Source organism: Canis lupus, chromosome 11 (assembly GCF_003254725.2).
Source record: "Canis lupus dingo isolate Sandy chromosome 11, ASM325472v2, whole genome shotgun sequence".
NCBI classification, from domain to species: domain Eukaryota; kingdom Metazoa; phylum Chordata; class Mammalia; order Carnivora; family Canidae; genus Canis; species Canis lupus.
In genome coordinates, this window is record NC_064253.1 from 1,647,400 (window position 1) to 1,768,004 (window position 120,605).

Consider the following 120,605-nt stretch of genomic DNA (forward strand, 5'->3'; position numbering starts at 1 on the left):
AACCAGGTAGCTCGGTTGGTCAGGTGTCCAACTCGATCTCTGCTCAGGTCTTGATCTCAGGGTCATGAGTTCAAGCCCTGCTTTGGGCTCCATGCTGGGCATGAAGCCTACTTAAAAAAGATGTTCACTATTTAAAATCACAGGACTACAAGGGTCCTCAGTGCCTCGCTTTCTCTTCTCTGCTTAAAAGAGCTAGAATCGTTCCAGATAGATGAGTGTTAGTCTTATTTTTTTAATAAATTTATTTTTTATTGGTGTTCAATTTACCAACATACAGAATAACACCCAGTGCTCATCCCGTCAAGTGCCCACCTCAGTGCCCGCCACCCAGTCACCCCCACCCCCTGCCCACCTCCCCTTCCACCACCCCTAGTTCGTTTCCCAGAGTTAGGCTTATTTTTTTTTAAAGATTTTATTTATTCATGAGAGACACAGAGAGAGAGAGAGAGAGAGAGACAGGCAGAGACACAGGCAGAGGGAGAAGCAGGCTCCATGCAGGAAGCTTGATGTGGGACTCGATCCTGGGTTCTCCAGGACTATGCCCTGGGCTGAAGGCAGCGCTAAACCGCTGAGCCACCCGGGCTGCCCTAGTCTTATTTTTAAAGTTCTCTAGAGAAGGAAAATATTTCTCTTGATACAGATCTGGGTCCCATTTTTTCCTACACCCTTCAGACTTTCAATGCAGACAGTACTAAAATACTTTTTTATATGGACTGAAAGGGTAAATGGAGTGGAGCAGGAGCTTTTTGGCAGGGGGGAGGGTAATCTTTCAAAAGTTCCTGAGGCTCCTCTGGCTATTGTATGAATTTAAGCATAAGGTTACCTTTGGCAATAAGGCAGTTATTCAATATTTTGCTTCCAGTAAGGAAAACTGGTAACAGACTGACAGAGCGGTCGATCACATCTTGTTGCGAGTGGCCATTGGGAACTTGTTCGCTGTGTCCTCAAGGCCCGTGGCCACACACTCCTTTCACACTTTGAAAGAGCAAGGCTTTGAGGGCCTGGAGTCCTTGTGAGCAAGGGTGTTTGCTTCTGCCCTTTCTCTGCTGGTGCTTTAAAGATGAGAGGGAAGTTCAGAGTGAGTTCTCTAACATAGCCCCAGCCCCGCACAACCCGGAGGCTGAGTGAGGAGGGAGCACAGGCATGCCTCCGAGCACACCTGGTGTTCGTGCAGGTGTAGAACCAACTCATCTTTTAGTTATAAGTCCCATTGGAGGAGAGGGGGGCTGAGGCAAATGGTACTCCCTCCCAAGAAAATGCCATGAGCACAAAATTCTGCCATACTTTTCGAGGAGTCTTGGCCCCTGGTGGCTTCTGTGTGAAGAGCTCCATTCTAGAAGCAGCTTCTAGATGCTTTGTGTGTGGGAAGGGAAGCAGAGCCTGCACAAGAAGCCTGTTCCACTCTTACCAACTGTGACACTTTCACACGGATGTCAGACATCATCAGGGACGTCTTCACTCTGAGCCCCAGCACTAGTCAGTAGTTTCAAAAAGAGAACATAGGGGTTCAAGTCCCATGAAATGGATCATTTCTATTATTCCTTCCATGTGGAATTTAAGTGCAAGATTGAAAGGAGCTCTAGGATTATATTACAGACTTCATGGATAAACGGATAAAATTAAGTCCCATCTCTTCATTTTAAAGAAGTAGTTCGTGGGGCACCTGAGTAGTTCAGCAGTTGAGCGTCTGCCTTTGGCTCAGGACGTGATCCTGGGGTCCTGGGGTTGAGTCCCACGTTGGGCTTCCTGCAGGGAGCCTGCTCCTCCCTCTGCCTATGTCTCCGCTTCTCTTTGTGTCTCTCATGAATAAATAAATAAAATAAAAATTTTTTAAAAGAGTGAGGATGGATGGACAGACCCTCCAGTCAACACCTGGCTCAAGGGCAGGAAATCAACTGAGGGGGCTGCCCATCCTCCACTTAGATGGCTTTAATGAAAGGAAGGCCCTCCACGCATGTGCGCGGAGTCTTGTGTAGTTTTGACTGTCAGTTCTTCCTTAAACAAAACTGAATCCTGGCTCCCACAGCTTCCATGACGGCACCCCAGGCGCCCTTGTGTGAAACAGAAGAAATTGATCCATCTCAGGAGACAGGCTTCCCTCCATTTGTTGAGAAGCTAAGCTCTAAATCTTCATCTCTCTAGCTTCAACTCAGAGTTTGTCCAGCCCTCTCCCACATGACCCCACCCCACCCCAGAACCTCACCATCTTGGTGCCCCTACAAATGTGGGTTCCAAGGCGAATGTAATGTTCCAGATAGAGCCTGAGCAGTGTAACAGTCTGCAACTGACAGTCTCGGGGGCCTTAGCTTGACCAGCATGGCACACATGATGCCTGGAGTCCAATGGGGTCACTGGATTTTGTGCTCTTGCAGTTAATCCTGACTCTGTCATCCTTCACAAGCATTCTCTCCGTCAGCTTGTGACCTCTGTCAGTTTTTAAGAACATGAATATGCCTCGTGAAAATTCATCCAAGTGTTAACAGCCTTGAGTGGCAGAACAGAGCCTCGAGGCTGACCCCATCTGTCACAGAGAGGCACCCAGGTGGCCAGTGCTTTGTCGCCTCCTTGGTGACAGCCCCAACGCTCAACAGCGACGTCATCCAGCTCGTGCAGCGTGTCATCTTGCCACCAGGTCAGGAAGCAGGACCTTGATGGACGCCACACAGAAATCATGAAGGCACTTTGGCAGCATCCTGTGAGCTACTTCCTGGTCACATCTCAGGAGGAGAAAGGCATCTGTCACTGTGCACTGGTGCTCAGAATTCATGCTTTTGTTTTCTCTTGGGCAGAGCAGGTGCAGAGCGCCAGCTTCCTCTTCTATATCTATGTTCCTGACAGCCCATGGCCAGTTGTCCTAGTATCAGCAGGTCAGTGGGTAGGGGCCACGGTAGAAGCACATGGTGGCCTTACCCTGTCTCCGTGTCTGGCCCCGACACTGAGACGCTCTCACGTGGCCCATCCACGACAGAAGCATGTGTCAGGCAGAGCCTGGCCCCGGCCTCGGATGAGTGCAGAGGCTTAGCGCCTTGAGCACACACGCCGTTTCGGGAGGCCTCCTTGGTTTTCTCTTCAAGGAATAACCATCACACTACTGTCAAGAATCTGTAAGAAGTATTTGAGCAGCAATATTCAGCTGTATGAGTTTAGTTTCACATCCCATCAGAGGTGGTCCCTCTCCGGATGTGCAGTAGAGTCTCCTGCCCCATTCCCCACCTCCAGTCACGCATGTTAGAGGGAGTGAGCTCCTAACCTGACATCCCCCTTGACTCGCTCCCCTTTGCAACACAAATCAAGAGCACTCTATATTCACTTTCTCCACCTCATCACCTCTCATCAGCTCCCTGTTTTAAAAAAATGTGAAATATATATATTCTCTCCCCATATATATATGTTAGAAAGTATAATCAAAGATGAGAAACTAAACATGCTCTATTCCCCCATTGAGAAATGACCACTGTTAATAACCTTGTTCTGTATCTTTCAGATGGTGGTCTATGGACATATGCACATCCAGACGGGGTTTTTTTTTGTTTGGGGTTTTTTGGTTTTGCTCAAATGAGGTCCTACTGTACATGCTTTTTATAACCTGCATTCTTCATTTACTGATCTCTAACTATCCGTGCCTGCAAGTTCTCATCCAGCCTAGTACCTAGGGATTGGGATTTCCCTAGTGTCCCCAAAGTCTTTTAATGGTATATCCGGCCCTCACATTCCTGGTGCCATTTGTTCTTTTCCTTTCTTTCTTCTTTTCCTTTTTTATCTTTTCTTTTTTTCAAGATTTTATTTATTTGACAGCAAGAGAAGAGAGCAAGCACAAGCAGGGAGACCAGTAGAGGGAGAGGGAGAAATAGGCTCTCCACTAAGCAGAGAGCCCAATGTGGGGCTCGATCCCAGGATCCCAGGATCATGAGCTGAAGGCAGGTGCATAACCAACTGAGCCACCCAGGTGCCCCCCCCTCCCCCCATGCCGTTTCTGCTTGTTGTGTCCCTAAAAAACTTCTAATCTCCCAGGACAGTGGCCTGTGGGACCCAGCAGACTGTCCTGAGAATGTGGGCGCCCTCTAGCGCCATGTGGCTGCTTCCACAGTGGTGCATTGACCCTGTTCCTCATCTCCAGCATTTGCTGGATTAGCAGGTTTTATCTAAAGGTTTGATAGATACATGTATGTCTTTAGTTATAATTCATTTGGGTGATACTGTGTCCTTTGCATGAACTCCCATCAGAAGATCTTTTCATTCTTTTTAACCCACTGTGGGAGATGCTAAAATTGCCCTCTGGGTTTGGGGGTCTCCAGCCCATTCCTGTATCCTACAGCCATATAGAGTCACAATCTTTCTCCCCCTGACCAGAAGGTCATCCATGTGGGCTTACTTTGGGGGTGCCATGTGCTGCCAACCCCAGGTGGTCATCCTTGCCACAAGCAGGAATCTCATGAGAGCTAAAGGAAGATGGAGGCCCATGATTCTGCCCTCCCCCACCTCTTGACACCATTACTGGGGTTCCGCTTTCAGGGAGAGCCTCATGGCATCAGCTGGGGCTGCTTGGTGGCCCCCAAGGGCAGCCTGGCTAAAGGGTGGACTCCACACCTGTCCCTTCTCTCCAGCCACCAGTTTTCAGAGTAGGATGTGGGTTTAATCGCTGCCTCAAGTGGTATCACAGGAGGGCTTGTTTTCTCTTCTCGTTGAGTATTCAAACCACTTTTAAAATATTTATTCATGAGAGACACAGAGAAGGCAGAGACATAGGCAGAGGGAGAAGCAGGCTCCCTGTGAGAAGCCTGATGTAGGACTCGATCCCAGGACCCCAGGATCACAACCTGAGCTGAAGGCAGATGCTCAACCACTGAGCCACCCAAGTGCCCTTCAAACCATTCTTTTTGAGACTTAAATGGCCATAACTGTGGCCAGGGAAGCTCCTCAATTCCTGATTCCCACCAGTCCTCTGACTGCATTCAGCTTTTAACTTTTTGTTTTGAAGTAGTTTCAGAGTGGGAACACCTGGCTGGCTCAGTTGCTAGAGCTTGCAACTCTTGATCTCAGAGTGGTGAGTTCAATCCCCATGTTGGGCCTGGAGCCTACTGAAAATTTTAAAAGTAGTGATAATGAAGTAGTTTCAGAGTGACAAAAAAGTCGCAAAAATATTCAAAGGATTCCCTGTATACCTTTCTTCACCCAGGTTCCCAGGATACAAACACTTTACCACATGCACTTTAGCCTTCTCTGTATCTGCGCAGGGTATATACCTGTGTAGGTAATACATGCATTTATGCTGATATATCTATAGTCACAAATCTCCCCCTACTGATTTTTACATACGGGCAACCAGACTTTTTAAAATCTATAATCTCATGCATACCTGAGGTGCATGCTTGCACTTTGCAGACAAAAATGTAAGTACACAGAGACACATGCACATAAACACCTATATATCAAAAGTGGGTGTGTTCATAGGGTTTATAATAAGCAGCGTTCTTGTGGGTAAATGTGTCCACATGACTTGAGAAAATCTGCTGAAGAATCTGTGTGTGTGTGTGTGTGTGTAAAATGACTGATGGTACCACAGAGAGAAAAAAAAGTATAGTTGGAATCCATTCCTCTCAGAAACTAACGGGTCAAGCAGGTGAAAAATGAGCAAAGATCTAGAAGATTGGAATGCCAATTTAACTTGGGCTCATACACAGTGTTATACCCAATAGGCAAATTCCCTTTCATCACACATAGAACTTAAAGGAAAGCAGACTATGTGCCAGGCCACAGAGGGCATCTCAGTAAATCCCAAAGTCAAGCAATATACAACTGATTTTCTTTTATAAAAGATTTTATTTATTTGAGAGAGGGCATAGCAGAAGAGCAGAGGGAGAAGCAGACTCCCCACTGATCAGGGAGCCCAATGTGGGGCTCGATCCTGGGACCCCAGGATCATGACCTGAGCTGAAGGCAAATGCTTCACTCACTGAACCTCCCAGGTGCCCCACAACTGCTTTTCTATGATAATGCAGTAAAATTTAAAATAATTAGAAAAGATCTCCCCCATTTGGGGACTAAGCAGTGCACTATAAGCAATCTACGTGAAAGAGCTGAAATCATGAAAAAAAAAATTGAGATATTCCTAAAAGAGCATGGCCTCTCAAAAACACAACATACCATATCTGGTAGCCCTCAGCTAAGACCTAAATACATTTATCATAAGACGAGACAAACTAGGGATGGCTGGATAGCTCAGCGGCTGAGTGTCTGCCTCCGGCACAGGGCGTGACTCTGGGGTCCTGGGATCGAGTCCCACGTCGGGCTCCCTGCAGGGAGCCTGCTTCTCCCTCTGCCTGTGTCTCTGCCTCTCTCTCTCTGTCTCTCATGAATAAATAAATAAAATCTTCAAAAAAAAAAAAAAAACAAGACAAACTGTTACACTTGAGTTCATATCCAACTGGAGGGATTGGCAGAAGAGCAACAGAGCAAAGCCCAAAGAAACAAAAAAGTAAGAGTAATAGAAACAGGACAAGGATAAGAAACTAAAAAATAAAAATGAGGAGAAAATCACCAAAATCAAAACACTACTAAGGTAGACAAATCTCTGGCAATACCAGTCAAGGAAAAAAAGAATATACAAGTAACAGCGAAGGGAGATAATCATAGATGTGATATTTGCAATGTTCCAATGCATATGATAATCTGCAAAAAGATCATTTTCAATAGCACTAAAAAGACTGCAGTTGTCTCAAGAGTGACGACTGAGTATACGGTACAGGTGAATTTATCCACTCTCTATAGTTCCCGTGAGCTCAGCATTATTTTCTCCATCGTGAAGTTGGGGGACAGAGGCAGGCAGACAACATGAGCTCCCACAGCCAGCTTATGTGCAAACAGGGTCTGGACCAGTCAGGTAGGTGCCAGTCCCATGCTCATAGCTACTGCAAGTTCTGGACAGTCTCCAGAAAAGTCCAACAGACCAGTGACCATCAGAGAAGGGGAAGTGGCAACCAAAGGCCACCCCTACCCCTTGAAATTTCTCCAGGACAAATCAGTCTTCCAAGCCAGTTTGTACTAAACTGCCACACAACAGAAAAACCTTACCTAATCCAAGATTTCCAAACCACCCAACTACCTTTAGGAGGTTGGTATCCTCTTGATTCCAAAACTGGAAAAAGGACAGCCCGGTTGGCTCAGTGGTTTAGCGCCGCCTTCAGCCCAGGGTGTGGTCCTGGAGACCTGAGATCCAGTCCCATGTCAGGCTCCCTGCATGGAGCCTGCTTCTCCCTCTGCCTGTGTCTCTGCCTTTCTTTCTCTGTGTCTCTCATGAATAAATAAGATCTTAAAAAAAAAAAAAAAAAAGGAAAAAAATCAAGATCATATGCCCTTTCCACGGATGCTGACTGAATCCAACATTGTCTGGCTTCCAGAATGGGAGGGTAACTCAACACAACTGTTTCAATAAATAACCTATTTTTGTTTAAAAAAAAGGGCTCAGAAAACTCTGAAAAGAGCTTCCTTTGGGGAGTGGCAGGGCTTATTCAGGGAAGAGCAGGGGGAAGCAGAAATGTCAAACATCCCAAAGCCACAGCCTGAAGCCACCTCCTGATGGAGACTGGAGCACATGCATGTATGTGTGTGTGTGTGTGTGTGTGTGTGTGTGTACCCACATATGAGCTGGCCACCAGAAACGCATGATACACCACCAGTAAGGGACCGCCTGGCACCCAACCAACCAGGAGAAGTAGGCAGTGGCTGCACCCGGTGAGAGGACAGAGACCAGGCCTAGCACTGCTGAGGTGCAGTGCCTGTGTCCTGTTAGCCTGCCGATGCCCCAGACAGCCGCTCCGCTGGAGGTAGAGAGCCCTGGTCCCCAGGGAAGTCCTGCTGCCTCCGTGCAAACGAAGATGCATCCTTCCACAGGACCACATGCAGAATCCTCACCCTCCTCACCCGGGCTGCAGTGCTTCCCCAGCTCCCCTTCCCAGGTCCACCCCCCCCCCCCGCCCCCATCCCCTCTTCTCCTCACCCAATCACAGGCCATTCCTTTATTTAGTTCCACAAATGCTTACCGAGCAGCTCATAAATACCTGGACCATAAACCAGCACAGACCCTACCCCTGGACACTCTGCTCTGTGGCTGCAATCAGACACTTAATGCAGGAGAGTTGACAACTGAAGACAAGGAGAAGTCACCTGGGTGAAGGAGGACCTAACCCCTCACCTCCATCACCAAAAGATAAGTCAGCTCTGCTGCCTTCTCCCCATCTCTACCACCACCCGGCTGCAACCCTGTCCTTATGCGTAGGGACCTCGGCTGTCGTGCCAGAGGGTCTCCCTGCATCCACTCTTGTCCAGCTACTGCCTGCCCTTCACCCAGCCCTGGAATGAGCCTCCAGGACACAGCCGTGACCACCGTGCCACTGACTCCATGGCAACCTCTGTGGGTCCCAGTGGACCACATGGCTGTTTTTCAAACTTGAGTCCCCACCCACTGCCACCGCTACACCTTTACCTGTATATTATTGGGGTCACCAGCATCATGTTTAGGACCGATGGATGTCCCAAAAGCGCATTTTGTGTTCTCTCTGCTGGTCCATCATAAAGAACTGAAGGCCGGTACCATGTTGATGCTGCAGTGATGGTGCCACTGCTGCAGGATGCAGATTCCTGTGCCCATCGGACCCTCTGAGACTCAGCCCTTGATAGGGTCTCTAGCATCTGTGTCATAAATGAGCTCCCAGGACCAGGCCGAGCATACATCCTCTCTGCTCAGCCATGCGTGGGCCCTGCGGAGGACAGTTCCCTACCCCAGCCATTCTGCCTCCCCCACCCCACACGGGGCAGCCAGAGGAAGGCAGGGAGGACTTGGGTGCTGGCTCTGTTGGGCCACCTGCACAAACTGCCTGCCCACTCTGAGCCTCTTCTGTGGAATGGTGTCTTAGTTTCCTACTGGCTGCTGTCTCAAGTTGCCACTTACCACAAACTTAATGGCTCAAAACAACACAAGCATGTTATCGTGCAGTTCTGTAGGTCAGAAGTCCCACACGGGGCTCAGTAGGCTGAAGCAAGCTGTGTGCAGGACCAGGTCCTCTTGGAGGCTTGGGGTGGGGTGAGGGGGGATTTGTTCCTTGCCTTTTCCCACTTCCAGAGGCTGGCCACGTTCCTTGGCTCACCCAGATAATCCAGGAGCATGTGCCCATCTCAGAGTCCTAACTGAACCACACCTGCAAAGTGCCCTTTGCTGTGTCAGGTCACCTACTCACAGGTTCCAGGGATCAGGATGTGGACAGCCCCTGAGGGCCGCTATCTGCCCACCACAAATGGGGGTGGTCACATTGCATCCCCTACAGTCAGTGTTTTTCCAGAATGTGCCCCATCTCCTGCCAGCATCTGCGTTACCTGGGGACTGAGGGACCACTAAGATGCCCAAACCTGAGTCTCGATGGGGGTCTTGGGGTGCTGCCTCTCCAAAAGTTCTGGGTGATGCCTCTGCATGGTGGCACTGGACAGCCTGGAAAAGCGAGGTCTCCAGTGTGGCAGGAGCTAGGAGCACTCAGAGGGGGCAGGAGGCTCATGCCATCAGTCCCCTTAGAACCCAGCAGTCACATCACACTGCAACTTTGCCTCCCTGAGCTTGGAGGCTGAGGTTGCTAGGGAGGTGCTTCCCGGGCCCACAGACTGAGGCTGTGCTGGATGCTGCCCCCGGGACCCAGTGGGGGCTCCTCTGATCTATATCTCCTTTGATCTATACCTCCAGGACAGCAGGTGTCCCCAGTGGCCACCTAGGCTAGTGGAGTTGCTGCCTGCGGGTACGGAGGCTCCAGGGAGTGGCGGAGGAGGGGAGTGACCATGTGGACCTAATGTAGAACCTGAGGGAATCTGAATGTTCCTAGGTGGGGGCACTGTTGCTGGCAAGCTTTGCACCCCATGCTGAGTCCCACCTAGCTCAGAGCCTGGGTGGATGGCTCCGTGCACGTGTCAGGAGCGGCCCACCTCCCGTTCTGCGTTTCCACCTCGGATTCTGCTTGATATACAAAGTCTGCTCAGCCTTCCTGCAGGAGCCATCTGGAAGTACAGGGGACATAACTAAGCTCTCTCAGCAAAAGAGGCGGGGACACTCCCCACACAGTTTCCCAAGATCTGAGCCCATGCTGGCCATGAGTGTACCCATCCCAGTAATGCACCCTTTGCGGGCTATTCCCCCTTCTCTACTTCTGTCTCTCTGTTCTCCCTGGATTCCCGGGGTCCTCACCCACACAAACCATCTGCACAGACCTCAGGCTTTGCCACCAGGGGACCCCACCTTTAATGCCTGCCTCTGTCCTCAGACCAGCCCCGCTTGGAGCCTTGTGCCAGGCGGGGGGGGGGGGGTGAGGAGCAGATGGGGAACACAGTCACATTCATCCCCCCACACACACATGCACACCACACAGAACACACACACTCACATACCACATGCCTGTGCCATATGCATGCACCATGCACATAGACGGAACACACACCAGAACACACACGCAAAAGTGCACACCCTCCCTCTCTCTGACCCTCACTCAGGGGGCATCGGTGCGTAGTCAGGACCCTGGCCCATGAACAAGAATCAAATGTGGCTGTCTTGGTCCCATCAGGCCACTATAGCAAAGGGCCACAGACCGGGCGGCTCATAAACCACAGAGACTTACTTTTCACGGTCCTAGAGGCTGGAGGTCTAGGGTCAGAGAGCCAGCATCACTGAGTTCTGGTGGGGGGCCATGTCCGGGTGCACAGATGGACACTGTCTCCCTGTGTCCTCACAGAAGGGGCAAGGGAGCTCTCTGGGGTGTCTTTTATAGAAAGGCATTAACCCCGTTCATGAGGGCTCACTCACTGGACCCGGACCGCCACCTCCCTAAGGCCCACATCTTAATACCATCACCTTGGGGCTGAGGATTTCAACCCATGAATGGAAGGAGGGGTCCCATTCACTCACAGTGACCCCCGCCAGTGGCTGGCTCTCCCCTGGAGCCTTGCCCTTGCTATAAGCGTGGAGGATTTGCCCCAGACCCAAGGACAGATGAGTTCGGAGTTGCACTAATACAATGTTGGCTGGAGCCCAAAGTTCTGTCTGCACCACTCACAAATGTTATTGGTGACACCATTCGGCTGCCCTGCTCAGGTCAGGTTCCTTTCTGAGTCACCTGCTCTTGCTGGGCCAAGGGTTGGGACAAACATGCTGCCATCTCTCGCAGGCTCCAGGTGCAGAGAACCCCAGCGTCCCCTCCCTCCAGCCCTGGCGGCCCACGAAGGGCCCAGCACCCCAGCCCAGGAGACTCCAGGCGTCCTCCTCGTATCCTCCCTGACCCCAGTCTCAGCAGATCCTTGTCCACTCTAGCCACTCTGGCCAGGCCCCAGCCACTTCTGTCACTCCTCAGGCATCCTTCTCATCCTTCATCACCCGGACGCTTCTCCTCTGGCAATAACCCCCAGCGCTGCCCCTTCCCCTGCCCACCACCCTCTCCCTCTCCTCCACCCTCTGGTGATGAGGACCCCAGCCCTGCCAGCCCAGTGCTGGGCCAGTGGAGCAAGCTCAGGTGGCCTCAGAGTCTCAGGGTAGGAGACATACCATCTGAGCCCAGGGCCACCAGGAGAGGGGCGAGGGGTGTGAGGAAAGGGTTCGTGGGTGCCAAGACCATACACCTGGGGACAGTTCACCTCCCCTGGGCCACATCCGGAGAACAGAGTCCCAGCTTCTCATACCCCAGGATGCCCCGGCCTGGCCTTGCCGCCTGCCACCTGGGCTCCTGCTCTGTCTCGCACCCTCTCCTCCTCTTTAGGCATGGACACTGGGCCTGACCTCTTGCAGGGCCCAGACACAGCGCCAGCAGCCAGAGCTCCCCTGGAGTGGCCCTGTCCAAGGCCAGATCAGGACTCGGCTCAAGGGGCTGCGGGGCTGTGCTGCTCCCTTGGCATCCACCTGACCTCCTGTGCAGCAGGAAGAGACACAGCAGACCTCGCGGGACCATTTCTTCCCACCACAGGGCACAGCCCCACCCACTGCCCCACTGGGACATGAACTGTGGCCACAGGCAAGTTTGCCCTGGGGTTTCAGCTGCTCCCCCCAGCACTGCCCCAACCCCCGGCACCCACTCTTCACTCAGTGTGGCAATCATGTGTCAGCGACCCTGGAGCTTTTGCTCCAAGACAGGCAGCAGGGTGTGGAGAGACTGCCCTGCTTCTCTGAGCTGCACTGGGTTGGGAGGTCCCGCATGGCTGCTCTGACGCCTCATGTCACAGATGAGCAGGCCGGCTCTTACCAGTGCTCTCCTGCAACCTTCTCACCCTAGAACCCAGCATGCCTCTGGTAACACCCTGGGCCTAACCTGAGGGCCACGGGATGGGAGGGAATTGGGGAAAGCATCCCAGCCTGAGGATTGGCCCCAGCACGTGCCGTTGTCCCCTGCTTGCCTCTTCACCCCAGCCCAACCCCTGACGTCGGTCTTGGATATCACCCTCGCGGGAGCCAGCCTCTGCCCTGGTCCCGTCCCAAGGTCCTGTTGCCTCCCTGCCCCATCCAATCAACCCACACCGGCCCTGACACACGTGTGTGCCCCAGGCAGGCACCTGCTGACTCCAGGCCTATTTCCCCAACCATGCAAACCATGGCTGGACTCTGCTGTTGTCACTCATCCAGTGGAAACAGCTCTCAGGACATGCTTGGAGCGGAGCCCTGCTCCATCCATCCTCAGGGTTAACACAGAGCAAACTCCATCCCAGCTCCAGGGAGGCAACACCCGGGCCTGTAATCCTCAGTGTCCAGGTCTGTGGGCCTGAGCCAAGCTCCTCCAAGCCTGTGAGCGGCAGCCTTGGGCTCTTGCCAGAACTATCACACAGGTGCGCACTCTTTCTGAGGGTGTCAACCCAAAGCTGCGGGGCCACTGTGCCACAGCGAGTCTGAGAGATGGGGGAGGTGGATTCCCATTTATATTGTTTCAGCACCTGGATCCAGCTATTCCTTGGCTTTTAAATTTTTTACATGCTTCATGAGCCAATAAATTATTTTTGTTGAAGGTGTTTGGGTTGGGTCTCCTGCCACATTTCATTGGACAGGTTCTGACTGAAACAGAGGACCGCCGTCCTGATCTCTATGCTGGGATACACCAGGAAAATTTAAAGTCCGGGTGGCGCCAGTTGAGGAAGGTCGCCGGATCCTGCTGAGGCTCCCTCCAGCATTCTAACAGTGAAAGAGCACCCAGCGGCCTCAGAGCGGGGACCCACCCTCCGTGCGGGCCGGTCCCGGGCCTGCCACCCCTCCCCCGCGGAGAGCCGTGGGGCGGGGGCGGGGCGGAGGCAGCCTCCCTGCCCCCTGGAGACTCGCTCTGCGCCCACAGGACTCAGGGACCCCGACAGAGCACACCCGAGTGGCCATCGCAGAAGGAGGAAAGGCCAGAGCAGCGGCCAGGGCCCAGGAAAGGGGGTGAAGCGAGGTCTCGGGGCCGGGGGCTTGCAGGGCGAGAGAGCCGGTGGGGGTGGCTCGGGGCCGGAGCCCAGCAGGAGCCACGCTGGGGGACGCCGCCGATGCTCACGTGGGTCCCGGCCACCGGGGTGGGGGGGCCGGGGCGGACGGCCGCGCTCCGCCTTGACCTCGGGGTCGGGAGCGAGGAGGGGCGCGGGGCAGGGCGGCGGGCGGCGGGCGGCGCGGAGGCCCAGGAGCCGGGCGGGGAGGGCGCCCGCAGCCCCGCCCCGCGCCCCGCGCTCCCCCGGGCGGCCGCGAGGGGGCGCCGCGCCGCGCTGCTTCGGGGCCGCTGCGGGCGCCGCGCGGGCGGGAGGGGGCACCTCGGCGACTGTGGGCGGCGGGCAGCGCCCGGGGCCAGGAGCCGCAGCTCGCGGTGGGCGCGGCGGGCGCTTCCCATGGGCCGGGCCGGGGCCGGGCGCGCAGGGAGCCGGTGAGTGGGGGCGCGGCCGGGCAGGACTCGGGCGCTGCGGGCGGGCGGGGCGGGGCGGGGCGGGGCGGGGCGGGGACGCGCAGGCCCGACCCGGGCACAGGTGCGCGCGCGGGGCCGGTGCGCGTGTCCGGCCGGTCGGTCCGCGGGGGCGGGGGCGCGGGCGGGGGTGGCGGGGGGTGGCGGGGGGTGGCGGGGCCCTGCGGAGGGCGCAGCCCGGGCCGTGGGGCGGGCGCCGGCTCCCTGCGCGCCCCCCGCCAGCGCGCTTGGGGTGAGCCGCGAGCTTCCGCAGCCTCCCGAAGAGGAGCCAGCTCGGACCCGAGGCCGCCGCCTCGCACCGCACCTCAGTTTCCCGCTCTATGAAGTGGGAACAGCTGGGCTGCCGGGTGCTCGTGATGAAGGGGGCGGGAGGACGATGTTGTCTCGGAAACTGGGGCGAGATGAAGGAAAGAACGGGCGCCACCGCCATCAGAGAGCCCGCGGGGGGCGGTGGGACAGTTTGGGGTTCGGAGCCTGTGCCTCTCGCAGCGGCCGTGGACAGGGGCAGGGGACCCTGAGTCACTCCTCTCTGTGTTCAGGGAGAGCAAGGCAGGCCCGAGGGGAGGTAGTGGAGGTCCTCCCAAGCCTGCCCCATGGCCTGGGGCGCGTGTGGAAGGGGCAGACGGGGCAGCTTGGGGCGGTGGGCGGCCTCACCCCCCCCCCGCCCCGCCCCGCCCCTTCCCTCCTGCCTCCGGGGCTCCTGACGCAGATGTCCTGCTGAGCTTCAGTCCCCACTGAAGTGCCTGCAAAGATTCACCTGTGGGCAGGAGATGTCTCCCCGTCTTACAGTGCAAGTGACTGAGGCCTTGAGAGGTGACAAGACTTATTCAAGGTCACAGGACTAGGAAGTGACAGAGCTGGGTTTCCAGCCCTGGGAGCACTGGCTCCACAAGCCATACTCCAGCCGTTGTGCCAGGTGGCCAGGGGAGGCTTGGGGTCCCGGCTCACTGGCCAGAGCATGCACTGAGCCCCCACTGGGAGCTGTCTGCTCCCAGCCCCAGCAAGTGCTTAGAGAAGCTGAGCCAGCAGAGAAAACACCGAGGTCCTGGCGGAGGGTACCTGCTAGGAAGAAAATCAAACAGGGTTATCGGAGCAGAGAGAGATTGGGGTGGGGGCCTAGCCTTAGCCTGGCGAGCGAGGGTCAGGGAGAGCCTCGGACCAGGAACCCTGGCTGGGATGCAGTTTCAAGGGCAGAGCCCACCAACAAGGTCTGAGGGAACAGCAGATGCGGGGCCCCTGAGGCAGACACAGGCGGTGGGTGAAGGAGCTGACACAGAGCCACTGAGGGGTGCAGTGAAGTTTGGATTTTCCTCTGGGTGCAGTGCACAGTCCCCAGAAGGTTTAGAGTTTGGGGAAATAATTCCCCGGAGGCAGGCAGAGAGAATTCAGGGGGCAGGAAGGGGAGCAGGAAGGAGGCTGCTGGAGTCTGCCATGGATCTTCTAGGAGGAGCCAACCCACCCAATGTAGAGTCACCTCCATCCTCGTGGGGATGTCCCCGTGGCTCCTTACAGGGCCAGGAGACATGAGGAGGCTGGAGCATTCTGCAAGTGGTGGACGAGGGAGCCTGGTTTGGGCTTGCACACTGCCCCAGTCCCTCCATGTCCCTAGTGGATCCCTGGTGGTCTTGCACCTCCCTGTGTCCGATGCAGGAGGGACACCCATCCCAAGTTCACAGGGATGCTGCTAGATGTTTAGGCCAGGTGTTCAGGCTGCTCTCTGGACATGTCCCTTTGGACATGTCCTATAAGTCTTTGAGCAGTGTCCCTGCTCTCACTTGTATTTTGACCCAGACATATAGAGTCAGCCCCTTCTCCACGAATCCTCCACACCTTTTAGTGGGGGGTGGGTGTCCGAAACTAGTATCTCGACATTAGCAGTGCTTGCCTTGATGCCATTGTCTCTAGGTCTTCTCAATGCACTGAGGGAAGAAATCTGTTTTTTAACTAAAAATTAATGTTTTCATCTTCCTCCCACACTAAGAACCAGGTTCTCCCCAAACATCAATATATGTAATCATCTGCATAGTCTTAGAATACATCCCAAAGAGTTTTAGAGTCACTACATCCAAACCACTGCCTACCGAAACCTACCAGGTCAAATTCAGGATGTCTGTGGGTGTGCAGGGAGCTCTGTGTGAGTGTGTAGTACCAGCTCGAGTATACAGATAGCTTCATCTATTTCTGTTTGCATGCAATTTGGTTTTTTTTTCCCTTTTAGTCTTTATGATATAATTTTCTTTGATTTTTTGAGTATATAAAACATTTACATGGTTCAATGTCAAAACTTAAAGAAAGCTATACCGAGAAGTCTCAATCCTGTCGCTGATTCTTCTTGTCTTCACACTGGGTGTAACCATTTGAAATCATTTCTGGTTTACTGTTCCTGGGTGTCTCTTGCAAAGCAAGCCATTTATTTGTGCGTTACCCATCTCCTTTGCATCTCACTTTTTTTCAATTAAAAATATCTGCTTACTGGTTCATAGACTTTCCTCATTGTTTTATACAGCCGCCTAGTATTCCATCGAGTGGCTGTATCGCACTTAACTCAGCTTGTGCTCTACGGATAGACATTTGTGTTTTCCAGGCTTTCATTACTCCAAACCACAAGGGAAAGGATAGCCTTGCACATACGTTGTTTGCATTTGTGGAGGTGTATCTTTAATTCCAGAAGTAGGAGTAAATATGTATTTATATGTTAGCTACTCCAAATTCCCCTTCTCCCCTGGCAATGTATGGCAGTGTCTGTTTCCCCTGCAACCTGGCCACTCTCAGAGCCAGGAAATAGCATTTTAGTGCATTTTAATTTACATGTCTATTGTGAGTGCAACTGGACATCTGTGTGTATGTTTTCAAGCCCTTTGACTATCTTTTTCCATGAACTGCCTGTCCATCTATTTTGCCCACTTCCTGTTGGATTTTTGGCCTTTTTTTCCCCCTTAGATTTAAAAGGTTGTTTAAATACATATTAGGGAGATTAGTGTTTTATCTTTATTATTATTGCCAATGTTTCCCCCAGGTCTTTTTAAATTTTGTTTATAATGGGTTTTGCCATTAAAATCTTTCTATTTTTAATATATTTGATTTAATCATTCTTTTATTGCATCTAGATTTTGAATCCTAGTTAGAAAGGCTGTTCTGGGATCCCTGGGTGGCGCAGCGGTTTGGCGCCTGCCTTTGGCCCAGGGCGCGATCCTGGAGACCCGGGATCGAATCCCATGTCGGGCTCCCGGTGCATGGAGCCTGCTTCTCCCTCTGCCTATGTCTCTGCCTCTCTCTCTCTCTCTCTGTGACTATCATAAATAAATAAAATTTAAAAAAAAAAAAAGAAAGGCTGTTCTGATACTGGTTGTATGGAATCTACCCATGTTTTCCAATGCTTGTTTATGGGCCCAATTGAATCTTTTTCCAAATGTCTCTTTATCCCAACATGGTACAGTGAAGACGCCATCTTTTCCCCAGTGATCTGAAATGCACCTGTATCGTATAATAAACACCTGAATGCAATGGACTTATTCCAGGCTTCCATGTCTGTCTTACTAGGTCCATCTCTTCACGTGCTGGTTCCCCATGGCGGAAATTGCAAAACTGTCATTGTGTGTGCATGCACGTGCGTGCATGTATGCATATGTGTGCAAACACAAGGAAGGCTTTATCTACAATTATTGCAATAAGAGGGAGAGATTGAGCTCAACTCCCATTACTGTGTTTCAGTATCTGGTAGGGCCTGTCATCCTCCCTCTGCTTTTGTGTCGGGGGATCCTAGCTCTTCCTGTGTATGGCTATCTTTTGTTGGGATCATACCACATTCTCAGATGCACTTCAGGGTAATTGACATTGTTATCAAGTTGAGCCATCTTATCCAAAACCAAGGAATGTCTTTTTAGGTGTTCTAGAATACTTCGTCTTTTATTTGCTCAAGACCACTCTTGGGAGCATTTTGAAGTTTTCCTCACATGTTTTTGTTAAGTTTATTCATGAGTACTTGGCTCTGTTTGCTGCCTTAGGAATTTTTTTCTTCCGTCATGTCTTGGACAGATCATTTTTTGTGTGCCTGTTGTTTTTGTGTCTACCGCACTGAATTTATTTTGTTGTTAGTTTCATGGGTTCTTTTAGAGGGTTTGGGTATTCTGTCATCTGAAAATTGAAATAGTTTGACTTCTTTACTGATTTTTATGCATCTACTTGCTTTCTCTAATGAAGCTGGCTAAATAGCTTCAATTCAGTACTAAAAATTGAATATAAATGAGCCTCCTCCCCTTGCTCCTGAGCTTAGTAAAAAGACCTCTAGTCTCTGTTGGGAGAGATGCTGATTAGGAGAGGGGATAGGGAGATATTTGTGTATGTAGGTGGGAATACACCTTAATTCCTCTTTGGGGAAGGGCTGGTTTCTTAAAACCAGGAATGAATATTGATTTTCATTGAAGACATAGACGGAGATAATTATATGATATTTCTCCTAGCACTGTGAATAAATGAATCATATATATTTTTAAAATATGGAATGCTTCACCAATTTGCATGTCATCCTTGTGCAGGGGTCATGCTAATCTTCTCTGTATCATTCCAACTTCAGTATGTGTGCTGCTGAAGCCAGCACAATAAGATGAATCATATTAATGGATTTCCTAATTTCAAGTTCTGGATGAGAGGATAAGGCAAACAATAAGATGCAAAATTTATTAAATATGAATATTAAGCCATCCTTGCCTTCCTGAAGTGGAAGCCACTTGGGCATGATATATGTTTTAATATGGTTATGTGAGCCATCTATTGCTGTGTAATATGTTAGCATAAACTTAGTAGCTTAAAACAACACACATCAACTATCTCATAGTTTCTGCGGATCCAAAGTCCAGGCATAGCTTTTCTGGATTCCTGCTGGTGTTGGCCAGGACTGGGTCCTCATCCAAAGGCTCAGCTAGAAATGGGTCCACTTTTCTCTTCATGTTGTTGCCAGCAGCACTCACTTCTTTCCAGTTGCCTAAGAGCTTAAGTGTTTTGCTGGTGGTTGGCTGGAATCTGTCCTCAGATTCTGGAAGCCACCCACAGTTACTAGGGGCTACCTATAGTTCCTTGTCTTGTCAGCTTCCTCAACACAGCCTCTTGCTCCTTTAGGCTGGCCAAGAACTCTCTTGAGTTCTTTTATCTAGAGTAAATCTTCTAGCAAGACAGGGTCTTACATAGTAGAATCACAGAATTGACATCCTATTGCCTTCGCCATATTCTGTTGGTTAGAGGAAAGGTTCAATCCACACTCAAGGAAGAGCATTAATGCCAGGAGATAGAGATAGTGGGCACTTTAGAGTCTGTCCAACATAGGGGTGTTGGATTCTGTTTGCTGGTATTTATTTTTGCTACAGTGTCCCCAGTCGTTCCTTGCTTCGCTATAGCATAGCTTCTGATGGGTTCTTCCAGAAGGACTCATCAGTACCACATTCCCTGATTTCTCTCTTGTTGAAGTGATGTTTTGTACCGGTGATAGCCAAAGGATAGTTTGGCTGGTTATAAAATCCCAGCTCACACTTGCTTTACTTGAATTTGTTATGATGTTGCTCTGAGTTGTATTGCTTACATGTTGTCAAGAAGTCTGATATAAACATACTTTCCTTCCTTTTATGGGTGACTTGATCATTTTTCCTGGAGCTCCAAAGATATTTCACTAAGTTGCCCATTCAGTATCAATTTTGTCAGGTGCATTTGGGGGAGCAGTTGAATACGCACATTCAAGTCTTCCTTTATTTCCAGAAAGTTTTCTTGGAAAATAATTATAATGTTATGTTGTTTTTCTTCCAATGCTACACCAATACACTAGATCTTTTTTGCCCATCTTTTGTATCCATCACTTTCTATATAACCCTCTTCACTACTAACTTTATTTCATTTTGGTTTTATGATTGTTTTCATTTGTTTCCTCAATGAGCTTTACTAAAATTGCAGTCAAATCTATTTTCCCTAAAGAGAGCATCTAGTTTAGGCTTCACTTCTGAGATGATGTTGTGTTTTTTATTTCTCTCCAGGGTTTGGGCAGTTATAGTTTCATGTTTATCTCTTTTCTGTGTGTATGTGTGTGTTCATTTCTGTTTTGAGTTTTCAAATTCATACTAAAGGGGTTTTGTCACAAATGCTTTCTCAAGGCTGCTCAAGTCAAGACGCTGTGTTATGTTTTTCACCCACAAAGTGGTTCATGGGGAGAATGGCTGTCAGATCCTTATATTGCTTTTGTATGGATATTGTCTATTACCTTCTGTTAGCTTAGAAATGTTTTTATGTTTGCAGGGACTGCTAATCATAGACAAATGTAGGTTGGCACTGGGGAGTTGGGTAACCTCAGGTTTCTTAGCTCAGGAGTGCCCTCTTGTGTTGGTTTTGGGAACTGCACTACCCTTACTTGGAGTCTTAAGGGGTTGCAGGTTTGTTAGCTGTCTGCTGAATTTACCCTTTGCTTTTGCTTCTCTAGACCCTTGAATTCCCCGTGCTATGTCCTCCTGTCCATTTACCACCGACCCTCTAAGGGCTTCTACCTTTTACCCCCAGCCTCTAGAAGTAGGGACTTTCTGAGACAGCCAACTCTGGTCCCATACATTTTCTGCTTCCCACCTGATCTCAGACCTGCTTGCTCTCAGAATTGCCCCCCTCTGGTGGGCCTGTCTCCTTCTGGTGTTATTTTATCTAAATCCTTGGCCTTGGTTGCCTGCTCCTCGCTCCCACCGGGTCACTGCCCCTCCAGCCATGCTAGCAGGGCTCCAGAGCAGGCTCTGCAGGTTGAGTGTCTTGCAGGTTGGGTGTCTCACACCAGCAGCAAGGGGACAGCAGACTGTCTCTGGGTCTTGCTCTAGGCCTGAGTGTGAGTGGTTTTATTTGCTCTCCTGGTCAATCTGCATTTAGGAAGCTGCCATTATCTCCAGGGACCTGGAGATGTCCCCAGGCTTTTCACTGAGAAAGCTTCAAGCAGCGCATCCCAGGTGGCTCAGGGGTCTAGCACCACCTTCAGCCCAGGGCCTGATCCTGGAGACCCGGGATCAAGTCCCGCATTGGGCTCCCTGCATGGAGCCTGCTTCTGCCTCTGTCTGTGTCTCTGCCTCTCTCTCTGTCTCTCTCTCTCTGTCTGTCTCTCATGAATAAATAAAATCTTAAAAAGAAAGAAAGCTTCAAACAGTATGGTGTACTCCCCACTAACTCCATTCGTCATTAACATCCAACAGCTTGCACTTTACCTCAGTGCTCATGACTTCTCCTGAACCGTGTACGACCCAAGTAGGGCAGCATCTCCTCAGGACAAGGACATTCTACAAAACCTGAATACAGGAATCACACTCAAGGAGCAACATTAACACCACATCTTTGTCATGTACAGTGCATTGTCAGCTTTCTGCAGCTGCCCCAGGAATGTCCTTCTGGGCTGTATTTTTACATCTGGGATCCAATCCATGATCAAGTGTCATCCTTGTTTGTCATGTTTACCAGAGTCTTTTCATCTACCACAGTTCCTCCATATTGTTTGTCTTTCCTGACATGGGTTTGAAGTCTTCGCATCAGTTTTCTCCCATAATCTGGATTTGTTGGAGTCTTCTCTCAAAACTCAATTCATGCTAAGTGTTTTGGGTCAAAGTTGTTTTATAATTACAGATGGGGGCACCTGGGTGATTCCGTGGTTGAGTGTCTGCCTTCTATTCAGGGCATGATCCCAGGGTCCTGGGATCCAGTCCCCTATTGGGTTCCCTGCAGGGAACCTGCTTCTCCTTCTGCCTGTGTCTCTGCCTCTTTCTGTGTCTCTCATGAATAAATAAATAAAATCTTTTTTAAAAACTTCAGACAGGGATGCGTATCTAGGAAGAGAAGCCCATCCCATGCCCTTCTGGGGGCAAAGCAGCTGCCAGCAGTGGCATCAGGAGGGGCCATTGGGAGGAGCGGCTGGGGCCCTGGGGCTGCACGCTTTACTGTGATGTCCCATCTGTTTCCCCTCCCACCCTCCTGTCATCCTTCCCAGTACCTTCCAGGGAGCTGCCTGGCCTGTGTACCCGGCTCTGCCTCAGGGGGTTGCTTTTTGCAGCAAAAGTGCCCACCATGCACCTTCCATGCAGAACCCCCAAAGATTCCTCAAGGAAACAGAGGCCACCAGAAGCAGTGTCCATCATGCGGCCGAAGGTTGAACCCCCTGCTTCTTCACTGGGGAACTGCTCTTACGGTCCCAGAATGAGGCTGGGTTCCAGACACCATAATGGAGCCCACAGTGCCAGGGCCTGGTACAGAGTTGGCATCCACAGTGCGTGTATTTCCTTCCCTTCCTGGGGACCCGACATGCATCCCTCACTTTCAGTAACGATCACGGGGCGGGGTGGGGTGGGGGGTGGAGTGCGGCTGGCCCTCCCTTGCCCAGCAGAGCTCCCTGGGCTTGCATTTACAAAATGAAGCCTTCTCATGCATGTCACATCTGTCTCCGTGACTTCCTTAAGGCCTCCCTACTCAGGCCACCTCCATCGAAGATGCCCCAAACTATCAAGGTGCATAAACTCAGCCAGGAAGAGTTGTCCAGATTCATCTATGAAAGGCCCAGGACTGGAGGTAGAGGCTGCCTCGGTTATATTATTTTCGAAACAAGCTAACACAAGCTCCAGTATTTTTTTTTTAAGATTTTATTTATTTATTCATGAGAGAGAGAGATTGAGAGGCAGAGACACAGGCAGAGGGAGGAACAGGCTCCATGCAGGGAGCCTGACGTGGGACTCGATCCCTGGTTTCCTGGATCAGGCCCTGGGCTGAAGGCGGTGCTAAACCACTGAGCCACCCAGGCTGCTCCAAGCTCCAGTATTGCCCATTTAAGGCCTTTCCATCCTGCTCCAGGGATCATCCTAATTGGGGAATTCCTGCTTTACATGCACCAGGTCTCACCAAGGGCAGGAAGGAGCATGGCCTCTTGAAATCAGAGAAATACTGACCCTGCAGAGTAAAGATTTACTTGATTTATTTGGTCAGCAAATGGTTCCTTTGTTTTTCAATCCAAAGAACATCCAAAAGAAACAGGTTGAAGCACCTGCATTGGGCCAGCGACTGGGACCATGTGGCCTCAGGTACTCTTCCCAGCAACTTCCATCTGCTTTACAGATGAGAAAACAGAGGCTCAGGAATGTGAGGGGACCTCACAGCATCACCCAGCCTGTGTGGGCCTAGGATCTCAGTCTATGCTATTTATGGTCTGAGATGTTTACAGTCAGGGCTGCCTATAGGTGGAGTGACCTGCCTGGTGCTTCTGGATTTCAGGGTTCTCTGCTCTCTGCTCAGCCACCTGTCTCTCCATCCACCCGACCACTGGACAGACATGTGCTAAGCAGCAGGAGGTGCCTGTCTGAGGGCTTACTATCTCTCAGACAGGGTGTGCCAAGTTGTTTATAAACATTATCTCACGGGCCCCTGGGGGGCTCAGTGGTTAAGGATCTGTCTTTGGCTCAGGTTGTGATCCTGGGGTCCTGGGATCGAGTACCGCATGGGCTCCCTGCAGGGAGTCTGCTTCTTCCTCTCTATGCCTGTGTCTCTGCCTCTCTCTCTGTGTCTCTCATGAATAAATAAATGAAATATATTTTTTAAAAATTATCTCATGAGATAGGAAAGTGAATAAAACAGAAAACAAGAGAAAAAAAAAACCCTTTTGAAAGAATTGATAAAACTGACAGATTCAGGAGTGACTAGGAGAAAACACAAGTTACCAAAACCCTGCAGACATTAAAGGGATCACAAGGGATTTTTTTCTTTTTTTTTTTAAATTAGAGTTCAATTTGCCAACATATAGCATAACACCAGTGCTCATCCCATCAAGTGCCCCCCTCAGTGCCCAGTCACCCCCCACCCACCTCCCCTTCCACCCCCCTAGTTCATTTCCCAGAGTTAGGTGTCTCATGTTTTGTCACCCTCACTGATATTTTCACTCATTTTCTCTCCTTTCCCCTTTATTCCCTTTCACTAATTTTTATATTTCCCAAATGAATGAGACCATATAGTGTTTGTCCTCCTCCGATGGACTTATTTCACTCAGCAAAATACCCTCCAGTTCCATCCATGTCAAAGCAAATGGTGGGTATTTGTCATTTCTACTGGCTGAGGAATATTCCATTGTATACATAAGCCACATCTTCTTTATCCATTCATCTTTCCATGGACACCGAGGCTCCTTCCACAGTTTGGCTGTTGTGGCCATTGCTGCTAGAAACATCGGGGTGCAGGTGTCCCGGCGTTTCACTGCATCTGTATCTTTGGGGTAAATCCCCAGCAGTGCAATTGCTGGGTCGTAGGGCAGTTCCATTTTTAACTCTTTGAGGAACCTCCACACAGTTTTCCAGAGTGGCTGCACCAGTTCACATTCTTGCCAACAGTGCAAGAGGGTTCCCTTTTCTCCACATCCTCTCCAACATTTGTGGTTTCCTGCCTTGTTAATTTTCCCCATTCTCACTGGTGTGAGGTGGTATCTCATTGTGGTTTTGATTTGTATTTTCCTGAAGGCCAGTGATGCAGAGCATTTTCTCATGTGCTTGGTGGCCATGTCTATGTCTTCCTCTGTGAGATTTCTCTTCATGTCTTTTGCCCATTTCATGATTGGATTGTTTGTTTCTTTGGTGTTGAGTTTAAACTTTTTTTTTAATTTTTTTTATTTATTTATGATAGTTACAGAGAGAGAGAGAGGCAGAGACACAGGCAGAGGGAGAAGCAGGCTCCATGCACCGGGAGCCCCATGTGAGATTCGATCCCGGGTCTCCAGGATTGCGCCCTGGGCCAAAGGCAGGCGCCAAACCGCTGCGCCACCCAGGGATCCCCTGGTGTTGAGTTTAAGAAGTTCTTTATAGATCTTGGAAACTAGCCCTTTATCTGATAGGTCATTTGCAAATATCTTCTCCCATTCTGTAGGTTGTCTTTTAGTTTTGTTGACTGTTTCTTTTGCTGTGCAGAATCTTCTTATCTTGATTAAGTCCCAATCATTCGTTTTTGCTTTTTATGAAGAACTTCATACCAGTACATTTGATGAAAGGGACAAATGCCTTGAAAGACATAACTTCCCAAACTTGATACAAGGAGTCATAGAAAATCTGAATAGGATTCTTCTGTTAAAGGAATTTGATTTATAATTAGAAACCGTCCCAGAAAGAAATCAGGCCCAGGTGATTGGCCCAGTGCATTCTATCAAATAGTTAAGGAAGCAGCACCACTGCCTGCTCATTCAATTAAAAAGTTAGTTATGTGCGGTAGTAAAAATGCTGGAGACGAGGCGGATCAATAGAAACCGTTCTAATCTACCTGTGGTAGTATAAATTGGTGCGTCCAGAGAATTGTGTGTGCATGTGCTCCCTGAGCCCTGCCCTTAGGAGCAACAAGTGGAACACACCAAGCTCTTGTGTCAAGAAAATGGAAAAAGTCACAGAGCAGACTGGTAGAAATATCGATGGACGTCATCTCAGAAATACCATGTCCAGCGGGAAAAAAAACAAGTCACAGGGCGCTATAGACAAAATGACACCATGTTTATAAAACTGAGAAGCAAGCACGCTATGTAATATATTGCTTAGGGATACATACTTCTGAGAAATTTCTTTCTGTTAGGATCAACTCTCTTAATAACTTCTAAATATATAATACAGCAATGTTGACTGTAGTCACCATGCTATAGACTACACCCCAGGACTTACTTGCTTTATAATTGGAAGTCTATACCTTTTGACCTCCTTCCCCCATTTTGCCCACCCCTAACCTCCCCTCTGGCAATCACCTACTTGTGCCCAGTATCTATGAGTTTAGTTTTCTCAGATTCCACATATAAGAGAGATCATATGGTATTTGTCTTTCTCTGCCTGACTTATTTCACTTAGCATTATGCCCTTAAAGTCCATCCACATCATTGCAAAGAGCAAGGTTTCTTTCTCTTTTTGTGGTTGCATAATATTCCTGTGTGTGTGTGTGTGTGTGTGTGTGTGTGTGTGAGAGAGAGAGAGAGAGAGAGAGAGAGAAAGACCACATTTTCTTTTTTTAAGTTTTGATTCCAATGTAGTTAACATACAGTGTTATTTTAGTGTCCAGGGTACAATATAGTGGTTCAACAGTTCTTTACGTCACTCAGTGCTCATCACACAGTGCCCTCCTTAATCTCCATCACCTGTTTCTTCCATCCTCCTACCCACCTCCCCTCGAGTGACCATCAGTGTGCTCTCTATAGTTAACAGTTTGTTTCTTGGTTTGTCCCTTATTTTTCCTTTGTTTTGTTTCTTAAATTCGACATATGAGTGAAATCATATGGTATTTGTCTTTCTTTCATTGGCTTATTTCACTTAGCATCATACTCTCTAGATCCATCCATGTTGTTGCAGATGGCAAGATTTCATTATGTTTACGGATGAATAATACTCCACGGTGTGTGTGTGTGTGTGTGTGTATAGACCACATCCTCTTTATCTATTCATCTGTGGATGCTTGGGCGACTTCCATAATTTGGCTATTGTAAATAATACTGCTATAAACAGGGGTGCATATATCCTTTCAAATTAGCATTTTTATATTCTTTGGGTAAATACCCAGTAGTGTGATTACTGGATCATAGGGTACTTCTGTTTTTAGTTTTTCAAGGAATACTGTCTTTGAAGATACTGTCTTTCACAGTGGCTGCACCAGTTTGCATTCCCACCAACAATGCACGAAGGTTCCTCTTTCTCCGCATCTTCACAAACACTTGTCGGTTCTTAGTCTTTTTGGTTTTACCATTCTGACAAGTGTGAGGTAATATCTCATTGTGATTTGCATTTCTCAGATGATGAGTAATACTGGGCGTCTTTTCATGTGTCTGTTGGCCATCTGGATATCTTTTTTTAGAGAAATGCCTATTCATGTCTTCTGCCCATTTTTAAAAATATTTTATTTATTTATGATAGACATAGATAGAGAGAGAGGCAGAGACACAGGCAGAGGGAGAGACAGGCTCTATGCCGGGAGCCCGATGTGGGACTCGATCCCGGGGCTCTAGGATCCCGCCCTGGGCCAAAGACAGGCCCTAAACTCCTGAGCCACCCAGGGATCCCCGTTCTGCCCATTTTTAATTAGATTGCTCTTTTGGTGCTGACTTGTATCAGTTCTTCATATATTTTGAACACTCACCCTTTATCAGATGTGTCATTTGCAAATATCTTCGCCTAGTCAGTAGGTTGCCTTTTAGTTTTGATTATTTTTTTTCTTTGCTGTGTAGAAGCCTTTTATTTTGATGTAATCCCAATAGGTTATTTTGCTTTTGTTTCCCTTGCCTCAGGAGACATGTCTAGTAAGAAATTGCTACTGCTGATGTCAGAAAGATTACTGCCTATGCAGTCTTCTAGGATTTTTATGATTCCAGGTCTCACACTTAGGTCCGTAATCCATTTGGGGTTTATTTTTGTGTATAGTAAGAAAGTGGTCCAATTCCATTCTTTTGCATGTAGCTGTCCAGTTTTCCCAGCACCATTTGTTAAAAAGACTGTCTTTTTTTTTCCCTTTGAATACTCTTTCTTCTTTCATCAAAGGTTAACTAACCATACAATTATGGGGTTATTTCTGGGCTTTCTATTCTGTTTCCTTAATCTGTGTGTCTATTTTTGTGCCAGTACCATACTGTCTTGATTACTACACCTTTGTCTATTACTTGAAGTCTGGGATTGTGATACTTCCCATTTGGTTTTTCTTTTTCAAGATAGCTTTGGTATTTTAGAATATTTTATTTTATACAAATTTTAGGATCATTTGTTCTAGTTCTGTGAAAAATGCTGTTGGTATTTTGATAGAGATTGCATTAAAGGGCAGCCCTGGTGGCACAGCGGTTTGGTGCCACCTGCAGCCTGGGGTGTGATCCTGGAGACCCGGGATCGAGTCCCACATCGGGCTCCCGGCATGGAGCCTGCTTCTCCCTCTGCCTGTGTCTCTGCCTCTCTCTCTCTCTCTCTCTCTCTCTCTCTCTGTGTCTATGAATAAATAAAGTCTTAAAAAAAAGAGAGATTGCATTAAATGTGTAGATTGCTTTGGGTAGAGACATTTTAACATTTGCTCTTCCAATCAATGAACGTGGAATGTCTTTCCATTTCTTTTGTTGTCTTCAATTTCTTTCAACACTGTTTTATATTTTTCAGTGCTGGTTTTCACATCTTTGGTTAAGTTTATTCCTAGTTATCTTATTAATTTTGGTGCAGTTGTGAATGGGATCGTTTTCTTAATTTTTCTTCCTGCTGTTTCATTATTAGTGTATAAAAATGCAATGGATTTCTATACGTTGATTTTATCCTTCGACCTTTCTGAATTCATTTATCAGTTCTGGTAGTTTTTTGGTGGAGTCTTTCAGGTTCTCTGTATACAGTATCATGTTATCTGCAAATAGTGGAAGTTTCACTTCTTCCTTACTAATTTGGATGCCTTCTATTTCTTTCTCTTCTCTGGTCGCCGTGGCTAGGACTTCAAGTACTATGTTAACTAACAGTGGTGTGAGTGGATGTCCCTGTCTTGTTCCTGGCCTTGGGGAAAAGCTCTCAGGTTTTCACCATTCAGGATGATCTTAGCTGTGATATACCACATTTTCTTTACCCATTTGTCCATCAGTGGACAGTTAGGTTGTTTCCATATCTTGGCTATTGTAAATAATGATACAATGAACATGGGGGTATTTTCAAGTTAGTGTTTTTGTTTCCTTTGGATAAATACCCAGAAGTGGAATTGCCAGATCATATGATAGTTCAATTTTTAGTTTTTTGAGGAACCTCCATCCTCCCTTCCATATTGATTGCACCAATTGACATTCTACCAACTGCGACAAATGTTCCCTTTTTTCCACATCCTCACCAACACTTGTCATTTCTTGTCTTTTTGATCCTAGTCATTTTTACTGGTGTGAAGTGCTATCTCATTGTGGTTTTGATTTGCATTTCCCTGATGATGGGTGACATTGACATCTTTTCATGTGCCTCTTGGCCATCTGTATATCTTTTTTGTAAAAAATATCTATTCAGATCCTCAACGCACTTTTTTTTTAAAGATTTTATTTATTTATTCATGCGACACACACAGAGAGAGAGAGAGAGAGAGAGAGACAGGCAGAGGGAGAAGCAGGCTCCATACAGGGAGCCCAACGCAGGACTTGATCCTAGGTCTCCAGGATCACAACCCAGGGAAGAAGGCGGCGCTAAATCTCTAAGCCACCAGGGCTGCCCTCAACCCACTTTTTCAATGAAGTATAATTATTAACCATTAACTAATTATAATTAATCCATTTAATTGGATTGTTTGGGGGGGTTGCCATTGAATTATATGCATTAGATAAAATATTTTTAATGAATTTATTTGAGATTCCCATACTCCTCATGTTGGTCTGCACTCTGGTGACACACACTTTCCTCTTGGAAGACCACTAAGTCAATCAAATTACGGGTCACCAGCAGACCCTGGTGTGGGGCCTAGGGTGTCCCTGAACTCACACCTGGGTGAGACAGGGCTGCAGTTGGGGTCAACTCTAGGGAGGCTCCCTGGGGGATCCCATGACCCAGCTGCTCTGGAAGGTCAATCAGGAGGTCAGGTAGGAGAGGAAGGATTTATGGGTATAGGCCACCCCCCTCCACCCACGATCAGACACCCCAGCAGGTCAATGCCTGCTCTCTGCATCTTGACTTGAGCAGCTCAAGGAGAGACGGTGGACCACTGTCGCTGCCACAATGCCCACAGGCTGGAAGTGCACCATGGGGTATACGGTGTGCAGGAGGGCTCCGGGCCCTCTTACCCTCTTAACTAGCCAGCCCCTAGTTCCCTTGTCAGCCCTCAGCAGACACAAATGCAAGAGGAGCAGGGAGAGGGGCCAAGAGGAAGGAGCTGGGGCTCTGGGCTAGATTACATGCCCAGACCCACCCTGGGCAAGCGACTTGGGGGAGAGGTTGCCTCTAATCCTCGGAAAAGGCTAACAATGCATCGACACCCCTGTTGGGAGGCGAGATCTACTTGTGATACATCAACAGGAAAATGGTTGAACTCCCCAGTCCTTTGAGATTTAATGGTGACCCCCATTGGTCCCCCAGGGATGCCATGTCCTGACCACACCAGGGACAATCACAGCTCAGCAGCTCTGACACCCGGGCTGCTTCAGGATAAAACATTGTCCACATGGTGGTTTGTGTGTATGTGTGCAAGGGGGATTGTGCAAGAGATGACAGAGTATGTGACAGCTGCACCCGGGCATGAAGTGCAGGTCCCCAGCGGCCTATGGATTGAAAACAGATGTTTCTGCATGAACGCAGCCAAATTGTATTAGCACTTTGGATGATGAAAAGGGCCTTAAGTGTCTGCATGTTGCAGTTTTGAAATGTTTGCCAGAGAAAATGTCCTTAAATTTTGCAAACAGTGAGCGTAAGGAGGGGGAACAAAGTGGGTTATTGTGCTGTAACCGATTTCCAGGAGCAGAGCCATTGACAGGTGCAAATCACATGTAATGCACTGATCATCAGTGTTGCCACTCACCTTAATGAGGAAGCCTGCATCCCTTCCTGCTGCTACCTTCATCCCTGGCTCAGTCCGGAAGCGCATCCCAAGGTCACACCACAGCCCCGGGCCATGGGACCTTCAGGGAGAAAACCACAGACTTCCTCTTTTTTCTTTTTTAAACATTTTCTTATGGAAACTTTAAAAAATGTAAACATGTAGAGAGTAGGTCAGGGATGCCTAGGTGGCTCTTGATTTCAGCTCAGGTCATGATCTCAGGGTCATGAGCTCAAGCCTGGTGTTAGGCTCCATACTGAATGCTGGATGGGCAGCCTACTTAAGTAGTAGTAGTAGTAGTAGTAGTAGTAGTAGTAGTAGTAGTAGTAATAATAATAATAATAATATAAAGAATAGGGCAAATATGATCTGCCACCATGTCCCTGTCTCCCAGCCATCAGATCTTGGCTCACCTTCCTGTGTCTGTGCTCCCACCTGGTCGTATCCTGGCTGGGACTCTGACATTGACAGCCTGTATCTGTATAAGCACCATGCCACTGACGACACCTAATGAAATTGGTAGCTCAATCCCACAACCCCAAAATCATGACCTGAACCAAAACCAAGAGTTGCACACCCAACCAATGGAGCCACCAAAGGCATCCCGTATTTTTTGTTTCATATGTTCTTTGCTTCTTATATCTTCTTTTTCTTTCTTTTCTTTTTAAAGATTTATTTATTTATTCATGAGGGACATACAGAGAGAGAGAGAGAGAAAGGCATAGACATAGGCAGAGGGAGAAGCAGGCTCTTCATAGGAGCCCGATGCAGGACTCCATCCCAGATCCTGGGATCACGACCTGAGCCAAAGGCAGCCACCCAACCGCTGAGCCACCCAGGTGTCCCTTTTTTTCTGACGACTTTTTTTTACCTCCTTTGTTGACTTACTAGCTATATTCCTTTGTTGTATTAGTTTAGTACTTGATTTAGGTACTATAAAATATATCGTATCACTTTTCTGCTGCTGCTTAAAACATTAAAACAATCTTGGCAGCAGAAGACAATAAATATTTATTATTTTAGTGTTTCCATGAATCAGGTTCCAAGGACAGCTTAGTTGGGTTCTCTCCTCAGAGTCTCACAAGTCTGAAGCTGGGGTCTCATCAGAGGGGTCCCCTTTTAAGCTCATGTAGATGGTGATGGAAGTAATTTCCCTGCAGCTATAGATCTCATAGCGGCTTACTTCTTCAAGGACCCCAGGAGAGCCTCTGAAGTGAGTCTCTGACCTCTTCACCTTCTTTTAAAAGAGCTTGCCTGATTAGGTCAGGCTCACCAAGGATAATCTAGATTTGTTCAAAGTCAACTGATTAAAAGCTCTGATTAAATTTGCATAACTCCCTTTACCCCTGCCATGTAACAGAAGCTAATCACTGGATTGCAATCTATCACACTCAAAAGGGCATTATACCAAGAGTGGGGGGCTGGGGGGGGATGTGTATCTTAGAATTCTTGCCCCCACATTTTTAACGTACCACAATCTACTATCAAGTGATATTTATGCTACTTCCCAGGTAGTGTGACGACCTGATGCCAGCACACTTCCGTTCTCCCTCTTGACCTCTGCACTCCCACTCATTTCCTAGGACTGTGTAACAGCATACCACAAACTGGGATGGCTTAAAACAATGGGAATTTCTTTTCTCACAGCATAGAAGTCCAAAGCCGAGGTACCAGAGGGCCATGCTTCAACTGAAACCTCCTCCTGATTTTCTTTACCAGAATCTTTGACGTTCCCTGGCTTGGGGTCCTATCTGGACTTTCAGTGTCACATGATGTCGTTCTAGAGTGTCTGGGTCTTCAAATAGCCATCTTCTCATAAGAACACCAGTCACATTGGAGTAGAGGCCCATCCTACTCTAGAATCACCTCATCTTCACTGATGACATCTGTAGAGAGCCTATTTCCAAATAATGTCACAGTTTGAAATACTGGGGCTTCGGAATTCAATGTATTTGGTGGAGGTAGGGAGAAAAGGGTCGGGGGGGGACATAATTCAACTTGTAACAGGGCTGTATGGTTGCCATACAAGGCTGCCCACATATTTACAAATGCTGTACTACATGATTTTTGCTTTTAATGGTCAATTATATTTAAAAATATGTAAGTGAAAAGCAAAAGTCTTTCCTTTAAAATTTTTTTAAAGATTTTATTTATTCATGAGAGACACGCAGAGAGACAGACATAGGCAGAGGAAGAAAGTGGCTCCCTGCAGGGAGCCGGATTTGGGACTCGATCCCAGGACTCCAGGATCATGACCTGAGCCAAAGACAGATGCCCAACCACTGAGCCACCCATGTGTCCTGAAAATAGTCTCTCTATTTACCCATGTGGTTAGCATGTTCCTGATCCTTTGTGTAGACCTGGGTAGGGCTGAGCACTGTGTTCAGCCCACCTCAGCCACATGGGGCCAGGCACGCGAGGCCCATCTCATATTCTCTCTCCCTAGTTTACTCCAAGCGTCCCTCTGGGCTCGGCGTGTCTTGGGGTTTGGGTGTTTTGAACTGCAATGGTCTCCCCATGTGGGAATCCCTCTTCATGTTTGTTTCTTTCCAGATGAAATGAAGGGTTAGTGAAATCAAGAGGCTCAGGCTGGACTTCTGGGGAGCTGAAAGTGTGTTCTTGACGTGGGTTCTGGTTACACAGAGGTATGTTTGCTCTGGGAGCGCTCACCTGGCTGCACATCTCAAATCTGTGTGCATTTCAGGACAGATGCTATACTTCAATAAAAAGTTAGGAAAAAACCCATACAAAACAGGGGTGTCTGGGTGGCTCAGTTGGTTAAGTGTCCAACTCTTGATATGAGCTCAGGTCATGATCTCCATGATCTCAGGGTCCTGGGATCAGGCACCGTGTCGGGCTCCATGCCCTCAGTGGGGAGTCTGAGGATTCTCCCTCCTTCTCTCTCTGCCCCTCCCCTGCTTATGCACACGCTCTCTCTCTCTTTCTCTCTCTTAAGCAAATAAATCTTAAAAAAAAAAAAAAAGGAAGAAACAAGCAACTCACTAAGGCTGAAAGAGAAGCTGAGGACCCCCAAGGCCCTGCTTGTGCAAGTGGACTTGGCTGTTCACTGGTGGCCAGTGTGGGGCCACCATGGGGCTGGGGCTCGGCTCTCCAAGCCTGGGGGCAGGGACCTAGGACCCAGGAGTGATGATATCTGTTAAAACTGTAAAGTGCTTGCACATGTCCATCTGAACCCCTAAATGGCCATTTGTCTTCCGACTACTTTGGCTCATGGGACTCATGTCAAAGAGTGGTGGTGGCAGCTCTGGTTTTAGCAAAGAGGTGGCCTTGCAGCTGTTGTGTGTCTGAAGGCAGCAGCCAGGCACCCCTGCACACCAGCCTCTGCTTTGACAAATGACTTGGAATCCATCATCCCTGCCTTTGTTAAACACAAATGCGCCCTCCCTGCTTCTGCATGTTATTACCACCACAGACTCTTAAGTGGCTGGAGAGAGAGGCCTTTTAGTGGAATTGGCTGGTTTTCCCTGAAGCAGCAGACAGGTGCAGCTCCCGCAAGAGGCCCCCTGCTCCTGACCGCCTGCAGGGTGACCAGCACTCCCACCCACCTGCGGTACCGCACTCCACACTCATCACCTGTTTGCTCTCTTTTCCTTTTGAAGGAAAAAAAAAAAAAACAGAAAGGGGTAAAGCAGAAACTAAAACCACTTACCATCCCATTATGTGATGAAATAATCCTTCTTGTCACTAAACATACTAGGGCTTCTCTGGGTGCATGGAAGTAGAATTTTCTTCTGCAGAGATCCATTTCATACTAAGCAGAGCCTGAGTTATCACTGGCTTTTCTCACTCCGGTAGCTGGAAGACATTCTTCTCAGAATCTGCTGTGCTCCTCTGACAGCCAGGTGGTATAGTCCCTTGAAGAGCAGGCCCACACTTTGTTAACCAGTGTTCTGTTTCTGGGCGCTCCTCATTTTCAGCCCAAGGCGGTGCTACTGATGGTTATACCCACACTGGATTGGGTCCCAAGTAATTGCTGGGTCTGAGGTCAAAGGTGCTGATCTAGGCTGGCTTCTGCCTTCATGCCATCCACTAGCTGTTCTTGGGAGGGTCCTCAGAGCCTCAGGCATCACCCATGGGGTCACTGCCTCATGCTCCCCTGCACATCTCTGTACCCTGGGCCCCCTGGTCAGTCCTTCTGTCCTGCACTGCCCCCGCTCTGGGCCTCCAAGACCCCCTTCCCTTCTCCAAGCATTCTCCTGCTGCACCCCCCTCCCCAGTCTCTCCTCCCCGAAATCTCCCTCATCCTCATTATGTCAGCCAGGTGGTCAAGTTCTACCTGAGTAGCTGAGGACCCTGCCCATCAGTGATGCCTCTGCCTTCCAAACATCAACATAGCCTGTGGGTGTCACCTTCCCGATCTGGCCAGAATGCAGCCACTTCTCTCTATCCCCTGACTCCTGCCTGTTTCACTCCCCTGGCTCTCCCTCCACCCACTCTTGTCTCAACAGTCAGAGGGATCTTGTCGCAACCCCCTCCAGGGATCATCCTGCAGCACATGACCAAACCCATCTCTTCCACAGCCCAGGCCCTGCCTTCTCCCCATCCTGTGCCCCACAACGAGATTCCTTGTCAACCTACTGAAGCCACAGCAGCCTTGCTTCCCTTGGCTTGCTCCTTTCTCTGGGCCTGGGTGCTAGCTGAGCCCCTACACACACTCCCAGAATGTCCCTTCCAAGGCTGATTCTTCCTGTCACTGAGTTTAACCAGATGTCACCTCTGCACATCAGCCTGGGAGCTGGGGTCATTAGGCCCATTCTACAGGCAAGAATGTGAGAGGGCAAGTGACATCCTCCAAGTGTCCCAGCCAACAAGGACCAAGCCCACAATCACCCTCCGGTTCCAAAGCCTGTTGCCTCTGCAGCATAGCTACTGCCTGCTAGGGATGGTGTATTCCATGTGGGCATATTCTACCCACATCAAGAGTCTGGGGTGTTATGACTCTGTGTATGGCATGTGTAGAATCTCAATTTAATCAGACTTAAGCTCAAAGAGATAATGTGTTTGTGACTGTAAATAAAAAGCCAGGCATAGCTAGATCTAGGACCCAGTGTCCATCTCTCTGCCTCTTGGCTCTGCTTTCTCCATGTGGGCTCAAGGGTGGGTACGAGGAGGTCCCAGCAGCTTCACACTTATTTCCTAGGCTTTCCTTGACCTGAGCAGAAAGACACAGTGCAATAATGAATGTTAGTAAATGTTCCAAGAACTGAGTCTCGGTACTATGCCTACCACGAATCTATTTCAAAGGCTGGAGGGATGAAATGTACTGGTGCCCAGGCCTGGATCCCACACCCATCTCAAACCGTTGTCGGCCAAGGCAGTTCCTGCCCTGGGTAGGCTATCAGGGCCATATGCCCTTCTATCCCAGGCTGGAGAGGGAGGACACAATGGGTTTTGTAGACAGAAGAAGGAGGGACAGATGCTGGGCAGGAAGAAGCTGCAGTGACCCTGACCCTGGGCAGCTGCTGCAGGACCAAGTCTTGGCGTGGAGCCCAGAGGCAAACCCAGTCTCCCTCTGGCCTGCCAGCGCCTGCCACACCCCGACCTCACGCGGTCCACCTGCTGCAGCGTGGCCAGGGGATGGTGCACACACTCACCTGAGGGCCCTCACTGGGGCTGCTGGAGCACAGACGAGGCTAAAAATGGAGCCAATTAGAAACTTACTCTCTTGGAGAAGCTGCTAGGTGAGCAGAGCGTGAGCCTTCAGTGAAATCAGCTTGAGTAATTAGGGACAACAGCACGCAGCCCCTGTGCTGGGTGGGAGGCAGCCAGCCTCTTTTCCCCAAGGGGGAAAACACTGGGGCTGCTGAGCCAGGCACCTGATAGGCCACTGGCCCCAAAAACATCGTTTCCACAGGGTGGGTGTTTCTGGAAGTAGCCCCAGTTGCTCTGTGGCCCTTAGGCCAGGCTCTCTATCCCTGCCTCCTGCCCAGTGCAGCCTGACAGGGCTGGAGGTATGACGCATGACAGCTGTCTCGGCCTGCAGCCGGTGGCAGAACCCAGAGTTGTCCTGATGACAGGCCTGATGCTCCTCAGGATGTGTTTGCAAGACTGAAGCAGGCACTCAGTGTGGCTGGATCATCCAGCACCCTCCCTAGCCTCCATCTGCAGGAGTGCTCGGGGAGTGGGGAGGGCTGCAGGATGGGGGCTGGGAGGGCAGCCATGGCCTCTGCCTCCAGAGCCACCTGCTGCCTGAGGGTGTGACCCACTGAGGCCCAGGCACGTCGAGGAACCAGCTTGGTTTGCCTAAGAGACCCCAGGTAGGAGGTCCAGAAATCTACGCCATGTGACAGCCATGTGTCCTTGGCAGCCAGCAGTGTGCAACAATGTGTTTGTTCACTGCTGAGTTATTACATATTGATGTGTTTACTTTAACACATTTTAAAAAGCATATACCCAGTGCATTAGACCCATGAGGTCATAGATAGTGTTGGTAAGAACAATGCTAATTTTAAAACGTGAATTGATATGAGGAATGTGATTAGCCGAATAGCTACATAGGGCCTAGACATACCCCAAAAGTGACCCTGGAATGCCGCAACTGACAGACACTGAAATGGTTTCATGTCCCAAAGGCCCTAAGCCTGAGGCCGGGCTCTTCAAGGGACCCAAGGGGCTGCCCAGGGCAGGCGTGCTCAGGGAGAGCCCTGTCTGCATCACCCGCCAGCACCTGGCATCCAGGTGTCCCCAATCCTGGGACTGCTCCTCCTCCTGCTGGAAGCCCTAGCTCCTCCAGCATCCTTCAGGGCTTCCACGGGCACACACGCGGAGTGCGGTGAGCTGGGTTCCGGGTCACGCAGTGCCACAGCCTGGCTCCCTCGTCCGCGGGGTAAGCCACCGCTGCTGTCTCCCAGGAAACAGCAAGAGAGCAACCTGGTACAGGTGGGCAAGGACTGCGCGAGCCAGTGCAGGTGACAGCCGTGCCGCTGTGATCACGCTGTGATCACGATGACCCCCCCCTTCACGACTGCTCCTGCTGGGGGCTCTGTTGAACTGGTGGGAGGGAGACAAGCCGTCCCCTCTGCGCTGAGGCTCGTTCTGCTTTCTGATGCCCACGTGTCCATGTTTAGGCACGCATGTATTGGCCAGGTTTGGACTGTGACTTTCACTGGTTCATATCTGTACCCTCCCCTTCACCGACATGGGGCAGCACACTGGTGTCCACTTCATTAGGAAGCTCTGTGGGGGCTCCGGGGCTGGGGAGGGTGGAGCAGATCTGTGGGGGCTCTCAGGTCAGGGACTTCTCTGGGTGAAGGTTCTTGCCAGCCTGAGCACAGGAGGTATGCAGACTGACCAGGAGCTAGGGCATCTATGAGTGCCCCTGGATGCAGAGAGTGGTGACAATTGTCCAATGCCCGCAGCTGACCAGTGGTGAGTGGTCCTGGCCCCAGAAACAGGGGTTCGCTGGCTTCTGCACTGCTCCACAAGTGGCTGTGTGGCCTTTAGGCAGGACTTGGATCCCGGCAGCACCTCTTTGACCATCTTTCAGGTCAGTGGCCCAGGAGACCCTGTTCTGCCCCAGGCCCCGGGGCTAACCCCGTGCAGTGGGGTAGCCCCTAGGGTCTGTGGTCTGAGTAGCCCACCATCCAGCCGGGGCCCCTCCCCACACAAGCTGCCTGGGGTGTTCCTATGTGGAGACCCGCCCAAATCAGAGCCAGTCCCTGCTTTGGGCTACCCTGGACCCATTTGCAGAAGACGGTAAAAGTCTGCCAATCAATTTGAGAGCCATTTGAGCTGGGTGACCCAGCACAGGTCAGGTCTTCTCTCTGAGCCTCAGTCTTCCCTTCTGTGAAATGCACATAAGGACAGAACTGCTTTTCAGCAGGTCTTGAGAGAAGCCAACTCACAATGGTGTGTTTGTGCACCGTAGCCCTGATGTCGGCCTGTGGCCCAGGACAGGGCAGGGAACTGAACTCACAATTGCGAGTGGAACCACCAGGCTGGGGGGTGGCTCACACACACGTACACACAGCTTCCCTGACTTTCTGACAACGGCCTTTTCTCTGTCTGCTGGATGTTTCTGAGAGAAGCCAGAGGAAAACAGTATGCTTCTTTGTTTTATTCTCACACAGATGACTCCATCTCCCCTTGTTCTTCCCAGAAAAGACGATGACGAATTTGTTAAAGTTCAGCCATGAGAGCCTCCTCTTACAGCAAGAATGACGAGTATTTCGAGGCAGCTTCTTGCTTTTTGGAGTTATTTTTGGATAAGTGGCCCTACTCCGGCTGGAGGTGGGTCCCCGGCTCCCACTGTCCATGGGGAGGAGGGCCGGGAGCACCTGTTCTGGCATCTTGGCTCCCCAACCCTCTGGGTACCCCCACCCACTACCATGTGTCTGGACCTTGCAGCTGTGTCCCAGTGACTGGGCACCGTGAACAAAAAGTTGTGCAGTTCTCAACTCATTCACCCAAATTCCCAAATTCAGGACAGAAATGAAATGATTTCTCTGTCCTTTAAGATTCTCTAGACCCTTGACGGACCTCTAGTTAGGAGGAAATGAGTGGCTCTGGGGAGTGAGCTCCGTGCAGCCCCCACTCTGCGCTGATGTGGAGCACCCCTGCGCTCTGGGCCCGGCCTCTTCAGCCACCCTGGGATTGGGATCCCCGGGCCCTGACCGGGACAGCCCCAGGTGCACGTGGCCAGGCTCAGAGAGAGGACAGGACAATACGAGTGGTGATGGAGGCCAGGCAGCCTGCTCTGGGAGCAAGTCCTGCCTGTGGGGAGGCGGGGGACAGGCTGGGGCGGCCCCCCAGCTGTTGGGGTGTGATGAGGAAGATGGCTGGCAGAGAAGGTGGTTCCCCTGGTCCTCCTCGGCCCACCCTGGGGAGCGGTGGGGCGGGGGGTGGGCAGAACATATGGGTGCAGCACTGACCCTGCTCCCAACCCAAGTATGTCTACCTACCGGGTGGGGGAGGTCTGATGAGCCTACTTTACAGGTATGGAAACTGAGGCCCAGCCAGGTGAGGGGGCTATCTCACAGCCAGACAGCGGAGCAGACCCCCCATGGGCCACATGCTGCCCCCCACCCCTGGGTGCCACAGAGCCAGTTGCAGCCTCACAGGCTTGCCTCCCCAGACCATTCTTTGAAGCAACTCCCAGAAGCTGCAGGGAGAAATAAAAGTGTTTATTTTTGCCGACCGTTCCTCCTCCCCGAAGGTGCCCTTGAGGTGTCTGTTGGGAGGCGTGGGTGACTCCCGCAGATGCTCCAAGACGGAACCTGCTGTTTTTGCTGCAGAATTGGGCATGCCATTGTGGCCCAGGCTGACCAGCGGGGAGATGGGGCAGTAGAGTCGGTGTGCCCAGTGCCGCCAGGGTTCCTGAAAACAAGGCCCTCGGCCAAAAAGGCAGGTTCTGAGTTCCTCAGGATGCTTGTCAACTCCAGGGTCTCCTGGCCCCCAAAAGGGTGATGTTGGCCCCAGGCTATGGGGAGGGAGGACCGTGATCCTGGTTGCCCCACGGTCCTCCATTCTGCATCTGAATGTGAGATGCCCCCTGTCCTGCCTGCTCCAGGCTGCAGGCCCCAGATGACTCCTGCCTGAGCCTTGCCTTTGTGGGTGCAGCTGGGGGAACCCAAAAGTCCCAGGCTCTTATAGCTCAGGAGCCACAAAACTTGAGCTGTGAATGGTTTTTCTCCCCTATGCTCCTTTCACTGGGTGCTTCCTCCCTGAGGAGGTGAATGGAGGGCAGGCCTAGAATGGAGGGCCTCCGTGGCCAGTGTCTCATAGTGGGGTTCCCACATCCTGGAACCAGGGCCATGGCCTTCTGACCCAGGCTGTCCTCCACTTCCTGGGACTCAAGGGCTTTGATTTGGAGAGGCTTCAAGGTGCTTATGAGAGCCCCTTCCCTCCAGGCCCACACCTGAGCAGGAGCCACAGGGGGGGTCATCCTGGCTCTACTCACAGGAGGGAGACACACCCACTGAGGTTAGTCCTGAGGACAGATCACACAGCTGCCAACATGGTAGAGACTCAGCCCTGAGGACAACGGGAGCAGGAGAGGAACGTGACCCGGTGAGCAGGTGCCACACAGAGAGGGACTCAGAGCCAGACAGGGCAAGTGGCCTGCAGGGTGGGCAGGGCAGTGGGGAGGTCTGGGTGGTTCCAGTGCAGCATGGGGAGGAGGGAAAGCACCAAAGGAGGGCGGAGGCCATAAGAGCCATCAGAAGATTTAACGGGAGAGGAAACTAGGAGCAGCTGACCCTGAGTGCTCACAGGAGGGTGGTGAGCCCTCCCGGGGCAGGGGTCCCACCATTATGAGGCGGTCAGGACTGGAGGAGTGGCCTAGCAGGAGGCCTGTGGGGCTGAAAGATTCTCAGCGCAGGAACAGTTAGCGCTTTCATCCCCAGTCCTCCCTTCACACATCTCACTGGCAAATGTGCTCTTCACAGAGTCTGATATTCATTCTCCGTGTAAATAAGACACTTGTTCCCCTCACAAAATAGGCCATGTTGCTCCCTGGCAGCTGCTGCCTGGCTGGCCAGGCCACAGAGCAGCCTGGTCACCGCTGTCAGCCTCAGCTGGTTGCCAGACACTGCCAAGCACTCTCTCCACCCTCCTCCATGGGCTGTTGCGGCCAGCGACCTCCCAGTGACTGTCATTCCCTCAGCCAACTATCCGTGCATCCACCCATCCACCTGTCCCTGTGTTCACCCAGCAAGCAAGCACTGATTGACAGAGCCCTGGTCCAGATGCTGGGGGCACAGCTGCAAGCAGGACTGAAAAGACTGTGCCCCAAAGGAGCTCACGGCCATGTGGGGAAGACGGGTGATGAGCAAGTAGATAAAAGGCACGTGAGAACTTCACACTCAGATAAATGGCACAGGACAGCAAATGAGGCTCGGGGTACAGTGAGTGCATGGCGAGCAGCCAGGGGAGGGGGTACAGGACGGCTACCAGAGGAAGGCCCGGAGGATGAGCATTCCCAGTGGGACCACAGCAAGCACAGAGCCCTGAGGCAGGAGTGAGAGGGGAGTATGGAGAGTATGGGAAGAATCAGACACAAGGTCAGAGAGGCAGTCCGGAGCCCAGGCAATGGACTCACGGGCCTTGAGAAGGACTTGAGGGAAGGGCCTGGGCCTGTAACGGGATGCTCAGTGTTGGTGCTGAGTCCCAGCCGCTCTGAGCTGACCCAGGCCTGTTAGCCCCCTTGGGCGTGGGGGGAGACTGAGGCTCAGGGAGGTGCCTGCGCCTTTCTTTGCTGCTCACATCCACCTGCCAACAGCACCTCTTCTCCAGCTGACTGGCTCTTGGATGTGGCCCCTTCTGAGCCCCAGTGGCTCAAAGGACCTTTTCTCTGCATTGACCCCAGCACCCCTCACCCCTGTCTGCTGTGGTTCTGAAGGTCCCTTCCAGGAGGGGACCCTGCAGCTGGACCTCCAGGGAACAAAGGGAAGGGTGTTCTAAAACAGAGGAGACAGTGAAAAGCCTGAGTCAGAGGCAGCAGTGTGGATGGCATGTCTGGGACACAGCAAGCAAGCACATAGGTCTGGCATCATCTTGCTGGTTTTTTTTTTTTGTAAAATCAATTCATTTACTAAAGTGAATATATTCTGTGATGAAATTTTATGTTCTTACCTAAATCACCAACATCACTTCCCATAAATAGAAAGTGACTGTAAAAAGTCAGGTAGCAGGGGCACCTGGGTGGCTCAGTTAATGAAGCATCTGCCTTCAGCGCAGGTCATGATCCCAGGCTCCCTGCTCAGTGGGGAGCCTGCTTCTCCCTCTCCCTCTGCCCACCCCCCCACACACACTCTCTCAAATAAACAAACAAAATCTCTAAAAAAATGTTTTTTTAATTCATGTAACAAAAACAAGTATTAATTTTTAAAAAGAATAAAACTGCAAAATAAAATACAAGCACCAGTCTTCTGGTTCCAGGCTGGTTCCACTCTACCTCTCCCACCAAATGTGGGGCACCTTCCTCTCCAAGCAGAGCTCTTATCCCCCGGAAGGCAAGAGGAACCCACTGCTTTTCTTTCTCCCTCTGTCCTCCTACCTCTAGACACAGGTATAGTCATGGGGAAGTGCTCAGCAGAGGGGGGTGACTAAAGCCCGTGCCTTCTGGCTGGCCAACCGAAAAGGGGAGCTCCAGGAAACTGCAAAATACCATGGAGATTTTAGAAAAAGAGAGCTCAGGAAAGCAAGATCCTACGGTTGTGTATTACCTCAAATCATAGAAATCAAAGATATATACACAATGATATATAATACAAATTGAATAAAAAATATAATAATATAGTTTTATTTTATGTAACATATAAACTATATAACCAAAATATAGAAACAAAAACAGAAGACTCTTCAGACATTTATACATTAAACAGCACATTTCTAAATAGTCCACAGAGAAGAAAATTTCGAGGCAAATTTGAAAATATTTTGAACTGAAGGAGAATGAAAACATTACATGAGATTTTGTGGGTTGTGCCTCAAATAGTACTTAGAAGAAACCAATAGCATTAAATTATTGTATTAGAAGGGAAGAAAGGTCTTAAATCAATACTTACAAATTTCACCTTAAGAAACTAAGGGGGAAAAAAGCAAAATTGACCCAAAGCGGGTGGAAGGAAGTAAATAATGAAGATAAATATAAAAATCAATGACATCAAAAACATACCAGGCTCATGGGTTGGAGCATTATCAATTCTCCCACAAATTTATCTGCAGATTTACTGCAGTTCTGATCCCAAGTCCCAGCAGGGTTTTTTTTGATAGATAGGACAAGGTCATTCAGAAATGTATGTGGAAAGGCAGAGGAATGAAAGTAGCTTAAAACACCAACATGTGAATAGCAATAAACATAATTCAGTTTGTGACAATACATGCCTGTAGAGAAAGTTCCTTAGTGAGACCAGGGGTATCATTTATCAAATGTCACCCATGAGGGACACCTGGGTGGCTCCGGGGTTGAGCGTCTGCCTTCGGCTCAGGGCATGATCCCAGGGTCCTGGGATTGAGTCCTGCATCGGGCTCCCCACAGGGAGCCTGCTTCTCCCTCTGCCTATGTCTCTGCCTTTCTCTCTCTCTCCGTCTCTCATGAATAAATAAGTAAAATCTTTTTTTTTTTTTAATGTCACCAATGAAAGGCCATCTGGCTTTGTTGCTCAGGGTAGCCCAGAGGGGATCAAAGCCAGGACGATCATTCCATTCTGGCTCTGAGAATCTGAGACTCCCTCTTGCATCTGCTCTACATGCTGGTATGTGGTCTTTGGCCCCTGGGTCCACCGCCCAGGATTGGGGGCCCCCAGAGTGTTTGGGCATGGAGTGCAAATATCTCCATCTCCTGGCCCAGCAGGATTATCACCTGGCACTTGCAGAGACTCAGGGGTGAATGCTCAGCCTCTGCATGGGGTCTCCGTGAGCAGGTGGCAAGCAAACACCATTCTGATTTTCAGAAAGAAGGCAGGGCCGGTGAGCAGGAAACCAGGTTGCTGTTGTCTGTGGACAGTCCTTATGGCTCTAGGAGTGCAGGTCCCGATCTGTATGGACATCTGAGCAACCCCGGCTGCATCCAGGAACTAGATGTGGGAAGCTAGGATTAGGCACTAGATGTCAGAGGCACCTCACACTGGGGATGCCCACGGCCCCATCTGGCCATGCAGGTGATCCACATTTCGGGCCCCAGGGTCCTCTGCACCCCTCCCTGCCTGGGAGACACTTCTCTAGCTTGAAGGCTGTGGAGGTGACCTGTCCATGTCCACAGTGTCTGGCCCAGGCATATGAAATGCAGAGACCCAGACAGTCCCCTTTTCTCTACTGCTCTGCTCTCTGCTGACCCTTCCTTCCTTCCTTCCCGGGGCTCCACTGGCGATGGGGGCAGTGGGCAGGTGGGGTGGTGGTCACCATAGGGAAACTGGTTATTCTCTTAAGTGAGGCCTCTCCTCTTCTCAGTATCCACAACCTTCCAGGGTAGTGGGCTGAATACAGGCGTGCGCCCCACCTCGGTGCTCTGTGCCCCCTCTTGGTGACACCACCTTGTGTTCTGCTGTGGGTATGTGCGTCAAGAGCAGCACACCAACGCCAAAGCCTTAGAGCATCTGAGGGAAATGCTCCTGAATCCACACTAGGGATCAGCCGGTTTTCACTGGCAGGTTCTTAAGTCGTGGGTGGATTATTGCTGCCCCTGCTGAAGGAGGTAGTCTTCTCAGTTCTCTGCCCTATGCTCCTAATTGGAGATTAATTTTCTACCCATCGGCTCTAAAGGCATTTTATGTATTTTTTAATAGCTTTTATTTATTTATTCATGAGAGACACAGAGAGAGAGAGAGGCAGAGACACAGACAGAGGGAGAAGCAGGCTCCCTGTGGGGAGCCCGATGCAGGACTCAATCCCAGGACCCTGGGATCATGCACTGAGCTAAAGGGAGATGCTCAACCGCTGAGCCACCCAGGTGTCCTGGCTCTAAAGGCATTTTAAAAGCTTTCCTAACCGTGTGTCATTGGTGACAGGCATACTGCATATGGCTTATCAGCAATAGGGAGCCAGGTTTTTCTTCACAGAGGCGAGGCTGACCTGGATGATGGGGATGACACTGGAATTGTGTTAGGATGAGAGAATGTGGGAAAGCAGCTTGATGGTCTTTCCCTGGAGGCTCTGCTCCACAGAGCCAGGTGGAGGGACCCCAGGTGGTGAAGCGGTGGCCAGTATGTGTCACCAACACGGAGAACCTTCTTTCCAGCATGGAACCCACCCCTTGCACAGCCTGGAAAAGTATGTCTCAGTCCATAGAACAACATGCCTGGGTGTATGGAAAGTAAGGGGTGCCCAGTCTGGAGGAGCCAGAGGCCAACTGCTCATGGAGGGAAGTGATGCCTTGACTGGACCCTGGAGCCCTCACTGACCCCTCTCTGCTCCTCAGGCCCAGGCAGCGCTGGATGGCTTCTTGCAGGAGGGACCTGAGAAGGGTGCAGGATGGATTCACCAGCAACTAGGGGAAACCTACAGGAATTATCTCCAAGTTAGCAAAGAGTTCTACTGGTACATCCCTGCCCACCTTCTATGGGATAAATGAGGCCACAGGTGGGCAGCTGTTAGCCCCACAAGCAGGAGTGTCACTGGAGCAATTGTTTGGCATCAAGATTCTTTCCACTTCTGGCGACACAGGCCCAGGTCAAATTGGCCTTTAAAAAAAAAAGAAAGAAAGAAAGAAGAAAAAAGAAAGAAGAAAGAAAGAAAGAAAGAAAGAAAGAAAGAAAGAAAGAAAGAAAGAAAGAAAGAAAGAAAGAAAGAAAGAAGAAAGAAGAAAGAAAGAAGAAAGAAGGAAGGAAGGAAGGAAGGAAGGAAGGAAGGAAGGAAGGAAAGAAAGGAAGAAAAAGAAAGAAGAAAAGGTGATGGGATTTACTCTTTCACATCCAAAAAAGCCTACCATGGATGGGAGGACAAGTCCAGGAGGTCCAACATGAGTAGTAAGAGTTCCCAACAAAGGAAAGAGAGGAAGTCTTCAGTGTAATTGCTTAAATATCCCAGCACTGAAGGCTTGAGTTTCCAGCAGAGGACACTGGCAAGTGCTCTACACAAGGGATGGAAGTGACCTGTACAAGGTGCATCATTGTGAAAGTTCAGGACACTTAGGACTATGACAAACAACCATCTTGGTTTGCCTAGGGCTGAGGGGTTTCTTAGGATATGGATTTTCAATGCTACCAGCTGAATGGTCCTGGGAAAGCCAGAATGGCCAATCACCCTACTGGGACCCAAAAATATCTACAAAGCTCAGAAAGAAGCCAGAAGACAATACCTTCAAAATTCTTAATGAAAATGATTTCTGATTTAGAATTCTATACCCACTGAGCTTTCCATCATACTACCAAGTATGACAGTAAAGTAAAAACGTTTCCAAAAATATAAGGTCTCAAAAATTTCTCCCTAAGGATCAATTTTCAAGAAGCAATTGGAGGAAGTGCTCCATCAAAATGAAAGAATAAGCCAAGAAAGATGAGGAGACAAGGTATAGAAAGCAGGTGACCCAACATAAGAGATGAGGAGGGATCCCTTGGCGGATGATGGAGAGATCCCCAAGGGCAGCTCTGCACCAGATGTGGAGGGAGCTGAGCTGTCCTGTGTGACCCCAGAGAGATGGTCATCACTAAGATCCCCCCATTTCTATCAGGCTGTCTTCTTAAAACAAAGACAGAACACCCAGGGCAGCTTGGCCCAGATTCTCATGAGGACTTGGCCTGTCCTGACCATGTGCTCCTGAGATCTCTTCCCTCACGCTCTGCTGAGGGCATGGGTGTCACTCACTGAAGTTCTCGGCTTTTCCCTGAGAGCGGGAAGCATGGCAGCCCATTCCCTCTGACTGTATTTCTGCTGCACGTTCCAGTGCCTCGTCCCCACCTTAGTTTTGCTAAGCACCCAACTGTGAAGAGACGCATGTTTCCCAAGACTACTTGTGACCTTGCTCACAACTTCCCCAGAAGGGGCCTTGTCAACTCCCAGAGAAGGGGAAATTGAACCATGATATCTCATGTGTGCTTGCCCCCATTTTCAAGACTAGGTGGTGTATTGCTGGGGGATAGAACCCAGGTAGAACTATAATAAAAAGCAAAGAATGATTGGCACAAAGGATGGTCATCAGCTAGAGTTGAGGGTTGAGCAGTCAGCTTGATTTGGGAAGGTGCATGAAAGATTTTTAAGGTACTGATAATGCTTTCTATATTAGCCTGGGTATTAATTCACAGATGTTCATCTAGTTATAGTAATAGACAATTCTTATTATTTAAATTGTAGGTGTGTTTACAGACTCTTATAATTTTTGTAAAAGTGTAGAGAGGAAAACATATCAAGGGAACATGTCTCTAGGGTGATCTCCCAACAAGGCCCAGGATTTACTCTGATTGGATAACTTGGGTCCCTGGTCAGGGGTGAGTGGAGGGGATGTGGCATTCTCACTGGCCAGAACCCAGTAAGCCCCACCCCCACCCTAAGCAGGGTTCTAGCCAGTGGGCAGAAGGGGTTACAGGAAGTAAGGAAGCATGTCGGTTGGGATCCTATCTTTTAGGATCCAGGTTTTCTCAACTATGAAGTCAGCAATCATTCCCATATGGTTGTTTGAAGGATTAAGTGACATGTGAGAACAAAAGACGCATAAAGCATGACACGTGTTTTCTCTTGAACTGAGGCCTCTGGAGCATAGAAACTGTCCGGGTCAGGTGGCACAGGCACTTTATCCAAGATCCTTGGAAAAGGCCTCAAGTTCAGCTCCCCACCCCCTAAAGGTACAGGAACTGTCCCCATTCCTGCAGAAGCAGTTCCAAGCAAAGATGCCCACTTGGCTCTTTTAATAATGCCCTGGTCTGGCTGAAGCTCCAAACACGGTATCTGGGGAGTATGTCTGATGTGGACCCTGTGAGGAAACCTGTAATTGAGGCTTCTTCTTGGAGCTCCTGTAGGCTCTGCACAGATAAAAGTAAAACTGAACAAGGCTGAAGCATGGGCTCTGAGGAGGCCCAGCTGGACTGGACAGGCACTCTTTCTTATGAGGAAAGGAAGAGACCTGGGGTTTTCAGGACACACACAAGAACCGTATAGCCCCAGGTCCTCCCAAAAACCTGCAGAGGGACTAGGAACATCATCCTAGAAAGGCTCTCAGCTCAATCCCCAGAGCACACCTGGCCCTGATAGAACAATATAAGATGCTTATTTTCACCAGCATTATTATCTTTGTTTGTCCTGGAAAGTTCTGTTTAATATATTGTGACAAGAAAAGTAAGTAAGATTTAACCATCAGAAAGGAAGAGATTAAGTCACCATTAATTGTAGACATAATTGTATTATGGAAAAACAAGACTGTTTAGAACTAATGAGATTTTAAAATCCACATATAGGGCACCTGGGTGGCTCTATGGTTAAACATCTGCCTTTGGCTCAGGGCGTGATCCCAGGGTCCTGGGATCGAGTCCTGCATCAGGCTCCCTGCAGGGAGCCTGCTTCTCCTTCTACTCATGTCTCTGCCTCTCTCTGTGTCTCTCATGAATAAATGAATAAAACCTTAAAATAAAAGATCCACATATAAAATCCAATAGCAATATCCAGTTAAAGATACAATGGGGAGAGGAGGGTTATTAGGAAAGACAGTGGAGCAGGAAGCACCAAGTCTTCACCATCAGTTAGCTGAACCAGCACAATCCATCTGATGTAACCATTTTAGAACTCGGGAACCTATTCTGGACTTTCAACTTCCATAAGAAGCCTTGGAAAATTTCATTAATTTTGTCAATTTCAGCTCTTAACACAGTAGCAGCTACCCATCCACCACCACCACCACCCCAGCCTCTGAACAGACAGCCATGCATATGTTCCTGGAGTAGCTTATCCACAGCTAGTGGAACCAAGGTGGGCAATAAGGGCCTTGTCCTGCAAATACTGGGGAATCTGTGTTCTGATGCTTATTGCTGTTTCTGATCACAGAGGTGCAGACGGAGGCAGGCCACCATTGTTGCAATCTGTACTGGTTGAAGAGGATTCCAGGGGACATAAAGAGCCAGAACCTGTTACTTTCCCTCTTCATTTTTCCCTTTTTCCTCTTTTGGAAGCCAGACATTTAAGGACTAGGATATTCAAAAGCAACCCCGTATACAGGGAAATTTAGAAAGTCACTTCACATGCCCAGAGAAAGGTGTAGGCTCAGAGAAGACCTGTAAAGGACCTTAAATTTATACCTCAGTCTGATCCTGGGACAAAGGGTACCTTAAAGCAATTAAAAAAAAAGAAAACAGAAAATGCTGCAGAAATATGATTTCTAGAGTTACTACATTATAAGATTCAAACATTCTATTTTCAATAACAAATCACAAGACCTACAATAAACAGTAAAAGAGACTATCCCTAGAAAGATGAGGTGATGAATTTACTATGCAAATACTTTAAAACAACTATCTTAAGGATGTTCAGAGAGCTAAAGTTAAAGTCAGATAGTCAGGAAAACTATATATGAACAAAATAGAAATATCAATAAAGAGATAAATAGCATAAAAAGGAACCGAAAGGAAATTTTAGAGCAGAAAAATACAATACCTGAAATGAGAAATTCACTAGAAATTTCCAAAAACAGATTTGAGCAGATAGAAAAATCAGTGAACTTGAAGATGAGACCATTGAAATGATTGATTCTGAGGAACAGGGGAAAAGAGATTGAAGAAAAATGAACAAAACTGAAGGGATCTGTGGGACACCATTAAGCAGACCAACACACATGTTGTGAGAGTCCCAGAAAGAGAACAGAGAGACAGGGCAGAATGTATGAAAAACCTGAATATAAACATGCAAGAGGCTCAACAAATTCCGAGTAGGATAAACTCAAAGAGACCCACACTGAAATACATTATAATCAGACTGTTGAAAGACAAAATCTTGAAAACAGCAAGAGTAAAGTGATTTGTCACATACAAGGAATCCTCAATAATATTATCAGCAGATTCCTTATCAGAAACTTTGGAGGCCAGAAGGCAATGGGTTGATATATTCAGACTGTCAAAAGTAAAAAAAGAACCCTCTAAGCAGCAAAACTGTACTTAAAATATGAGGGGAAAATTGAGACATTCTCAAAAGCTGAGGGAGTTCATTGCCACTAGACCCGCCCTACTATAAATACCAAAGGGAGTCCTTCAGGTTGAAATGAAAGGATACTAGTTAGTAACTTGATGCCATATGAAGAAATAAAGATCTCTGGTAAAGATAGATACATGGGCAGTTAGTTATAAAAGCCTGTATTATGATAACTTTGATTTGTTACTCTGCCTTTTGCTTTCTCTATGATTTTATAGAGACTGATGTATTCTTTTGTTAAAAAAAATAATCACTAGTCTATGTTTTTAGACACATGCTGCATAAAGATATGATTTTGTGGCATCAATAAATGAAATGAGGCAAGGCAGTGTTTCTGTATGCTATTGATATTCAAACTGGAGTGTCATAACTTCAAAATATGAAATGTCAACCCCATGGTAATCACAAAGAAAATAGCTATAGAATATACACAAAAAGAAACAAAATAATTTAAATGTTTTACTATAAAATTATCTAAACACAAAGGAAGACAGTAATGCAGGAAGTGAGGGACAAAAAGCTAAGACATGTAGTAAAAATAACAAAATGGGAAAAGTAAATCCCTCCTTGGTTATTTAAATGTAAGTGGAGGGATGCCTGAGTGGCTCAGTGGCTGAGCATCTTCCTTTGGCTCAGGTCATGATCTCGGGGTTCTGGGATCAAGTCCCTCTTTGGGCTTCCCACAGGGAGCCTGTTTTTCCCTCTGCCTGTGTCTCTACCTCTCCCTCTGCAATCTGTACTGGTTGAAGAGGATTCCAGGGGACTTAAAAGGCCAAAGCCCATGTGTCTCTCATGAATAAATATAATCTTTAAATAAATACATACATACGTACATACATAAATACATAAATAAATAAATGTAAATGGATTAAATTCTCCAATTACATGGACGGAGATTGGCAGACTGGATTTCTTAAACATGATTAAACTATACAATGTCTATAAGAGACTCAGCTTATATCCAAAAATCCAAAGAATTAAAAGATATTCCATGTAAATGGTAACTCAAAGAGAGTGGGGTGGCTATAATAATAAAAAATAGACTTTAAATAAAAAATGGTTACAAGAGACAAGGAAGGGTATCATATATTAATAAAAAGTTCAGGGGTACCTGGATGGCTCAGTTGGTTAAGCATCTAACTCTAGAAGTTCTAGTCAGCACAAAAAAAACAAAAAATAAAGGCAGTCAAGTCAGAAAGGAAGAAGTAAAATTAGTTCTTTGCACATGATATGATCATATATGTAGAAAACCCTAAACACACACCACACTGTCACACACATGCACACACACACACACCTATTGGACTAATAATTAACATTCATTTAGCAAAATAGCAAGATACAAAATCAACACCAAAAAAACCAGTTGTGTTTCTACACACTAACAATGAACAATCAAAAAGGGAAATTAAGAAAGCAACCCCACTTACAATAGTTTCAAAAAGAATAGACTTAGGGATTTATAGTTAGGAATCAACTCAGCCCAGAAAACAAAAGACTTATACAGTGAAAAGTATAAAACATGGCTGAAAGAAATGAGAGAAGACACAAATAAATATGGAAAGATACCCCGTATTTGTGGATTGGAGGTTTAATTTCGTTAAGATGTCAGTACTATTCAAAGCAATCTGCAAATTTAATGCAATTTCTATCAAAATTCCAATGGTGTTTTTGCAGAAATAGAAGCCTCTATCCTGAAATTCAGATGGAATCTCAAAGGACTCTGAACAGCCACAATGATCTCAAAAAAAGAACAAAGTTGGAGGAATTGCACTTCCTGGTTTACTACAAAACTACAGTCATCAAAATAGTGTGGTCCCGGCATAGAGACAGGCATATGGGCCAATGGAATGGAATAGAGAACCCAGAAACAAACCCTGTATATTGAGTCAAATGATTTTCAACAAGACCATTCAGTGGAGAAAGGACACTGCTTTCAATAAATGGTGCTGGGAAAACTGGATATCCACGTGTAAGATAATGAAGTTGGACCCCTACCTAATACCACATACAAAAATGAAAATAGATTATTAAAGACCTAAACATAAGACCACAAACTATAAAATTTCTGAAAGAAAACAAAGTTTCAAACCTTGGTCAATTCAAAAATGAGCCAAGAGTTTGCATAGACCGTTCTCCAAAGGTTATATATGCAAATGGCCAATGAGCGTGAGAAGATGCCCACCATCACCAGTCACTAGCAAAACACAAAATCACAATCAAGGTTCACAATGAGATACCACTTCCCACCCTGATGGATGGCTACTATCAAAACAAAACAAAACAGGGATCCCTGGGTGGCGCAGCGGTTTGGCGCCTGCCTTTGGCCCAGGGCGCGATCCTGGAGACCCGGGATCGAATCCCACGTCGGGCTCCCGGTGCATGGAGCCTGCTTCTCCCTCTGCCTATGTCTCTGCCTCTCTTTCTCTCTCTGTGACTATCATAAATAAATAAAACTTAAAAAAAAAAAATAAAAGAACGGGCCTCAGTGTGGAGAAATTGGAATCCTTTTCCATTGTCAGAAGGAATGAGAAATAGTGCAGCTGCTGTGGAAAACAGTATGACAAAGGTAGAAACTACTCAAATACCCATTGGTGGATAAAGCAATAGAGAAAACATGCAGTGTGTATGTGTGTGCACGTGCGCACCATATGATTCAGTCTTGACAAAAGGAAGGACATTCTGACACACGCTGCAGCATGGATAAACCTTGAGGACATTATGTGGAGTGAAATAAGCCAGTCACAATAAGACAAATACTACATGGTTCCGCTTATACGAGGACCTAGAATAGTCACATTCAGAGACAGAAAGTAGAACGGTGCTTGCCAGGGGCTGGGAGGAGGAGAGAACAGGGCATTATTGCTTCATGGATGTGGGGTTTTAGTTGGGGAAGATGAAAAGATTCTGGAGGTGGGTAGTGATGATGTTTGCACAACAGTGTGAGTGTACTTAATGCCACTGAGGAGTACCCTTGAAAATAGGTAAATGGCAAATTTGATGTTAAGCATAGTTTCCCAGGATTTTTTAAAAAGATGTAAGAGTGAGGGGCTGATGGGTTGAGAGGTATAGATGTACACAATCTGCTACATACTAAGGCAAAGGCAGAAGGCTCCGATTTGGAGTTGTGGCCATATGTTAGCCCGCATGGCTAAATTGGCAGCCATTCATAGCTGCTCTCAAAGGCCCAGTGGCCACAGGACTGGATGAGCAGGGGAAAGGGCCATCCAGGCCACAGCCAGCTTGGAAACCCTGGTATATCGCAGGAACCCAGGTGACAAGTTGTTCTGGCACAGAGCACCATGAGCAGTTGGAATAACACCCCGTGTTGTGGTTCCAGGGCCCTTGGGAGGATTGGTCCTGGTGGCCCCTTCATCTCCATGGCAGGCATGATGCTGGGCTCTTTATGCACTTAATCTCGTGACTCTTCTCCCTAAACCGAAGAGGAGGGAATATTCCTTTTCTTAGCACGTGAAGGCACTTGAAAAGCCCAGGAGACTCTTCAAGAAGCAAAGAGCCATCCTCTAGGAACATCTTTGTCTCTGTCCCTTCAGCTGGACCCGACCCAGCCCCCAGAGGTGCCTGAGAGCACATCTCCTCTTCAGGCCCCAAGACACGCTTTGCTGACCAGTTGCATGCTTTTCTTCCATAGGTTCTATGGCTTTCCATTTTTTACAGATTTTTTTAATGCCAACCAACACTACTGGGGACTGTGACAACAGAGTGGTGGTTGCAGACTGGGAGCTAAAGATATTGTTTCTAAATATGCTTTTGTCTCACAGTGTGGCCCTCATGGTGGCTTTTTTCTTTCTTTAAATAGGTTTAATTGCCACCTTTAAAATCAGAGTACCTGGGGCTACTGGGTGGCTCAGTCAGTGGAGTGTCTGATTTCTTGATTTCCACTCAGGTTGTGATCTCAGGGTTGTGAGATCAAGCCCTGCTTCGGGCTCCTTTGGGCTTTGGGTGTGGAGTCTGCTTAAGATTCTCTCTCCCTCTCCCTCTGCTCCACACCACCCCAAGAAAAACAAAATAATAAATAAAATCAGAATACCAAGCATACAAGTCAGGAGTCCTAGCATTCCTTAAACTTGGAAGATCTGAGCATGTGGTCAGCCTCCCAGGAGCCCAGTGGAGCTGTACTTTTTTTTGTGGCCACAGCTCTGGCCTCTCTCTAAGAACCTCACACTGGGGGAGGGGGGATGAACATAGAGCACCCCAGGGCCATTGCCAGCCTCTTGCCAGGTCAGCTTTTGTGTTTTCCAGTGAAGAGGAGAGTTAGATATTGGGTACACATATCTCTGTCAAAAGTTGGGGAATGAAAGAAAGGTTATCGTCTAGGTCTGTACCTTCCTTCTAATCCCACCTGGTCCAATGCTTGTCCCTGCAGACATTTCCCCCTGTCTCCCATACTCCCATACAGGAGTTAGGCTTGGACCACACAGCCCCAAAAAGTTGTCCTACCCTAGACCCCAATGGCAAGTGGTCTCAGGGTCTGAGCACAACTCCAGAAGGAAGGGTGCTCAGCTGCAGGGTGGTTTTCCCAGGGGGCCCGCTCCCCGCTGACACAACACAGCCTGGCCACCTGTGTGACTGTGGTGGGAGCCCCAGGACACCCAGATGCCAGGCCTGGAGACCTACACACAGGAGACAGATGCACCTGATGGGTGGGGGCCGGGCAGCAGGAGTAGGGAACATGAGCAGGGAAACCAAGGCAGAAGCACATGCGTAGGAAGGGGAAGCTGTGACTCAGAAACCAACTCCTGCCTGCAGGGGTCAGGCATCTTCAGGTTGGGCCCCCTTCGGGTACATTTTTCAGGGTAGCAGCGCCTGATGGGCCCAGCCTGGGTCGGTGCCTGCCCCTGGCCAGGTGAGGGTGGAGCCTCCCTGTGGGTCTCACCACCCCTTCCATATTCAGCAGAGGGCATGGTCATTCCCCCCAGCAAAAGCCTGGTGTTCTGGCCACAGGGAAAGGCAATGTACACGGAGGACGCAGACCTGACAGCTGGAGGCCCCAGGGGTGGTGGCCTTGGGTCCAGAGCCAGGGTCTGGGCTGGGAAAGAGACGCAGCACCTGAGGCTAATGCCCACAGCCCAAATGCCCTGTGTGCATTTTTTTTTTTTGACATGAAAGCTTTTTATTTAGTATTGTTGTCATTCAACAGGAAAGCATGAGAAATTCACCTGAAGAATATGTTAGGTCACAAATTTTTAACAATTATTTATCTTTTATTGAAAAACATATTACTTTAAGATATAGTCAGCTCTTAACTGTAGATTTTTCACAGATGTTCCTTATCAAGTTGAGGAAGTTCCTATCCATTCCTACTTTGCTAAGAATTCTTACCATGAATGGGTGCTGGGTTTTGTCAAAAGCTTGTTTTAATGTCAAGTGATATGATGATATGATCTCTCTTTTTTAGCCTGTTGAAATGGTAGATTACAGTGATTGATTTTTTTTCATGTTAAACCAGCTTTGCATATGTGAATAGATACCACTTGGCTGTCACACAGGGCACACAGGGCATTGGGGACCCCAAGGCCAGCCAGCGCAAGCTTCTTTCCTCACACACTGAGCATCGCTGAGTCACTTGAACATCACACACTGAGCACCCGCTGTGTCAGGCCGAGGGTGGGGTTGCCCCAAGGGTACAGCAGTGAGTGCGGCCAGGCCCCTCTTAGACCACACACAGTGCAGGAAGACCTAGGCTGGCCTGAGGCCTAGCGTCTGGGAGGCGGTGGGCAGGTCCAGTGTGTGCTTAGGCCCGGTGAGTGGCTTGTCCTGGGGCAAGAGAACCTGCACTGGACAGGTCAGAGACTGGGCTTGGGAGTTCCAGCTGCAGAGAGTGGCTTGGTGCCTCTTGGATGTGTACCAGACAGGGACCCTGTCGCAGGGTGGACACGCCCCTGACCCGAACCATATCCCCACACAGGGCCCTGGGATCCGTCCAGGTGTTCCTGGGGCCTGTCATCATCATGACTTTGATGACTGAGCTCGAAGGAATGACACAAAGTCACAACAACCGGACCGACAGGGTGGTAGGGATGCACATCAATGACGCCCATTTCAGTGCCCCACTGTAGTCTTCTCTGCTCCAGTAAGCAGGTCGAGCTCTGTGCACAGTACTCCCTCCTGTACCACTGAGCCTTCTTCGCCACCACCCCAATGGCAGTAGACACCCCACTAACAGATGTGTAACAGCATCCTCACGTCATCATTCGTTCATCATCTCTGGCACCCTGGATTGCAGGGAACCCGATGCAGGACTCGATCCCAGGACCCTGGGATCATGCCCTGAGTCTAAGGCAGACGCTCAACTGCTGAGCCACCCAGGTGCCCCCATTTTAGCCATTTTTAAGGGTACGGTTCAGTGGCGTTAAATGTATTCATATTACTTAGCAGCCATCCCCACCGTCCATCTCCATAACCCTTGGCAGCTTGCAAACCTGGAAGTCTGTCTCTGTTAAACACTAACTCCCCCACCCCCAGCCCCCCAGCCCTGGTAGCCCCCATTCCAACTCCTTGTCTCTATGAACAGGACTATTATAGTGCTTCATCTCCATGGAATCACTCAGCGTCCGTCAATTTATAGCTGGCCTGTCGCATTTTGCGTACTCCCCTCAAGCCTCATCCATGGTGTTGCACGTGTCACAGTTCCATTCCTTGTTAAGGCTGAACAATATTCCATTGTAAGGATAGTCCACATTTTGTTTATCCATTCACCTGTCGGTGGACACTTGAGTTGCTCCATCATTGCTTTTAAAAATTACCCCTGGACGTCCAAACCATAGAATACCATGGGACAGTTTAAATAAACAAACAAACAAAGAAACAAATAAATAAAGCAAAGACACTCTGCCCTGCTATGGAAAGATCCCCCAGGGATCCCTGGGTGGCTCAGTGGTTGAGCGCCTGCCTTCAGCCCAGGGCGCGATCCTGGAGACCCGGGATCAAGTCCCACATCAGGTTCCCTGCATGGAGCCTGCTTCTCCCTCTGCCTGTGTCTCTGCCTCTCTCTCTCTCTCTCTGTGTCTCTCATGAATAAATAAATGAAATCTTTTTAAAAAAAAGAAGAAAGAAAGAAGAAAGAAAGAAGAAAGAAAGAAAGAAGAAAGAAAGAAAGAAAGAAAGAAAGAAAGAAAGAAAGAAAGAAAGAAAGAAAGAAAGAAAAAGAAAGAAAGAAAGAAGAAAGAAAGAATCCCCCAAATGCATTGTCAGGGAAGAGAGCACAGGAGAATGTGTACAATATGCTGATGAAGACAGAGGAGGGGAACATGTATTTCTAGTTCTTTGTCTTTGCATGAAGCAGCTCTGGAAGAATGGACAGGAGGTGAATACAAGCAGCTCCTTATGGGACAGGGGCATATGGGGCACTCGCTCTTCATGTGGCTGTGTTTTGTACATGAGCATGTGATACCCCAGCACCCTGCACTCTCCCTGACCCCTGACTTAGTCACTGACTACTGTCTCTTCAGGATGCACAGCCTGGCTCCTGCCACCCAAGCATGCACTCCCATGATCACAGCATGTCGCCCCCAGCTGGACTGAGCTCTTGTGCACGCTGAGCCCCCGGGCCTGACGGCTGAGTCTCTAGGTAAACTGTCTCCTGTCCTCAGTTCTGAGCACAGATGGCACCACCCCTGCCCCAACCCTTCTCGGTGCTTCAGGCAGCCTGGAGCCCTTACTGGAGGAAGGAGGAGGCTGGTTTGTGCCTCTAGGGGTCCCCGTGTGGAGGCCAGGGGTGGGTTCCCACAGCCTGGTGCATACCAGCACACCTGCAGGAAGGGGCAGGAAGACTGGTGGGCCTTGACCACAGCTCTGACTTCACCTACCCTCTCTATAAAGGGAGCCATTACCCACCTCTCCCCTCGCCTAGGCACACCCTGTGGAGCACGTGCCTCAGTAGAACAGTCTGTCTGCACACATTGGCCTGCTTCTTGTCTGCCTTCCTCCACCGGCTCTGAGAAAGTGGGCTCGGTCCACAGTACCTAGAACAGTGCCACTCCACACAATAGCCAAGGGAGGGAGGCACCCAGAGACTGTAGCAAGAAACTATCCAGGAGACTCAGTTGGGGACACAGTGGGTGGCTGGAGGTCAGAGGGGTGACCCTGGCAACCTGTCCACTCTGGACATCGCTGTGGATCATGATGGTCTGGTCTCCAGCCCCACCCCAGCCTCTAGCCTATTGTCCCAAAGCAGAGCTGAGTCTGAGCCCACCTCCCTCCCCATGTGCCCAACATTCCACATCCAGGCCCCAGTGGCACGCCAGGCCTGGAGGTGTTCTGGGTGCTTCCCAGCTCATCTCTTGAAGATCCTGGCCTCCCCCAGGAAGGCTTCTCCCACACTGTCTGGTAGACCACCCTGTCCTGCAGAGAGGTTTCCAGAATCACCTTCACCCATGCTATTGGCTCATCTTTGTGAAAATTGGACTGGGATCCAGGGCAGCCCCAACACTGCAGGGAAAAGGTGCCAGGAGGAGGCACCACACTTTGCCAGCCCCATGTGTGTTCTTTCTTGTGGAGTGAGGCTCCCACACAGGGCCATGGGCACGATGCAGAGCTGGCGCCCACTCCAGAGCTGCCCAGCACTCCCCAGTGGGCACAGGCAGCCCCCTGTGTGCCCAAGTGCACGGCAGCCTCCCCACCGGGTTGGCAGGAGGTGGTTTTGTGACATTTTATAGTTTCATCAGCTAAGAATGGAATACTTCCAGCGCTGCTGGGGAGGTGAAAATAAAGTTGCCACTGTTGCCGGGGCCAGGGCTGGGCAGGCTGCCATCCACACTGGTTCCCAAGCCACCCTTGGGGGCTTCTTCCAATCCTCCCAACATCAGCTCTGACTCTGCACATCCTGACTCTACTTTCAGGGCCAGATAACCCAGAGGTAACAGGAGACAGACAGAAATGGGCCTGGGTCCCCATCTGTGATGGGCACAGCACAGGCCGGGTGAGCAGGGTGATGGGGAGACTCTGTCCTCTGGAAGGTCCTGGTAGTGAGCCTGCGGGACTCCATAGTTAAGAAGCTGGGGGTGACTTCAATGTCCGGCCTGGGGAATGGTGGTAAAACAGACATAGGCTTGGCCAGGACTCACCGCCATGAGCACCTTGAAGGCTTAGTTCAGGGAGACTTGCACTCAGGGATATGCAGAACCTGGCCGAGGAAACACAGGTCCAGGGCACATGCATGGATGGGCAGCTGCTGTGAGCCAGACCCTTGACTCACTGTCCGCTCAGAGCATGTGCCCCGAGCCCCCGCTGGAGGAGATTCGGGTGGAGACGTCACCATACAAACACTTATGGGGGCTTTCCTCTGCCCCCGGCACCACAAGCCGTATGTCCAGTGCCCCCAATGCCAACAAGGAGAATCTGGTGACACCCACTGGGGGGTCGGGCCCAGCCTGGGTCAGGGTTCCTGCAGGGAAGAAAGGGAAGGCTTCATCGAGGAGGAGGTGGCATTTCAGCCATGTCCAGAGGGATGGAGGTGTGGACACGGTGGGAGAGCCTTCCCATGGGGGAGACAGCTGAATGGGTCAATGGGTCTGAATCACAAAGAGCCTAGAATGCCAGGCTACGGAGGGGTGCCTGCAAGAGTCCCAGTTTACACAGGTTCACTCAATGGAAAAGCCCACACAGCAGTGTGCAGGTCCTCACCCAACGAACTCAGGAGTATGCCCACTTCCCTGGTGCTCTGTGAGCCAAGATGGCCCCAAGAGTGCCATTCTTCCAGCTCAGGGACCCAAGGTGGAAGAGAGCTTCCACCAGGGTGCCATCTGAACCCTCCAGTTGGGATTAGGCCCAGTCCTGAACTAAGAGTTTTTGTGGCCAGGGGCAGGGGCAGGGGCAATGTGCTAATTATCTAAGCCTTGTCAAAAACAACCTTCCCCAGGGGTAGGAGTGGAAAGAGTCAGTCCCTAAGTGGCTTAGACAAAGAGTAGAGGAGGGTTGGTTCCTGAGGGATGCTAGGCTGTGGGGGAGGGATCCCCAGCAGCCCTCCCAGGAAGTGATCACTAGGTTTGGATAGGCATCAAACCAAGAGGAATGACCACCGAGCCAGGAGCCCAGAGGAACCAGCGGGCCCCAGCGCAGGTGTGCCTCAACTGCTCCTCTTACTGCAGACAGGCATGCCCCGGACCCTGAACACCTCCGACATGGTCACTCCAGGCAGCCTTGGCCCACCCCCCACCGAGCCCACGGATGGCGAGCCGGCCGGGCAGTCCCTCCTGGATGGAGCTCCCTTGTCAGCCTCCCTGGACACCCTGATCCAGCACCTGGTGCCCACGACTGACTACTACCCTGAGGTGGGTGACCTACCCGGCGGGGTGGAAGGGCACCAGGGAGTGGGCTCCCTTCCACCAGGCATGGGCGAGACAGTAGGGCTGGGGCTGGTCTTGTGAGTACATGCTGCTTTCTCTGTGTCCCCCTAGAAAGCCTACATCTTCACCTTCCTTCTGAGCTCCCGCCTTTTCATCGAGCCCCAGGAGCTCCTGGCCCGAGTCTGCCACCTGTGCATTGAGCAGCAACAGCTGGACCAGCCAGTGCTGGACAAGGTAAGGGGCAGGGCAGGGGGCCCGTGAGTAGATAGACATGCCCCTGACATGCCCTCATGCATCAGCCTCTTGGAGTGGTAGTGATTATCTCCATTCTCCTGAGGAGGAGCCTACAGGGGGCTTCTGATATGTCTGAGGCCCAGAGCTAGAAGGGACAGAGTTAAACCATTAAGCCCTGTGGGAGCCCCTGAGCTCACACCATGCCCAGAGCCCCACCAGTAGGACCCTTGCCATCTGGGATGGCCCTGCAGCATCTGCTGGGCTTTCTGCCCTCTGCACACTCTGTTCCACCCTGCCCTCCTCTATAGGTTCCCCATATTCACTCTGTCTCTGGTCAGATCCCAGGAATTGTGACTCTCTATTTATAGGTATGTCGATCGAGCTCTGCTGCTATTGTGATAGAAACCCAACTTCAACTGGCCTAAGATGAAGGGACTTTACTAGCTCATGGAACTGCAAAGTCTCAAGTACCACTAGCTCCTGGGGGCTCAAATGACCCCGATGGAAATGTGGTCTTTCTCCCTCCAACCCTCTGCTCTGTTTCTGGGCCGGCCTCACCCTCACTTGGGCAGGTTCTCCTCACACAATGACAGGTGGCCTCTGTCACTCCAGGCTCACCACTTACTCTTCCCAATTCAATGGCAAGAGCAAGCCCCGTTCTAAACAGGTTCCAATGCAAGTCCCGATCTCATTGGCTTAGCTTAGGAGACATGTTCATCTGTGAACCAATCACTGTTCAGGTTGGGGAGTGTACCATGTACTCTTTGACCAGCACTGATCTGGGCCCATGCCAGGGGACCTGGGGCAAGGTCAGCTGCACCTGAACCCCAAGGGCTGGGGATGAGAGAGAGGGAAACCCCCAAAGCAAGCTGAGATGTTATTATCACAGAGAGGGAGATGGAATGCCCAGCAGGCAAACACAACAGAGGATACTGCCCCAAATGTGTCTGTCCATTGCTGTTCCCCCATGTGGTCAGCCCCCATCCCTATGTCATGTCCCTGTCACCTGACCCAGAGAAGGCACAAGGCATACCTCCTTTGGCTACCAGAGGCACTGCCCTAGTAGCCCAACCCCAGCTAAGGATGCACAGTGAGTGGCCAATGCGCTAGCTGATGGGGTCCTGCCTCTAGGCACCCTTCACCTTGCGAGGATGCTCCTTGGCTTGTCTTGCAGGCCCGGGTCCAGAAGTTTGGCCCCAAACTGCTCCAGTTGCTGGCCGAATGGACTGAGACATTCCCGCGGGACTTCCAGGAGGAGTCGACCATTGGGCACCTGAAGGATGTGATGGGCCGCATTGCCCCCTGTGATGAGGTAGGCAAACCTAGCACAAGTCCTACACCTGTCTGCACCCCTGCAGACAAGCCTGTTCCTGGAGCCAGCCTCAAGGCCTTCCCTCATCTTCTCATCTGTACCCTGTAGCCCCTGTAAAATCAGCCCTTTTCTCCATCAGGAAATTAGGCCTGCAGAGCTGGCAGGGAAACCAGGCCTCTCTCCTCCCCCGCACTCATACATGTCATCAGATGGCAAGCGAGGAAGGACCTACTCACGGGCTCTTGTGATCAGGCCCACTGGTCAGTGACCCATTAGGCTGGCCTGGAGAGCCCTGGTTGGGGCAGAGGAAGAAAGAGGGGGCCCCCCTGTGGCCAAAACCACATCCCAAGGTACCACCCTAGTACTCTAGTGGCTTGGAAGACAGCCAGTGTAGTGGGCATCAGGTGCTTCTGTACCCCACTCTACCCTGTTCTCCCAGCTGTATTACTCTGGGGGGAAGACCTTTAAAGGTATAAGGAGGACATAGATCCCCCCATCTCAGGGTAAGGGTCAGAATACAGAGCAGGACCCTGTGAAGCAGAGGGAGGTCTCCTGGCGCAGTCAGAAGAAGCAAATGTAGCAGAATCTCCAGAACAATTCTCCAGCAGTGCTCCAGTGGCCAGCACTGATGTGTTCCCTAGGACAGAACACGGCAGGGGGGTGGGGGGTGGAGGATGCAGGTCAGTTGCCCTGGGAGGACGCTGAATGTGGCAAGCTGGTAGCTAGTCACGTGCCTCAAAGTGGTTCAGACGTGACAGAGCCAGGTGCTTGTGAAACAAAGGAAAACTGCCAAGGCAGGATGGGCAATAGGGAGCCATAAAGCCTATAGCCTAACAGGCTCAGGGAAGGAGGCCTTGCCTATGGGCCACTTCACATAGTAAACAAGTGACTTAGCCACTCTGAGGGCTCAGTGAGATGAGGGTCATCTCTTCCTCCTCCATCTCCTCCTCCTTCTTTCTTCTCCACCCCTTTCTCCACCTCCCTCCTACCCCTCCTCCTCTGCATCCCCTAATCCACCTGGGGATCCTGACACTTGGCTTAGGATGCAGCAGGATATAGGGTCAGAGAAGACTCAATGATTGGATAAATCAAGAAGGATGGATTAGAAGCAGGGAGGGTATGCTGGCTGACTGGATGGATAGTTAGCTACTTTGATGGATGGGTAGAGGGGGGAAGAGAGATGTTTGGATATTCTGATAGGAAGATGGATATTTGGTATGAGTGGATGTGGAAAGATTGATGAGTGGGGATGGATGGATGGATGGATGAGTTGATGGATGAATAAGAATGGATGAGTGGATGGGTGAATAAGAATGGATGGGTGGATGGATAGGTGGATGGGTGGATGGGTGGATTGGTGGATAGATAGTGGATGGATGAATAAGGATGGATTGGTGGATGAGTAGATGGATAGATGGGTAGCTGAGAGGATGAACGAATAAGAATGGATTGATGGACGGGTATGTGGATGGATGAATAAGGAAGAATGGATGGGTCAATGGATGGATGGGTAGATATGAGTAGATGAATGGATGTGTGGATGAATAGATGGATGGATAGATGAGTAGATGAATGGAGAAGTGGATGGAAGGGTGGATGGGTAAATGGATGGATGGGTAGGTGAGTGGATAGGTGAATAAGAATGGATGGGTGGATGGATGAATAAGGGTGAATGGGTAGGTGGATGGATGGGTCGATATGTGAGTGGACAGGTGGATGGATGGGTGGGTGAATGGATGAGTGAATAAGGATGGATGGATAGATAGGTAGATGGATGGATAAGATGGATGGATGGATGGATGGATGGATGGATGGATGGAGAGATGAATGGATGGGTGGTTGGGTGGTAGAAGGTTGGGTGGGTGGGTGGATGAATGGGTAGGTGAGAGGATGAGTGAGTGGGTAGATGGATGGATGGGTGGAGAGATGGATAATTGGGTGGGAGGGGGAGTGGCTCAGTGGATGAATGGGTGGAGGGATGGATAGGTGGGTGGATGAGTGAGTGGCAAACATTAGGAAGGAAGGAGGAAAGATAGATGAGTAAATTGGGATGTGGGTATCATATAAAAGGAGAGATGGGCCCTAGCAGATGGGTGGATGCAGGGGTGGATGGATGAGGGTGTGCAAGGAGATGAGAGTCTCCTGCTTGAGCCCCTCTCCCCAGGAGGTCTTCAGCAGAATGAGATCTGAACCATCCACAAGACAAGACAGAACCATCCACCCTTGTCAGGCCTGCCTCTGCCAGTGTTGGAGCCGTTTCAAAGGCAAACCCTACCCTTCCAGCTGTGGTGGTAGGGATGGTTTAAGTCCTGCCTGGTTTCCTAGAGAAACAGGGCCTCCTTGCCAGCCTCTTAGAGCTGTCAGTCCTGCCACCAGGGCTGTGCTGGGAAATCCTTTCTAATCACGCTGTGGATGAGAAATGAGTGAGGCTTAGGAAGGGCTGTTGAGGGCAGCCATCCAACAGGTGTGGGTGTTCAGAGAACAAGCTCATTTGTTAACCTGGGATCCAGTCAGGTGTGCTGAGCACTGTGGGCTGGAATGAGGGTTCCTTGGCCCCACGCCCATCCACCCAGGCCCAGGCCAGGGCGCTTCCATGTGTCTTTGAGATCTCCAAGTTGCCCAGTTGCCCTTAACAGAGAGCAGCCACTCCAAAGTGATACCCTCTGGGTGCTGCCTCCCCTCCCCTGGAAGCTGCAGGTGGAATGTGGGTGGCTCCCCTTCCAGCATGGACGGCAAGGGCTCAACCCAGAAAGGAGCTGGTCTGATCAGGCAGGGCCAGTAGGACTCAGAGCATGAGGTCTGGATGGGGCCGCCTGAGCTCACTTGGATCCAGGCTCCAAAACCACAGCTGTGTGGCCTTGGGCAAGGCGCTTCACCTCTCTGAGCTTTGGTCTCTTCATCAGCAAAACAGAGAAAAACCGTTGCCACCACACAACTTTTTGGCAAAGAGTCCCCGACATCATGTGCACTGTTATTTTGGCTCTTGGTATATGTGAGCTGTGATGAGGAACAAATTGTTTCCAAAATTCAGGTGTTTGGGGCCTACTTTTAAGCTTTTACTGTGGAACATTACAAGCATACACAGACAGAGAAAAACAACCATTAACTCCCGTGATTTCATCACCTAGGCTCAACAATCATCAGCATTTTGCCAAATTCACTCCTTCTATCCCTTCACACATTTCTCCCTCCCTCCAAAGTATTTTTAAACATTGTATCTTTGGCTCCAAAAATATTTCAACATTTTGCTGTAAAGGATTTCTCACACAGGGATCGGGTCAGATGATATAAAGTGCCATGAGCAGGTCAATGAAATGATCCCGAGTGTTTTCAGAGCTGTGTGTCTTTGGGCAAGTTACTTGACCTCTCTGAGCCCTAAATGTCGTTCCTATAAAGAGGGAGGGTGATCAGGGCTATGAGATAACAGTGGGGCCCAGGGAAGAAGAGCATGTTTACAGCATGGGGCCAGGGGCCAAGGGGGCTTCCTCATCAGAAGACCAGAAAAAGTACCACCTCTCGCATCAGCCCCCGCTCCTGAACCCCCATGTCCTTCCTTCACTACCCACCGCCTGGGAACAAAAGGCCAGAGAGGAGCTGAACAAGCCCTACTCCATGACCAAACATGGAAGCTTCCCCAGCATCTGGCGGTGGCACCGAGGTACCTGCTCAGGGCCACCCTGTGCGAGGCAGGGAAACCAGCCTTGGAGGGGGTACTGGTAGGTTGGACTCAGTAGTCTGGGTTCAGGGAGGCCAGTGCCGAGGCTGAGGATGGGAATCCAGGGAAGGTTCCAAGGTCCCAGCTCCAATAAGGGAGACCAGACAGGAGGACACTGGTGTCCTGGCCACACCCGCTGGATCAGCTGCAGAAGAGCTGTACCCTGGGCCCTGTGGGGGACTGGCTTGCTGTCCCCTTTCCACGACTACCTGCTGGGCTGACCCTGCTGCCCTCAGAGGCCCCCTCGCCCAAGGACACAGGTGGTCAAAAGCTGACACTGAAAATAACTGTGGCAGGTGAGGAGCTTCTGCCCACACAGGAGGGGGCTGAGCCCATTGCAAGTCTCCTGGGCTCACTGAGGTGGGATTTTCGAGAACTTCAAAGATAGAGGCCCATGGCTGTCCAGGCAGAGAAGAGGCTGGATAACGACAGCCTTCATCCCTGGACGACCCCTGCACTTGAAACCCAGCTTCATGTATGCAGCAGGTGGCTCCGTGGATTGCATGCGCATGAGCTACAAGGGGAAAGGCTCTCCCACGTTGGGCATGCCCCGGTACTCTGGAATCTGAATTCCTGATGGCGACAAGGGGCAGCCTCAGCATCCTCAGAGCCAGGTCTCTGGGTCTGCTCAGACGTACCTAGATCTCTCAGCTTCTATCCATGATTCCCAGGGTGTAAGAATCATGAGACAATGAGAGAAGGTGAAAGAGAAGGATAAATGCCATCCCCATATTCAAAGGGGGTATAGAAGATTCAGGAAAGAACCAACGGATAAGCTTGAGGTGAACACCACCGGAAAAATTCTAAAGGAAACAGAAAATGATAGTCATTCGGAGTACTGGTTTAGTAGAAACAAGTCTTGGGAAATTATCTGCGTATTTTTTTAAGATTTATTTATTTATTTATTTATTTATTCATTCATTCATTCATGATAGACACAGAGAAAGAGAGAGAGAGAGGCAGAGACACAGGCAGAGGGAGAAGCAGGCTCCATGCCAGGAGCCCGATGCGGGACCCGATCCCGGGACTCCAGGATCACTCCCTGGGCCAAAGGCAGGTGCCAAACCGCTGAACTACCCAGGGATCCCCTATCTGCGTATTTTTAAAAGAGGGTAAGCACATGGTTCTATCAAACTACAGACACAAACACAGTGGGCCCCTGACCTCAGAGGGGCTCCACGGTCTATGCTGGCAAGGCCGACCAGCCAGAAGCAGGTGAAGGCCACATTCATCCAATCGGCACATGTGTGTGAGCCCTTCCCGTGTCCTTTGTGCTGGGGATGAGCAGAGAGTGACCTGGTCTGATCTTCATGGAGCTGGTAGTGCAAAGAGGAGATACACGATCCCCTGATCCACGCTCAGCCAAGGGTTGAAGGAGGCCTGGTGCTCTGAGGTCCCAAGGACGAGAGGAACATGCAGGGAGAGGCTGCACAGGCCCTGCCGGGGTCTCAGGCGAGAGGAGCAGGAGGGGCCTGTACCTGGAGCACTGAGAAGGGTAGCAGGGGCCATGTGGAGGCCACCAAATGTGGCCGGAGCTGACTTCAGGAATCCTGAGCCCCATTGCGGCTTCTGTCTTTGCAAAGGCACTGGGGCATTTTAAGGAAGATGTTAGATGTGCATTTTCAACAGACCTGCTCTGGCAGCAGAGTGGAGTGGAGAGGCTGGCACAATACGCCCACCCTACCCCCTGGCCCAAGGGCCTCCTGCAGCCACAGGGACACAGCAATGGCCTATACCACAGACACAAAGCACGGAAATGGCAGGAAGCAAAATCAGGAGGAGGCCACCAAGGACAAGGGGAGTGAGAGGTCCACTCACACACACTGGGTGGGGGTGGCCCCATGGCCAAGTGGCTCCAGAGCTCAGAGAGGCTGCATCTGTTCAGCTGGATGCTGTCCACGCAGACACTGAGTGACACACTGGGACATGAGGCAGCACGCCTAGGGACAGGGACAGACCACAGGGAACAGAGGGCTACACAGAGGCAGGGCAGCGGAAGGACGGTGCAGAGAGGCCTGCCCACAGCCTGAGGCAGGAGGGACCGGAGGCAGGTGCAACCTGGGAGGGGGCCCGGGGATGCCTCCCTCAGAAGGTGGCCATGAATGAGGCCACATGGGCCAGGGTGGAGGACAGGGCATTGGGGAGGAGGGAACATGATGGCAGTGTGGCCGCCCAAGTGAGGAGAGAGATGGGGCCTGGGTGGGCATTGGGGCTCAGCACGCACTCAGTTCCCTATTTTCCCGGCATGCAAACGAGGACCTAACTGGCAATGTGCCAACCACACTCTCAGACTCAGCAGAGTTGTTCCTTCCACAGGTGATGGATGGAAGACTTGGACCTCAGTTTACCCACATACTGTCCAGTGGGCCTGCCCCCACCAAGGCTCTGGGAGCAAGATTCAGGGTTTGGGTTTGGTTGAGATTAGCAGCCTCCTGTCCTGGTTCCTGTATCCCAAAGGCTCTTGTCTGAGGCCCCTTGACAAAGAAGCACTTCCGAGAGTGCCAGATGATGCCACCTTGGTCACCGGAGCTCTGGGCACCAACAGTGCTGGCTGGACTTCCCGGCCCCCTGGAGCCCTGTTGGGCTTGGGGAAGCACTGAGGCCTCCCATGCACACTTGGCCCAGGTAGCCAGATGCCCCACCTGCAAGCATTTTTTATGTGTTTCAAAGCAGCATGAGAAAGCACGCTTTTTTTTTTTTTTTAAGATTTTCTTTATTTATTCATGAGAGGCAGAGATATAGGCAGAGGGGGTAGCAGGCTCCATGCAGAGAGCCTGATGTGGGACTCGATCCTAGGACCCCGGGATCATGACCTGAGCCAAAGGCAGATGCTCAACCACTGAGCCACGCAGGTGCCCTGACAAAGGACGCTTCTATCCGACGGTATCCGGCCGCACCAGCTCCTGAGCATCCGTTACCCTCCCAGGCCCCTGGGGCCACTGGGCACCCGCCTGCCTGCATGATGGCTCATCACTGCCAGGAGGCCAGGCCCAGACACTTTCCACTGCTCCCAAGCCAGTTCCCCCTGACTTGTGGGGCTTGAATCAACCTCTGGGGGTGGGGGGCATTTGCTGACCAGTTTGGGGGTTTCTCCTGTGGACAACTGACCAACCCCTTGGAAGCATGGGCGTCAAGCTCAGTAAACACAGCCATGTCCAATGATGTCTTTCTTGGAGACAGGGGTCCCCCAGGGGGAAATAGAGCCCATGCCAGGGAGGGTGTGGGTGTGGGAGGGCAGGTGCCCCTCCAGGTCACCACACCCCATCCAGGGTGGCCCAAAGCAAGAATGCATCCGTGCCAGCTGCACGGTGAGATACTTTTGTCAGTGTGAGCGATTATTCAAGGCCTACAGTGTGCCCAGAGCCAGGCCTCGATCTGCCGACACAGAGGGGGCCGCTCAGGCTTCCCTGCCCCTGCCGAGCTGCCACTCTAGTGAGGTGGTAAACAGCCCTGGTCATCTCCCACGGTGGTCCTATAGGGAAGTCACAGAGGGTGACCTGAACAAGTACTGTCGGGGCACAGATGGGGCTATGTCACTGGTCAGGAAGGCCTCTCCAAGTCAAGAGAGAGGAGGGCCTGGGTGGGAACCCCCATGACAGCTGGGCAAAAAGCCAGTACCAGGGGCAGGGCCCATTCCATGCCTTCCTCCTCTCTCCCCGCCTCTCCGTGGTGGCGCACCCCAGTCTGCCCCACAGCCCAGAGAACTGGGGCAGCCCTGGGAGTCACCCTCCCTGGCATGCATGGGCTCTTCTGGTAATCCTGCAGCCTTTCCCCACTGCCCTGGGCTGGATCCTGCTTCAGGGTGGGGACAGGAGCAGTCACCCCTAGCCACAGCTCACATCCCAACTGGCCCAGAGCCTCAGACGCTAGACGCGAGGAGATGGGTTTGAGACATGAGCTCCTCCCTTTCCACCTCCCCTCCAGGCCTACCGAAAGAGGATGCATCAGCTCCTACAGGCTCTGCACCAGAAGCTGGCGGCTCAGGGCCAGGGCCAGGGCCCAGAAGCCGTGCTGGGGGCCGACAAACCCATCTCCTACAGGACCAAGCCGCCAGCCTCCATCCACAGGGAGCTTCTTGGCATCTGCAGTGACCCCTACACTCTGGCCCAGCAGCTGACCCATGTGGAGCTGGTGAGCAAGCCTGTGCCATCCTCTAGCCAGACCCAGAGGCAAGGACAGCTGAGAACCAGCCATCCCTGGTCCTCACCTTGGCTCAGCGTACCCCAGGGCTTGAGCCCGTCACAGCAGGGCCAGCTGGGCACCTCTAGGATGCCCTGGCTCTGGAGCAGTCTCTCACCTTCCAATAGGAGGGCTGCACATGCTAGGCCTGCCCAACTTTGACCCTTGGCCTGCCTGAGAGGATGGGCCTGGGACAGAGGAACTGGGTCCCAATCCTGGCTCTGCCACCCCCTGCTGTGTGAGCTTCCTACCACTGGTGTCTTCCCTACCAGGGCCTCAGTTTTCCCATCTAGGACTCACAAACACTGCACCACCACCTTCTCCTTCTGGAGAAGTCCGATAGGCTGGACTCTGGATACATGCAGCCTAGCCTTCAGCATGTTGGATTCCTTGTACATGCAGAGGCCAAGGGGCCTGTCCCAGACAGAGGGGAGGTGGGGGAGTAGGTTTCTTCTCTTTTAAACCTCCGCCACCACCATTTATGGCTCCCTGACTGCTTTCTGGTGTTATACTCAGCACTCTATGTGTACTATCTCAGTTCATCTTCCCACCACTCTGTGTGGGAGGTGCTATTATTATTCCCTTTGCATCAATGAAGAAACAAAGGTCCAGAGAGTTTAAGTGACTTGCCTGAAGTCACACAGTAAAAGGGACAGAGCCAGGATTGAATTCTGACCCAGACCCTGGGCTCTTGGCCACTAGGCCTCCCCTGGAGGAAGCAGGTAATTACCCAGTTTCCAGCCTGGTGTCCTGGGTATCACACCTCCCAAGCACCCCTTATGGGGACATTGCCTCCTGCCCCCCATGAGCTAGGGACGGCAGCCCTTGGGCATGGTTTCAAGCTCTGTGACAACCCAGAACGGGGTTGTGGAGCGCTTGTGAGAAGGGCAGGTGTCCAGAGACCCTCCCGGGGTGGGCTGAGGGAACCTGCAGGAGGACATGCCAGCCCCCCAATGCCATGCCCTGCCCATGGGTCCCCCCTTTCCCGACTCCGCTTTTTCCTTCTGGTGCAGGAACGGCTGCGGCACATCGGGCCTGAAGAGTTTGTCCAGGCTTTTGTGAACAAGGACCCTCTGGCCAGCACAAAGGTAGAAGGCCCTTGGACAGGCCGGCCCACTGGGCCCTCGGGGGAATGCCACGAGTGTCAGCTGGGCGAGCTTCCGGCGGGCCCAGAGCAGAGCAGATGGGCTTTGGGGGGCTGTGCCCACTCCATCCCTGCCCCTCCAGCTTGCCCCCCAGACCGAGGGCCTCAGACCCCGACAGCCCTGAGTCCTGGGGAAGCCACCTGTCACCAACCCAGCGGGGGCGGATGCGGGGTGGGTGTGGAGCTGAGGCCGCTGGGTCGGGAGGAGAGTGGAGGGCGCCCCAGGTGCGCTCCAAGACCTCCAAGCTCTCTGGGCGCGTTTCGGTGGGCGCTGGTGCCCTCCAGCGGCCACCCGGGGTAGCGCCCTAGTGGGCTTTTGCCCTCTGGCTTAATAGAAGAAGAGCAACTGTATTTAGAATGCATTTTCACCTCTCAGATAAGCAAAGATTAAGCATTGTGGGTATGTAGGGGAAGAAGCACACGCGTACATGGCTGGTACAGGGTGAAATTGGCACAGCCGCTTTGGGGGGCATCTTGGCAATAGTATCAACACTTGAAATGTACACTCTTGACCCCAACTTTATCCGCCTAATAATTTATCCTACGGATATACACACGCACGTACACGAAGATGTGTGCATGAAGATATTGTGCACTATTAGGGCCAAAGGCTGGAAGCAAACTGTCTTATCATCCTTGGGGACTCAATTACAAGTTATAGTATGTCCACATATGGAATGCTATGCATCTATTACAAAGAATAAGTGACTAGAAGTATAGAATACCCAGATCCACTATAGAGAGAAAAAACTAGAGTGAAGGTCAGGACAAAGAGGATGTGGCCATTTGTGTAACAACAAAAGGTGGGTGCGTGATACCTGTTTGCACAATCCATGCCTGTGAACAATCTCTAGGAATATGGGTTACTCGCAGGAGCTGGTTGTTCTTTATGTTTGGTTTTGCTTTGGGGTTTTGGCCATCTCCAAGAATTACTTATTTTTTGTGAAGTACATCGAAGATTGCACGTGACCTCTCTTCACCCATCTGTGGTAGACGGACATTTGTGGTGTTTCCAGCCTCTTGATTATAGATACTGCTGCTACAAATGTTCTTACATGTTTCCCTGTACATTGGTGCGTATTTTTCTAGGGCATCAGTTCTCAAATAATTTGGATTTAGGATCCCTTTAGACTCTTAAAAATTATGCAGGACCCCCAAAAACTTGGTTATGTAGATTATATCTACCCATATTCATCATATTAGCTTTTAAAACTGGTAACTGTAGGGCAGCCCTGGTGGCGCAGCAGTTTAGCACCGCCTTCAGCCCAGGCCATGATCCTGGAGTCCTGGGATCCAGTCCCATGTCAGGCTCCCTGCGTGGAGTCTGATTCTCCCTCTGCCTGTGTCTCTGCCTCTCTCTCTCTCTCTCTCTCTCTGCCTCTCATGAATAAATAAGTAAAATCTTTAAAAAAACTGATAACTTTTAAAGATATTTATTTATTCAAAATAGCAATAATAAACTATTACAGGTTCACATAAGTGGTATATTTTATGGAAATAACTAGATTTTCCGAAGTAAAAAATTCTTGGGAAGAATGATATTGTTTTACAGTATTCTTACAAATCTCTTTAATAACCAACATAACAAAAAGACAGCTAGGTTCTCTTACCTGCTTCTGCATTCAACCCCTTAATGTACATTATTTTGGTTGAAAATCCAACCTCTCACAAATATATAGTTGGAAAAGGGAAGAATATTTTACAGCATTTTCAGATGAGTGAATATTTTCCTTTGATACTATGCTAAAATTCAGCAGGTTTGTAAAGATTAATTGCAATTTGGAATCTGAAAATATACCAGTGGACTTTCTGTGCTCTATTACATTAAAATCCATTGGTCCATCTTGCATCTTGAATGGATCTTTTGCTCCTGCATGATATTATAACATCATACATCAGACATTTGGAAACTATGAGTTCACTGAATTGGGCAGATCCTCCAAATGTTGGTACATTTCATTCATTATACAACATTTTTAAATCATATCCACTAAAATCATTACTGATCTTATCCTTCCAAAAAAAGCCCTTGAGTATTGGGAAACTCTCAAGATCACAGAGGAAGATACATATTTTACAAGTTCCCAATTCTCTGTTGAGATCTTGAATTTTAACATTAGCAACAAACACTATCAATTGTTTTCTTGAAGTGACAGGCTCATTTTGTTGGTTTTCAAGAAAATATCAACCAAATAATGAAGTCCGAAAAACCATAGTTGGTCAGTCCTTTGAGTAGAAATGGTGTTTCATGAGAAAAGTGGCCAGTACTGCTCACAAGTCTATCACACTACTGCTTTTCCTCAAGATTTGACTTCTGTATGCAGAAGTGCTTTTATGTACTGCTTTGTCATGTAGAATATCAAAGAGATGTGTGCACAAGATTGAGATTTGATAGGATTGAAGAGTTTGCTTCCCCACGGACATTCTGAAATCACACTCAATTTTTTTCTCTTTGACTATGAACATGTGATAGTGAAGAACGTAATGACCATGAGTATGGTTTGATGACTCTGCCTTGTTTTGGGCTATGTTGGGAGGGATTTTACCCACTATTCTTTTACACATCTGTGCAAATGTCAACACACTGGAAAGATAATGACACTGTGTGAATATGAAACTGGTTGTGCCCTTGAAGAATTGTCACTCCACAATATACCTAAGAGGGAAATCACACTGTCACAGGCGATGCCAGGTGAGGCTGTACCCATTAGCACTGCCAGCAGGGAGGTATTCCTTCTCCACATCCTCAATGACACTTAAAATTGTCAAACTTTTACGTATTTGTCAAACTGTTAAAGGGAGCATCTTTTCATATGTTTTGAACATTCCTGTTTTCTGTGAAATGCCTGTCATCCAGTTTCCTATTGGGGTGATTTGGCTTTTTCTTGAGTATTTTAAAAGAGGTTTTTTGATGTTTTTTTTTTTTTAATATTCTGTATTTTTTAAAGATTTTATTTATTCATGAGAGACACACACAGAGAGAGGCAGAGACATAGGCAGAGGGAGAAGCAGACCCCCCAAAGGGAGTCCAATGTGGGACTCAATCCCAGGACCCCGGGATCACAGGCGGAGCCAAAGGCAGACGCTCAACCACTGAGCCACCCAGGCTGCCCTGGTGTTTTTAATTTTAACTTCATCAAATTCACTAACATTTTCCTTTACATTTTTTTAGTGGGGAAGGGAGTAAGAAATCCCTCCCTACACCCTACCCAGGTCATAAATATAATCTCTAATGTTTTATTCTAGAAGTCTTAGAATTTTGCCCTTCACATTTAAGCCTTGGATTTAAAATTCACTTCGTGGATATGGCCTGAATTGGAGATCCATGTTCATGGTTTTACCACACAAATAGCAACTTTTCCTACACCATTATTGATGTATTGTCTTGCTCACTAATACGCCCCAACGGTTTTGTCACTATCATATGTCATGTTCAATCAACATGTGTAGATCTGTTCCTGGACAGTCTGTTCTGTCCACTGGTCAATTTTTCTATCTCTGTATCAATATACACTATCTCCATTATTGTGGTTGTATGATCAGTTTTTTCTCATTGTCTAGTGAAGGAAAGCCTCTGGTTCTTCTTTACAAGTCACTGAGATATTCTTGGTCTTGTTTTTCTATTTGAAATTTTGTATCCCTTGTAAATTCAGTGAAAAATCTTACTGGGATTTTGTTAGAATATATGAAATATGGACCAATTTAGGAGGAATTTGCGTTTTCATGATACCGAGTCATCCGACCCATACAAATGGTGTGTCCTGCCATTTACTTAGATCTAATGTTTTACTTTCTAATGTTCTATAACTTTCTCCATAAAAATATTAAACAGATTTAGTTATATTTTCCCTCTGAGTTCCTTATGCATATTTTTGCTATTATTTATGGCATATTCTATTGTACTTATTTCTGAACTGCTTCTGTCATTTAAGGAATGTCATCAACTTTTGTATGTCAACTTTGTATCTGATGATACTGTACATTCTTGCTATTTCTCATAGTTTTTCTTTTTTTTTTTTTTAATTTTTTATTTATTTATGATAGTCACACAGAGAGAGAGAGAGAGAGGCAGAGACATAGGCAGAGGGAGAAGCAGGCTCCAGGCACCGGGAGCCCGACGTGGGATTCGATCCCGGGTCTCCAGGATCGCGCCTTGGGCCAAAGGCAGGCGCCAAACCGCTGCGCCACCCAGGGATCCCCCTCATAGTTTTTCTTAATTCTTTGGTGTTTTTCACATATACAGTTACATCATCCAAGAATAGAGACAGTTTTTTCCTTCCTTCCCAATCCTTATTCTTTTTATTTTTAGTGTAGTCATACAAAGAATCCTCCACTGATATGAGATGGACATGAATAACATATGGGTCCCATGTTGTACATCTCTGAAACATTAGGATTATTAGTTGTTGCAGAATAATCCCGCTAAGTCTGACCAAATTTGTTTTTCTTGCTCATTGTGCTAACTAGCACCCCTGGCAAAATATTTAAGAAGTGTTGCTAACTGACATCCTTCTTTTGTCTTTATTTTATTTTAAGATATTATTTATTCATTCATGAGAGACAGAGAGAGAAAGGCAGAGACATAGGCAGAAGGAGAAATAGGCTCCCTGCATGGGGCTTGATACAGGACTTGATCCCAGGACCCCGGGATCACAGGCAGAGTCAAAGGCAGATGCTCAACCACTGAGCCACCCAGTTGCCCCTTTTGTCTTGATTTTAAACAGAATATTTTTACATGTCACAATAGAGTATGATGTTTGCTCTGAGATTTTTTTTCAATGACATTTATCAGCTCAAGGAAGTCCTATGGTCCTACTTTGCTGAGAATTCTTATCATGAATGATTATTGCATTTTATCAACTATTTTGTCTGAGTCCATTAACCTTATGTTCTCTTCCCTTTCAAACTGTTACGTGATTATTTTATACAGGAGTCCCCCTCTTTATCTGTGGGGTATATGTTCCAAAACCCCCAGTGGATGCCTGAAATCATGGATGGCACTGAACCCTATATATACTACATTTTTTACTACACATGTTATGATAACACTTATGAATCAGGCACACTAAGAGATTAACAACAATAACTAAAAACCAAAAAGAACAATTATAACAGTATACTCTAATAAAAGTTATGTGAGTGTGGCCCCCCTCTCTCAAAATATCTTATTACATTGTACTAACCCTTCTCCCTGTGATGATATGAGATGATAAGATGCCTATGTGATGAGATGAGGTGAGGTGAAAGCCATAGGCAGTGTGATGTAGTATTAGACTACTAGTGATCATCTTGCTTCTGGACCATGGTTTATGCCAGGTAATTGAAACCACAGACAACAAACCATGGATAAGGGGAGATCTAATGTATTAGTTGGTTTTTTTTCTTTTTCAATGTCAAACCAACCTGGCATTTTTGGAAAAAAATGAAACTGAGTTGTGATCATTATCTTTTTTGTACACCCTTAGGCTCAATTTGCTCTTATTTTATTTAGGATTTCTGCAACTATAATCATGTGATTGACTTGTCAGTTTCCTTTCTGTTCCCGTTCTTGTCTAGTCTTTGTTTTCTCTCTCCCTGTTCTCTGTTCTGTGTTCCTGGACCATTTGGTAGAATTTGCTAGTGAAACCATCTGAGTCTAGTATTTCCTTTTAGGGAAGACTTTTATGTAGCTGTTCAAGATTTTCCTTGTTTTAGTAATTTTAGGACTATTTAGGCTTTCTATTTCTTCTTTACTCTGTTTAATTTATATTTTTCCAGAAAGTTGACTCAGTCCTCCTAACTTTTCACATTTATAGACACAAAGTTATTCACAATATTCTCTAGTTATCTTTTCAATCTTTCACACTCATATTCACAACTAATCTTTATATTTATCTCTCCATTTCTTCATCAATCTTACTAAGCATGCATCAGGGTTTTTTTTTTTTAAGATTTTATTCATTTATTCATGAGAGAGAGAGGCAGAGACATAAGTAGAGGGAGAAGCAGGCTCCACACAGGGAGACTGACGTGGGACTCGATCCTGGGTCTCCAAGATCAGGCCCTGGGCTGAAGACGGCGCTAAACCGCTGAGCCACCCAGGCCGCCCCATTCATCAGTTTCAGTAGTCTCTTCAAATAAAGAGTTTCTGGCTTCATTGACTCTATAGAGAAAAAAAATGAAATAGTGAAGAAAGATGCAACACATAGAGTAAATCTTTATTATTTCCTATCATCTGCTTTCTTTGGATTCTTTCTTTGTTATTATTTTTCTAATTTTTTATGTTGGATGTTCAGCCTGTTTTTATCCTTTCTTCTGTCCTAATAAAAGTATGAAAGACTATTCGTTTCTTTCTAAATGTATTTTTTATTTTCAGCCTCCAAATTTTGTCTTTCAGCATTCTCATTTTCATTTCCTTGGTGACTTTATCTTTGACCCATAGATTATTTTTAAATGTGTTTTTAGTTTTCTATTTGAAAAGAATACACATTCTCATATGATTGAGTGCAGGCAGGCTTCCAGACTTGTTCATTAACTCAACTACGTAAATTGTGTTGCTTAAATTTATAACTGTTTTTTTAATCCCCATAGTCTATGCATTGCTGATATTATGTTAAAATCTCCCACTGTGGCAATAAGATTTGATTTCTTCCTACAAAGGAGTTTACCCTTCTGACTATATTTGCCTCCATATTTTGAGGCTATGTTGTTAGGCACAAGCAAGTTTAGATTTGTGACATATTCTTGATTAATCAAATCTTTTATCATTATGCAGTTACCCTTGAATCTACTCTGGTGCTTTTTGCCTTAGAGTCTTTTTTTGCCTTAAAATCTATTTTGTCTAATATTAGTATAGCTATGTGATATTCATCATATATATTTTTCAATTTTTTTACCTATATCCTTGGGCTTGGGGTGTGCCCCACTACTTGAAAATAGCAAGCAGCTGGAGTTTTAAAATTATAGCAACTGTAATTACCGACTTATATGGGTTCAGTTTTACCACCTTCTGTGCATCCTTCACTTGTCTTCCCACCTCTTCCCTGTCTTTTCTCTCCTTCCTGTACTTCTTTTGGATTAATAGATCCCCTGTTACATTTTCCCCTCTACTTATCGAAGGTCACACTGACAATTTCAATGTGGATATTGAAGTCAACTTGAGTTGAATCTTTTAAACGGTGGTGCATTTATGCAGTTGAATTTTTAAAAATATTTTAATTTATTCATAAGAGACATAGGCAGAGGGAGAAGCAGGCTTCCTGTGGGAAGCCTGATGTGGGACTTCATCCCAGGAGTCTGGGATCATGGCCTGAGCAGAAGGTCTCATAACCTTCGTGATCATGATCCCCCTGGGATCACAACCAGAGGCTCAACCACTGAGCCACCTATGTGCCCCTGCAGTTGAATATTTTACCTCAATTGAAAAATTATATTTCCAAGGGATATTTTATGGCATGAAAAAGTTCATGTGGAAAAATATGGAAATATATATATAATTATATATAGATAGAAAGAGGCCCACATACAGTTGACTCTTGTTATTTAACATGATTATATCCCATGATATCATCATGAACATACCACTGCAGTAAATACCACTGCTCCCAAGGGAAATACAGGGTTGGATCCCTTGCAAGCCTCACACCACATTTACATCAACCAGTCCATACATAGCCTTGCATTGTGTGTGTGTTTGGCTGAAAAACACCTTATTTAATATATATTGTTCTTCCAATAACATTGAACTCATAGCCAGCAGTGCCATGATTCATGTCTGAGTGAAGCTTATCTAACACATATTTTCTCCTTAGGGCACATCACAGCCTTCAAATGCTTAGAAGCTTTAGTGCTAGTGCTTGGAGCGCTTTAAGCAGGGAACTCACCATCGCACTGAATAGACCACAAGAAAAAGAAAGACTTGTTCACAGTATGGGAGCTAATACAAGAAGCCAGGTTGTCACTTAGCTCAACCTCAGCTGGGAACACACAGTCACTTTGGGTGACTCAGATTTTTTTTGCCACCCTGCACATATCCATGAATGACAGTGAAAGTGACAGGAATAGTGATTTGAGGTTACAAATATATTTTTAGCAAGCAGACATATTCACAAATACAGAATCTATGAATAATGATAATCAACTGTGTGTGGGGTATATATATACATATGCAATTACATATTATGTATATCATATTAAATTATGTCTTTGAATGTATAGAAAAAAAGACTGAAAGGATATACATCAAATCATTGATATTTGTAAATGGTTTTAAGGTTCCAGCATTTTCTGGATTATCTATAATAACAACAAACTGATTTCATTCCAAAAGTTGACAGAGAGACTGAGTATGGTCCTTGCATCTTTCCTAGCCTTGTTTCAGTGAGAAGACTACTAATCTGGAGGCTTATGTGAAATGGTTCAACAGATTGTGCTACCTCGTGGCAACTGAGATCTGCATGGTGTGTAAAAAGCTGGGGGGGTGGGACATGACCTGGCACAGCCAAAGGAGGCCAGGGACATGATCTAGCATAGCCAAAGGTGGCAGGGGTTGGGGGCAGGCCCCTTGGAGGGAACCAGAACCAGAAGCCTGTCTGTTTCCAAGATCAAGAGAGAGGTGCCCAAGATCAAGCTGAGCACCTCTCTGGGACACCAGGTGTCACCCAGCTTGCATGCAATGACATTTCCCTCTGGGTAGAGCCTGGCACAGATCCCCTGGACTCTGACAGAGAGTGCCAGAGACCACTTGCCGAAGGTGTAAGAGGCAGTTTACTGCTCTGCCAAGTGGCTCTGCTCCCTCCATCTGTGCCTGTCTGCCTTGGGTGGGCCCGGCCAGCAGCCATGCTGTGTTTGCCTCTCTCAGGATTTAGAATAGAAATGACCCAACCTTTAATCTCCTTTGGGAGATTGTACATGTAAAGTCCAGGTTTCCAGCTTCTCCCAGAAATCAGGAAGACTTGTCAACACCAAGCCAGATGCACGAGTCACAAGTCATGGTCCCTTAGGACGAGACCCTGTTTGCTCTCTTCACTTCCTTAGAGTGCAGGGATCCTCCTCCAAGCCCCTCTCACCATCAGGTGAAGCCCTAGGGCACTTTTATCAGGGAATGATTGGAAGCAACTTAGGTGCCAGGTGGAGCTCTCCAGGAGCAAATGCTGAGATAGAAATTGGGAGAACAGAGAAAGGGGCAGGAAGGCTCAGAAGGAGAAGCTGGTCTGCGGTGCCTCAGCCTTGGGCTGAGCACCCACAGCGGGCTGAAATGCTTGGCCTCTATCCCCCTCCTTGCTCAGCCATCACTGACACCGCATAGGCTGCCTGGGAGGGACAGGAAGGACCTCAGGAGGGAGGCTTTCTGAAGGTGGTTCAGGCAGCATGTCTCATGCTTCTTGGTAAAGACCACTGCTGCACATAAGTCGGGCAAGCTAAATCTGTATGGGGAGAACAGAAGATAGGGTTCTCAGGCCCCCCTACTTCCTGCATTTCCATGTCTGGCCTGACAGCTCAGATGGGGCTTTACTTGGGCAAAGCTGGGCTGAGCCTTCCCTGGAGTTGGGTAGTGCTTCTCCAGGATGGCTGGGGGGATGATAGAGATTGTTTGGAGCCCCCAGAGAAGTCAAAGTCCCAATCACTTAGCCGTAAGCTGGAGGCGAAGTCATGCAGTCATTTAACAGAAAACAGTGACAGGGCTGCTCCTGGGATGGGACCTGGGTCAGTGTGTGGCCCCAGTGTGGGGAGAGCCAGCTTGATGCTGGGGGGGCGGGCGAGGGAGCCATGGAAGGTGCTGGAGCTGGACCTGAATGTCGCTGAGAGACTGGCCTAAGGTCAAGGTGGGGACGTGTCAGAACTGAAGCTCCCGTGCCCTGTCCCCAGCCGGCCAAGAAGAAGCAGAGGGCCCAGGTGGTGGAGTTCTTCATCGATGTGGCCCGAGAGTGTTTCAACATTGGCAACTTCAACTCTCTGATGGCCATCATCTGTGAGTAGGCTGGCCAGGCCCCTGCTAGGAGCGCCCCCTAGAGGCCGGTGCTGGCACATATGGGCGAGGGGCGGGGCGGAAGCCTGGGCACTCCTCTGGGCAGGGTGGGTGCAGTTAGGAGCACATTCCCTTGCCCCCCGAGGTCCCGGAGAGGTGCCCCTTTGAGGCAAGTTTAGCCTCCTTGGGGAGCTTCGGGGGCGCTTGGCCATATGTCCCCAGATCCAGGGAGAGTGGGGACCCAAAACAGAGCTTGGTCAGGGTGCAGGGCCAGTGTCGCGGGGAGTGGGACAGGGGCCTGCACAGAAGCCAGGCTCACCCGGACACAGTGGCCACCAGCACCTGCCCACCCACCGTCCTGCCATCTGTGGCAGGCTCATCCTGCTGGGGCCACCCCCCAGTCCCCCTGCCCCAGGGAGTAAGCAGCCTGTGACACCTGGAGATGCCCCCCCAGCCCCACCCTCCCTCTTCCAGCCGGCATGAACATGAGCCCTGTCTCCAGGCTGAAGAAGACCTGGGCCAAAGTGAAGACGGCCAAGTTTTTCATCCTCGAGGTGAGCAAGGGCCACCGGGCTGCCAGCTGGCACTGGCCGACCCTAGGACACAGCTCCCCTACTGCCTTCCTGTCTCTTTCTAGCACCAGATGGACCCAACAGGGAACTTCTGCAACTACAGAACAGCCCTGCGAGGAGCGGCCCACCGCTCCCTGACAGCCCACAGCAGCCGAGAGAAGGTAGGTCAGAGGCTGGAATGGCCTTCAGAGCTCCTCCCTACTCCCCACCTTGGCCCAGGTGGGCTGCATCAGAGAGCCTAGCTGGTGGCTCAACCCCCTGCCGTTCTGCAGTATCTATGTAGACGGCCATGTTCCCTGGATGCCTCCAAAATGCGGGACTCACCACCTCACAGAACAGATTACCCATGCCCAAGCAGCTCTAACTGATAGGAAGTACTTCCTGGGGGGAAGTACTTCAGGCTGGGGTTATCCTCTCTGGAGGGTCATGCCAAGTGAGGCTCCTCCCTCTTCTTTTTTTTTTTTTTTTAAGATATTTATTTACTGAAAGAGAATGCAAACACAGCAGGGGGAAGGGCAGAGAGAGAGAGAGACTCTCAAGCAGACTCCTAGATGAGCAGAGACCAATGTGGGCCTCAATCTCACGACCCTGAGATCATGACTTGAGCCGAAATCAAGAGTCAGATGCTCAGCCAGCTGAGCCACTCAGGCACCCCCTGGCTGCTCCCTCTTCTACCCACCAGTCCTTAAGTACCCCCAGGTCCCCTCTTCCCTCCAAAGCCAACAGCCCAGGCCTGCCCCGCTGTACTCCAGTCTCCAATCCCCTCCGCACTTGGATCTCTTTGGTTCCTGAACAGTTTCACTTGTCAGGGTCCCTCTGTTTCAGATCAAATTGTTTCCAATATATAGGGACTTACACCTTCTCATTTTAAATGCAATACCTTCATTGATGTAGCCTCAGATCACATTCACATGTATGGCAAAGAGTGAACCAAACTTCTCACTCACTAAAACTGCCTTTTCACAGGTTCTGTTCTTAAACATTTGCACTTGGTTGGGGGGAGAAGGGGGCTTTGCTGACCCTAATCAATTTTATTTGTCTCCCAAATTCTTCTGGTGGCCTCCACACAGGAAACTGGGCCTTGGTTGCAGTGAGCCTCTGGCTTAAGACCTGGTACCAGCCTGATGATTATAGTTGTCATCTCCATAGAAAGGAAACGCCAGGCACTTGCTGTGCCTTTCCTGCCTGATCTCTTGGCAGGAGTATTGGAATTAGGTCTCTGCCATGATTTGTGCAGCTCTGTTTCCAGCTTGAGGGGTACCGGAACAAGCTGCTCCTCTTGAAATTGAAAGTCATTCTGGAATTGGATAGGATGGGTACCAGTGGTTAGGCTTGGGAAGCAGGCCAAGAATGCATCCTTGTGCCCCCGGGAACATCTTCCAGCCCTACACCCCCCTCCCAGCAGGGGTGTTGTACACACACCCTGGCCACATGGATGGCCACGTCTCATCCAACTGGCCTGTCCTGGTCAGGCTGTGAGCCTTTCAGCAACTCTGGCTCTGAGGAGGGTTGATGCTGGGGAGCAGCATTCAGTAAGGCAAGACCTCAAAATCCAGGACAGGTGAGCCTGTCCCTCGGAGCCAGGAAGCTAGGAAACCAGAGCAGCAGGGAAAGAGACCTTGCTTTACTGAGCACCTACCACCTGAGAGCCACTTGACTCTGTTCCCCCCGCCCACCTCCCTGCATTTAATTCTGATGACGACTTACAGGGTGGAGTCTAGCAGTGCCATTTCACAGATTGAGTCTCAGAGAGGATATCTCACTTGTCCAATCACACAGCAAGTAGGCAGCAGAGCCGGGAATCAGGCTTTAGCCCCTCCAGCACACCACCAGGCTGCCTACCATTCCCAGAGTACAGGTGTGTGTGGCAGTCACAGAGCTACTGGCCTATGGCCCAGGAGTTGGACTGTGAAGTGGAGGAGCTGGCTGCAGCCTTGGTCTGAGATGTCAGCTATGACACTAGTTTTTCTTCCATCTGTGCTGGCCAGTGTCTGTGGGGCAGACTGGGATGTCCTGTTCCTGCACGCTGAGCCCCCTTCCAGATCTGGGGTACAAGGATGCCATAGTTTAGGTCTGTGGCTAGAGGTGGATGATTTACAGAGCTGTGCATTTCATTTCACTGCATCCTCCTCTAACTTCCAAAGAGATGTGGACTATCAGCTGGGCTCACAGAAGGTGTTTCATAAATGTATGGGAGACTGGAGGATGGATGCATGCGTGGGTGGAAGGAAGCAAGCAAGCAAGCTTGCAGATGCTCTCACAGTTTCCAGATACCCCTGCTGAAATTTTGAGGCCAAGAGATCATGGCATTCTGTGCTTTCTTCCAGGGCAGGTCAGGGAGATGCAGGGAGACCACCCTCCCTCCAGGCACAGTGAGGAAACAGGCAGGACAGGGGCTCTGGAGCCAAGCCACCTGGTCCTAGTCCTGCCCCTGCTACTTACTGCTCTGTGAGCTCGTGTGACTTACTTAGCCTCTCTGGGTCTCGGCTTCTTGTCTGTCAGGCAGGGTAATAGAGCTCTGCTTCCCAGAACTTGCTGAGAATGAAACTTGATCCTCGAGAATGTGTCTGGTTTGGCACAGTAAAGCACTCAGACCCACCACCAATGCCCCTGTGATGAGGGTGTGTGGGGGGGGGGAGACTCTTTAGGTGGCCAAGACTTTGCACAGGGCTCATTCTGTAGGTGGGGTTTCTGTGACCTTCTCCTGCTACACTGGATGGGCCTGATGTGCCTCCTTTTCCCCAGCACCTGGCATGGAGAAGCCCTGGCAAATGTCTGCAGAATTGACAGATCTAAGAGGACCAGTCTGTCCCAGTTTCCCTGGGACTACTCCAGTTTGAGCACTGGAACTGCATCCCAGGGACCCCCTCAGGCCTGGACAAACCAGGCAGCTGGTCTCCCTGCTAAATCTGGCTCCAGTCCTGGCCCCAGTGTTCACTCGCAGGGTGACCTTGGGCCAGGCCCTGCCACTCTGGGGACCTTGGTTCCCCACCTGCCCTGCCCTGATGGGCCATCCATGCCTCTGTACTGTGCCATGTGGTCATGCCCAGGTCCTCACCTCAAAGCCCTTGTCAAGTTGGATGGGGGATGGGGAGAGCCGAAATGTCAGGGCCCGGCACCTGGTCCCAAGGGTGCCACAGACGTGTTAGTCTGTGGGGCCGGCGTACAAAGTACACAACCTGGGCGGCTTGGAACAACAGAAATGTATTCCCTCCCAGTTCTGGAGGTCAGATGCCAAAATCAGGGTTTTCAGGGCCATGCTCCCTTCAAAGTAGATCCTTCCTTGCCTCTTCTAGCTTCTGGTGGTCCCAGTATTCCTTGGCCAGTGGCCAATCCTCTGCCTTCATGTGTGCCTAAATTGTCCTCCTTTCTCAAGGACCTTGGCCACCACAGTAGAGCTCATGATGCCCAGTGTGACTTCATCTTAGCTCAATCCCATCTGCCAGGACCCTTTTCACCTAAGGTCCCTTCACAGGCATGGCATTGAGGACTCAAACATAGGTTTTTGGGAGGCACAGTAAACCCACGGCAGCAGCATACAGCCAGCTGGCTCCCTGAGGCTCATCTGAGCTTCCAGCAGCAGGTGTGCCCTCTCTAGGGCCCCCAGTTGGCTCGTGCAGAACAGGCATCCCACAGTGATGCACAGAGCCCCTGCCTTCCTCCCGCTGAGCTCAAAAGTCAGACCCCTCAGGCACCAGAGCAGGGCACCACAATGCAGCAGGCCTGGATCTTTAGCATCCAGAAAGGCACAAAATGACAAATCCTTATAAATACATTTTTTTAAAGGTAGGCCAGAAAAGTTTGCAAGAAGCGATTCACATTCCGTATGCAGTTAGTGGCGGGCTCAGCATGCACCTGTGCTCCTACCGGTGTGCTTGAGCCAAGAGGCCCAAGTCTGTGGATCCCTGGCACAAACTGCCACAGCCTTGCCCAGTGGGCAGTGGGGGAAATGTCCAAGGCATGCTGGGACCGTGCGTCTTTCATTCAGCCCCAGGGAGAATGGCACCATATACATCATGCGCTCAGTCTGCACTGGAGTCTCGGGGCCCAGGAGGAAACAGTCTGGGCCCAGGGTCAAGGGCCTGAGCCTCCTACTGACCCAAGGCTAACCGGCCCTCCTCCCCCTAGATTGTCATTCCCTTCTTCAGCCTGCTCATCAAAGACATCTACTTCCTGAACGAGGGCTGCGCCAACCGCCTGCCAAATGGACATGTCAACTTTGAGGTAGGGTGCGGGGGCCCCGGATGTGTCAGGGTCCCAGGGCAGAGGCAGAGGGGCGCTGAGCACAGGAGGAGGTGTTCAGACAGAGTGGGCAGAGGGAAGGAAAGATTTCTACTCCCTGTCCCCTCCTCCGGGAAGCCCTCCATGACCTCCCAGACAGAGGGAGGCCCATGCTCAGTGGGCCAGACATTCCTCGGTCCCAGCACTGTGGTCCCCTAGTTCTTTAGAAGCAAAGTCAGGCTGACCCCACCTCATGGGACCACCCAGCACACACATCTTAGAGTGGCTGGTGGGCTCAGCTCTGGGCCTGGGAGCCCCGAGAGCACTGGTCACTGAGTCAGGCAGTCAAAGCGTGCTGTACAACAGTGGAAGGAGGAGGCGCTTTTCCTTTGGGAAGGCTGGCCTGCCCTGGTGCTGGCTCCACCCAGCCTCCAGTACCACCACGGGGCAGTCAGTTCTGGGCTGGCCCCTTGCTCTGTCTGGGCCTCAGTGTCTCCCTCTATAAAACGGGGCTTCAACTACGGGTGCACAGCAGGCCCAGCAAGTGTTCCCACCCAACATCTGGGCCCTTTGGCCTGAAGCTGCCTGTGCTGTGGGGCCTCACACAGTTGCAGTCCCACCCCCAACCCCTGCAGCAGACTTCACATGCCACTTGCAGGCCTGGCTACCCCTGAGGGCCTGCGTAGCAGGGGACATGCAGTCCAGCAGATGACTGGGTGCTGCATCCCCAGGAAAGTCTGGACTGGAGGTGACATGGAAGAGGCTGGGCTTTCATGAGACAGCCTGGGATCATACTCTCCAGGAAAGCCTACACACACTAGGTGTGGGAAGCCCTGCATGGGGCCCTCCTGGCATGGGTCCTCAGAACCAAGACCAGGACATGAAATGCAAGGCTGCGTGGTGCTCATGTGGACACAGATTTGGGGCACGGGCAGTAGGAGCTGGAGCCAGCCACAGGACTGATCAGACGATGCCAAACAGTATAGTTCCCACCCACTCATGACTTTGTGCTATTTATTTTAAATAAAATCCTTTTTTAAATTAGCACAGTTTTTTTAAATTTAAATGCATTTACTTAAATTTTACTTAAATAAAATTCTACTTAAATCTTCCTTAAATATATTATTTGCTTAAATCTTCCTTCAATATATTTATTTAAATTTCTTTGCATCATTCTCTAAATAAACAAACTTGTAGGGATAATCACAAAAATAAATAGAAATTAATGTTCCCATGTAGCTGGATGTACTGCCTGCTGATGACCTAGCCCTCTCCCCAGATTCCTCAGAGAGACTGAAGAGATGTGGCAAACACCCAACATTCCCAATGGAGGAGTCTGTCATTTACTGCCTGGTGCTCGCCCTGCCCTCCCCAGAGGGATCTCTGTGGGACAGATGAGTGGGGCTGATCTCCAGGCACTGAGGGGCTCCCATTTTGTGTCTCTATGACCCTGGCAGAAATTTCTGGAGCTGGCCAAGCAGGTTGGAGAGTTCATCACATGGAAACAAGTAGAGTGTCCCTTTGAGCAAGACCCCAGCATCACTCACTACCTGCACACCGCTCCCATCTTCAGCGAGGATGGTAAGGTGGTCCCATGGCCTCTGTCACCCCCAGCTCTGGGACTCTTGGGTGGTTTCTTAGTCATAGCTCCATTTGGGGCTCCTGCTCTGAGCAAGATGCATCAGGCCTGTGTTTACTTGATCTGAGAGGGAGCAGAGAAGGCTGCATCCCCTGGCTGGATGGTTGCCACCCCCAGAGCATAGGATAGGGCCCAAGGAGCTGCACGCTGGGACCTCAAGGGTCCCAAGGGCCAGGTTTCCCCTCGAACATAGCGTAGATGCTGTTGGGCCTCATAAATCTAAACCATCTTTCTGACCCACCTTCCTCATTGGTGAAGCTGGCATGTTGATAAGAACTACCCTCCCAGTGCTCACATAAGGAAGATGGAGCCCTGGGCTCACTGTGGATCTTTGTACAGCTGGGTATGTGTGCAGGTGTGTGTGTGTGTGTGTGTGCGTGCGCATATGTATAATGAGATGAGGTATCTTTTCTCCAGAGTGCCATTAATGTCTGTCCCTTTCAATAAATCAGCATTCCCATCTGATCATTTGTCAAATGTGACACATTTGCTTGTGAACTTGTTAAGCAAGCATACCCCAGGAGCCCTTCAGGAAGAGAAAGTACTGGAAGCAAGTGGTCATCTGGGCCTAAGTTCATCATCCCAGGGTAGGCCCCATGGCTAGCTGCCTTCTGGATCCAAGACCCTCCACCCACCCTGGGAGGTCCCTGCTCTGCACAAAGGAGGCCTGCCTCCTCATCACAGCAGGCATTTTACAAAGGGATTCCCCACTCATGCTCAGGAGAACATTTTCTGCCAAAAACAAAAACTTAGGGGAAGGATTATTTTCATGATTTTGCTTTTAATTGTTAATACTTTCAAGTTTGCCATTTTATTGTTTATGTTTTGGAGCAAGGAACTTTTTGGAGGGGGTCTCATCTGTAACTGGGAGCACAGCAGCTTGATGGATAAACTAGCCTGGGCTACTTCCACCCCAGCAAGCTATGTGACCCTGAATAGGTGCCTCACCCTCTCTAAGCCTCATCTGGTGCATCTATAAAGTGGGGCAATGAGAGGACCTACTTCCTAAGCCACGGTGAAAATTACTTGAGTTGGCACAGGCAAATCCTATAGGACAACACTCAGTTGAGTGTTGACTGATACTAGTTGTGTTAGTTTCCTATTGGGCCTATAACAAATCACCACAAACATGGTGGCTCAAAACAATAGTAATTTATCCTCTTACACTTATGGAGGTTACAGTCCAAAATCCGTTCCACTGGGCTAAAACCAAGGTGTCAGCAGAGCTGGTTATTTCTGGAGGCTCTGAGGGGAGGGTTGTTTCCTGGCCTGTTATGACTTCTGGTGGCCACCTGCCCATATGCCTTGGCTCATCACTCCTTCCTCCACCTTCAAAGCACATCATTCCAACCTCTACTTCCACCATCACATCGTCTTCTCTCTCCTGTGGTCAAGCCTCCCTTTGTCTCCCTCTTAGAAGGACACTTGCAGTGGGATTTAGGGCCCTGCTGGATAATCCCAGATAATTCCCCAATTCTAGATCCTTAATCCCACCTGCAGGGTCCCTTTTGGCCATGGAAGGTAATGTCCAGGTAATAGTCACATGTCCCAGGGATTAGGATCTGGATATCTCTGAGGACCATTATTCAACCTACAACACTAGTCACTGGGATGATTGCTGTCATTAGCCAATAGAAGTTGGGCAATAAAATGTGTCAAAGCCATATTAGAAGAGGGGTGGGGGTGGGGTCTGAGTCAGGGAGAGGAGTGAGATAGGGCATTTCATTCACTCTTTCAGCAAACAGTATCTCTAGAGAGCCCACTGTGTGCAAAGCAGTGATCTGGCTATGAACATACAAATAAAACCCTGGCCTTTCTGAAGTGTACTTAGAAAGGAGCATCTTACAGTGACCCTTTCTTCCTCCTCTCCCTCCTACCCTGAGAAAAGTGGAGAAAGCAAGAGACCTAAGCTGTGTTGAGCCCAAACTGGTCTGTCACAGCCTCTGACAGAAATCCTGTCCTACCTCAGCTCCAGGCTCCCCCTGGCAGGACCCACCTAGCAATCAAGTCAGCCTTGAGGCTTCCTGAAACAAATGATAATATAAGAAGTATCAGCAAAGAAACAGAAGGTATAAAGAAGAACCAAATGGAAATTATAAGACCGAAAAATACATAACTGAAATAAAAAACTGAGTAGATGCGCTCAACATCGGAACAAAGAGGGCAAAGGAAAGAATTGATGAACTCGAAGACAGAAGAATAGAAATTATAGGATCTAAACAACAGAGCCTCAGGGACCTGTTGGACTACAACAAAAGATCTAACACTCTTGTCATCAGAGTCTGAGAAGGAAGGGGAGAAAACAGGCAGAGTTGAAAAAAAATCATCTAAGAAGTAATGGCAGGAAAGTTCCCAGATTTGAAAAAGATATGCCTACAGATTCAAGTAGCTGAGTAAACACCAAAGAGGATAAATTCAAAGAAACCCACACCAAGATACATCATAGTCAAATTTCTGAAAACCAAAGAAAAAGAAACAAATTTTGAAATCACCGAGAGAGAAATGATACTTTACCTATAGGAGCAAAATGATTTGGATGACAGATTTCTCATCAGAAACTATGGTGGCCAGAGGCAGTGGCATATTTTTCAAGTCCTGCAAGAAAATAACTGCCAGCCCAGAATTCTATATTCAGTGAAAATATCCTTCGGGAATTTACTACAGATAAATCAAAAGGGAATTCTAAAAACTGTTCAGGTAGCCCACAGGAAGCTGATTCTCTGAAAAGAACTATAACACTGCCATTCTACAACAAAGAACTCGACAAGGAAAAAGAGAAGACAGAAATACCTAATATCAAGACTGAAATGAAGGATATCATTACAGACTCTGCAAAATTGGAAGGCTAATAAGGAAATAGAATGAACAACTCTATACACATTAATTTGACAAGTTGAATGAAATGGACCAATTCCTTAAAAAAACAAAAACTACCACAAATTCAACACAAAGTAGATTATTTGAATTGCCTTATGACCATTAAGGAAATCACATTTGTAATTCTAAAACACCCCAAAAATGAAATCTCTGACTTCAGATGGTTACACTAGAGAATTCTATTAAACATTTAAGTAAGACTTAATACTGATTCTGCATGATCTTTTTTAAAAAAAATAGAAGAGGAGGGGCCTTCCCAATTCATTTTATTAAGTCATTATTACCCTAATACCAAAACCAAAGATAGTAAGTAAAAAAAAGGGGGGGGGTAACAACAAAGATCCCTTATGAATATAGATGCAAAAATTCCTTAACAAAATTTAGCAAATAGAATTTGGCAATACCAAAAAATAGGGGCGCCTGGAGAGCTCAGCCAGTTAAGCGTCTGCCTTCAGCTCAGGTCATGATTTCAGGGTCCTGGGATCAAACCCTGCACCAGGCTCCCTGCTTAGTGAGGAGTGTGTTTCTCCCTCTTTTTCTGCCCTCCCTCCCCTGCTCCACTCCTGTACTCTCTCTCTCAAATAAATAAATAAAATCTTTCTTTACGTACCATTATCAAATGAGTTTATTCCAGAGATACAAAGCAGTTCAATATTTGAAAATCAGTGTGATCCACCATATTAACGGGTTAAAGGAGAAAAATCACTCGATTCTATCAACTGATATAGGAAAAGCTTTGACAAATTTCAACACTTATACATGGGGAAAACTCCCAGAAAGATAAGAATAGAGGGGAATTTATCAACTTGAAAAATCGCATCTACAAAAATCTTTCCTCTAACATCATATTTAATGGTGAAAGACCAGTAACAAGGCAAGGATATCTACTCTCCCCACTTTTATTCAGGGTAGTAATAGAGTTCTAGTCCATGCAATAAGGCAGGAAAAGAAAATAAAGACAGATCAGAAAGGAAGAATTAGTACTGTCCCTATTTGCAGAAAATGTAAAAATCCCAAAGCATCTGCAAAACTCCTAGAACTAAGTGGGTTCAGCACAAGTTGAAGAATACAAAATAAAGATGCAAAAATCTATTGTATTTCTATGTGCTAACATTGAATATTTGACACTGAAATTAAAATACAATCCCATCACTCAATATAATCACTCAAATACATGAAATACATAAGTATAAATCTAACAAAGCATGTTCAAGGTTTGTATGCCAAAAGCTACACAATGGTAAAGACAGAAATCAAAGATCTAAAAAAAAATGGAGAGACATGATGTTCATGAGTTGGAAGACTCACATAGCAAGGACAGAGTAGAGAACCCAAGAATAGACCCACGCAGATATGCCCAATGGTTGACAACGGAGCTAAAGCATAAATCTTGTGATAAATGATGCTGGGGCATTTGAACATCCGTAAGCCAAAAGTGAGCCTCAACCTCAGCCATACACCTCCTACAAAAAATTAACCCAAAATTAATCATAGACCCAAATGTAAAATGTAAAACTGTACAACTTTCAGGAAGAATAAAAGCAACAGAAAATCTTTAGGTTGTAGAACTATTTAGACTTTCTTGTAAAACTAAATATGCAACTGCTATCTGACTCAGCAATTGCACTCTCGGGCATTTCTTTATCCCAGAGAAACGAATCCTTGTGTTCACATGAAAACCTGTGCTCCAATGTTTATGGCAGCTTAATTTGTTCTAGCTGGACACTGGAAACAACACAGATGTCCTTCAACGGGTGAGTGGCTAACCGCACTATGGTATATCCACACCATGGAACACTCTACAGCAAGAAAAAGGATGAAGTATGGACACACACTACAGCTTCAGTGACCTCTGGAGGATTACTCTGAGTGAAAAGAGCCCATCCCAAATGTTGTGTACTGATTCCATTTATATCGCGCTCTCGGAATGACAGAATCTGCACACGGGGAACCTATTAGTGGTGGCCAGGGGCTAAGAAAAGTGCCCCCTTGCCAGGGCAGCATGAGGCAGTGACGAGGATGTTCCGTGTCCCGACTGTGTCAATGTCAATATCCTGCTGGTGATCTTGTGCTATAGTTTTGCAAGTGGTTCTCTCTGTGTCAGGAGAAACTAGGGAAAGGGCACACCAACCTCTCTTTCTTAATTGCTTCATACGACTGCATGTGGGTCTACTCACAGCTAATTTAATTTAAGAACAAAAAACAGGTCAGACGCTGAGTGTGGAGCAGGCTATCATCGCTGACCATAACTGTAATTTCACCTTGCTTCCTGACCAGGTCTTTATTTGGCTTCTTATGAAAGTGAGAGCCCAGAGAACCAAACAGAAAAAGAGAGGTGGAAATCTCTAAGGTGAGTCCGTGAGCCAAGACAGGACTGGGGACGGACTGAGGGGAGAGGGGTGGGCGCTTAGGGCCAGGCCAGGGCCCAGGGGCTTCACAGATACCCAGGTCCACAGGGAGGGGGGCAGGCCGAGCCAAGCTCCTCGGGGTGAGGGCAGAACTCAAGCCTGGGATGGGAGGAAGGCTGGGATTGTAATGGCCTCCCAACCCCCACAGCTGGAGGCTGCCCCTATGGACTGTCAAGATGAGCGTCCAGGCCCTGGAACTCCCAGTCTGTATTTTTACGCCAGAATGTGAGACAGCACCTCCTGTTTGTGCAGCCTGTAAACACAGCTGAGTGGAGGCTGGCGTGGACTCGCAACAGTGGGCTCTGAGGACTGAGCCAGGAGGGTTGTGTGGAACCCCTCTGGGGTGGGAGTCACCTGCCTAGCAGGTGACATGCTGGAGAGAAATATAAATACCACCCTGGACATATTTAAATCTGCAGATCTTCTATTTTGGGGAAGACGTGAGAAGTGCTGAAGTGGCAGAGGAGGAGGAGGAAGAGGAGGAGGTGGGGAGGAAGTCAGCAAAAACCTTCCACAGCCCTGCCTCAGCTGGCCCAGCAGAAAATAGAGGTGTTGGTACCTCACTGTTTTGCAAATGGTGACCCTATGGCCTGGCGCCCGCCCCAGCAGCCACATGCCACAGGAGAGCTTTCTCCACCTTTCAGAAAATTTCAGCCCCAGCAGGCCCAGGGCCTCCTGACATGTGGGGGGCACATGCTGCAGGGGCTCTGCCTTCAGGATGCTGGGGGTCACATTGCTGGTCCATCTGTCCATCCTCGGCAAGGACATGGCACCACCCCAGAACGTTGAGCGATGAGTGCCACAGAGGCTGACACCCAGTCTGTCACCAGGTGGCCTGGGAGCCTCCTCCTCTCCAAGCAGGCACCACGCCAGCGGCCCCTGCCATTCTTCTGATGGACCCTACCCTGCCCCCCAATATGGGCTGGTTCCTGCAGCCCAGTTCATCCCCTCTATGGATCCTGCTGGTATCAGGGGATAGCTTTCTGGTGACGACTGTGACACAGGTCACAGGACAAATCTGAGTCATGAGAATGACTGTACAGTACATTGTAAATTTCTGAGTTGGTATCAACACGTGGTATATACCCTGCATATCTACATCCAAGCTGCTTTTCACTTATGGGCCTGGGATCGGCTTCTGTTAGGATGCAGGGCAGTTTCCCAAGCTCAGGCCTGGGAATGTCATGGCCTCAGGTCAGGAGAGGGACATGGTGGCCATTTCCACTCCAGTACTCTTGTGCTGACAGGGCCTGGCAAATGGACACTCACAGCCCTGCATGTGGCCAGACACCTCTGATATTAAGGTGGGGTGGGATGGGGCTAATGAGCCCACTATGAGGCTCCTCCCTTTGCCCCCCTCCCCAGAACCTCATACACTGAGTCAAGTTTCTGGGCCAGGAAGTAAATGGGAAATGGAGCTGCTGAGCCCCCACCCGGCATATGACCAGGTCACGCAGCCAGGAAGGCAGGGAGTACGATACATACCCGGTCTCCTGGTCATGCCTGCTGGGAAGAGGGGTGTGTGTGTGTCGGTGAATGCTGACCCACCCTGGCCAGCTCCTGGGCCCCACTTGGTTCCAGACATGGCTGTCCTGGTGGCATGAACTTGGGTCCCGTCTGAGGGACAGGGAAAGGCTCCTCTGACTCAGAGAGTTCCGCCTGGTGGGCCCAGGACCTCCGCAAGGCCCAGAAGGCATAAGGATGTCAGGGTTGAGCAGGATCTGCTCTTTGCCCCACCCTGCCCACCCCCTTTCTGTCTGAGACCCCAAGAGGGTGAGTGGCGGAAGGAGCAGGGGCTGGAGCAGGGTCTGGGCTCCAGCTGGGCTCAGGCTCCCCCCTCTCCCCACCTTATGCCACATCCAGCTCCTGCTGGGGCCTCACAGAGCCCTGGGGCCCAGGAGCTGGTTAGAAGCACCTCCTCCCCTCATTCCACCACGAACAGGCCCCCTCGCACCCTCGCATCCCTGGGGCAGCTCTAGACAGGACCTCCTACAGACACCAGCAGGCACTGTCCCTGCCTCCTGGCCACACTGGGTACTGCGCGTCAGAGGCAGGGAGCCAAGCATCACAGAAGGAGCTGGTGGCCTTGGATAAACACTATGGCAGGTCCAGGGCTGATGCCGAGGGAGCTCAGGAAGGCTTGCTCAGAAGCCAGTTCCCACCACAGGATGTCACCTCCTACCCCAGCCACAGGGAGATAGGACACTCTACTCTGTCTGGCCCAGCGTTCCAGCTCTTTCTCCAAAGCCAAAGCCCTATCTGCCTCCCCAGAGCCATGCGTCCCCATCGCCAAGGCCCAGCTCAGTCCCTGCTCTGTCCCAGCCCCAAGATGGCAGCAGCCTCCCCCAGGCCGCAGTGAGCGTGAGGAGGGCACACGGGAGACAGCAGAGCAATGCCCATAGTTGCAGCTGTGACGGTGAGACAGGGAGGTCGCTCAAGCTTGTCAGTGCCCACAAAGGGTACTGCTGGCCCTACCACCCACAGGCTGATTTGTCCATGCTGTTCCCACTCCCCGGCATGCTGTGCCCCACCTCATCAATCCAGTCAGAAGCCCAGCCTCTGGGGAGGGATTCCTGACCTGCACCCTCATCTCCATGCCTGCTCCCCACCAGCCCCGAGTGGCTCAGAGCAGAGTGGGTGGGAAGGACGGCGGGGAAGGCCGGTACTCACCACCCCACCCCCCACCGCGCTGGGCAGGTGAGGATCATGGGGTCCCTTCACCAGGTACAGCTTCAGAGCCCTTCAGGGGTAGTGCCCTGCCATCATCACGTCTGGGACTCATGGCCCTCCCCTGCAGAGGCCTCTTTGTCTCCTGCTGTCCCAGCCTCAGCCCTTACCACTGAGGGAGCTGGCCTGTGGGGCTATAAAGGGCAGACCCCACACCTGTGGGCAAGTGTCAGCAGGACGGGTGGTGGCCAAGACGGTGCCTGTAAGTCTGGGCTTGGTGCCAGGTGACATCACCCCTGACACGTGGCCCAGGCTTTGGGTCTCCAGCTGGCCTTTGAAGGTGCCCAGCTCAGCCACGAGGCTGGCAGCTGGGCCTCGAGGTTCCAGGGCAGCCAGTGGCCTCACTGTGTGCAGGGGGCCAAGGCAAGGGCATGGCTGTGATCTCTTCTCGTGCTTTCTTGAAGACATCCCCGACTGGGGTTTGCTTCAGAGACCCGTGGGCCTGGGCTGAGATTCAAAATCAATTCATTTTCCAAAACCCATGACCCCACATGGCTGAATCACTGGAGACACACTCCACCACGCCCAGCCCCCCAACAGTTCCTGAGGTGAGGTCTTCTCCATCATGACCCAAGATTTATCCCAGTAAACTAGCCACCTCCAGGCCTCTGCAGAAGTCCTTCAAGGTAGGACCCCAGAAGATCCCAAGGTGGTTCTCAAAGGCTGCCCCAGAGAACACCACAGACGACAACCCTTTCCCCAACAATTCAGGGATTGATAGCTGCCAGCACAGCCCCCGGTGCTTCGGACCTCTCAGGCAGTTATCAGACCTCAGACCATCGCTTCCCCAAGACTGCAAGGCTCATGTGAGGTTCTTGAGGAATCGGCACCCCCAAGCAATGCCCAGTCTCTTTCAACAGCTGACATACCCATTGATGCGCCAAAGTGGCAAGAAGCTGAGTAACGCAGTCAAGAGCCATAGTCCGGGAGTGCCCCAGCTAGAAGCTCCATTTTACCTTAAAACTCAAATGCTTCCGTCACAAGTGCCAAGTGCCAAGCCCCCACCAGTTAGGCTTTACACACAGCCTAACAAACCCCAGGGGGTAGGCGCTGTCACCATCCCATTTGGCAAGTGACAAAACAGAGACTCAGAAGGACAAAGCCACTGCCCAGGGACACTCACCTTACAGGGATGACACCTGGGCCTACCAGAATCCAGCAGCCTCCCCAGCTCTGCTTCTGAGGGTGTGGAGAAGCCAGGGGACTCCAGCTGGCCACCTGGTCTTCCTGCAAGCACAGACACAGTGACACACATCTCTCCTCCACTCCTGCCCCTTCCTTTTTTGGAAGGTCTATGCCCCCGGGTGCTCCCTGGTGTTTTAGGAGTGCCCTACAGGGTCTCACACATCCTCAAGACAAAACCTCCTGCCTGTCTCCAGCTACCCTCCATGGGCCCCACCAGGCAAAGCCATGCCTCATGCTCAGCGGCAGAAGACAGCAGGCCTCATTCCCCATCACACCACCCTTTATCACCAACATGCGTGCTGTGAGGTTCATGTCCTGCTGCATGGCATCTTCAGCAAAAAATGGCTCCATTTTCACTGAGTCCTGGGGCCCTGGGTCAGGAGACAGATCAATAGGAAGACCTGGAAACATATGTGCAGCATACCTCTCAGCCAAAACTGTGCCCTTGCCCATGGCTGAGCAGGGTGCCTGATACCATCTTCCTCTGGCACCCTACCCTGGGCCTCAGACAGGACCAGACAGTTGGAAAGGTTAACTGGAAATGAACAGACCTGAGTCATGAGTTGGAACCCTCACTACTGATCAGTGGGCCTTGGCCAACTGGACAAGCAAAGAGAACAGTAGTTCAGCAAAAAGGAGGGAACAGAAATCCAGTATTTCTGGGATAGAGAGCAATGGCAGGATAGACCAGCAGAGGCCATACAGTGGGAGGTCCCATAGGGCTGACCAAGGAGATTGGAGTTTATACTGCAGGTCTGAGAGAACAGGACAGGGGGGCAGGTATTGAAGAATTTTAAGGAGGGATGTCATGGTTAATCTGATGTGTCAATTTGATGACACCATGAGGTACCCAGATATTTGGGCAAACATTACTCTGAATGTGTCTGTGAAAGTGCTTCTGGGTGAGATTCCTACCTGAATCAGTAGACTGAGTAGCATGGATTGCCCTCCCCAACGTGGGTGGGCCTCGTCCAATCAGTTGGAGGCCTGAATAGAACAAAATGTGGAGGAAGAGAGTATTTTCTCTCTGCCTATCTTCTGCATTTGGAATGGAATATACATCATTGGTTCTCCAATGATCTTGCATTCAGCAGATCCTGGGACTTCTTAGCCTCTGTAATCATGGGAGCTAATTCATTATAATAAATCTATCTATCTATCATCAATCTATCTATCTATCATCTATCTATCTATCTATCTATCTATTATCTATCCAGCTATCTATCATCTATCTATATCATCTCTCTCCTATCTCTCCTTTGATTTCTCTGGAGAACGCAGACTAAACTGGAACAAGGTCAGTTTTAGAAAGATCTCTTTGATAGCTTTTAACTCAATAATTCTACTTTTGTAATTTATCTCATGGGGAAAAAAATCCAAGACTAGCACAGTATTTGCATAACAGAAAAGTAATGAATGGTTACATTATTCCCTTTCCTGGGGCAAAAAGCAGGTGGATTTAGCTCCCCAGCCCAGCCCAGAGCCTGGAGAGCCCCCACTGCTAAGGAGTCACACCTGAACTGTTTCTTAGAGCCCAAGGGGAACTCTCCTGGCGTCCAGGAGAAGGGGCGCAGGATGAGCTAACAATGAGGGCTAAGTGCTACAATAAGCTCAGCACGGCCTAGCAATGCAAAAAGGTTTTCGGGCACCTAGGTGGCTCAGTTGATTAAGTGTCTGCCTTTGGCTCAGGTCATGATCCTGCAATCCCAGGATTGAGCCCCACACAGGACTCCCTGCTCAGCAGAGAGCCTGCTTCTCCCTCTACCCCTGCCCCCTCCCCAACTCATGCCCTCTCTTTCTCTCAAATCAATAAAATATTTTTTTAAAAAAGAAAACTTTTCAATGGCTTTGTGGACAGTTATACCCTCTTTATTTCAATAATGATTTACCTATTTGGAGTAGAACAGAAATAAAATACAGCCACAGAGAACACATTTGGGTTTAAATTAAGATCTTTTAACGCAAATGTACACAACCTCTCTGTGTAGGTCTGCCTTTAGACTTAATTGTTGGATCTCACACACCACGGTTCTTAGCAGGGAGAATTGCTGGCAGGTGATGGGGTTGAAAGAAGAAGGTGGGCTGGGCTGGGGTGTGGCAGCAGAGTGGCAAATGGTGGCCAGGTGTGGGGCATATTTGGAAGGTAAAGCCAACAGGATTTGCTGAGGACCTGCAGGTCAAATGTGAAAACCAGGAAAAGGTCAAAGCCGACCTTAGGAATTTTGGCCTCAGCGAACAGAAGAGTGACATTTCAGAGAGAGACTGGGCCTGGATACATACATCTGGAAACTTCAATGTGCAGGCTGCTCATACAGCCCTGGGCCTGGGTGACGCATCTATGAAATAATGAAGAGAGAGAGACCCAAGGAGAGGGTGGTCAGCTGTGCCAAGTGCTGCTGAGAAGCCAGCAAAGACAAGGACCAAGAGCTGGCCTCTGGGTTGTCACCATGGACGTGAACAATGGCCTCACAGGAAGGAGTCCCAGGAAAAGGTTAGGGACAAAAATCTGACTGAAGATGATTCCAAAGAAAATGGAAAGCTCGGGATCCCTGGGTGGTGCAGCGGTTTGGCGCCTGCCTTTGGCCCAGGGCACAATCCTGGAGACCCAGGATCGAATCCCACGTCGGGCTCCCGGTGCATGGAGCCTGCTTCTCCCTCTGCCTGTGTCTCTGCCTCTGTCTCTCTCTCCCTGTTTGACTATCATAAATAAATAAAAATTTATAAAAAAAAATAAAAAGAAAATGGAAAGCTCAAGTATCCCGTAGAAGAATGGGCAGGGGACGAAAACAGTTCACAGAAGAGATATGAGTGGATCAAACATGTGAGAAGATGCTCAGGGATCGCAGGAATGCTCACCTTTGCACCTGCCGCGCTGTCTCCCTCCAACCATGGAGATCCTCTGCCCAGTCTTCAGATCGATTTCCTGGGTGTTCCAAGTGACCTGACCTTAATACAGCTGTATTATAGGGACAAGGAAAGCCCAGGGTCCCCCTACTGCTCCACCATCTTCACTCTGCACCCAGGAATGCTCACCTTCACACTGAAGAAGACCACACAGGCATACCATTGTTAACTCTTAGATTGACTAAACTAATAATAGTAATAATAGTAATAACAATAATTATCATAACATCGTGTGGACAAAGCTGAAGAAATAGGCATACCTACCTTGCCGTTTGGGGTGTAAATTGATAACACCCCTACAAAAATGAGCCTGGCAGTTTCCATCAAAATTACGAGTATGTGCACGCTGTGGTGCAGCAATCTGACCACTAGCAGTTGTTCTTCCCATCATGCTTGCATACCACCAAGTGAACAAGCCCGCAAAAGGCTATTCATTGTGGCACTGTGTGACAGCAAAAGATTGGAGAACACCCAAGTGTCAATAAATAGGAAACTGGTGAAGAAATCAAGCACCGCACAGCCCAAGCATAGAACACTGTGCAGCTGTAATGAGGATGCTGCTCATGTATTGATATGAAAAGGACCCATGAGATGATACAGGTAGAATGCACCCTGTAGAGTAGGTTAGCATTTGCATAAAAAGAAATGAGCAGGAAGACATATTTACATTCATTTATGTTACATTAAAAATCTCTTTAAGATAAATAAATAAATAAATAAATAAATAATCTCTTTAAAACTTAACAAACATTTAAAAGTACCCAAAAGGGCACCTGGGTGGTTCAGTGATTGAGCATCTGCCTTTGGTTCAGGGCTTGATTCCAGGGTCCTGGGATCCAGTTCCGCGTCAGCCTCACTGCAGGGAGCCTGCTTCTCCCTCTGCCTGTGTCTCTGCCTTTCTCTGTGTCTCTCATTAATAAATAAATAAAATCTTTAAAAAATAAAAATACCCACAAACTTAATAATAATAGTTAATTGGGTGAACAGAGAGACTTTCTGCTTCGGTGCCATGCATGTATGTTACCTATTCAAGAATGAAATTAATTTTCAAAATTTAACACACATAGTGAGGGAGCCTCTAGCTGAGAATCTGAGGGGAGAGGGCTTCCAATTTCTAGCTATCAGAGATTCCCTGTAGGTAGGATTGCTAGACAGGATCCATAAATTCTCAATTTCACAGAATATAGTAATAGTGGTTTCTAGAATGATGGTACCAGAGTGTGCTCCCACAACAGAGCTCCCCAAATTCTTGCCAACACTTAGCATCATTAGGATATGGTCTGCTACAAAGTACGTGCCCCAAAATGAAGAAATAAATCAAGAAAGATGATGAAGGTCAGCAATCACAGGATCCAATGCAGGGCAAGAACAAGGAAAGTCCTAGGAGACAAAGGGACAGTCTTAAGAGAGCACCCAGGACCCACTGGAGTGAACAGGCGGATCCGGGCTCCAGGAAAAGCCTGGCACTGAAAGAAGGCTGGCAGGGGTGACCAGAGTGCCTCCGTGAGGTGGAAAAAGACTCCCAGGCTCTGGGCTGGGCTGGAGAGCTAAATCCACCTGCTCTTTGCCCCTGCAACAGGACTAACGACTGGTTTCTGTTACAAAGGCTTTAACACTGTGAATTATTTTCAAGTCAAACTTTGATTTTAAATTTTAATTCTAGAAATAATTTCTAAAGCCAAATTATAAAGTCCCATTCAAGCATTTTCAAACAAAGAATCACAGTAATTCACTGTGGGAGGTAGGGTCCGGTTTCCAAATCTGGGATGGCATGTGACCTTGCAAGGGAGTTCTGCCCTCAGACCATGGGGAAGTATAGGAACAGCAAAAGATGGATTTCTCTCCCAAAGGCTATCTCCTTCCAAAAGACTATGATCCCAAACACACAGGGCTACCAGGAGAAACACCTGGGGACATAGGATGGGGAGAGGTGGCTATACAGATGCTCTGCTCCAGGTGGGTACAACCAAAAACACATGGCTCCCTCTCCCCATCCCCTGCCCAGATTAAAGTCAGGAGTTACCATATCTCCTCAAGAGGAGCAAACTGCCTTCCCGCTACATGCTGCAAAAGGTAAGGTTAAGTGAGTGCAGCTGAGTGGTTGGGGTCCACTTTCCTCCACCTGGTCCCTGTCATAAATTGGAAACTCTACGCCAGGTGCTTTCATCAGGGAATACTGGGGCCCTGATCACCCTTACCTAATGTCGTGTGTAGGGTGTTCTACGGTAGGAGAGGCAAGTCAAAAAGACCAGAAGTTACATCCAGTGCTCTGCTCATGAAGCAAGGGTATCACTCTGAGAAAGTGGGCCACTGTCAACTCTGGAGCACGGCTCAGAGGTTTTTTCAGTAGGGAGAGGCAAGCTATAAGAACAGAGAACTCCCAAGCTCTACCCAAAGAAAATTACTTGACGTAAAATAGAGTGTAGGGAAGCTCCAACTTAAGGGGCTCCTAAAAACAAATTTTGGTGGCAAGCAATTCATAGGAGACTGGTAGCTTCTTGAGACCAATCTAAACCGTAAATCAGCTAGTTTATCAGAGAGAATCATGGGAAAGGACAGCCATGAGGAACCCAGTCTTTTCTCGAGAATCCAATAGTAGCAAGGACTTCACTGTCCTTTGGGTGCTGGTGACCATATCTCTTCAAGCCCCTTCAAATTGCCACCACCAACCACTCCCAAAGCCAATGTCACATAGTTCAGGCTTCCACTGAGACAGTGACCCACTTCCAGATACTGACATTTGTTCCAGTTAGCTATTGCTGCATAAGAAACCACCCCAAAATTAGTGCCTTCCTAAAAATGATCACTTTGTTTTATCTCACAATTTTGTTGTTGATGGTAAATTTAGGGGCTCAGCTGAAGATTCTCCTGCTCCATGCAGCATCAACAGAGGTCACTTGGCAGTATTCAACTAATAGATGGGTTGGTCTAAGAGAATCCCACTGTAAAAGAAAACCCAATATTTTTTTCTTCCTATGTAGGGAAAAAAAACAGTTCTTCCCTAATATGAGTTTCTTACATGTGAGCCTCCTTCCCTACTCACACAAAACACTTGACTTCTGACATTTCTGGTCATCAAATGTCTGGAGGTTTTTCTCCCATGATAAACAATTCTCTGTGACACAACCTGGGTGTCCTACAAATTAATCCAGTTCTGACACATCTCTCAGGAGATAGTGCAGGAGATAGTGTCAGGTGACACAGGTTAAGGGCTTGGTCCCATAAGACTGTTCCTACCATCACCATTTGAGGTGCCAAATTACAAGACCAGGTTGTCACCTATGCTCCTGGCCAACCAGATACAGACTGAAGATTCCAGAAACCACCTTCCTTGGGTTCTATTAATTTGCTGGAGTAGTTCATAGAATTCAGAGAAATATTTTCATCTACCAGTTTATTAAAGGATACAATAAAGCATGCAGAAGAACAGCTAGATGAAGAGATACATAGGGTGAATTGGAGGGCCCCGAGCATGGGACCTTCTTCTGCCCCATGAAGTAGGCATGTGTCATCCTCCCAAAGTGGATGCACTCATCAACCTGGAAGCTCTCTGAACTCCTTGATATTAAAATTTTATGCAGTCTTCTTCATGTAAGCATGATCAATTATTACATCCATTTCTACCTCTTCTCCTCTCTGCAGAATAGTGGAAGTGGGGGATGCTGAAAATTCCAAGCTTCTGATCAGGGCTTGGTCTTTCTGGTGAGCAGCCCTGAGCTGGGAGCCATCCAGGAGCCCCTGTAATCATCTAAATAGTACAATAGAGGGATCCCTGGGTGGCGCAGCGGTTTAGCGCCTGCCTTTGGCCCAGGGCACGATCCTGGAGACCCGGGATCAAATCCCACGTCGGGCTCCCGGTGCGTGGAGCCTGCTTCTCCTCTGCCTGTGTCTCCACCTCTCTCTCTCTCTCTCTCTCTCTCTGTGACTATCATAAATAAATAAAAATTAAAAAATAAATAAATAAATAAATAAATAAATAAATAAATAGTACAATAGATGCTCCTAGAGCTCTTATCACTTAGGAATTTACAAGGGTTTTAGAAGCTCCGTGTCAGGGATGGGGTCAAAGGCCAATACTAAAACAAGAGATATTCCCATTATTCTTATTCCTGAGGAAATTACAAATATTTCAGGAGCTTTGTGCCAGGAAACAGAAGTAGAGACCAATATCTATTTTCTGTCATTCATTCATATGACTAGCACATTGGTGCAGGGAATGATGGTAAAGTTGAACTCAGTTGAGACTATTAAGTAAAGCACCTATGGTCGTCCTCTATGTATGATAAGCTCAAAACTTTTCAGACAGGGCAATCTCAGGGTGATCAGGCTTTTTGCATGGTGGCTGGATTGCTCCACAGTGAGAATTCCAAGAGGATAAGTGAAAAGTGCCTGATTTCTTATGACCTAGACCTAGTCCCTGATTATTACTTCCACTGCATTCTCTTGGGTTCTTTTTTTTTAAGATTTTATTTATTTATTCATAGAGACAGAGAGAGAGAGAGAGAGGCAGAGGGAGAAGCAGGCTCCATGCAGGGAGCCTGATGCGGGACTCGATCCCAGGTCTCCAGGATCACACCCCAGGCTGCAGGCGGCGCCAAACTGCTGCGCCACCGGGGCTGCCCGTTCAGTTGGGTTCTAAACCCAGCCCAGATGCAAGAAAGAAAGAGGAATAGATTTTACTTTTTTTTTTTTTTTTGAGAGAGAGAGAGAAGGGGAGTGGGGACACAAGGAGAGGGAGAGAGAGAAAATCTTAAGCAGGCTCCATGCCCAGCACAGAGCCCAATGCAGTGCTGAATTTCACGACCTGAGATCATGACCTGAGCCGAAATCAAGAGCCAAATGCTGAACTGACTGAGCCACCCAGGTGCCCCAGATTTTACTTCTTAATGGAGAAATACCTTAGTATTCAGGGCAGAAAATAATTAATGATGGACATCATGGAGACAAGTCACCACAAATAGAAAATATCCAAATTAAAGTAGAGATTTTTTTTAAAATAAGAGAATATACAGAAAAGAGTGTAAGAGACATGTAGAACACAGGAATGAAAGTAAAACAGGAGAATTGGAGCCCTAGAAAGTGAGAAGAAGAAATTCAGCAGAAGCAATATTTGAAGAGAAAATTGCTGAGAATTTTCTGAAATTAAAGACATCAGAGCACAGATTCAAGTGACAAATTCCAGCAAGATAAATACAAAGAAAACCACACTTAGGCATTTTAGTATAAGAATGTTAAAATCAAAGGGGGGGGGGGAGTAAAAATCTTAAAAACACCCAAATAAAAAGAATATGCTACCTTCAAAGAAACAAAAATAAGATTAATAACTGACTACTCAGCAGAGATTATGCAAACCAGAGCACAAAGAAACATCTTTAAAGCATTGAAACAAAATAATTATTAACCTAGAATTTTAGAGCCAGCGAAAATATCCTTCAAAAATGGAGGGAAATAAGGGTGCCTGGGTGGCTCAGTCATTTAATCATCCAACTATTGATTTCGGCCCAGGTCATGATCTCAGGTCATGAGATCCAGCCCTGAGACAGGCTCCACACTCAGCAGGGAGTCTTCTTGAGGTTCTCTCTGCTCTCCCCTCTCTCTTCTCTCTCTCTCCCCCAATCAAACAAACAAACAAATTCTTTTTTTTTAATGGAGGGAAATAACAACTTTTCAAACATACAAAACCAGAAAGAATTAATTGTCAGCAAACTTATAAAACCTAAACCTCAAAAAAGTTAAGACAGGAGAAAAATGATTCCAGAGAGAATTACATAATTGAAGAAAGGAATGAAAAGTACAAATAGGGTAAGTATATGGGTTAAAATTAATGAGTACTGATTGAGTAGTGACTATACAAAGCAATAATAGCAATGTCATGTGGCATTTAAAAATACATGTAAAAATAAAACACATACCAACAGTACTGCAAAATCCAGGAAAAGTCTATGTGATGGAAATATTTTGTTTATTTTGTTTTAAATATTTATTTATTTACCTTAAGAGAGAGAAAGATAGTGGGGAGGGGCAGAGGAAGAGAATCTTTCAAGCAGTCTCCCTGCTGAGCAAGGAGGCTGACTCAGGACTCAATCCCATGATTGATGAGAGCATGACCTGAGCCGAAGCCTAGAGTTGTACATAACCAACTAAGTAAGCCACCTGGGCACCCCTGGAATTGAAATGTTTTAAGCATCTAGCATTAATAGGGAAATGGTAAAAGTAGTAATTTGTTGCATTTGTAAGAAGAATATTTGTTATACTCTCTAGGTTAAAAGAATGATAAAAGAAATATAGCAGGGCAGCCCAGGTAGCTCAGTGGCTTAGCGCCACCTTCAGCCCAGGGCATGATCTTGGAGACCCAGGATTGAGTCCTAGGTCAAGTTCCCTGCATGGAGCCTGCTTCTCCCTCTGCCTGTGTCTCTGCCTCTCGCTCTGTGTGTGTGTGTGTGTGTCTCTATGAATGGATAAATAAAATCTTAAAAAAAAAAGAGCTGTCTTTAAAAAAATAAGACCAAACATTCCAGCAGAAAAATGGACAAAGAGTGAACAATTCATATTGGCCCTTAAATATATGAAACAGTGCACATTCTCATTCATGATAAGAAAACTGCAAATTAAAGTCACAACAACATATTTTTCACCCATAATATTGGCAACACACTCTTGACAACTTGTCAAGTTTGCAGGGAATAGCCACTTACAGGTTGCCATAACACAAAAGAAAACAGATTGAGTGGTTTAAACAGTAAAATTTATGTTCTCACAATTCTGGAGGCTAGGAATCTAAAACCAAGGTGCCAGTTGATTCTGTTTTTGGTAGGATTCTATTCTTAGGTTGCAGGCAGACACCTGCCATCTTCCTGTGTTCTCACAGACCTCTTTTTTGTGCACGTGTGAAAAAATAGAAAGCAAGTTCTCTGGCGTCTCTTCTTATAAGGCACTAATTCTATCTGACTAAGGCCTCAGCCTCATAACCTTATCTAACTCTGATTACCTCCCCAGAGTCCCATCTCCAAATACCATCATATTGTGGTTTAGGGCTTCAATATATAACTAGGGAGGGGTGTCACAAAAATTCAGGCCATTATAGCACCCCATTAAGGACAATGTGGTAATAATATACATCAAATTTATATTGCATTTACCCTTTGACCCAGTTATCCCACTGCCGCTGATACAGCAATTGTCACAGGCTGCCTTGTGTCCACCCTTCAAATGCACATGTTAAAGTCCTAACCCCAGGTAACTCAGAATGTGACTATATTTGGAGATAGGACCTCTCAAAAAAGCAGTTGAGATAAAATGAGGTCCGAAGAGTTAAGATGGCCAAGGAGCAAGGGGGCTGTTTGTCTCCACTGTGGAACACATTTAGATGGTTATCAAATCATTCTGAACACCCAAGAAATCACTTGGAGATCTCAGAGAGCCAAACTACAAGTCTACAAGTAAGAAAGCAACCACCTTCTGGAAGATAGGAGGTGCAGGTTGATTTGGGGGAGATATAACTGTGGGTAGTGGGGTGGGAAGGGAGCCTGCTTAAGGAGGCTACCCAGAAGTATTATCATCAGTGGAGTGCAAAACCTGAACTTTTAGAAGTCCACTGCAGTGGGGGTGATGTGCCTGACTTAGAGGTGCTCGGGTGGGAAAGTAAGGCAGAGTCCCAAGAGCAACAGCATCGTCTGAGGATCCTCTGGGTTGCAAGAAGAACAGGTGGCACCAAGGGCTACACTGTTCCTGGCATAGGAGCCGGGATGCCAGCTGAAGGCAATGCATCCTGCTGCAGCTTTCTCCTCTTTTTGGCCATAAACTCTGAATTGCTGTACAGTCGTGTAACCACTTTTCTGAGACAGGCCAGCAAATGGCAAAAGTGTGACAAGACCCTCCCCCAGAGGATCAGCGCATTGTGGGAGCCTCAAAATTTGGAGTACTGAAACTCAGTCACATTCCAGAGATTAAAAAAAAAAAAAAAAAGCTTGGGCACAGGCAGGATGAATGCAGAGTTCTGTTCTGATGGGAACGGGCAACACAAGAGGGCGATTGGTTGCTCCTCTGTGAGGGTTCCCTGAAGAGCAGGAGGCACGGAGGCTACAGAAGGGGAGGGTGGCCTTCATTCTGCCCATCAGCGCTGAAAGCCTTAGGGAGCAAAAGAGCGCCTCCTAGTGGAAAGGGAGTCGCTTACAGCGGAGCCGGCCTCCCCGTGCCCTGGTTGGGCATTTCCACTAGGGCAAGTCCACCTGAGAATCAGCGCAACAGGCCCCTTTCCCAGAAGACCAGCACAAACAACTCCCTTGCACCAAGTCTACTGATCACAGAGTGCTGCAAAACCCCAGCTCCAGGGAAAATGTGATCTAGCTTCCTTTTCACTTTTTTAAAAATTATTTCTTCATTTATTTTCTTATTGTTTTCAATTCCCTTTTAAATTATTTAAAAATTTTGTTTATATATATTTTATGTATTTTCGTTTATTTTCTTTTTTAAGATTTATTTATTTATTTATTTATTTATTTATTTATTTATTTATGATAGACATAGAGAATGAGAGAGAGGCAGAGACACAGGAGGAGGGAAAAGCAGGCTCCATGCCGGGGCCCGACATGGGACTCGATCCCAGGACTCCAGGATCGCACCCTGGGCCAAAGGCAGGCGCTAAACCGCTGAGCCACCCAGGGATCCCCATTTATTTTCTTTTTAAAAAACTTTTGGATCTAGATTTTTTTAACAAGCCAACCAAAACACATCCAGGATCTAGATTTTTGTTTGCTTTGTTTTTTTGTTTGTTTGTTTGTTTGTTTTTTCTATTCTTTTCTTTTCTGGGCAAAACAATGAAATGGAGAAATTCACCCTAAAAGAAAGAACAGGAAGTAGAATTCAGCCAGTGATTTAATCAGTACAAATATAAGTAAGATGTCTTGAACTAGAATTTAAAACAATTATAGAACACCTGGAGTTTCAGTCAGTTAAGCATCCAACTTTTGATTTTGGCTCGGGTTATGATCTCAGGGTCGTGAGATCAAGCCCTACATCAGGCTCCACACTCAGCACAGAGTTGGACTGAGATTCCCTCCTTCTCCCTCTGCCCCTCCCCCTACTTGTAGTCATGGACGCACTCTCTCCCTTTCAAATAAATAAATAAATGTTTTAAAAAAATAAAACCTAAAACAACGATTATCAGGATACTAACTGGGGCTGAAAAAAGCATAGAAGACACTAGGAAATCCCTTACTACAGAGATAAAAGAACTAAAATTTAGTCAGCCAGAAATTTAAAATGCCATAACCAAGATGTAAACCCAAAGGGAGGCCATAAAAAAGAGGATGGACAAAGCAGAGGAACGAATCAATGATATAGAAGACAAAATGTTGAGAAATAATGAAGCTAAAAAGAAGAGAGAAAGAAAGGTAATGAGTCATGAACATAGACTTAGGGAACTCAGTGACTTATTAAGACACAATAACATTCATACCAGAGGAGTCTTAGAAGATGAAGAGAAAGAAAAGGGGGAAGAAGGTTTATCTGAACACAGCACGACAAATTTAAAACAACAGAAATCATAATGTTTGTTCTCAGACCACAGTGAAACTAAACGAGGAATCAAGCTATAAATCCCTGGCTGCTGCTGCTGCTGCTGCTGCTTCTTCTTCTTGTTAATGAAAATAAGCTGTATTACATCAAGTAATAAATACATACAAAGATGCAAACAGTTTTAGTCATTTTCTTCCAGATGTTTGGATCAACTTACAGGTAAAGCAGAACTGAAATCCACAGAGTCTTAGTAGGAAAATTTTGGTGGGGGAAGGGGAGTTCTTGTTAGGTTAGGTTTGGTAGGTTGCGCTTTCTCCGGTATTTATAGCTTGTGCATTTTGTAAATTGACCTCAAAGCACTAATAGTCATGCAAGCAAATGCTTAATTAAGCTCAAAAGAAGTTACATTAAGCAGAATCCACACCACGTGGCAAACGGATGCACTCAAAACAGAACCCTCAGAGTAGTATTAGCTTATGAAAGAGAATGTAAAACAATCTGAGTAACTTACGTGTACTCCAAAAAGAGGATGAAAGGGGCTGGGATATCTGCTGTGAGATAGGGATCTGTTACGTGCATCTTTTTTTTTTTTATTAGCAGGCTCCATGCACCGGGAGCCCGACGTGGGATTCGACCCCGAGTCTCCAGCATCGCGCCCTGGGCCAAAGGCAGGCGCCAAACCGCTGCGCCACCCAGGGATCCCTGTTACGTGCATCTTTTAAAAACAGAAAACGAAAAACCGAAAAATAAAAACAAAGAACCCTGGGTAGTTCCTATTTAAAATGTAAATCCTAGTCACCTGCAAAGTATTTCTCAGTCTCAGAGCCTCATGACCCATGGGAGGGACACGGGAAGGAGAAACCAAACCGTTACCATTTTGAAAACGAGAGTTTCATCTGAACAGGGGAGACGAGCTGTGTCTTCTGGTCTTGGGAGAAGACGGAGAACCTCGCACGCTGCTGGGCAGCTAGGACCCGGCGGTCCTTTCCGGCCGAGCCCAGCACTCTGGAGCCAGGCCTCAGTCCCCGGCGGAGGAGGCCTCGGCGCGGCCCCCCGCGGCGCTCTCGCTCCCCGCCTGGGTGGGTCGGATCTCCTCCCCCAGCTCTTCAGCGATGCCCAGCAGCTCAGCAGATTTGCTTTGGGGTACCCGGCTGTTCCCGGCTCCCCGGACTCACGCAGCGGCGGGCGGCACTGGGGGGTGGCCGTACTGGTGGAGGGCGGGGGACGCTCCAGCGGCGCTGAGCGAGGGCCACGGCCGCCTGGGAAGACCAGCCCGCGGGCGGCGGGGGCGCGGGGGGCGCGGGGGGCGCGGGGGGCGCGGGGGGGGCGGGGGCGGGGAGGCGGCCCCTCGCTCCGGTCACTTGCTGCTGACGGCGCGGCCGCACCCTGGCTCCGTAAGGGCTCTTCGACCTGACCCCGACAGGATCAGTTCCCTCATTAATTAACTAATTTAAAACCTTTGACACCGGTCCATTTTCCATTTACGTGGACACCGTGATGTTATCTTTTTGAAGATTTCATTTTGGCAACTTCCTCCACAAAGGTCTTCTATATTCTAGGTTACATTACCTCCTGAATACTGCACAGTTTCATTGCAATTAGAAATGGAATATAACTTTTCTGATTGGTTATTGCTGGCATAGAGAAATGTTTTCTTCATTTGACGGTTAATGGTATATCTAGCAACCCTGCTAAACTCTTGTTGGTTTAGTAGCTTCTGTCTGGATCCTATCAGTTCTTTCAGGCAGGTAATCATACCAGCAGTTAGTGAACAGTTAGATGCTATACATTACTAATTTTTTAAAAGATTTTATTTATTTATTTGAGAGTGAGAGAGGGCACACAAGTGGGCGTAGGGAGGGGCAGAGGGAGAAGCAGACTCTCCCCTGAGCAGGGAGCGCAAGTCAGGGCTGGATCCCAAAAACCCAGGATCATGACCTGAGCTGAAGGCAGATGCTTAACCAACTGAGCCACCCAGGTGCCCCTACACGACTAAATTTTTAAAAGTAGATAAAACAGATAAATTCCTAGAAAATTATTAAATGCCAAAACCAGACCTAAATTTGCACATACCTCTATCCAGTTCAATCCTAATTTTAGCTTCTGACTCTTAACAAAAATGCATATTTATGGTGTGATTGCACACGAATGCCGTTTTCCTATGAGGGAAACATCATGCCCATTATACTCTGAAGAAAATAAGTATATACAGGATAAATGCATTGTGAAAAGTCAAAGCCCTAGTTGTAGTGGATCCTTGTCAATACCTTGCTCTTGTGCTTTGGAATCAGGTGTAATTTCTGCAGCAGATACTCTTATGTGTCCCTCTACTCTCCAGGTTATTTTACTACCTGGGAAGTTCACCGAAAAATAGGGTTGATCACAAAAGCAGTTCTAAGAATTAAGTTTAGAGCTATACAGCTCTACCTCAAGAAGCAGGAAAATTCTCAAGTAGACAACCTAAGTTTACACATAAAGGAGCTAGAAATGGAACAGCAAATGAAGCCTAAATCCAGCAGAAAGAAGACAATAGGATATAGTAGAGCAAAATAAATGAAATAGAAATTACAAAACCAATCATACAGATCATTGAAACCTGGAGGTAGTGCTATATAAGGTCCACAAAATTGATAACCCCTTAGCCATACTCATCAAAGAACAGCCAAATAAAAAAGGCAGGAGGGGAAATCACACAAAAAATATGAGAAATGAAAGAGAAGGAACAGCAAATGACACCACAAGAATACGGAGGATTGTAAGAGAATATTATGAAAAATTAGATTCCAATAAATTGGATAAAGTTCTAGAAACATGTAACTTTTCAAAACTGAAACAGGAATAGAAAATTTGAAGAGATAAATTACCAGCAAGGAAATAAAAAATCAGTAACCAAAAACTCCCAACAAACTGAAGCCTAGGAGCAGACAGCTTCATAGGTGAATTTGAGCAAACATTGAAAGGACAGTTAGTACTTGTTTTTCTCAAATGATTTCAAAAAATGAGAAAGGAAAATTTCCAAACTCATTCTATGAAGCCAGCATTACCCTGTTACCAAAACAAGACAAAGGTGTTATAAAACAAGAGAACTATAAGCCAATATCTCTGATGTAATGCACCTCATCAATAAGAGAAAGGATGATACTGGGGGTATGTGTGTGATGAGAATACTTAATATTTGCTCTCTTAGCAACTATCCAGAATATAATACAGTATCGTGAACTATCATCATCATATTATACATTAGGTCCCTAAAACTTGTTCATCTTATAACTGAAAGTTGTACCCTTTGACCAGCATCTTCCCATTTCTCTCCACCTCTGGTAACCACCATTCTACTGTTTCTATGAGTTCAGCTTTTTGCGACTCCACATATGATTTTTGTGTAACATATGGTTTTTTACTTTCTCTATCTGACTTATTTCACTTAGCACAATGTGTTCAGGGTCCACCCATGTTGTCAAAAAAAAAAAAAAAAAAAACAAGATTGGGGCACCTGGGTGGCTTATTTGTTTAAGTGTCCGACTTTTAATCTCAGCTCAAGTCTTTTTTTTTAATTTTTATTTATTTATGATAGTCACACAGAGAGAGAGAGAGAGAGAGAGAGGCAGAGAGAGAAGCAGGTTCCATGCACCGGGAGCCCGATGTGGGATTCGATCCCGGGTCTCCAGAATCACACCCTGGGCCAAAGGCAGGCGCCAAACCGCTGCGCCACCCAGGGATCCCCTCAGCTCAAGTCTTGATCTCAGAGTCATGAGTTCAAGCCCCACTAAACAAACAAAAAAGGCAAGATTCCTTTTTGGCTGAATAATATTGTCATATATATATATATTACATAACGTGGTGGTGAGCAATGCAAATATCTCTCCAAGATACTGATTTCAGAAATGGGATTTCTGGATCATATGGTAGTGCTAATTTGGAATTTAATTAAATTTTTTGAAAAACTTCCATACCGTTTTCCATAGTGGCTGAACCAATTCACAGTCCCACCAAACATGCTCCGTATCCTCACCCACACTTATCTCTTGCCTTTTTTTTTTCTTAACAATAGCCATTCTAATAGGTGTGAAGTGAGATCACTTTGTGGTTTTTATTTGCATTTCCCTGATGATTGTAATAGTGAGTACTTTTTCATGTACCTGTTGGTCACTTGTATGTTTTTGGGAAAATGTCTATTCAGGTCCTCTGCCCATTTTAAAATTTGAGTATTTGGGATTTTTTTGTTTTGTTTTTGTTGAGTTATATGAATTACTTATATATTTTGGATATATATTATATATGTGGATATATTTTTAATATCCTTGTTTGCTGTTGAATTGTATGAGTTCCTTGAATATTTTGATATTAACCTCTTATCAAGATGTATGGTTTGCAAATATCTTCTCTCATTCCATAGGATGCATTTTCATTTGTTGAGTGTTCCTTTTGCTGTGCAGAAGCGTTTTAGTTTGATGTAGTCCCACTTACTTATTTTTGCTTTTGTTGTTTATACTTTTGGTGTCATATCCAAAAAACGGTTCTGGAGACCAATGTTGAGAAGGTTTTCCCCTGTTTTCTTCCAGTAGTTGTGCAGTTTCAAGTCTTATAGTTGGGTCCATTTCAAGTTAATTTTTGTAGGTTGTGTAGTACAGGGGTCCAGTTTCATTCTTGCATAGGAATATCCAATTTGCCCAGCACCATTTATCGAAGAGATTATCTTTCCCCATTGAATATAATTGGCTCCCTTATCAAATATTAGTTGACCATGTATGAGGGAGTTTGTTTCTGGATTCTTGATTCTGTTCCATTGGTCTATGTGTCTGTTTTTATGCCACTAACATATTGTTTTGATTACTATAGCTTTGTAATATGGTTTGAAATCAGAAAGTGTGATGCCTCTGGCTTTGTTCTTTCTCAGAAATGCTTTGATTAGTCAGGGTCTTTTGTGGGTCCACACAAATTTTCAGATTGCTTTTCTGTTTCTGTGAAAAAATGCCATTGGAATTTTAATAGGGAATGCATTGAATCTGTAGATGGTCTTGGATAGTATAGACATTTTAGCAATATTAGTTCTTCTAATCCATTAATACAGCATTCAAGATTTACTCCTTATCTTTAGTTTTCATCAGCTTGATTATGATGTATTTGAGCATAGTTTTCTTTGAGTTTTATCCTATTGATATTTGCTGAGCTTCTTGAGTCTGTAAATGTTGCCTTTCATCAAATTCCGGAAATTTTCAGCCATTATTTCTTTAATTTTTTTCTTCCTCTCTTTCTGGGACTCCAACAGCATGAATAATAAACCTTTTGATATTATCCCATGATCCCTCAGGATTCTGTTTTCTTGCATTTTTTACTTCTCTTATTGTTCAAATTGGATCATTTCCAGTGGCCCACCAAGAATGACTATTTCCTCAGTCATCTCTCTTTTGCCACATACCACATTGAGTGAATTTTTAATTCAGATACTGTAATTTTTTCACTCTAAAATTTCCATTTGGCTGCTTTCATTTCTCTTCTGAGAGTATCTATCTTTTTAATTTTTTTCCAAGAGTTTACTTTTACCTCCTGGAGCATAGTTCTAATAGCTGCTTGAACATCTGGGTTATCTGAGGGTTGGCATCTTTCATTGGTTGCCTTTTTACTTGAGAATTGGTCACATTTTTCCTTGCTATAGGTACTTGAACTAATTTTGGATTGTGTTCTGGACATTTTGAATATCATTTTGTTGCAATGCTGGGTTCTATTGAAGTCCTTTAGAGAATGAATTTTGTTACAGTGTTTTAGCAATCAAGCAATCCTGGTTAGATTCAGACCACAAGTTCTGTCTCATCTTCTGTCACTGGTAAATCCAAAGTCACCTTACTTTTCAAAGGCTTTGCTTGGTGGGAATGTGAAATGGTAAAGCTGCTCTGGAAAATAGCTTACTAGTATTTTTTGTTTTGTTTTGTTTTGTTTGTTTTTTGTTTTTGTTTTGTTTTTTTAGCTAACTAGTTTTTTAGAAAACTAAAAATGCCCTTCCCATATGACCCAGTAATTGCACTCTTGGTCATTTATCTAAAGGAAATGAAAACTTATGTTCACACAAAAACCTTTGCATGAATGTTCTTAGCAGCTTTATTTAGAATAGCCCCAAACTGGAAACAATCCAAATGCCTTCCCTCAGGTAAATTTTAAATAAACTCTGGCACAACCATTTGATAGAATATTACTCAATGATAAAAAGAAACAGGCTATTGATACATGACACAACTTGGATGGATCTCATAGGAATTACACTTAGCAGAAAAAGCCAATCTTAGAAGATTCTGTACTCTATGATTCTATTTATACAACATTCTCAAAATGACAAAACTACAAAAACAGAGGCAAGGTTAGTGATTGCCAGAGGACAGGGAAGGAGATGGGGGTGGGCACAACAGTTAAGGAGCAGCAGGAGGAGGTCTGTTTGTGGCAATGGAGCCATTCTGTGTGTTTGTGTGATTTTGGTTTCAGTTACACAAATCTATACATAGGATAAAATTTCATAGAATTACACACAGGGCACGCAAAAGCTGGTGAAATCTGCATAAGGTCTATAGTGTAGTTAATAATATTGTACCAATGTCAATTTTCCAGTTTTGATATTGCACTACAATTATTTAAGATGCTCCATTGTGGGGGGACTGGGTAAAGGGTACACTCTATGAATTTATAATTATTTCAAAATAAAAGCTTAAAAAAAAAAACTTTGCCATACTGCTTTGGATCTGTTCTGTGCAGCTTGGAGGTAACCCTAGGATTTGTGTCAGCTCACCCACAGAATTAGGAATTTTCCTTCCATTTCTCTTCTTTCTGGGATTCACCCCACATTCTCTGGCTCACATGGATTTCCTCTCAGAGTTGTAGGTGTTCATGATGCTGGTACTAGAGTATAGCTCCGCAGCTGTGGCTATCCTTGGGACAGGGGTAAAAGAAGGAAAAAAAGATTAAATAAAGTGAGCTCAAGGATTTTCCCATACACACTTCATCTTGAAGAGGCCTCTATCCCAGTCCTCTGGCTAGAGAGATGGTTTCTCTGCACGTTCTACCCTAGAACTGACCTTTAATCAAAACTGAGAAACCAGAGACAAAAAAAAAGAAACTGGGAGTCTCACCCTCGTGGCAGGTCATTCTTCAAGTTCTGATTCTTCTCTCCAACCTGTGTGCCATCGTTAACAGGTTAGAGTCCTCAGCTGGTTACTTGTTCACTTTGTCTAGAGTGCTTAGTTGTAATCAGAGGAATACGTAGATTGTAGTGGTTTTACTTCATCTTGACCAGCATCAGAACCCAAAAATGTAACTTTCAGCATTCCCAAGAACCAAAATAAACTATCTTTATTTTAAAGATAAAGAACTCAAGGCTTAAAAGATGCATAGCCACCTGCCCAAACCATGTAGCTAATGCTAAGGTGAAATATATACATGATTAAAATTATGTCATGGACAGATGAATGGGTAAAGAAGATGTAGTCCATACATATACAATGAAATATTGCTCAGCCATCAAAAAGAATGAACTCTAGCCATTCACAACAACGTGGACAAACTAGAGGGTATTATGCTAAGTGAAGTAAGTCAGTCAGAGAAAGGCAAATATCAGATAATTTCACTCATGAGGAATTTAAGAAATAAAACAGATGAACATAGAGGAAGGGAAGGAAAAACAAAATAAGACAAAATCAGAGAGGGCAACAAACCATAAGAGACTCTTAACTATAGAAAACAGAGGGTTGCTGGAGGGGAGTTGGGTGGGGAGAAGGGGTAACTGGGTGATGGGCACTAAGGAGGGCATGTGATGTAATGAGCACTGGGTGTTGTGTGCAACTGATGTGTCACTGAATTCTACCTTTATTTTTTAAAAGATTTTTATTTATTTATTCATGAGTGACAGAGAGAGAGAGAGAGAGAGAGAGGCAGAGAAACAGGCAGAGGGAGAAGCAGGCTCCACGCAGGGAGCCCGATGTGGGACTTGATACTAGGACTCCAGGACCACACTCTGGGCTGAAGGCAGGAGCTAAACCGCTGAGCCATCCATGGATCTCCCCTGAATTCTACCTTTAAAACACTATATGCTAACTAACTTGAATTTAATTTTTTTTTATTTTAATTACTTCACGGAACAGGCATGTGGAATAGAGTTGGAAAGCAGGAGAGGGCAAAAGGAAACCGCTGAGCCATCCAGGGATCCCCCCTGAATTCTACCTTTAAAACACTATATGCTAACTAACTTGAATTTAAATTTTTTAAAAATTTTTAATTACTTCACGGAACAGGCATGTGGAATAGAGTTGGAAAGCAGGAGAGGGCAAAAGGAAAGTTGGAAGTGGAAGAATAGAGTGGTGGAGAGAGAGAGAGGCTGAAGTGGAAGAGAAAAAGAAGAAGAGGCAGAGAAGGAGAGCCTAGAGAAGAGAAGGAGGTCTCTTCCACATGGGTAAGAGAAGTATTACGCAACAGCAGCTCTGCATTGAGAGTACCTAGCCAGAACTCACCCCACCCCTTACAGGCATCCCCTTCTACAAAGTTAGTACAAGCAAATCACCTCTCTAAGAAATAATGTACTCCTACCCCCCTTTCCCTTCAGGGTCCAGGCTTAACCCAATGAGCCTTGGCACTTCCTTGTTAATCTTACTTGTCCAGGTACAATTGGGCAGGTCACCACAATCAGCTGAAGACAAGGATTTTTATTCTACAGTTGAGGGAATGTCTTCTGTCTCCCCACCCAAGATGAATGAGGAAGTATGTTGTTATAAGTATGTTGTTGTACCACTGGCATCCACCTACAGCTGTGAGAGAAGACAGCCTTGGGACAATGCCCATATAGGACAGCCTGCCCGGCACCTCCTTTTCCTCTAGATTTCCTTCTTAAGGGAGCCAGTTTAAGTCAAGGATTTTGTTATTTGCAGCCCAAAGCATCCTAATTGACCCATCCCAGACTGAGCTGTTCTTAGATGGTCTCCAGGAGCCCCCGTCCCTAGGTTAGTGCTGGAGAACTGCTTGACTCTGTGCCTAGGATAAGAGCAAGCCTACTTCTGATCACAGATAAGGAATCCAAGCGCATCTCTATTGTCCCTGTCCAGATCTGTGTCCTGTATGCTTGTAGGTATATCCTTGGGAAACCCCTCTGGTTTGTTTGTTTGCTTGTTTGTTTGTTTCCACACCAATAACCAATTCTTCAACTCTGCACACCAACCAACTCTGACACCCACCGGGTGTCCTGTAGTCCAATTCAATTCTGACACTAACTACCTGGGGTTACATTAGGCTTCACAGGTTGAAGACTCAGTCACATAAGACTGGCCCTACTTCAGATGCCAGTCAGAAGCATCTGCACTTAAGTCACCTGCACTTCAGTCTCATTTAGCTACAAAGTCAGGAGTTCCCACAACACCCCTCTTCAGATTTAATATTTTGTTAGAATGACTCATAGGACTAGGAAAATGGTTTACTTAATATTATCAGTTTATTATAAAGGATATAACTTAGGAATAGCCAAATGGAAAAAATGCATAGAACAAGATATGGGGAAGTGTGCAGAGCTCCCACGTCCTCTCTAGGTGCACTACCCTTCTAATACCTTCATGTGCTCACCCACCAGGGAGCTCTGCAAACTCTGTTGTTTAGGAGTTGAATGGAGGTCCCAATATGTAAGCATGACTGATAGAATCATTAGCCATTGGCGATTAACTCAATATCCTCCCTGGAGTGGGGGGTGAGGCTGAAAGTTCCAACCCTCTAAACATGCCTTGGTCTTTCTGGCAACCAGCTCCCATCCCGAAGCTGTTTAGGGGCCCTCAGCCATCTATTCTCCTTAGCATACAAAAGACACTCTACCTGGGCACTTTGGTGGCACAGTCTGTTAAGTGCCTGACTCTTGTTTTAGGCTCAGGTCATGGTCTCAAGGTGGTGGGATTGAGCCCCGCTTTGGGCTCCATGCTCAGCAGGGAGTCTGCTTGAGATTCTTTCTCCCTCTCCCTCTATCTCCCCCTATGCCACTTCCACTCATTCTCTCTCTCTCTCTCTCTCTCTCTCTATATATATATATATATATATATATATATAATAAAATAAATCTAAAAAAAGAAAGAGAGAGAAAAGGACACTCTGCAGATGCCAATGGTTTTAGGAGCCAGGAACCAGAGGCAAACACCAAATATTTATTTTCTTATTTTTTTTAAAGATTTTATTCAATTATTCATGACACACACACACAAAGAGAGAGAGAGAGAGAGAGAGAGAGGCAGAGACACAGGCAGAGGGAGAAACAGGCTCCATGCAAGGAGCCCAACATGGGACTTGATCCTGGGACTCCAGGATCACGCCCTGGGCCAAAAGCAGGTGCCAAACCGCTGAGCCACCAAAGGATCCCCTATTTATTTTCTTATTATACCACACCTTCATTCTCAGTCCATGAGGTTGGGTCAAGGAGACTCTATCTGCCTCCAAGGGTGAGCATCCAGTAAGGACTGGCCAGTCAGAGCATTTTACCCCCTTGGTTACAGTGGTCAGCTTAGTGTTGAACTCATAACATAAGGTGGACCAATGAGACTCAGAATATGGAATGGAAAGTCCATTGAGAAAGAAAAGGACTTTCTCTCCTGCTTTGACCTCTTGGGATTCTGTAAGAACAGAATAGAATGTACCCCCTGGTCTCCTGGGAATTATCTTGCATCCATATGGAAAGAACCCACCTGAGAACAAATGAAGGCCAACAGAAAAGAAAACAAGGTTGAGAGGGAGTCAGAAGAATCCCAACTCTGATTACTTGAGCTCCCAGATTCACTTGTGCCTGAGCAACCCCTGGACTTTTCGTTAAGTGACCGTATATAAAATTCTCCTCCACAGTGAGTTAGATTTCTGATATTTGCCACTGAAATGGCCCCAAGTATGGGCACCTGGGTGGCTCAATGGTTGAGCATCTGCCTTTGGCTCAGGTCATAATCTCAGGGTCCTGGGATCGAGTCCCACATTGGGCTCCCTGTAGGGAGCCTACTTCTGCCTCTGCCTGTGTCTCTGCCTCTCTCTCTCTCTCTCTTTCTCTGTCTCTCATGAATAAATAAATGAAATCTTTTTAAAAAATAAAAATAAAAAAAAATAAAAATAGGGGATCCCTGGGTGGCTCAGCGGTTTGGCGCCTGCCTTTGGCCCAGGGCGCGATCCTGGAGTCCCGGGATCGAGTCCCACGTCGGGCTCCTGGCGTGGAGCCTGCTTCTCTCTCCTCCTGTGTCTCTGCCTCTCTCTCTCTCTCTCTCTCTCTCTGTCTATCATAGATAAATAAATAAATCTTTAAAAAAATTTTTTTTAAATAAAAATAAAAATAAGATGGCCCCAAGTAGTACATACTGTCCAGTGATTACAGGGCCACCTGCCTGCAGCAAGACCCTCTTCAAACTTCCCTCTTCACTCATACCGCAAATCCCAAGCTCCTTCTTCATTCTTAGAGTTTGTTCCCTCAGTCAGGATAAGCTCCTTTCTCTAGGAAAGGCTTAGTCTGAGAATCTTTTAAGATGAAATGTATGGGGGATATTTCAGAACACCAAGACATCCAGAGCCCAGGAATAGTGTTTTTCTGTCCTTCTCCTTCTCCTTCTCCTTCTCCTTCTCCTTCTTCTTCGTCTTCTTTTTCTTCTTCTTCTTTTCTCTCTCTCCTTCTGTCTCTATCAGTTAGGGCTGCATTCAGATGCAAATAATGGGAAATCTTTCACATGGCAGTTTAAACAAAGAA

At 48.1% G+C, this 120,605-nt stretch overlaps 1 protein-coding gene and 1 non-coding gene across 20 annotated transcripts; one reads left to right on the forward strand and one right to left on the reverse strand.

Moving 5' to 3' along the window:
- Positions 1-13,199: 13,199 nt before the first annotated feature.
- RASGEF1C (RasGEF domain family member 1C) lies at positions 13,200-93,643 on the forward strand. 19 transcript variants are annotated; one of them, XM_049116464.1, is made up of 16 exons: positions 13,200-13,420; positions 32,985-33,076; positions 38,551-38,681; positions 60,107-60,289; positions 60,416-60,538; positions 61,713-61,850; positions 69,490-69,696; positions 70,758-70,832; positions 79,237-79,326; positions 80,735-80,837; positions 81,309-81,388; positions 81,472-81,567; positions 85,535-85,630; positions 87,085-87,208; positions 92,421-92,493; positions 92,700-92,963. In XM_049116464.1, the coding sequence occupies exons 4-16, from the start codon at positions 60,113-60,115 to the stop codon at positions 92,818-92,820; spliced, it is 1,503 nt and encodes a 500-aa protein (XP_048972421.1). In that variant the 5' UTR covers positions 13,200-13,420; positions 32,985-33,076; positions 38,551-38,681; positions 60,107-60,112; the 3' UTR covers positions 92,821-92,963. The 19 variants fall into 19 exon arrangements, with proteins under 19 accessions (XP_048972421.1, XP_025302416.1, XP_048972427.1 ...); XM_025446639.2 differs by lacking the exon at positions 13,200-13,420 and adding an exon at positions 13,798-13,889; XM_049116465.1 differs by lacking the exon at positions 13,200-13,420 and adding an exon at positions 31,161-31,270.
- Positions 18,416-18,522, reverse strand: LOC112659739 (U6 spliceosomal RNA). Its single transcript, XR_003136481.1, has one exon. It is a non-coding gene; the product is annotated as a U6 spliceosomal RNA (small nuclear RNA).
- Positions 93,644-120,605: the final 26,962 nt, after the last annotated feature.

What these genes read in the sequence shown, in the direction of transcription:
- RASGEF1C (XM_025446631.3), top strand. Translation starts at nt 60,113, where the DNA reads ATGCCCCGGACCCTGAACACCTCCGACATGGTCACTCCAGGCAGCCTT. An exon ending in TGGCAACTGAGATCTGCATG is followed by an intron (nt 79,327 to 80,734) that starts GTGTGTAAAAAG and finishes CCCTGTCCCCAG; the next exon opens with CCGGCCAAGAAGAAGCAGAG. An exon ending in GAGAGGTGGAAATCTCTAAG is followed by an intron (nt 92,494 to 92,699) that starts GTGAGTCCGTGA and finishes CAACCCCCACAG; the next exon opens with CTGGAGGCTGCCCCTATGGA.